The following is a 126,414-nucleotide window of genomic DNA, read 5'->3' as shown; positions in this document are numbered from 1 at the left end:
GCCTGTACATAGCCCGCCGCTTGTGGCACGCCACGTTTTTGCAGAGCTTCGTAGCACGTTGAACGGGGGTGATGTGACCAGATTATTTTTGTAGTCTATGACTATGTCCCTTATCTCTTTCTCCACAATTTTACTTAGCGATAGGAAGATGCTGCCCCGTCGCCTTATATGTCGGGGCAGCCAGGAGCACAAAGTACATGGAAAGGAAGCTTTTCAGCACAAAATTGCCAGCAGTTTGGAAAACTTAAAGAGGCTTCTCTGCTACTTCAGATAAGTCTTGCAATTTTGGATGCAAGTAGTTAACAAACCCAGCCTCGGGCTCTTGTGTGAGTCTTTTGCAGAGCTCCCCAAAGGATGTGTAATCAGTCTGTTACAAAACAGTCGGATCAATAGCGATAAATGATCCGATCCCTGGATTCATAACCCATGCGCGCACCGGGCTGTGCTCAGCCTTCAGAGTGAAACCTGTCAGCCTGACATCAGGGATCGACGCATTCACATCAGCTGGGAGACATCTCGCAGGCGAGCAGGGCTGTGTTACAGTCCAGCAGCTAAAGAACTGGTGCTCTACACTTATTTTGTGTGTGCCTCTGCTGCTCTTATGAATATTCAGGCTTAGAAGAATGAATGAGACTCTTACCATAATTTGGGGTTTTTGGCTTAATAGCGCATAAGTAGATATGATCATATGTTAGAAATACTGATAGTTCACCTATGTTGTATGTCTATGCATAACAATAATAAATTCTACCTTTCTGAGAAAAATGCCAAAAATACCATTTCAAAGGTGAAAGAAAAGGGGAAAAGGGAAAGGGGAAAAGGGAAAGAGAAAGAAGAAGAAGGGAAAGGGGAAAGGAGTAGTAACGGAATAGTGATTTTTTTTTTTTAATGATAATTGCTTATGTATAACTTCTGTAGGGGAAAAGGGAAAATTGCACTATGAACTTTAGAATGAAACAGTGGTGCTTAGAAAGTACAGGCTTATTATATTTTCTCTAATGAAGTGAATGGCTATTTATAAAAAGAAATATTATTTTGACCTGTACACATTCATTTCTACCATATAGTTTCACAGCAGCTATTAACAGAGCAAGAGAAACCTAAAAAATTATTAAATAAACTATAAGGGAAAAAATGATAGAGCACTGATCCTGTGGTTCATTAATGGGCTTCATTAAATAGGAACAGACTTTAAGGACCAGAGGCATTAGACATTTCTTGTTCAGGAAACAACTCTGGGTTTTGTATATCAATGCCATTTTTTTTCTACAAACTGGGGTTTTTTTGCAAGCACTTTCCTGTACAGTGTTTCTTTTCTTTCTGCTTATACTCAAAAGGAAATGAAAAGACCCGTAAGACATGTCTGTACGGTCTTCCTGCATTTGCCATCGTATTTCTATACCTGTGTGCTATTATAGAGGCAAAATACTTTGTACACAAGGGAATAATACATTGAATGGTAAACATGCCTTTCTGTGCTGGTATTTATTTCCAAGCTTTGGGTTCCTTGTTTGATTGTCGCGTGCAAAAGGAAGGAGGGAATGCAATGATGTTGTTTATATAGAGCCCTGCCCCAAGCTCACGTTGGAGTCTGTGGTCCAGGGACCATCCTGGAGAATGGCCACAGCCATCCACTCGCGCCCTGTCAGTTGGACAGGCTGATGCTTCCCAATTTCTGTCCGGAGGAGGAATGGCCCGAGGCACTGAACGTACACGAGCGTATCTCAGAGGTGCCCTGTGCGCTTATCGGAGGTGCCTCATGACCAGCTGGTGCTGCCATCCACGCACCAGGGACATCCCTTGTCATGGGTCGGAAAGGGAGCCAAACAATTTATTTTGCAAATGATTTTGAAGGATGAGCTGGGATACTGGACCTGGTCCACACCACTAGCAGTACTATTTAAAGAAATCTGCAAAAAAAAATCAACTTTTCTAAGTTTGAAAAAATAGTATCAAATACAGAAAAAAATTGAGGTAGAAGAAATTTGGATTGAGAGGAAGCAAACATGGGGATCGGCTCCCAGGAGGGCAACCAAGTAACAGACTGTAGCCAGAGTCTTACATCACCTCTGCCCCGGAAGCTGCAGGTAAGAGTGAAGAAGTTGCATTTTTCTGTCCTGCCTTGTATGTTCCTCTTGCTTTGTCTCAGAAAATGCAGCAGATTTCTCAGTGCTGGCAGCTCCAGCCTTTTTCAGCTTCTATGTTTTTAATCCAAAAGAAGAGAGGATACCTTTCTCATCTGTCTGAAACAGATGCAGAAAACAGAATACGCTGTATTTCAAAAGCTTGACTCTTAAATGACCAGTGTCTTAAAGGTATCTTTCTTTTCCATCACATATCTTTATTAAAGGATTGCAAAGGCTTTAAACTTGGGCTGCTGTCGAATTAAGCCAACAGGGGGTCTGTCCACAGCCCCTGAATTATATTTAACCTTCCAGCCCTGTATAATGAAAGGGTCATTTTAGCTCTTTTGATGTTTAGGTCCAGTTATTCTATGAAAATTACAGCACTCTTCTTCAGCCTCGTTGTACAGCCTATCAGGACTAATTGCTGAAGAGGCAGAGGTGATTGCTTCATCTCTTCAACGTTTCCTTCTGCCCCAATAATGGGCGTTTTTTTCCTCTATAGAAAAATAAAATGCATTTTACTGAAGGTTATTGGAAACACACATCTCAAGGAGCTAGTCTTAAATCAGGACATTTGCTAGAAAACCTTCTTCTGCGTAGCCATGCTTTGAAAATCGTATTGAAAAATGGGGAGAGGCAGAAAAGACCAAGGATGGTAGTCTGCGCTTGAAAGACAGTTTTCCACTGAGGCACTTCCAGACCCAGTCTGTTGGCTTTTTCCAACACAACTCCTCTTCCCAAACAGACAATTGAGGGCTAACTCTAGAGAAAGCATTTCTGCCAGGGGAACAGTGTTGAGGTGAGACGGTTCTCCTATCCGCCAGGCAAAGGCACAGAAATTCAGCCAAACCCAGGAGTCATGAACAGTTGAAGCAGCTCAGCCCACGTGATAAATTCTCCCATCGCTTGAACTCTTCAAATCAAGAACTCTTTGAATCAAGTCTTTTTAAGAAATACATTCGAGTTCATCCAGAAGTCACTAACCTTAGTAGCTGTTGGTCATTTAATGGGAGCGGGTGAGTCCGCAGTACAAATTCCTGGAGGCAGCTCTCCAGCTTGCATTGTGCAGGAGGAAGGAGCTGATGGCCAGAAGTGGTGCCTGTCAGTCTCACTCCAGTATTTTCCAAGTATTTTTGCCTGTGCTGGAGTAATCCAGGCAATCGGAATTGTAGCCTTCCGGAAGCAGATTTAGTTGACAATTTTCTGACCTCTCTTTGCAATAGAGAGAAGAAGAAGGCGGCGGCTAAGAAGTTATTTTTGGCCTTCATAGAAGAGTCTGAGTTTCCACTTCAAAGTTGCCTTAATTTTTCAACTATTTTGTATTACTAAACATAAGGCACAGTTTTTGAAAAGTCAAAATGAGAAGAGAATAGTGTTTTGACCTAACCCATATGCTTTTTATACTTTATTTCCTGGGGGGTGTGTTTTAAAAAAAAAAAAAAAAAAAAACCACAAAAACTTGTGAAATTTTCTATGAAATTACTTCTGCCTCTCTCTAGTTATAAATATTACTTCTGAGGTGTTTGGAGACATGATCTGTTGGGGAGATCTGATGTAGGTACCATTTTAAGCCGAGGGAAGGTAGAAATACGTTTCTCCTTTGTGAAGCTGATTCAGGTACTTCAAGGCAGCGGCTGGATATGAATTACAGAGGCTGAAGCCATGCACATCAGTGCATTCCTACCAGGAAAACCTCAGTTCTGCTGGGAGCATAAGAGCCCAAATGGTTTCCACATTACATCTCCTCGCAGGCTCAGGCGCATGCCGAGCTTTAATGCTTCTGCTCAATCTGAGCCGCCAGCAGCGATATCAAGCTGCAGCTACTTAAACATTTGTTGGTAGTTGGTGTCTCCATCTCTGAGAAGACAGCGTGAGGACAAGAGCCAGCAGTCTGGAGTAATCGCTGAATACAAACCTCTTTGTATGCAGGGCAGAGGGATCAGGGGGAGGCAGGGCTCTGCCTATTTTCTCCCTTAAAATTATTACTTGGCTCCATTCATATGCTTATAATTTCTTCATCCTTCTTTAATCTGTGACTACGTTTCAGATGAGCAATTAAATTAATCAGGTCTTTGCTGCATTGTCCTTTACTAATCCATCCTCGCTGGCTTGCTGACCTTTCTTTTTGAAGCTATTCACCGCTTACTGCCTGCCTTCCCCCACCCTCACGCAGAAAGGAGTATTTGCTGTGAAATGCTTTAATTGCTCCCACTCACGGTAGCAGGGAAGCGGGGATGGCTCCCTGCAAACTGGCAAGAACAAACGTGTCCAGGTTAGCAGCTGTGCAGTAAAGTGACTGGCAAATATGAGCGGGGGCTTATTTGCTCCCTTGCCTCCGTAATCCCCCCGGCAGGCATGAGCGAAGCCGCCTGCAGCCAAGGATGCAAGCAGGTACCGGATACTGCCAGGGGCTGGAGCTCTGGCCTCATGCATGGCTTGGGCTCCCCAGATGAAGTTGTCTTAACTTCGGATCTGAGGTTTGACCAGCCCTTTGGAGCAGGGGCCACATTTGTGGTGTCGGGAGCATGCAACCGTGCACTTGCCCCTGAGGCTGGCACCTTGCTGGAGCTTAGCTAGAACAAGCGCGTACCCACTGGTGGCAATCCAGCCCTGCTTGAGAAAATGCAGCTCCAGATAAAACGTACCCACATTAGCTGAACCGGCAAATAACTGAGCTCTGAAATAATAAACCGCATACGGCGCGGGCCAAGCTGCTGGAAGGAGGCATAGTTCAGCAGTTGCCACGGAGGTTTGCTTCCCGGCAGCAGCAGGGAATAACGGGGTGAGTCTAAGCCTTGCCTTGTGAGAGCAAAAGCCAGTGGCCTTTCTTCCCATCTGCGCTGGGGCTCAGCTGCTGAAAGACTTTGCTGTCTTCATCTCTCCTTCACCGCTCTCTTCCCAGGGGATCCCTGAGCATACCAGCTCTCTTCAAATCCAGGTGTCCCGGGGGACAAGCCACCCGGATCAGCGGCACAGATGATCCGAGGAAACCTCAGCCAAGGGCATTACGGCAGACCACTCTGCTGTCTCTTGCTTGAACTGCTGTCCCCATCTGGCTGGGGCAAATGGAGAGATGCTGCCCTTCAGATACATGTTTTTAGAGATGTTCCTAAATTCTGCTGACTGAATTGCACTAAGTGGGGCGTTCTAAAGTCCTTCCGACAGCTCTTGTCAACACCTACAGCTTCATCCCGCTCTACGTGGAAAACGCAGTGGGTGTGCCTTGTGCTGGTGCGTAGCTCACCTGGAATAACCCGAGAGCTGCATACCCGCCCCAGGAGAGGCTGCTTCCTTAGGTGCCTGAGATAATCTGATTATATCCTCCCCTTCATCAGCTTTCCTCCACATTGTGCAAGTAGTACGTGAAGCTTTCCAGATTTGCCTTGCCTTCAGATTTCACCAATGGCGTTTTCCCATTTGATCATTCCTAATGGCCTGGGCCTTTCAAGAGCCTAAATGTACAGAAGCATTTAACTCGGGAGCATTGGAAGCTTTAGACGGCAGGTAGGTCCTGGGCTGTTTGCTTTGGCCAAAGAACCAGTATCTCCAGCAGGTAAAAATAGCACAAATGTAAAACCTGACAACATTGGTGGCCAGAAAAGAAACCATTTCTGGCATCTCAGGACCATAGACATAGTTTTCTGGATTTGCCCTTAGAGCAGCTACCTAACTTCTGCCTGATTTGAGCTACCGGCCCGCCACAACCACCGGCAGTCTGGTTTTGTCAGGTATCTCACTCCCCTATTTATCAGCAGGTTTCAAGCCTGCGAAACAGAAAGAAAAAGAAAAATTTTCTTTTTCTTCAGTGAGAAGAGACAATAAAGCAGCTTTAAAAAATAAAGAAAAGGACCTTTCCACCTGTGGGATGGCAAAGCAGCTTTAAAAAAATAAAGAAAAGGACCTTCCCACCTGTGGGATGGCAAATGCATGATTAATGTGAGGGACTGAACAACATCTGCAGTGCTTCCAGTGCCGTTGCAAGCGAAGGGCAGGATGGCTTCGCTCCTGACAGCTCACCTCCTGCCTCGGCTGCTGACGCTTGCCTCTTTGCGAGTTACCCCAAAGAGGTTTGGGTTTTCTCATCTTCAGGAACGGTCCTGAAAAGTAAAAGTAGCATGGAAGGAGTGTGAATTTACAGCGTAAAGCAAATCATTCTGCTGGATCGCAAGAGAGCTCTAGGGATTGAGGGGGGGGTAGTAGAAAATTACTTGTTGCTATAGCGCAAGGAGGTTTTGTGCAAATTGGCAGAGCCCCACTTGATTGCTTTGTTTAGCCTCAAATTGAGAAGCTTTAAGGAACTGCATGAACCAGGGCCACCTACCACCCACCTCTCCTCAAAGAGAGGCGAGGTAGAGCCGCGCCTGGGGCGCCTTGAGCTTCACAGCACAGAAATCCAGTTCTGGGAAAAAGCTGCAGCGCTGTCATTTCGGGGAGTGAGTAACAGCCTGCAAGGACAGGGAGGGGGCTGGAAGAGGAGCAGGAGGGAGGGGAGCGGGGCAGCAGCCAGGATGTGCTCGGCCCCCGGCACAGCCCGCGCCCCAGCACCGACGCTTCGCCACGCCGGCACCAGAGGCCGGGGAGCCCGGGGTCCCCCCAGCACCCCAGCGGTGCGCAGCCTGCCCAGTTTGAGAGGGGCTGGGCCCTTTTTTTTGGCGGGGGGGGTGCTAATCTTTATGCATCCACTTGGCTCCGCGTTTCATAGCAGGTGCTTCTCTCCACGAGTGGGACTGGGCTGCAAGTTTTTATTGGTGTGGACTCCAGCTCCCAAATGCTATTTACGGGTAAATTGAAGACTGCCTTCAAAATTAACAATAGATGGCTATAAATCTTACTCGGTTACCTAGCAACTAACGCAATAAAATCCTAAGGTTAAAAGGAGAAGGGTTATTTGGAGATACCTTGGAGAGCACATAATGGCCATTTGCATTCCTGGGTGGGAGGACAAAAAAAAATTCCTGGGATGTTTACAAATTACTGTATTGATGAAGGAAAAAAGGTGAAATTACTCAGTGCGGTTTTAATCAAAATACCTCAGAACTGACAAATCTAACAAAAAAATAGTAGTCAAATGGCTGTGATAAAGAGCACTCGGAAAATGTATGGCGATCTGCAGAAATGATGGAAGGGTTTTGTTAAGTTGCTAAGCCCACTTCGTTACTGTTTCTGACATCTGAAGTGTGTGTACCGCAGACTAACAGTGTAATAAATGTTCAAAGTGAATTTGACCAGTATGTGCCTGATGGAATATGCCCTAGAAAAACCTACGCAGTGCAAAAAAAATTTAAAACTGAAGTAACATAGCATGATTCATCCCGGCCTGGGTTCCTGTTATGCACAGCACAGATTGAAATTCCATATCCCCACCTCAAACTGGGGTTTGTGCACAGTCTTTTCTGTCTGCAGTAATTGCAAATCTCGAAGCCGGAATGAGCGGAAACACTGAATTGTTTCCCTCCTAAAAGACCCTCATGAGGGCACCTTTACCCAGGAAGGAGGAGGCTTGGTGGAAGAACTATGCAGTAAAATAGATGCCTGGTCCCTAGCACACTCCTTCAGCAGCTGTGGCACTTAGAAGCATTTTTTAAGCCCTCCTTTTGTTGTTGAAAGGCTTCAGACAATAACTGCCTAATAACAGCCAGACATTTATTACCTTCAGGGTACTAGATGGCGACAGCATTCATGTTGAGTTGTAATTCACCTGCGCAGGCTGCTGGCAGGAGGAACCGCGAGGGGACTGACTCAGTCTGTAACAGCCAAATTCACCCTGACATCGCAGAAGGGAGAAATGTATGGGTCCGGCAGACAAAATGAGAGCTGCTTTCTGCCTTACTCCAGTGGTTTCTGTTGGTGGTACTGCTGCCCCGGTGCTGATGGAGGTGTCAGAGCTAATGGAGGGATGCTAAGAGCTTTCTGCAGGTATTTTGGAGGTGATTTCCTAAGATGAGGCATGGTTTGCAGGACAAAAGAGCTGGGGGCACCTTCCTGGAAAGACTAGCAAGTTTTCCTGGCTCCGTACACAAAAGTGTTGTGTCTGCCAGCTAACTCCCATCCAGAAGCGCTGGGCCAGAGCTTGAGGCAGAGACTGCATGGTCTTTGGTGGCACAAGTCGTCCCCACATTTCCCATCCCCTGGTTGCAGCTACTGCTGTGGACCTGCAGCTCCTCTTCCTGGGTGGTAAGAGCTGCCCACTGGGCTTGGACACAAGCGACTTCGCTGCTGCTGTTGCTCAAGCTGGTGTCCCAAAGGGGATGGAGGTCGCTGGGAGAGCAGAGCCTTAATGGCATCTCCTTTCCTCCACGTGCAGTAGTGGGGCACGCTACAAGGTGAGACGTGGCAGAGCTGCAAGGTTGGGCACACACCTTGGGACCGGACAAGCAGAACTGCTCTGCAGCCCCATGGGTTTCTTCTTTCCACCTTCTGCCAGAGGCTGAATTTTCTTGAAGATGTGCATTTCTCTGACCAGGAGGCATAGCACAATGTGCATGTCGGTCTAAGATGCTCTGCAGGGCTTGTGACCAGACCTGCTGAGCTGCGAGGGCTAAGGCAGCCTGGGTACGCTGCGGCCACTGCAGCGCCTGCCCTGCATCCAGGGCTGCTTTCCTGCATAGATCCCACATCAGCCCCTGCACCGCCCACCCCATGAGTGGGAACTAACGCAGGAGCTGCATTTTCCTTTCCCTGAGCTGTCTGATTTTAATCATAATTATTTCTGTAATACCAGGTACAACAGGAAGCAGGAAAAGAAGAACATTCGTTTCTGTCATTTCCCTCCTCGCGGCCATCCATAACTTCAAAAGGGAACGGGGTCCCTCTCACAGTGCGTGAACGGAGAAAGCTGGGGTTTAAACTGGCTTAGTCATGAGAGGGGCTGGAAGAAGTGTCATCTCTAGGCAGGTTTGGTTGAAACAGAAATGGGAGGGGAAGATGACGTACAAGCAATTTAAGTGACAGCAGAAACAATAATTTGTCAGACAAACTGTCTGGCATATATTATCCGTGTGTCTCTGCCCTGAGCCTATTTGACAGCAGTATCTGACACCCCCCCACCCCCAAGCTGAGTTTGTCTCCTCTCAAGAGGAAGATCTACATGTTTATAAAAACAAAAATATAAAACCCCCTTTTGAAAGCACCTCTCGTGTTAGCACAGGTAGGGCTGGATCTGTGTTGCTGTCCCCTGCCCGCCCAGCCATGCCGGGATGTGTGCATCACCCCCTTTGAACATGGTGAGAAGAAGGGAGTGGGAGTTCATTTCCTGAGAGATCTTTACCCTCGGCAGCTTTTCTGGGGGAGGAAAGAGAAGGGAAGTGTTCAGGCCAGTGAGGTAATGTCTCCCCTCCCTTTCCCAAATACATCCCAGAGACGATGTTCTGGCCCGTCTGTTTCCTTATGTAGATGCAGCGTCTGAGCATCCCTAAAATGTGGATCGAGTCCTCCTGACTAGCCCTTCATTTGCCCTGGATGTCTTGAGCCAGAGGGAAACTGCTGTCCCCGTGAGATATTTCGATGCCTAGGAGTCACCAAGGACCTGACTCCATTGGGGTCTGAATATTTTCGTGGCTCTGGGTGTACGTGATTTCCCCAGATCGCCCTCCGGGCTACCCCAGGGCAGAAGCAGTGAGCACCCCTCTTATCTGCAGCTTCTGCACTCCCGGGCTGAGCCCTCCTCTGCCCTCTCCTTTTGAACACGCGGGCGCAAGTCTTGATGCCCAGAGCCTTCCCTGCCTCTTGCCTGTGTGTTGAGGAGTTGCCCACCAGCGTCTGCAGTGCCTGCTGAAATGGGGCTGGAAGATACAAGCCGTGTAGGGCGGCAGGCAAGTTTGGTGGCCCCATGGACAGCTTGGGATGGAGGGAGGGGACCAACTTGCCTTGTTTTAAGAAGCAATTTAGGACCTGCCTCTTCATCAGAAGACTGGAGCCGTGATTCAGCACAGCCACACCTCCAAGGAATTTACCCTCCAACTTTGACTTACTTTTGCTGTTTTAAACTTATAGCAGATGTCCTTACCATCCCTGTTATTGAGGGCACACAGCATCTCTTGCAACAGCAAAGCAATTAAAAAGGATTTGCAGGTCACCTTTAAAGCATCTCCCACAGCACGTTGAGTCTTGTTATAAGTCCTGTATCCAATAATGCTTTTATTTCAGCAGTTTTAATTGGAGTTTTAAATATTCTGAATCTTATGCAAGGCACCCAAAGTGCTGGAGAATTTCAGGCCCTTTCTTGCACGATGTGCGTTCCCTGAAATCCCCTTGACCTTCAGTAGAGATAACAGTAACTCAGCACCCTGATATTACTGTATCTGATATTAGATACATATAGGTAGGGATGTTTTAATCCGAGGTCAAACCCCAGCCTGCCGGCAGTTGCCCACCATGTGATGAAACATGTATGTATTTGAAGAGCTTGCCTCCTCCCCTGAGAGTTTCTAACATATGTGTGCATTTGTATGAGCTGGAAACTAGGAGAGAAACTGAGAAGGAAAATGATGAAGAAATTTGGCAGAAGGGAGCAATGGAGGGAAGCTGGAGTGTTTTGGAAGGGTAAAAATATTGTAAAAATAGCAATCACAGGAAAACAGAGCAGGGATGTCAATATTTTCCCACTGACATGAAGAAAGCCTATGAAAAAGAAAATTTTCTCCACGATAAAATTCCCTGTTTGTTCATTTTTTTTTAAGAAAGCCCAACAATTATGAGAGGAAAGAGTGAAAATCTCCCTGAAACTTTTTGCCTGAGACTCTTCAAAAGGCAGCCACACAGCTCCCAGCCTCATTTCAGAAGATACAAGTGAAAAATTGACAAAAATGAGAACTGATTAAATGCAAAAAAAAAAATTATCAGAGCGTTACGGTTTTAACCAGCTGTGAGGCAGAAAGGCAAAAGAACAAAGAGGCAGGGAAGGAGGGGAAGGAGATGACAGGATCTGTGAACAACCACAACCACGGGGCGAAGCTGTGAAACGCTAACGGCGAAGCTGCTCCTTCCCCACTGGGGACAAGTTTCCGAGGACCCCTGTGCTCCGCAAAGCGTGTCTGCTGCTCCCCCTTCTCCCCGTGTTTCATTTTGCTCTGCCTCGTGCCAGATGTGCTGTTGGATTGCAACCCCCCAGGGGTGCGGGCTGGTTGTTGGCCATGGGGGGCCCTTTGTAGCGCATTGTAGAACTGACAAGAGCAGGCTGATGCACGGGCTGCCCCGCGGCTCCCGGCCCCACGGCTCCTGGCCCCATAGCTCCAGGACACTTGGCTCCCAGCCCCGCTGACCCACGTGTAGCTCCGGGAGGACCGTGAGCTCCGGGGGTGTAACAGGTGCTTCGTGTCCTGGCCCAGAATCTCACGCTGCAAATATATCGCACATGACTCTATTTCTCCTGCACCCTGCTAGTGTTTGCGGACTAAATCTGTTCTCCGCGGAGAGGAACAGAAGCCCAGCAGGAACCCGGGCTGTTTGCTCCCTGCTTTTGCTTATGCCAGCAAAAGCCCCCCGCGCAGCGCAGGCTGCGACGCGCTCCGAGCCGTGACTTCAGCGCGTTGCCCCTTCAGCGCTGCGGAATCCCATCGCTGCTCCTTGGGAGCTCAGGGTTTTTATTAACGCTTGTTTTATTACGCTTGCGCTACACCGCCGGGCAGAGCTGGCCGAGCGCCGCGCTCCCGAGCGTGGCGGGACAACAACCAGCGCCGGGAAGGGCCCGGGGAGGGTCGTTAACTCTGAAGCGGAGTGATGACAGCCGGCGCTGCGGTGCGGCGGGGCTCCGGGAGCCGCCGGCCCGGGGCGAGCCGGGGCAGGGGGTGGGGGCCGGGCTCTCCCGGGGCGGTGCCTGCCGGGCCGAGGGGCGGGCTGAGGGGGCGGGAGCGCGGCGCGGCGGAGGGGCGGCCGCCGGGGGGGGCGGGCCGGGGCGGCCGCTGCCGCTGCCGCGCACTCGGGCTGGGCTGCGCTGGGCTCCGCGGAGCGCGGCGCTGCCATGTTCGGCCGCGGCTCCCGCAAGCGGCTCTCCGGCCGGTCGGTGAGTGCTGGGGGGGGGGGGGTCCTCTCTTCGCCCCCCGTCCCGTCCCGTCGGGGTGCGCACCCCCGCCCCAACCTGCGGCTCCGTCCCGCCGCCCGCCTGCGCCCCCGGGGCGGTGCGTGTGCTCCCCCCGCCGCCCCCAAGCGCCCCTTTCTCCGGGCGCGTCCCCCCTCCAGCCCCGCCGTGCCCCCTCCCCGCCCCTTCTGCCAGCCGTGCGGGTACCCCCCCGCCCCCGGGCGTGCCCCCCACCCCTCGGTGCGTGCCCCCTGCCCCCCAGGCTCCCCCCTGCCCCGCAGCTGGGGGGCTGGCGCTGACCCTCTGCGGTTTGTTGCAGCTGACGGCGTCGGGGGAGCCGGAGCGGGGCCAGCCCTGCACCACCTGCGGGGACCAGTGTCCCGGCTTCGCCCTGCACAAGTGGAGGTAAGGCCCGGCGGGACCCCCGGCCCCCCGCCCCGACCCCCCAGGGCAGTGGGACCCCGATGCATCTCCCTCCGTCTCCCCCTTCGCAGGGTTTTGTGGCCCCCTCCCAGCCCCGTGCACGTTCAGGGTGCAGATGGGGCTTTTTTTGGGGAGCGCTTGTGTCGGTCGGAAAGCGTCGCCCACCCTGGCTGGTGGCTCTCGAGACACGGGTGGGTTTCTCAGCCTCGCCGAGCGGCACGTAGGTGTGCCTGTGCCGCGCAGGATCCAGACCCGGGACTGGGGTGACTAGTTTGCTAATTACCACCTTGCCGCAGGTCCGCTCCCCGCTGCGGTCGGGGGCTCGTCCTGCTGCCCCGGGTCGTGCCGGGGGCTGAAGTTGCCCTCGCCCGGCGGCTAGGGTGGGGTGGGAAGTGGGGATCGGGGCAGAAGGGGATCTGGGTTGTTTGCACCAAACTGCTGCGTGAAACTCCTGCCTCTCCCGTGACCCCGCGATGGGTTTATCCCCTCTCGGTGATGCCAAGCAGAGATTTAGCTATTAAAATGGATGGGGTGCGTGTAAGAATGGACAAGTATTTTTGGCTATTTCTGTTGCGTCTCTTTACAAAATGGAAGGTGCCGGTGCCTACGAGGCACCGCGAGCCCTGGCCCCGTGCTGGATCAGCCCCTTCTCCCCTCCCCACGTCGTGCTGTCTAGAAATGAGTTCCTGCTCATGGGCGATCTGGGACTTGGCGATATTAAATCCGGGCTGTGGGCTCTGGAAGCTGGTGCATAGACTTAGTAGGCCAGGGAGCCCTCGGTGACCTTTTAAACTTGTTTTATAGGGTATACCCTTTTCTCCAGCATCTGCCGCGCTCGGCCCTCCTCCCGGCTTCCGCCCTACTTCTTGGAGCTGCGTCTCAGCAGATTAAAGCACGGGTTCAGAGCGAGGAGGGGGATTGATTTATTCGCATTGAGTTGTATCTTAAGCTTCAGCCTCGCAAATCATCGTTCCCGCTGGCATTTGCTCCGAGGTGTGGCGGGACGGGGACCGTGGGCTGAGGTCTGCCCCGAGGGATGCGCGGCAGCAGGTTGGGCTCGCCGCGGTCCTCCAGCCTGGCCCTCCGCAGGTGCCAGTGGCACGTCCGAGTGCACCATGTGCCACCTCAGACCTTCAGAAGGTGAAGGTGTCTCCTGGGCTGCAGGAGCCGTGGTCTCCTGACACCCTCCCCATAATCTGAATCTGCCACGTGTGCGTTAGTAGATGTATAAGGTCACCCCGAGTTGTCTTCTTTTCAGGGCTTATAAATGTTTTCCCGAGCTGTCCCAGGTTTCCTTGCAGCTGAAGTTTGGGGTAGCAGGCGTTGTCGCAGAGGCGCTTCATGATGCTGAAAAGTGTCAAGGTGAACTTTCAGCTGTAGGATAAGAAGAAAAGGGGTGGTCACTAAAACTATTTCTCCTCTGTTCCAAGGGCTTATGAGGTGCTGTGGTTTGAGTTTTGTTATGTCAGAGGGTGCAGCTATGCAGCAGCTTTTGAAGAATTAGGTGAATTTTGATAGCATCCCATCGAAGGCCAAATGGCCCAGCAGAAGAGGTGCCCAGCTACCTGGGGAGCGTCAGGTGAGCGGTGGTGTCGCAGCTCCGTTCGGGTTGTGCCCTCTGCACCGGCACGCCGTGCCTCTCGCGCCGGATCCTGCGAAACCCTGCGTGCAGGAGGAGGTGGAGCAGGAGGCTCCAGCCTGCCAGGACCACCCGTAGCTGTCTCCTGGCTGCCCTTTTCAGAGGGACCCCGGATCCAGGCGAGGATTTTGGCTAAAACTGACCGTTCCAGCAGCCTTTTCTCAGGAAGGAAGGGGTTACCTCCCCCGGGACAGGAGAAGGATGGGGCCCTGCGGGTATGGGTGGGGGTCAGCCCCAGGGGCATTGCAGCGTTACACCAAGTTACCTTACCCCCGGACTAGACAAGCCGGGAGCCCTCCTGCACAGGCATTCAGATTTAATTGCCTTGACAGAAGAGTAATTAGGCAATTAAGTAAAGGCAACCGATTTGCCAGAACACAATAGAGAGGAAGCACGTTCATTTTTTACTAGCCAGTGGTCTATTAATGCCAGGGACGTGTAAGCAGGCAAACTAGTAATAGTAGTTTTGTAGGTTGAAAATACGCTCGGGAGCCCGTGGCCTCTGCGCACGGGGCGGCGTAGCCAGCTCCTGCTGGGGATGCTCGCCGACACCTTAACGTGCAGAGTGAGATTGGAAGAAAACAAGGGTTTGCAAGGAAAGCCGCAGCTTAAGGATACAAACCCAGATCAATTAACCACTAGAGATTTGTAAGTCTTTTTATAATCCTTTAATAGCAGAGTTTTGCTGATAAATGTAAATGGGACTTTTTTGCTTCAAAGATGGGAACCGGTGATACGCTGTAGGGAGAAGGAAAAGAATTTATAAGCTTGCAGGCACTGAAACCATTGCTGATACAGGCATTGTCGTATATGCAATTATGCAGGACTCTGCATTTTCTAGTTACCTGTGATTTTAGGTGTGATCTGGGCAGCTGCTCCATCAAGCAGGCAAATTGCTTTGTTAGATGCCAAAGATTTCTGTGCCTGTAGGTTCCCTTAAAAGCCACTTTTCTCAGATGGGGAGATGGCTTTGAGTGTTGGTTGAATTTATCATTCCTGGAAGCACACGCATACTTCCTGAGCCAGGGAAACCACTCGAAAATAGATTGTATTTTCTGCAGAACTGTTTTCTTTTCAGAATAAAACCGGTCTCTGTACTGTAGGTGATGTGCAAAAAGAAGATGAAAGGCGATTGCTAAGTAATTAAAAAATGTCCCTGGTTTTAGAGTTTGTTTTTGAATCTTCTTAATTTTGCTCTGAAATTACAATCTCAAATAAGTAGTGAGTGAATTATCCTGTGAAAGTGTTGGCATGTTTAATACTATTTTGGTGGAAGCAAAGAACTGAAAACACCCTGTGTTACAGACACAGCTAAACGGGAGCCCGCTGCCTGTGTCTTATCCCCTCCAAGCTCTCGGACCTCCTGCGTGCCACAGAGCTCTGCCTCTTCTTGTAAGGCAGAAACTCAATTTTCAGTTCTAAATCATCTAGCCCTGAAGAGGAGAAAGTAAGTGGTTTGTCTGAAAAGGCTGAAGATCAAATTCCATCAACCTTGGGCGTGAAGTCTGCGAGGACGCGGCTATCAAACTATAACTGGTACAATCCCCAGTTTCTCATGGCCTGAACAGCAAAATGACTCCTTCCTCTAACCGCATCGCTTTCTTTTATGGTAGGTTGTCAGTAAAGTACGTAAGGACTGAAAAGTTCATCTGTGTGGGCTGCGGTCTGGAGGATGGAAATTGGGTGTACGTAACAAAATCCTCATTAATACAGGTCGATACTTGAGAGGTGGCTTTGTGTGGAAAAAGTGAAATCAAATTCAATAAAAATCTCCCAACTCCTTAGGAGCCCAGTTGCTGTTTTCTAATCAGATCTGCATTACATTAAACTGTGTGCCATTCAGCTTGTTAACAAGCTTTGGCATTAAATAAAGCTGTCACTGGAGTTCGGTGAATGAATAGCCATTAGGAGTGTCTTTTGCATAATGTCTTGCAGAGAAAAGCCTGCGAGGGAGGTGGTCCATGAGGAGGGAAGGGAAGGGAATTTATAACCTAGTCCTTGTGCAATTAGTGTGAATATGCAAACCTTAAAGGTGACAAATGGTTGGCAGCTCCAGGAAGGGAGCGAGTGGCTTTTGCTGCTGTTAAGCCTACTGTGAAGAACTAATTTCGGATTTACTCTGGGTGAAGTAAAATTACAGCCTTAGTACGGTATTTAAAATAGCGGATCCTTCGTGTTGGGAGATTGGCATGTGTTTAGCACACAGAGGCATGGTTTGTTTGCTGCTTGAGAAAGCCTTGCAAGAAACGATACTCTTGCAATTCAGCAGACAGCCTTGCTGTTCCCTGCTCTCTACCTTCTCCAAAACCACCAGCTAAACCATAGATGCCGGACACCTAAATCTCAAGACCGTGTTTGAGCTCTGGTTCGAGGAGGGGGGATGTTCCACCAGGTTTGCAAAGCCTGCAGAGGCAGTGGCATGCGGCTGATTTCAGAGGGAAGGCATTCAGATGCTGTGACAGATAAGATAATTTTAAAAATAGTGTCTGAAAACCTTTGGAGAAGTCTTTGTTGCCATAGTTATTCTCATTTGCAGAAGCATTTAAATAACGGTAATAAACATGACATAAAGACAAAGACTGGCTTACTGGGTTTTTCGTTTCAGCGTGAGATTGTGTTTTACATCTTTTCCTGGAGTCTCTTTTTTCTGGCATATGCTGTGTAATCTTTGTCCCTTGAAAGCACGCCTTGGTAGGGAAGAACTCTGCTTCTCTTCATGCATCCCTGTCACACATCACGGTCTTAATGTCAGCAGTGTGTGTTTGTACAGCACAAAATGCCTGCCCTTACCTTCCAGGGCAACTACTTATGTGACCGTTGACTTCATATTCAGTAATATTCCATATTAACAAGTGAAGTTTTGCTGCATACAATTGTTTTGAGCGTTTATTTGTTTCCGTAACTCTGCATCTCGCTATAATCTACTGTGGGCAGTCCCACAGAAGTCTGATCACGTCTGGCCTCATTGGATCTGGGAGCATCTGCAAGGACAAACTTTCCAGCTTCCCAGGAGAGACCACCTGGAGATCTCAGATGATACAGGATCAGCCCAAAGGGTTGCGATTGACCACTGGATCACAAAAACCTACGGACAAGGCTAAGCCGATGGACAAGGAAAGAGAGATGTGTGTTGTGAGATGGTGACCTGGTAAACGAGGTGGTTGACCAGAAGCGCAGAGATATCTGAGGTTGCTGGGTGATGGTGGATAGGTCGCTTTGCAACTCCTTTCTTCTGCCTTGTTGACTGTAGGCAGGGAGTTGCTAGAGGCAGTGGATGTTTATTTTCTTCATGTGTTTGTCCGGTTCCCAGTGCTCTGGACATTATCTGCTCGTGCGTGGCGAGCAGCGGACAGGACTGGCCGTGCAATGAGAAACTCCCCATGCGTTTGCAGCCTCAGTCTGCGTTCGCCTGGCGCTGGCCCTGCCCGCAGGAGGGACATCCCAGCAGGCACGCGTACGCATCCCAGGGCGCGTTTGGGTCTCCGGTTTGATGCCTAGTGCCTCATCCAGAGAGCAGAAACAATAATATTTGTAATGCAGCACGTGAACAAATAACACTGAATTCTGAAGCATTTGTTTCTGCTTTCCAACAAAAAAAAAAGTACAGATTATTGCTTCCATATGTTTTCAGCATTTTTCGTAGGTTATGTGTCTTTCATACACACGCTCCCAGCTTTTCCTTTTCATGAATAACATGCTTTGTGCCTCTCTCCTTTAGGATTCAGATATTCCACACTTCTTGCATGTTTATTTGAAAGGCTTTGGAGATGTGAGAATAGCAATACCTTATCTTGAATGGGCTTATGCTCACATCGCTGCCGCGGTGAACTGCACTGGACCCGGTGGGTTTTATCAAGTTTTTAATTTTGCAACGGGGAACCTGCTGCAATAGGCAGAACTCAGCTGGGGCGGTCCGTCCCAGTGCGGTCCATCCCACTGCTCCGGAGGTGAGTCCCTGAGGGACCACCGAGGGGAGAAGCAGGCTGCTGTCCCCAGGGGACCTGTGCCTGTCCCCAGGGATGGGCAGGAGTCGCCTGTGTCCTGAGGGAAGATGCTGTTGTCCTGGTGGAGGGGATGCAAAAAAAAAAAAAATCAAGGGTGGGTTTTGTCTGCTGATTTTAAAACCTTTCACAAATGGATTGGTATCGTTAGCTTGTTTTTAATGCTTTTGGTTTTCTTGGGGTGTTTTGTTGTTGTTGTAAGCAGTTGAGAAAGGAGAGTCGTTCCGTGCCAGGTTACTCATTGACACAGTCAGTGTCCTTCAGCCTCTGTGCCCAGGGTGATTTGGGATGGGCGGCTGCTGTGCGCACTGAAGCTCAGGAGGATGCTGGAGCGTGCACTTTGCCTGGCATAAATGACTTCAGCTGTCCTATTTACTTACACCTGTGAGACTAAGCACTTGTGTAAGCGTTTGAAAAATCGGGGTCTACTTTTTCTTTGAGTTCTCAAGCGCTGTGGCAGTAGGGAAAGAGCAGGGTGACTAGGGATGGCTCGTGTGCTGCCGCCGTTCCCACGGCATCTCTGCTGAGGGGCAGCCAGGCAGCATCAGGGTGGGAATTTGGGTGGGCTTGAGAGTAGGGATCCCCATGAGGTTTTCAACTTTGTCCTGCCCTGGGACAATCTATCTTGATATGCGTCGAGCACACAGTTGCATTTAAGGGACTCCCAACCAGTTCTTTGGCCTGTCCCTTCCACGTCTTCATGCCCTGCTGCTGAAACAGCACTTAAACCAGCCAAGACTGATAAGGTATCCTGTTTGTGTTGGCTGGGAGACACGACATCCACTTTAACAGAGCATTACAATATTGGAGGCAGTGTTGTCCCTGGCGAAAAGCCTAAAATAAATTCTTTAATTTTTTTGTATGCGATGTACAAAAGAGCAGGTGAGGTATGTACTTGTATCCGGGCAAGCCCGGGGAGCCTGTTTGAAATCCTTTACAAGCCACTCAGGATTGTATTGCAAGAACTCAAAGGAGTTTGAGACACTTCTTGATTAAATTTCAGCTGAACACAGAGTCCTAGTCTGCAGCTGCTGTAACTGGAGTTGCTCTGCTGCTGGGCTCTGCCCCGCTCCATCGCAGCCAAGCTGCCGGCAAAAGCCAAAAAAGCAGAATTTCTCCTAGAGAAAGTGCAGCATGGGTACATTTTCTGTCTGTTTTGAAGCAGCCTTGTGCAATTCTAGTTTTATGAATGGGGTGAAAAACCACTAATAAGGTCTTGCGGGTTTTGGGCTGCCTTGGGGGGTTTATTCTGTTTCTGGAGTGATCGTGAATGACACCAATGATGGAGGGGGCAGAGCGAACAAACACTAAATTCTGACTTTACCTGATATTTTACTCCTAGACTAAACAAATCTTTTTAAAAGTTGGTCGTTTTTTTTTTTTTTTTTGCACTACGTTTTTGGAAAAATAGCTACAGCTGCTTCTTGGTATGCAAAGAGTGAAATGTTACCTGCGTGGTGTGAGCAAGCGGGGTTTGCCATCCTGAAGGCAGAAGGATGGCCTGAGCGCTTTCCCGGCTCCTTGGCCGTGGGGATGTGCTGCCGTGTACCGGCAAAGCACAGCTCCCTGACGGAGCCTTTCGGGATGGAATTGCCCAAGACAGACCTGCAAAACTCAGAAGTGGGGTGGATTAGCTTGCAGTGGGGATCTCCTTCAAGCAAACAGCGGTTGGTGCTGGAGGCTGCATTTATGGATTTGGGTGCTGCGTAGGGTGTGATTTAGTGGGACAGGGTGAACTGATTTAACAGTTCAGCGCTGCTGGATGCGGAAGGTCCTGCGCTCCCTGTGCATCCCCCTGAGCCCAGGGTAGTGGGTGAAATTGGTCACTGAAGCCTCCACTGAGCTGGTGCAAGGAGAGGGGGAGAGAGAAGAGGTGAGGGATGAAGGGTCGCGCATCGGTCCAGCGGCACGCAAAGCTGGGCTGTCACCCCTGCCCTCAGCATCCCCATCCACTTCTTGGGTTTTGCTGCCCTGCTGCAGCCTCAGCCCTCTCAGTCCTCCTTCCCGGCCCCGCAGGAGTGTGCAGAATCCATTTTCCCTGCAGGATGCATCCCACTGACCCCCCAAAGCCCCGGAGAGTGTGGAGCCCCAGCAGCTGCGATCGCCCGCCCAGGGCGTGCGGCACGTGTTCAGTGGGGAGGGAAAGCTCCTACTCCTTTAATAGAGGGTTTGCAACAGGCCTTTGTCGCCAGCGCAGTGCGGCGTGAAAGAAAAAGCTCCTGGCCACCGGTCTGGAAAGACAGACAAACTGGGTGGGTAAAGGCTGGTACCCGAGATCCTCAGCTGGAGGGGGACGGGGCACAGCTATTCGGCCGACGCCTGCCGAGTGCTGCCCTCCTCTTTGTTGCTCTCCGCTGTAGAGGGCTGTTCAGCGTTTTCAAGAGTTTTCCTTGGGTTTTGTTCCCTTTCTGTTTGCCTTTAAAAAGTCAATCTGCAGTCTTTTATTTTTTTTCAAAGACATTCTTCCCCCCCGCCCAGTAATCCATCCTCATTACACCAGTGAGTCACTCTTCAAATAATCAATTGCATTTTCATTGTCTGGCTTGTAAGTCTATCACCGAGCTTAAGGACGGGCCGATAGTATCAGCTGAGACCTTTGGCAGATGGTTTTGCAATTCGTGATGCTCATTTGGATATTTGCTTTTTTCTCCGATGAATAATCTCCCGACCGTGGTGGGGGAAAGCCAGGCTGGGGACACTTCCCCGTGCGCGCAGCATCTCTGCGGTCACTATCTAATGTCGGAGGAATTTGTAACATTAGCAGAATTGTCTGATGCGAGGAAAACTAATTTTGGGGTATTGCCACAAGCATGGCTGTGAAGAGCCTTTTTCTCATGGGCTGTCGTGTCCTCGTGGGCTCTGGACGTGCATCAGTGCAGCCCCGAAGCAGCCGATGGCCAGAGCCTTTCTCAGGTTCATCAATGCTAGGGCTGAGAGGCGTATATAAAATTCAGGGTGCTCCTCTCTGCTGCTGGAGAGGCTGTTTCTTCCTCTGTGTGTGGCTCTGCTCTCCGCAGGGCCCTGATGCCAGAGCTTAACACTTCAAGAGCTACATATTACAATTATTATTCTTACCGCGGAGGGAGGCACTTTATACTCGGCCATCGCGGCAAATATTTCATCCCCTATCAGTTGCCCTCGTGCAGATGCTGCCGCCGTGGTGGTAAAAGACATAATGGCTGCTCTCGCTGATAAGGGGAGTATATAAATATAATTATTGAAATCCCTACGCAGAGCCTGTGGATGGATGGATGGCGGAGAGTCCCTCTCCCTGCGAGGGGTTTCTCTTGCTCCGGAGCCCGTCGGGGAGAGCAGGAGCGCTCGCCCCAGCGCGCTCCCCGCTGGCTGCAGCTCCTGGCAGCCGAAATGGGAGCTGCTTGGCCACAGCTGTGAGCAATTAGTAAAAGATGTCTTTTTCCCTCCCCTCCTTCCCCCCCTCCACTTTCTTTCCTCCTCCTCTTCTCCTTGAAACCAAGCCACGGGCCCCGGGAGAGCCGGGAGGAAAGCCCCGAGCAGCTCGGGTGTGAGATGCTCCTGGGCCAGCTCGGAGGCGGCCGGTGCTCGGTGCGGTCACACCCTGGTAGCGGGGTGCAGGTCTAAGGATCCAGCCCAACCTTGCGGGAAGCGTATTGCAGCTGAGGAGCCAGATATTATTTAGATCAAGCCAACAAAAAAATATTTCCATGGCAGCAGTAACCATAGGAAACCTCCCCAGCGTGTCTTGGGTGGTTCCTGTTTCCTTGCCTTCAGCTGTTTGCTTTGCGAGCTGAGCAGCGGTTGCGAGCGCTCCGTGCCCGTGGTGCCACCGGGAGTGGCCGGTGAGCCCAGCTGTCCCCGGGGCTCGGCAGCTGCACTCCGGGATGCATCGCTGCTCCTGGTTTTCTCTTGCACTCTACTTGGTAAAAAGATGCTTTCAGAGGCTTCTTTAGACGCCGTAAAGTCTCAAAGCCACCTTTTTACCTTGTGTCAGCTCACAAATGCGTGTTTGATCCTTAAATACCCAAGGCATGAAAGTGAATTGGCTCCCAGGGTCCAATTCTTCTTCCTTTCTATAGCGTCTTAGAAAGATGCTTTTATATTCCCTCTGGCTCGGCTAGTGATGCTTGGCCTTCAACCAAGATGGGGAATCTAGGACAAGAATCCCTGAGAATAGCAAGATGAAAAGTTATAAAAAATACCAACATTTTGTTGGGGGAAAAAAATGCTGGTAAAAGATTTCATTTAAAAAAATAAACTGGAATATTTTTGATCAGCTTCATGTAGACACGTTTACAGGAGGGCGTACGAGGAGGCTTGCTTTCCTGGGTACTGCCTCCCCTAGGAAATCCAAGCCGTGAAGTGAATACAAATGCTGGGAATGGAGAGGTTTTGCAGTGAGTCACTGGAAGGGATGGGGAACCAGTTGTGCCGGTGTGGCTGTGCCGGCCAGCAACCGCTCATCAGCTGATGGGGACGGGGCGGCTGTGTCGGAGCACTGTGGGCTGGAGACTGCACCCATGGGTGCTGCGACCCCGCCGACCCCCTCCCGCCCTCCGAGGGCAGTGTGGAGGTGCGCCTGTGTAGCTTTGCAGAGCAGATGGGCCCTGCTTGCGGAGCCGAGGTGTTGCACAGAGACGGGTTGAAAGAAGACATCATCTTCTGTGGGAGCATGAAGCAGAGGGAAAAAACGGCATGGTGATGCTAATAACTGAGATTTTGATGTTCGCGTACCACGCGGCGCTGCTCCGTCCTCCCCAAGCCGCCGGGTGCTTGTCGTGGCGGGGTTTGCTCCAGGGGGGGAAGACCTGGTCGGTCGTTGACCCATCTGCCTGGGGTGGAGGTGGAGGTGGACCCTTTTGCAGAGATGCTGCTGGGCTTGTTGTCTCGTAAACTGCCCTGACTCTTTGCAGGTGATTTAATCCCTGTTTTTGCAGACCCCGCAACTCTACAGAAGTCAGGCTTTTGCTTAAGGTTGCACAACATTTGAAGAAGTGGCAGTGGGGCAGGGACAGGCTGATTCCCTTCCTCTTCGTACCTGTCGAACGAATGGGAGTGCTCATCACAGAGCTGTGCCCGTGCCATATTAAATCTGTGTTCGGTGCCATAAAGGCCACGTGCTGGAAATGCAGCCCCTTTAAATGTCAGATTTGAGAAGAGCTGGGATGTGAGCAGACGAAAGTTAATATTCTTAAGTCGGGTTTGTGCAGCGTAGCTCGGATTTTTAATATCAAGTGCATAGTTTATTACAAGATGTAGAGCTTTCAGATACATATATTTGAATATGTTTTAATATTATCTTTCCTTCCAGTAGTAGGAACAATGCTGCTTTACAAAAGAAAAATGATCTCATGTTGCCATGTGATAGTTTCAGCTTGTACCTCTAATAGATGTGCGGTCTGCTGAAGTGTGAAGGCTATCTCATAAATGCCTGAATAATAAAGCTATATTGTTTGTTCTGATTTCCCTTTGCTATTTTCAAATGTATAAATAAAACATTTTCATACTGTACCCCGTGTAGTTCCAGCCCAGACTATTTACTTTTTGCTGATGCAACCTCTAGGAGTCATGAATCTTTCAGTCTGACAGGAGGAATCTTGTGGCATTAGTATTGCATGTTGCACTCAAAGTGATCAAATGTAATTTTAATAAATATTTTGTCCCAAGTAAAGTTATAAGTATTTTTAAAAAGTAATAAATCTTCTTTTTAAACAAAGAAGCATTTGTCTCCGTGTACAGCAGAGGGCACTCGGCATCGCTGCGCTGGGAGGCTGCTGCTCGGGGCTGCCTGAAAGGAAAAAAAAAATATCCCTGTGCTTAAAATTATATTTTGCAGAAATGAAATACTCTGTGTGTTTTGCTTATGTACGTGTGTGAGTGTGTATATAAAAAGACACAGGGTGGCATATATATAAAAATAATCCCAGCACATAATATAAAACTTAAATATTTGTGGTGGTTGCTGAAGTTGGATGAAGTGCATTTTGTGTTGATTAATGCTCAGCCTGGTGTTACGCTAAGCTTCAGAGGGGATTGAAGCATGCTGAGAGGGGAAAATGAAGAGGCCCCGGCTAGTGAAGGGTTGCAATCTTCATCTTCCTTGCAAAGACACAGAGTCTGGAGACATCTTATGGCATTGGGAACTACCCCAAGTCAAGGAAGGGTCCTGAAAGACAGATATTATTGGGGTATGCGGAATTTTGAGTCCTTTCTTCTAGAAAAGCAGCAGCACATCTGGGGGCTGGGGGGTTTTGTGCTGGAGTTTGCAGTGCTGTGGTCTCGTTCCCGGCAGCACCAAGGCTGGTGGAGTTGCAGGGCTCTTGCAAAAGTCCTCGAGATGATTCTTATCCCCGGCTTAGAAGTTACCAGCTGTTTAAGGAAACTTAAAATATGGATGGAGCAGGAAGCAGCCCTGGCCCCAGGGGCGAGGCGGCTGGGCTGGATGCTAGCTGGAGCATCATTAGGTGGAAGATGAAGCGCCTGCTTGCTAGTGAGGGACCCCATCCTGCAGGTACGGAGATACCTGCTTAATTATTGAGAGCCAGTCACAGAGATTGGGGCCTCACTTGGTATAATAGGGTTTTTCCAACAGAAATTGACTTTTTTTTTTTATGTGGCTAATTGCACAGACACTACCAAGACATGTTTCTCATTGAACTCTTAGTGCACCTTGTGTTTCTTTTAAGAGGGAATAAAGAACTCCAGCCAAGTCCATGATCAGCTTTTGGCTTTTCTGTGGCGCTGTTAAAATATTCAGGGCAGCTGGATTTTGTGCCATGCTTTGGGCGATATGTTTCCTGGTGAAACCCTAAGATGCCATGCTGAATTTTCAGATTTTAGTCATTAATTCGAAAGGAACTCAGATTTCCTCTGTATCCCCCAGCGAGCTGCTTGGATTGGGTTTAATCTAAATCTCTCAAAGCAATGCACCTGCAAGAGGCTGGAAGTGTCAACACTTGCATAAAATACGGGGCTGGTAACAAGAGTGAGAGGGCATGTGGTTCAAGATAACCAGTTTATGCAAAATATGTAGCTGGGTGGATTTTGCTACTGAGTATCTGTGGACTGTAACGATCAAGAGAAATACGGAAATGTTGGAGAGGCTTTATAATAACGGGCGCTAATTAAGATGAAATGGATTTGGGTGGTAGGGAGTAATCCAAGACTACAATAGTAATTTTTTTTTAAAATAGCCCCTGCTATGTGAGAGGGCAGCAGAGCTCCTTGTTACAGGGCTTAAAACAGCCTCTCCACAGGATTGTTGCAAGCAGCGTTCACCCTTGCCTGGTTATTTCACGAGAGCTTGGTACAGCTAAGACATGAAACATGAATAATTTCAAGGGTACAAGCTGGCCTGTGTGCTGTAAAGCACCTTCTCACTAGGATAAAAATGCTGTTATATTGACGTGCCTGGATAATTGCTTTTCTGGAGGTCTCGCTGGAGCTGGCTCTGGGAGGGGCTGTTTTGGGCTGTTTTGTCCTGTTACGGCAATCCCTGCGTTGCACGTTTTGGAGCTGAGAACAGCCGGGTGCTGCCACCACCAGTTAGATGCTCCTGCCTAGGCTGGTGGGCTGGGAGGTACTGGGAGAACACTACCGGGAATGAACTGTTGGAGCTTTGGGATTGGGACCAAAAGCAAAAGCAAGATACAACACCACAGCCTGGACTGCAGGACCCTGGTTCTGCCCCACTGGCTCCAGGTTTTTGGGCAGGAGCAGACGTGCGGAGCCAGGCACGTTTCTGCTCGTGCTACTTGGCTTTTCCCTCTCTTGTAAGGCTTCGCTGCTTTTTTTTTTTTTTCAGCGCTGACCGTGCCGCAAATCACTGGACTTCGCACACCGAGCGCTTCAGGCACCTGGCTCCTTGGGAAATGATGGTTATGAAATGTTTTGCAGGAGTTTGTCATCATTAAAGGAGATTTGGCAATGCATAGCTCGAAAGGCTGCACTCGTGGGCAGCCCAGCCTTGTGCTGGAGACCGGCAAGCCTTAGGACTCACCTTAGCCAATGTCAATAGAAATGAAACTACTTAAATACACAGTTAAAATATGTTGTTATGTTAGCATGTGGACCTCCATGCAAGATTGCTGTTTAACTGTAGCCATTAAAGGACCCCCATGGAAGAGGTAGAGAGGGCTGGTAAAAAAATTCTGTCTTAACTGCTTGTTTGCTGCCAAGTGGATTTTGGGCTGAGGTGAAAGGTACCTGGTTTTGGGGTATTTCTATCCAAAACCTTGCAGACAGTAAGAAGAAATGGGTTAAAAAGATGCTGCGTGCTTCCTTTCGGGTGATGAAATCCATCTGCCCCATCTGCTGGCTTTTCTCTTTCATGCTTTCATGCACGGCGCGCAAGCCGTGGTAGCAGAGGAGGTTGTTAGCGATGGCTAGCACATCGTTGTGGTTCAGATCGGCCGTCTTCCTGGGCTTTTCCAGATGATCCGGGAACTTGAGTAGTTCATAAAAGGAGCAAGTAGCCAAATGGACCAATAAAAGGAGTTTGTGGAAAAGCCCAATATATTTTATGAAGAAAGAAATGGATCCTCTAAGGCGAGGGTTGTGTCTTGTAAAATTTTGCAGGGCTGCTAGTGCTGTTAAACACTGACTCTCCGCTCCAGCCGCTCTCTTTGAGCGCACAGAGTAATTGTCTGAGCTTTCTTTTTGGCCTGAGCTCTTCCAAGTTTGGGGTGAAATCCTGGCCCTGGGGAGGTCACTGGGAGACGTGCCATGAATTTCCCAGGGACCTGGAAAATGATCTTCAGTGCGAGACCTGTGATGACAGCCTTCGAATAAAAACCGCCTGGCCTTTGTGGGGCATTTTAGGCAAGGTAAAATACAGCTTTACATCCTCTTAATGCTCTTTGATGGGAACAACTGCAGCTAGAAGGCCAAGATTTAGCTTGACTGTGGTGCTCGCTGGGAAATGCCTTTGTGCAATCCAGGAAAAGTTAAGCCGTTTGGATTTGAGCAACGGATGAGTTTGCAGCAGCAGGGCGATGCACACACACGTGGCGTTTCTAACCACAGTAATCCGACGAGTGAAATTTCAGCCCAGCACAGAGGGCAAGCGCAAGGCTGATCAATGATTTAAATCCCCCCCCAAGCTGTTTAAAGGGCTTGAAGCGGGCTGTGGCGCAGGGAGCTCGGGTGCCCTGCCAGCTTGGGTGGATTTCATGCCCTGTCCGTAGCTGCAGAGATCTCATCTCCCCGTGCTGCCCTGAAGCCCGTAGGATGGGGAGGCAGAAAACGAGGCACAGCATCCTTGGAGGCTGAACCCCTTCGTATCGTTGAAGGGACAGGCAGGGAGGTGCAGGCAAGCAGAAAGCAGGGATCTTGCTACCGATTCAGTGCTTTGTATCTCTGTGCACAGGAGTGTCTGCAGCTTCGACCTTGATGCTACCCGACCTGTGAGATTGTTAAATAAATCTTTTTAGTATTCTCCTTGTGCATTTTGAATTTATTGTGACGGACTGCAGAGATGTGGTGGTGTTCAAGCTAGGCTTGAATTTCTCAGCTGATAAAAATTTGATATCATTCTTCTATCTTGGCCCCAAAGGGTAAAGCTGCAGAGCTCAGCTAATCTTATGAGATCCATGTCTTTTTGATCTGACAGTTCCTGAGAACCGTTTCTGCTGCACCCAGACTTTAAAATGGGGCAAAATCCTGAGTTCCAACCTGCAATTAAAATTTGGCTTCAAATTCAGTTTCTCAGTTCCTAAATGCTGAACAGAGACAAATTTCGGACTGTATCCTCTCTGCGAAATGATGATGTGTGCTGGTGCATGGCCCTTCACTGACCCAGGGCTGGGGTGACCCCGACTGCAACCAACTCTAAGAGAAGGGTCCAGATTTTAAAGAAATGGCATTACATTTCCCAATCGCTGGAAGTCTTTATGGTCGAGGGGGGTTGCCTTTGGAGATGGCTTGGTCATTCCCAGCTCTGGGGAGCTGGCTGTGCTGTGCTCCCCGCCTCGCTGGGGATGCTCGGCTCCCCTTTGGCTTCATGGGAATGCGACGGTGTCTCCTCTCGTGGATAGTGATGCTCAAAAAAATAGGCTGTGGGGCTGGATGAGGTGCTGTACTGACCGCCATGCTTTTGGCTACCGGGCCGCTTCCTGCGAGCTTTCTCCAAGGCGAAGGTTGGTTTTTACTGCTGGAGTTTGGCTGCTGCTCTCGCTTTCCCCACGGCCACCTTTTGTGGGGATCAATGGTTGGTTTTGGCAGGAGCTGTTTCATTTCTTGCTTGTGAACGTAGTGGTCTCAGCTGTCTGCGGGTCTGCGTGAGGCTCGCTATTAGAGCCGCTTTGATGTCTGCACTGATACATCTTAAGGCAGCTCAGGATGATTTTATGCAGTAGCCCCGAGGTGCTTGCACAGAAAAAGGTGCTTTAGAAATGTAAATTTTGTTTGAGGACAGATTTCTCTCTGCTGCTCTCTCTTAATTCAGGACGAGGCAGTAAAAATGTAGCATTTAATTAAAGTTTGTAAAGGTTTGGAAATGAATTGCTATAAACATAAAAGACATAATCAAATGCCTTCCTAATCCCCACCTTAAGGGCACATTAGATGCAGAAAGAATATAATGTGTTGGAGACTAGGATTGAAAAGCGATGAGGATTTGGGAGCAGATCTTTTATAGCTGGAGCTTCTAAATTATTTTACTTCAGGCTTAGGGATTTAAATATCTACGTATTATAGATAAACACGAAGCAGCCCAATTCTCAGTCAGCACAGCCCGCATCATTCTACCGAGTCATTTTAGCTACAAATCCGTACAGCGTGGCCTTGCGACGTGTGCTACAGCGCGGTGTCTTGTCCTGATGGTGGATGGGATGGGAACCAGCCCTTGGTTTTTCACTGAGTTGAGGACCTCTCCTTCTCTGAAGTTGACAGCTATTTAGACAAAAGCGCCTGAGACTTTTCCATTATTGGAATAGAACAGGGTGAAGAAGGGGATGTGGTGTTCCGCAGTGTCAGCTGGGGAGCTGGGCTTCCTTGGCTGCGGAGCTGCCTTCTGCCTTCTCCAGCTTCAATTTAAAAAAAAAAAAAAAAAAGAAAAATTGAAACAATAAATAAAATTAAATAAAATTGAAAAAATCTTTTATGCTGAAAAACTCAAGATGGCAGGAATCAAATGCTGTTATCTCTCTGGGTCTCTAGAGAAATAAAATCTGTGCGCCTTGGAGCTGTCTGGCTCCATCACCATCTCCCTGCCATCCCTCCCCGTATCCCTGGGAACCAGATGTCCCAAAGAGCTGGTTTTCCCCATCGAACCGCTGGGCCCTCTGCTACCCTCCACCAGCACATTATCAGCAGGACCACGCCATGGTTTTGTTCTGTAATTAGTGGTATTTGGCTTTGTTCAGTTTTGGGTAGAAAGCAGGCTGCATTCTGTGGTCTAGCTGTGATTCCTGTTGTTCAAGGCATTGTGATTTGTATGGAAATTGGGAATATTTCTCTTGGTGGAGAAAGAGCAGTGAGGTGTCACCAAAAACCCCAGCTAGACCTGCATCTCACGGCACTTTGCTGGGATAGCGGCAGCAGAGGTTTGCTTTCTTTGGGACCAAGGCTTGGAGAGGTGAGATGGGGAAGGGCTGCGGGGAGGGGGCTCACACGAGCACTGGTGGTGCCGGTGATGGTGCTGGTGGTCATGATGACACTTGGAAGAGCAGAGGTGGTGGCAGGGGATTGCCCTGGCCGGTAGCATCAGGGAAAGGGCAACGTGAACCAGTAAAAGATTAACTCATCCTCTGAATGGCGAGGGGAGGAAAAGAGCCTGGGCAAAAGGGAAAGGGACGAAACACCTGGTGACAAAGCCAAAAGGTGCCCAGTTAAGGGTAAAATTAGTCTCATGTCTTATGCTGCAGGGCCCCATGGAAACGGGGAGGGCTTTCTTCTTCTGTTGAATCGGGCTCTATGCCAGGTGAAAGAAAACATTTTCCCAACACCAAATGGAAAAATGCAAGGCAGACGTCTTAAATGAACTGTTAAAGGAATAGAGCTGTGAAAAGAATACGTTTGCTGTGTGCCGGGGTTATGCATTTAACAGATTTTTGACTATATGTGACCTTTGCAGTTTGTAGACAGAGAAATCTGCTGCAGAAACTCAAGTTGTACTAAAAGCTGAAGGCAAATGTCGTGGTATCGTCGCTGTTCCTGGGCTGGGCTTTGCTCAGGAGGAACGGACAGTATCTTTCTGTCCTCCCCCAAAATCTTGCTGCGCTTTTCCTTTCCCCTCTAGCCCTCTCTTTCTACAGATCATTGGCAGCTCTGCTCGTGCTTTAAAATAACCCAGGCTAAAAAGTGCGATTTGCGTTTCAGCGATTTTTGATTACACCCACGTCCTATATTTATTGCCGTTTAAACCGTCTGTGTTAGCGTGAGATGTGTTTCTTTTGAGCAAGGAAAAAAAACTTGACTCTGTTGCTAACTGTTGCTAAGGGAAAGAAGATATTTATTCATCAGGGCACTTCTTCAGTACTGCGAGGCTGGTAGCCATGGAGGAGGAGTGTAAGGAAAAGAAACGGTTATGTATTTAAGTCCTTTCTGTTATTGTTGTTGGATTCTTGCCATATGTACTGATGGTCAGCAGATGTCTTTTTTTTCCCCTCCCAGCGCTGTGCATCTTGGATTAGTGGTGCAGCTCGGGTTATGGCGCAGGGCAGCTGGGTCCCCGGAGCCTGGTGTGAAACCCAGGGGGGTCCCTGGAAGGAGCCGCGGGGCTTTGGTGGGTGCCCGGTCCCACGGGTGTTACGAGGCTTCCGTGCTTTGTAGCTATTTCCCCTGAACCTCTCCAAAGAGCCTTTCTAGTCCTTGGCTTCAGTAAGTCCTTTTTAAAAATCCCCATCAAATCAAAGACACCGAGAGCCAGAAGTGATGCACATGGCTGCGTTCCTTCCCCCAGCTACTGCTGCTGGGGGACGTGCGGCAATGCCATTAGCTGGCTGTCGCCGAGGTAAGAGGTTTTCCTTTCAGCTGTCATAGCAACAAGAAAATATTGTTTTGACTGAGATCAAATTAAAAATTAAATTTGTCACTTGCCTAGTAAGCGAATTGCTCACTCGTGAAAATATAAATCACTTTGATCGGGGTAGATATCTTTGTAAGCACCTCTGTGGGTTTCTGAAGTGGATTTTGCAGATGCCTCGTGCCACATCATGTCCCTGCTGGGTTTATGTCGAGTGTCCCGTGAATTTGAGCTTTATTTAATGTTAGGCTCAGTTTGAAAAACTTCCTTGGCAAAACTTCTTTGGTGCTTGTAACCTGCTAAAGCTTGGAGGGGGAAAAACAGGTCTGATGAGTGTCTGGAAGTAAAAGGGATGACTCCTCCAATATAGCGTTTCTATCCTTTCTACTAAAAAAGCCAAACAAACAGTAATTTGGTGGTTTACGAGGTGCTCTGGTTCTTGGAACTCGAAGCTGAGCACAACCTGAGAGCAGAGAAGAGGAGGTGAGTCACGTAAACGGGAGGGTTTGCGGCAGCGCCGGAAAGAGGAGAACAGCCTGAACGTCTCTCCGATGCTTTCCCACACCCAAAGTATTTCCAGCTCGGGGACTTTCTAAGCCAGGTGTGATTTCTAGGTATTCGGTGTCCCCAGGTGCCTTTCTGTCCTGCGAGTTGTCCGTTCTCCCTTTGAGCCCACGCAAACTTTTGGCATCTGCAGCATCACTTGCCGCGGCTCGGTGCCCCTGCGTGGGGGACCACCTCGCTTGGGTTGCTTTGAACCCGGTTAGCTTCCTTTGGCGAGGTCACACCATCCTCAGCTTGCAGGTGGGGAAACTGAGGAATGAGAGGGAAAGACCTTCCCAGGTTGCTCACAGGTCCATGCCAGCCCCGGGGCTGCACTGATGGCCACGTTCTTCTCAAAGCAGCACATGGAAGCTCGAACAAGTCATATCTGTGTCCCTTTTGGTTATGGTATAGTAACGGTAGCAGATTTACTACAGCCAAACTGGTTCTCTCATCAGTTTATCTGTAATTAAGATTCCTAATTGATCAGGAAAAAGCTTTTTGGTTGAAGGTAAAGTGAAAAAATGGAAAAGGTTTTTCTTGGAAAGCGTTTAAAAATCACAGGCGTTCTTCAGCAGAAGTGAACAACCCCCTGTCCGACATTGTGCAAATAATTGGTTTTGGTTTTTTGCAAGAGATGTCCTGTTAGCATGGATGGTTTGTGGATGTAACAGGCTTTTTGACTGCATGAACAACTCTGGCCTGGCACCTGGCACTGGAGCACAACATAACAAGGGCTGCATGAGTCCACAGTGCTTTAACTGGAAATGATCTCCCAAAGTTTGGTGACAGATGGAGGCCAGGAGCTCCCTCCAGATCACGTGGGGTGCACGAAGTCTGTGGGTGAGAGGGGCTGTCCTGTCAGCCAGTGCCCCTTGAGCTGCTATCTAGACAGGCTTTGGCACTGGGTTTCCAGAAGCAGGAGGAGAGGGAGAAGCCACCCAGAAAATAACCAGGTCCACATTTTCTGAAGTGACTTCTGGGCTTTCAGTCATCTCAGCTTTCTAGGTGCCCAGCTCTTGGTTCAGAAGTGGTGGCTTTTTGCAACGAGCTTCTATTTTTATTCTTTTTTTTTGACCCTGTTCCTCTGCAAGGGCTCAGTCCCTGAGGGGACACAGCTGCTCTGCGGGAGATGCTGCCTCCCCTGTGCCCAGCCCGGGCAAGCCTTGAGCCCCGTGTCCCGTGGGCAGGCCACAACATCTCCAAGAAAGGAGGGCAAAAGAAAAGGGCTTGTCTGTTTGAAACGTCAGTGTTGAAATTATAACAGAAAATTCCCTTCTTTCCCCATGGAAATCCACACATAAAGCCATTTCCAGCCAGCTCCCTTCTTAAGCACTCACTATTGATTTGTGAAATCAAATCGGGCTCGGGCAACGCCATCGTTATCTGCCACAAGCTGATGGAGAAAGTCAATGCCGACATCGATTTCCCGTTGCACGCGGCTTTCGTGGAGTTCATGGCAGACTGCAGGTGGCGTGACACTGAGACACTAGCCGCATGCTCGGGTATCACCCACTTCCCTTCAAATCCTCCTTCTTTTCCCCAAACTGAGGTCTGCAGCCGTGCTGCGCTGTGGGGACCTGTGTCCTTGGCAGGCGGGCAGCTGCCCGCGGGCAGCGATGCTGCCGAGCGCCTGCCTCTCCGCACCAGCAGGCATTCGTCGTGCATCTCATTCTTCACATGTGTTCCTCTGCAGTATTACAGACGCGTATGTGCAGAGCAGTGCTGGCATGCCGATGAGGATTGTTTTTTTTTTTCTCATATATTTGAAAAAGCGACACAAAATTACATATATAAACGGCAACATCTGTTACGGAAGCCTGGCCCAGGCAAATTATTGCTTTAGAAAGTCGACGCAGATACTCGTGTGATTCACTTTCATGCTTGCCAGAGTCACATCATACCCACAGCGCTTTATTCCAGCCACGATAGGTGTGTCTTTTTTTCTTTTACACCCACATCAAATTCTTAAAATAAGAGCACTATGAAAGGAAAAAATAACTTGAGTTTATTTTCCTCTGGAGTCCACGGGGCCCTGGAAGTTATTATTAGAGGTGAAGTCATCACAGAGGAGGCTGTAACCCTTGGGGAGGGTGTGGGCGATGCTGCTCTTGCAGAAAGAGCAGTGGTGGTAGTGTCCCGGGGCAAGGGGACGTGGGCACCAGGGGGAGGGGTGGAGAAGTCCCATGTCCATGATTTTGGCCAGACGGAGATGGGGTGTTCCAGTGCGCATCCCTTTTCTGGCATGACGGCTCTGGGAGCAGAACGGATCTGCCCCAGGCGCTGCCGAGCTCCACCACGTCTGCAGCACCTTCCCTTTGCCAGCTTGCAGTGCCCAGACCACACCAACAGCTGGAGTGGAGCTATTCTTTTTTTTTTTTTATTTCACATAAAACTGAGTTGGATCCTCGTTACCATGGAAACCAGCAGCCCTAATTACAAGGAGTTTGATTCACTGGATGTAAAAAGCTGTAATTCTTTTTCTCTTAAAAAAATAGAAATAAAAAAGACATATCGTAAAATGATAACCCCATACCTGACGTAAGGTTAATCTTGAGTGTTTTCCTTACGAATGGTGTCCCAGGAATATACACAATACTGGTACTACTGCGTCTGTAACGGTGAGCCAGGCTGGGATCAGCAATACCAGCCTTTGCTGCCCATTACATGTGCTGAACCATGGCTGCCTTCAGGCTAACACTGAAAACAAATCAAAGTCATTGCATTCTGTATGATTCTCCTTTTTTTTTTCTTTTTTCTTTTTTTTTTTTTGCTGTTGCGTTACATGCAGCACGAAGAGAGGAGATAAAGCCAGAGGGCAGAGGTGAAAACATCTCCTGCCGGGAACTCCAGATTGCAACCAGGAAAAGAGCTCAGCACCTCTCAGTGCTAGGAGGACTAAAATCTGTGCAGGGCCCATGAATAGCCCCATTGAGCAGCTGCTGGGCTGGAAGTTAAGCGGTGGCTTAAGTGTTTTGCCAGATCTGCTGGAATTTGCTTGTTTTGCAGACAGCGGTGAAGTAGCATTACGGTTTACATCAAAACAGGATGCGAGTCAGTATGTAAATACTGTATAAAGAATGCTGCGTGTGTGCGCAAAGTGGCCTTTGCAAGTGGTCTCGGAGTTCATCCTCCCCATCGCTCTGTCCTTTGAGGGAAATCAGCTGAAGGCTGCAAAAATTGGGGAGTGTTTTCTGTCTTGGCTTTCTGACTTCTTATTCATTAAGCAGATGGCGAGGGGACCGTCCCGCGTGGGTCAGAGCATCGGTTGTGTTTGATCAGAAGGGTTACCGGGGGGACAGAGATTTGCACATGGGATTGATTATTTTATTCCATTTTTAGAATGTGCTTACTGCGGTTTAAAACTCAAGTTCATCTTGTAACACAGATACTTCAATCCTGGCCTGGAACCGTAGCTAAGAGGAGAGCATTTAATACTTGCTAAATCCCTATTTCAAATAAACATGTGAGAGAGTGGCTTTCTGGTTTATTGGTGAAGAAACAAAGCTGTTATTTTAGAATATATCCAATTAAATTCCGCAGAGTGGGCTTTCACATGAGGATAAATACATTTAGGGCCGTGTCCCTCCAAGCATGAAAAGCAGGGACTGTTGAGGAGGTGTTTCGGTGTAACTTCATCCACGCTTGTGCTAAGGGCTTTTTCCAGCCGTGACTGTGGTTGCTTATGAGTTGGGAGATCGTCTTCCACCTGGGAACGGCTGGCATGTTCTTGTTGTATGGCTTCATGGAAGGAGCAAGACTTACTGTGTTAGGTTTACGGTTGGACTCGATGATCTTAAGGGTCTTCTCCAACCTAAATGATTCTATGATTGCCACCCTTGGTTGGGTCAGTATCTGCATTGTCCGGATGAGAAACCAAGCTGTGGAGGGTTGGAGGGCCACAGCAGCCCAGCCGCTTCGGCAGGGGAAGCCTGGGCTGCTCTGCGGTCTCTCTCCATGGGCTGCACCTCATGGAGGCACAGGCATCCCTCCAGCTGGGTGGGACACACCGGTCCCTCGGCAGGACGCTGCTCTGGGAGGGCGAGCGGCTCTGAACAAGCCGGGCAGAGAGGCTGCTTTCGTGTGGAAATGCCTTTCTACGCGTGCCAGCCCAAGGGTAGGCAGTCCAATGTGTTATTGCACTTCACTTTTGCGGGGATGACCAGCACCATCAGACACTCTTCTAAGGCCTGGGGGAATAATTTGGGAGCAGGGAGGCAAACGGCATTCCCATTTCCAGAGCAGGATGGGCACCTGCACCTTGCGTGCATGCAGATGGGATGAGGGAGCTGGAGACTCCAGGGATGCTCATTTTCCAAATGGTTTCCCGTTAATGGTGTCCTGATATCCGTGATTACATGGCAAATTGTGTGCTTAAAGTTGCCTGCACGGATGGTTTATCAAAGGCAGCAGAGCCTGCTCCTGTGCTTAATACTAGGCGTGTGTTTAAGTACCTCGTTGAACTGTAGCAAAAGCAGCTAACCCCAGCCAGGACTTCAGCTGGGCTTTTTCTGGACTGAAAGAATTTTTCTGCCTTTTAAATGCCTCAGGATTTTTACAAGACATCCATCTCTGGTTTTAAAAACCCGTCACCATGGTATAGCGTATCAATGTCTGACAGCTGTGACCAGGTAAGAATTACGATGTCTTGAACAGAATTTATGAAACCACAAATTACCTTTTGCCTATTGAAAATTAAAACAGCACTAGTGGTTTTGGACTAATACAAAGGAACCTCAGTACTTTTTTCATTTAGCAGTCACCATGTGACTGATACAATTTTTTAACATACGCACCCCCCGCCCCCCCAATGTTTGGAATGTATAAATATATATTGGGCATTAAAAAAATTATAAAAACTATTAGGCAAGAATAGCACGTTAAAATGTATTTTACATGTTTTTCTTAGGCTCAGCCATACGTGAAAATAAACTTTGGCAATGGCAACAATTCTTGTTTGAGATTACGTCTTAATAAAATAGTATGTGGGTGGTAAATACAAGCAGATACATTTCTGCACAGGAATTGGGATTCGGCTATTTTATATGATGTTTATCTAAACCATCCCCACTAAGCAGCTTCCACCTGCATCCCTGGGTTAGGATGTGGCCCCGTTCCCACCGGCGGGACATCTCCGGTGGGGTCGGAGGGCTGTGCTGCTGCAAGGGTGCGCGTCCTGTCCTGCCCGTGGGGTGAGCCGGGCAGCCCGTGCACTGGGAATGTGGTGCGGTGCTGCTCCTCTGAGAGCACCTCTAGAGCTCCTGCATCTCCTAAAATCCTTGGTAGATGTGGTGCTGGGAGAGCAGGCAGGACCTGCAGGGCTCCGTGCATGAAACAGGCTGTCCCACGCAGCCGGGCTGGATGCATCTGACCCTGTTCTCCGGTACAACATGGCCCAGGGTTGGAATAGGGAGGATGCCAGGCAGGCTGGGTGCTTTAGGCTGTTTTCCACCCGCTGGCACAGCATCCAGAGCTTGTACCGGTGGAGACAGCCAAGGAAAGTGTTCCCATCCACAGCCTCGTGGCAGGGATGGTGGGGACCACAGGAGCTTCACATTTCTTTACGGAAAGGGTGGTCAAGCATTGGAACAGGCTGCCCAGAGAGGTGGTGGAGTCACCATCCCTGGAAGTGTTCAAAAAACGGGTAGATGTGGCACTTCGGGATATGGTTTAGTCTAGTCTACCCTTGATTGGTTTAGGTGGGCTTGGTAGTGTAGGTTAATGGTTGGACTGGATGATCTTAAAGGTCTTTTCCAACCTAGACGATTCTATGATTCTATGCCAGGACCTGGCAGCGGGTGGTGGAGGGATAACGACAGGACAAGACAGACAAGGGCTAATTCACTTTGCACACACTCCCAACAAACCCCAAGCCAGTTCCAGTTCCTCCTCTGACGGGTCCAATGGCCCCAACGTGCTGTAGTGCCGGCGGGCACGAGAAGGGTTCAGTGTTCCCCACCGTCCCTGCTCTGCAGCACGAGGACGTTTTGCCGGCTGCCAGCGGAGCCTCGCTCGAGTAAAGGCCATAGGGTTCATCTCCTGCTTGCTTCAATTACACCAGCCGGGAATAGGTCCCGTGGTACTTTGGCAAATTTGTTGCTTCCCGACGCTGTTTCACCACTGCTCATTCCTCGTGGAGATCGTTCCTGTTACTGCAAACAGGTTTCCAAGCGCTGAGCGGCTCAGGGTCTTGATGTGTATGGGAAATCCGTGCTTTAGCAAGTTTGTGCAGTATTTACCATCGTGTGCCTGCGTGCGTACGTGCGTCCTTGCGTGCCCAAGCCCCCCGCAGCATACCAAAGTTTTCTTGACGCTTCCATACGGTGGGTTGAGAGCACGGAGATTTAGCTGGGGAGCCAGCAGCCTTAGGACTCTCCAGTGTACGGACTGCAGCGTGCTCTTCTGCAGACTTTTTAGCACGTAGCGGTTGCTATTTTTCAGATGACACTTAATTTGCAGGGGTTGGGTGACAGTGGGGAGCTGGCAGGTCAGGCTGGTGCCCAGTGCTTTGTGATCACCGCTTTACGCGCTCTGTTTATCTCTGGCTCTGTAAGCCCAAGACACCCTCTGCTCATTTTAATAACCTCTTACTTTTCTTTTCAAGATTTCACAGAGCTGTAGATGAAACTGTTGTTTCTGGATTTTTTTTTTTTTCTTTTTTTAAGCAGGAGAAAATAATCAGGGTCAGCTGCACATTGGATTTTATTAAGGGTTTCTGGAAACCACATCAAATGGTAACACAAATGTGATGATGAATGCTGGGAAGTTCGTCTCCCAACCCGATGCAGATGGTCCACTCCCTATTTACATTCTGAGGGCATCGTTTCATGTTGTATCGCTCTGGTCACTTCTGCTAACACAGTGAAGGCCAGGGCTGCACTTTCATGGTGTGCCAAGCCGTGGTTGTGTTGGTTTTAAATTGCCTCGGGTTGCTGCTGGCTTTCTTGTTGGTGAGCGGTGAAGAGAGGAGAACGTGCAGGGGGTACCCCTGGGGTCTGGCGTTTCAGCCTTTCGACTTGTTCTGCCCTTGAATAAAGAGGGATTTGCATTTTGACAGTGCTTTCCCCCTAACTTGGCGATCTGCGGTAAGTTGCATTTTCACCTGTAATGTTCTGCTGCTTTCTCCGTGTCATGATACTGGTGTAGCGAGGTGCAATGCAGCAGTCAATGAACAGCAAAGTCTGCATTAAAGACAGACAGCGAGCGATGTCCTCATGTCACTGTCACCAGTCTAAGGGCTGGGAAGGGGACTGGCTCTACCTGGGGCCAGTTTGGGGTGCGTGCCCTGGCCTCCTGTGGTGCCCCGACCTCTCCGGCTCCCACCCCCCATCACACCCATCCCCGTGCTATTTATCTTCGCTGCTGAGCATTTACTTAACTTTGCATTTCTTCAGGATTTGACTCCAGCAGCCTGTTTGAATTGGTGGGGCTGCGGCGTTGTTGTGCTAAACTCGAGACAGATGGTGCTTAAACAGGGACCACACACAGAGACCCGCAGGAAGGGTGCTGGCCGGCCCCGCCGAGCAGGGTCCCGCACGGATACCGGCAGGTGGGAGCCGGAACCGACTCTGGGGTGCTTTGCCGAGCTGCCCGAAGCATGAGGTGGGGAGAGGCAAAGGGGCCATGGGAGGAGGCAAGGGGAAGCATTGCCTCTCCAGCTTGCCCATCTCTATTTTTCTCATGGCACGGAGTTTTTCCTGGAAGAGCAGTGGAGAGTTTGCCAGGCCTGGCTCCTTCGCCTCGATGGGTTGCCTGTCACCAAAAAAGCCCTTTTTGCTGGAAGGGGGGTTGAGAAGGGCCCCGCAGAGCGATGGCTGCAGACGTTCCTTCCCCTTGCAGGCGGCACGGGGAGCGGGGACGGAGCCACGCAAAAGCTTTCTAATGAGGCGATATAATGCCTCGTTATTAAGCATTGTGGCTGGACATAATTAGCTCAGTGCACCAGTTGCCATGGTGTCTGGCACATGTTGGCATGAGCGCTGGGTTAGGTCTCTGCCCATGCTCAGCCAGTTTGTTTCATCACTTGGAGCCAGGAGAAAGGAGATTTCCCCGGTCCTGATCCCTAAAGAGCTTGTGGCTCCTCAACGTGAGGAGAAGGAGAGTGCTGGGAGTTGAGGTGGGTGAGGAGCCCAGGGAAGGGGGCACAGGGGTGATTCTCCCCCAGGAGACCCAGAACCTTGTGCTCTGCTGCAGCACCTGCCCCAGGACCCCCCCAGGGGTCACACTTCAACCCAACCTACGCAGCTGTACCGGTGCTCAGATAATCATCGTATCAGCGTGTCTCCCTGCCAGCTCTTCCTGTGGGTGAACTGCGGGCGAGGAGGGTGTAACCCTGGCTCCGGCGAGGTAAGGATCCCCATGGTGCTCGTAGGACTCTTTTAGAAGTGAAAGGGAGGAGCGGTCCTAACTGCTTTTGCTTTTTTGGGTTTTGCCTTGCAACCAAATGCAATAAACCTGTTTTCTCCTGAAGAGGATTATGAGGTCTTAAGGGTAGGGATATCGCTCTGGGCATGTGTTTGTATGCTGCCTGGTTCGCAGCTGGGCTTTCTCTCCTAAGGTGTAGATGCTCTCCCTTCAGCCTGCGCACCAGCTGTTGGAGATGTAGGGCAGAGCATCCTGAAGCGATGGTCTTGCAACCAAAAACGTGTCTTGGTGACCTCAGACTGTGAGTGAGAGGCTGTGATTCACGGGAGGAGATTAGAGATTTGCCCACCCAAATTTCTTGAGACCTCCAAAAAAGGAAGAAGCCACTGATGAACAGACCTGTCCTCTCTTGCCCATTCCTGTAGGCGGGCAGTAAACCTGGTGGTCAGTGGTTTTCGTGAGCTGCCAGGAGAGCCAATAAAATGTGCTGACCGTGTGAAAGCGCAGGGTTTGTGCAAAGGCTGTCTCGTCTCCCACGTGGAAATTGGTTTGCAAGTAGAAACAAGGAACCTGGGAATGGTTCTGCAATTAGAAACTCATCTGTCTGTGACTCCGGTGGGATAAAGAAGCTTCACACCTTACTCAGAGTAAATGGCAAGGTAACAAATGCTGGGATCCTGGCAGCTGGATTAAAGGTGATTATCACAGGATTTTAGGAGAATTAATGTGGCAGTAAAATCAAAAAGAAACCCTGGGAAACAGTAAGAAGCACAACAGAAGAAGACCCATCCTGTCCATCTTCCTAACGGCTGTGTGCTCGCTAGTGCTTGGTCTGGTCTAGTCAAAGCGGCTTGGGAAATGGGAGCGGGTCCAGGGTTGTGAACATCTGATACACGGTTGTGATGGGAAGGCAGAATGAGATGTCTCAGGGTGTAATTTGCCCAGTACGAAATAAAAATGTGATCCCGGGTTGTTGGCTGTGCTGCAGTCAGGATGCTATTATGTGCATTTTTATGAGGCATTTTATCTAGAAGTGTTTTTTCTCTCAAGGACCCTTTAAGTTGATTTTCCACATCAACTTATTTTTATAATTGCATCATGTTTACTGATCCTGGCTCATGAACTTATAACATCTGAATGTTGTAACTGCGAGGCAGCCAGCCTTTCTGGGTAGACTGCATTGAATAAATACAGTACAGAGGAACAGATACACTCAATTAATTAGCTTGCACCCCGGCTCAGTAACAGTGACTCACAGGGCGTTTATCCAGGGAGTTGCACCCTACTTTGGGCTCTGCCCAGGGGCAGGTAGAGGAGAGGTTACCGTATTTCCATCGGCTGCAAGTCGGCTGGCGGGGAGGATGAAAAGCAGCAAACTGGAGCTGATGTTCAAAGCCGAAGTCTGAAATCTCTAAATAGGAAATAGAAATAAGCAGGAAAAACAGACCAAAAAAGCGCTCTTTATTGAAATACTTGATAAACAGGCGTAGTAACACAGATGAATAGTTGAAAGAGTTTGGAGTCGTTAGTGAAGTAAACAGGGATTAGACAGGATTTGAAATAATTTTTCCTATGGATTTTTAATTTTTTTTTTTTTTTTTGGTACCAAACTTGTATCAGTTGTCTGGTCAGTCATTCAGGGAATACCATTTTACTGGGGAATATTCTTTTCCATCACCTCAGCAGCTGATCCGCGGTACAAATCAGTCGCCATAATAATTTTAGCTGTCATTTCACTCGACTCCTCTTGCAAGGCTCCATCTGACTCTGGGATAAAATGGTGACACAAAGCAAAAAGCTGTCCCGACTTCACCACAATCTAACATTTCCGCTCAGAAAAACGTACCTTTTTAGAACTGCTTGGGACTTGCAGAAAATGGCTTTGCATTTTTGGGTGGCTTGTGGTGCATGGTGAGCCTTGGCTGGCACGGCAAGGTGCTTAGAGCTCCGGCAGCTCCCTGGTAGCAGGCTGGGGTTCCCTCTGATTTATACCCCATCAAACCTTCCCACATTTCTCAGATTTTCTGCCAAAATGTGGGTGCAAAGCTTCACAGGCCTTGGTTCAGGCATTGCACTTTGTGCCTGCCGCTAATAAGCAGTATTTACATAAGTAAGAGGGTGGAATACTGCTTATAGCCCTCGTTTGGTGTAGAGTAGCTCTCCAGCGATAAACTGTTTATATCAAAGAAGAAAATAATGTTTAAATGAAACAGATAAGCAAATAGCTGGGTTTGGCAAACAGATGCAAGAAACAGAGTAGAAGTCAAAGGCTGGAGTTGTAATAATAAGTAAAATAGTTTCCTGGCTGTTCAGTGTCCTGGTTCCTCTCCACCTCTGGTCCGGCATCCGGGGACGGGAGGAGCGGGGACTCGGTGATCTGACCCACAGGAACCCGAGGGGGTTTCTGGTGGGAATTTCAACCCATGGCGAACATTTCTTTAAATCGCTGGCAAGCAGGAAATTTTTCAGCAGCTTTGGGAACAATATGTCAATGGCAACTAAGCAAGTTTTTAATAACGTTTACAGAGGGGTGGAGAACAGCATTTTCCTCCCAAGATCAGTTCTTCCAACACACAAGTGCCAGTTTGTACTGGGATGCTTCGCTAATGTGATTTATTGCTGGCCTCGTTATTATATGGCCTTTCTAAATGATTTTTTATTAATTCCAAGCATTTGTTTGGTCCCTTTCAAATAGCAAAGGAAAGAGCCAAGTCTGACAGTTTGATGTATTTATTGAGATCTGTGTACTCTGATTATCACCCCCTCCAGCTCCACAATGGGTTTGTTTGCTCTGAATAGGGGTTTATGTACTGCACATGGAAGTACTATAAAAATTAAAACAACTTTACATTTGTTTTCCTTGCTGTCTGAGCTCCAGCCTCGCAATCCATCCCAGCCATCGAGAGCTGGGAGAAGAATTTGGCAGGGCAAAAGCAAGATGTGGCAATTCTCATTTAAATTCTCCTCTTCTAAGGTAGAAGGCCCCATTCTGTGTCGATAAAGCACCTTATGCTCAGAAAAGGAATCTGGGTACAAAAGAGGTACAAATTAAAGGGGAGCTGTGATAAAGTCACCATGAAAAAATGTAAGAAATATATATATGGGTACTATAGATACACTATATGTATATATCCTATTCTTTTCATTTTATTTTATTTAAAAAGTGAGCTTTTCGCAATCTCTGTTTATGAGTGGTGTGGTCCCATCTGGAAACCATTCTTTCAGACGTGCATCCTACACAATAGATCACTATTTTGCTGTTTAATATGAGTCCAGTTCCCCTGAGCATACAGTATATCCAGGCACTGGATGTATTTCTTATCATCTATATTGCTTTGTTAATACTGCACAAACTGACCCTGTAGCTGTACAGCCGCTTTTGTGTGGTTGGTGTCATCTCTTGCAGCCAAACGAAAGCGCGTGCCAAGGAACTGAGGTCTCAAATCTGGGCATGCAACATGCTTATGGGGCCGTTAACCATCAGCGGCTAATTAAAGTTGGACTCCCATTTTGTAACCCTCTGACCTGACAGATTGCTGGAGGTTTTTGTTTTGTTTTGTTTTGCTTTTTTCTTTTAAAAAAGAAATCAAAATAAGCTTCAGGTTGAGAAGGCTGAAGAAAAGTGTCCTTCTGTGATGGCTGAAGATGGCTTTGCCAGCCTGCGGGTTTGCTGTGTGCCATCCATGTAGAAGATGGCCGTGCGCTTAATTTGAGGTGCTCATCTGGGCCCTTTTTTGGCATCCATGGCACTACGCTGATTTAAATGAACCCCAAACAATTCTCTGTAAGGTGGGAATGACTTTTTTCCAGGCATAAGAAAAATAGGAACATTTTCCACTGGAAGTGGATAGGAGAACATGGGAAGTTCCTGTTGTGGATGAATGTGTCAGGGAAGCCCACTCCTGCTCCAAAAAGGAAAATAAGATAAAAAAGAAAAGAAACCCATACAGAAAGCTGTATTGGAGCCGGGAGGAGGGTGAAGGGGCATGTGGGCTCAACCTCGCTGAAATCCAACAGGATTTGTTACTTCAGTGAAGAAGCGTTTGAGCTTCTCCCTGTTTGTCTGGGAAGAGTGATGTGCACCCAAGGAACCATAGAAACAACAAATAATAACGGCGGCACTAAGTGGCTTGCTCTAATCAAAAGCAGACTGTAGTGGTTATATTTGAGCACTGTTATTACAAGAAACTCTGTAATGAGTATTTTTTTCTTTTTTCATTCGCATCAAACAGATTCCCCGTATTAACATTAACAGCCTTCTGTGGAGCCCAAGGTATTTACAAATTTGATGGTGCTGCTTCAGTCTTTTGGGAAGATTTTCAGTTCTTATTTAAATCACCCGAGACAGTTATGCTAGGCAGATTGAAAGCACAAACTGTGTGGAAAATAGCACGCATAAGCTTTGCTGTCGATGAGTGGTCTATAGTCCTGTCCCTTTGGAGACCCAGATATTGAGATAGCTATATATATATATATATATATATATAAAAAAGTGTGTGTGTGTGTGTATATATATATAAAAAAAATGTAATACATATAATATGTATATTGACTTACTGCATTGTGGTTGTGATGTCAAACGTCCAGAGCATCTGGGAAGGTAAGGGTGGAGCATCCTTCTGCTAACAGCAGGCGAGGCTTTGTTTTCCTCATTTGCTGAAAACCCTCTTGTAGGTAACTTTGGATTTTGGTAGGTGATAATTGGGTTTATTCATAGAGTGGTACTCTTCTTAGTTGAAATGTAAGTCGCCAAAAGTACCATGGTTAATCTTCGTTTTGGAGGAGGAGAAAATGTTGTCTCAAAGACCGGTGTTGACAACCTGTCCAGCGCAGGAAAGGCAAATCTGCTCAGGATAAGCTGAAATGCTCTTTCAGCCCTGGTTTTAAGAAGCATTGGTGAAAACAGAGTCTGCTGCGGCATTAGTTTAGATTGCAAACAAAAAGCACGTTTATGGTGGGTGGAGTCTATCCCTAATTGCTTGGCGTTGAACTGTGGCTGTGGGGAGGTGTACGCCTGCCTTCTCACCTTGTAGTTACTGCGGCGCTGCCGGTCACACCTGCCACTGCTTGATGACGATTCTGCCTCCATCTCCAAAGCTACTTGAAAGCAAACTCTCCGCTAGCTTCAACCTCACATCTCCCCAAGGTGTTAGCAGGGATCATGTCTGCTCGTGTCTCGGTTATACCAATGGATAATCACACCTCACTGGCGCGTAACACGGGTTCGAGAGCCCTTGCACCACAACGGTGATGGCTGTGGCTTTGACGTTAGGTCAATAAACCTTTAAACCTGAGCCAGGAACTCTGAAAAAACCCTACAATTTTGAAGCATCGTAAGCACAGTGATGGTGACATGATACATTTCTGGTGGAGGTGCAGTGAAGAAGCAGTGCTGTGAAGAGCGAGCCCCGTCTGGAGTAAATGACAGTGGCCAAACCTCTGGTGCCAAAGACTTGAAGAAAGCCTCCAGAAAGGATGGGCAATGGGGTTTTGCTTGTGCTTGGGCACAGCTAGCCCTGCTGGGAGGCTTCCTAGAGGAACTGAGCTGAGGAGAAGGTAGTGCCCTGGAGAAATGCCTCCTTATTTCTTAGGACAGGTATAACGTGGTGATCCAGGTCAATTTGCTGTGGGTGAAAGCATGGGAGGACCAGGATTATTTCCTTTGCCAGAGAGCTGAGCATGCAGACAGCATGTGGTGTCCTCCAGTAAAGCACAAAAATGAATGTTTAAGGGAATGTTACAAGTATTTTAATGACTTTTCCCAGGTGTGTTTGTCCATTTCCTGCTTTTAGTTATGTCTGATGGACCCATAAAAGCAAGGAGATTCAATGAAACCATACACAAGCGGTACGGGGCTGCCTAACGGGGAAGGACAGAGCTGCTCTGAGGTTTCCAGAAATGAAATTGTGAAGCCAATTCATGATTCTTTGGCTCCAGTTAAAATTTTGCATCCCAGCCAGTTGAGCGCTGTGATTGCCGTGGGGAGAGAGCAGGGCCCCAGGTTGGGGTGTGATGAACAGGGGCTTGATTTATCCCTTGGGGGTGTTTCTCCAATGAGCATCCCACACGAGAGCACCAGTGGGAGCAAGGCAGCCTGAGCTGCCATGGCCAGCTGCATCCCTGTAACATTTTGGTGGTGCATAAAAGGTTTTGGGGGCTTTTTTTTTTTTTTTCTCCCCTGTTTTGTTATTCTCCAGCCCCCCTTAATTTAATGGCACTGTTTCCACTTGATCGTTTCCCAGAAAAGAGTTGTTAAAGCAAAATCTCTTCTTGTTTCTGCAGCACTGTGTGATCACTCCATCTGCTAGGTCATCCCTCATCAGCTGAGACATTGGGTCAACACCCTGGACCAACGCGTCTGTACGATTTAGCACATGTTTAAACTGGAAATGAAAATTCTCCTTTAAAGGTTGAGAGAGATCTTACTTAATTCAGTGTTTAGTTTTCAAGGATTCAGAGAGCTTGCAAATTTTTGGAAGACTCAGGTCTTGTGTCAGTTTTCATTCTCTTTTGGCATCCAGATGTTAATTACGGATGAACCAAGTGGCGATGCTGACGAGCCCGTTCCCACACGTAAATGCGTATGAAGAATAAAAGAGTGTCTTGGCTGGAGCGAGCACACGCTTGGGCTCTGTTTGTGTGAATCCACATACCTCTGAAATCAATGCGCAGATCCACATGTCACCATGATACGTTCTCAATGTATCTGGCATATGTGCTGCGGGAGCTGGAAATAATAGAATCAAAGTGTAATTCAGAGCGCAGCCCTTGTCGAGCCAACTTAATTTATCATCATCTTTGTCCTTATCATTTGCAGTTTTCACTGTGGGCTGCTGTTGGGCAGATGATGGCCCTTTCATGGTGCTGTTTGGGCATTTGGTTGCCGTGCAGCTGTTTGGGTCAGTAACACAAACTTTGAAGTTCCTTTTTCAGAATATGGGTTTTCTGCTATTCATGTTTATGGTGTCTTGGAAGTAGAATGTACTTTTGCACATGATTTTTTACATTGTGGAGCAGTGGTCCAAGAGTATTTGGTATTACCAAGATGTTTTTTAATGGGAAACATCTCTGTAGATACAGACTCAAATTTTCATAATTGCATGCTCAGTAACTACCAATTGTGCGCTCATTTAAGCAGATGCATCCCCACCCATTCCCTTCAGTTCATGTCTAATAGGATGATTTGCTTGGTCGTGAGGCTTGGAGGATTTCAATAAGCCCAATTTGCAATAAGAAATATGGGAATAATAAATTTTGCAGAAGTTTGTGTGTTTTGTGTTTAAGGTACAGGAATTACTAACTGTTTTTTCAGACGTCAGCACAACCCGGGCTGTTATGCACCGGCGCATGACGATGTGATGCTGCAGTTGATTTCTTCTGCTGCCTCTTCCTGCGTGCGCAGACGTAGCCAAGGTCCGAGATGTGCACGATTACGCACGTGATCAATGCACCTACTTCTTGGGGCATGAGGCTGGACGAGGGGACCTTGCACGAGCCCTTCTTTTTTTGTGATTAGTTGGTTGAAATATTAACTTTGTATCTTGTGCGCACATAGTTTTGCAACAGGCTACTAGTTTTCTACCATTCCCTGCTCTTGAAAAGAGATTTGCAAGGTGTTAAGCATTCATCGGAGATTTACTATTGAATTCTGTGGTTGTTTAACGTTCCCAGCAGCTGTTGGCTTCGAATCTTCCTGATACATATTGCAGAAATGACTCTTTTCCACAGTAATCGTTATAGCAGGGAGTATCTTGGCCCCAACTGCTTTCTAACGCCATCCGTTACTGCTTGGGTTTGTGCATTGGTGCACGGGTGTTTCGGCCACCTGCTGATATCTTAAATACTGTTTTGCATGCAGGTGACTGGAGTCCTTTAGAAATGCTTCTAGTGGTGCTATATTTATCATAAGAGATGAAAACTCAGTCTTTTTCTATACTGTCCTTATATGTCATAGCCTTCTGTTGGGTTTTTAAAAGCCAACTGTGCAATTCACAGTTGGGCTGTCGATAAAGATGCCCGGCACTTTCCTGAAGTGGCTGTAGAGATTTGTTTTGAGTGTCTCTCTGGACTTCACATGGTTTGATAAACATGCTTAGTCTATCATCCCTCCCGCTGTTTCCTGCAGTAGTAATGGATTGTAGAAACCTTAATAAGCAAATTCAGGCCGATCCATCAAATAACGGAGTTGAAAGACATCGTGTCTTTCTCTCACTCGGCACACAGATGCGAGATATTAGGGCTGCGAGTTGCAGACCTGTGTGAGTTTAATGGGGAGGTTCTCATCATTCCCAGGGCCTTTGCCTAGAGTTGTAAAATAAATTATCCTCAGTAATTTTAATATTTCATGAAATCTTGCAAAGTGATGGCATTCTGGGCAGATTAATACAAGAGCTATAAAATTCATATGTGCCATATGTTATATGAGCACCAAATGGGACGCCTGGGATTCTTAACATCAATATCATTTTAATGTTGGCTTTGGTAGTGATTCATGACATACTCGTCCCCGATGAGAACCTCGATAGCGTGAGTGGCATTACCTCAATGTGCATTTGCTCTGCGCAATTGGTTACTTGACTAGATTTATGAAAAACCACCCCGCGTGGTGTTTGCTGGCTGTTTCGGGCTGCATTAGGTCTGCGGGATGATGCCGTGCCACCCCGGGCTGCAGGTGTGGCGGAGGGCCACTGTCCCCTCCCTGTGGTAGCTGCAGAATGGGGTCTGTGTCAGGCGCTCGTCTCACTGCCATGCAGTAAAGTCTCGTTCACTCTCGGTTAAATAGCTGAGCTCAGTTACACCAGGCTGGTGCTTTGGTGCAGACGTGAGCTCTTTGATAACGCTCGCTTCCGTGCTAATGAGCTGTCTTGGGTTTCTGCATTAAATCCACCCATACTGTTTTCTCTTCATGCTCCTGGCCTCCCCAGGCTCCTCTCATTTAAGCAGCCCTGTTTAAAAGCAGCAGTGCAAATGTGAGCGTAATGATCCTCTCTTGGTCCTCCTGATTCAGGAGTTTATTTGGGAGGTGTTGTACCCAGTCAACACTATCAGGTGCTGTTTGTAAACTGACAGCATTAAACACAACTGTACTTCTGATATTCCTCCAAATCTGTGAAAACCTCTTTAGAAAGGGGTCTGCCAGCTGAGTTTGGTGGGGTTTTTTAATTATTATTTTTTATTTTTTTCCTTGAAAACCCTGCCAGCATCACAGCCACACTGTGCCAGCATAATCATGGGCACCGCTTGCTACCTGGCTCTGCGTTTTGCCCTGCCTCTCCTTGGATGGTGCATCTGTTCATTTATCTCAGACCCATCCATCTTTCTTAGGTCTCAGCCTGTCTCACCCAGGCTAGTTTTTGGAAGGGGGATGCTGCGAGGAGCCACCCAGGCATTTCGGCGTGCCGGGCTGCCCCGCAACGCCCACATCCAGCATCCAGCAGCAGTGGGTCCTGGGTCCGTGTGCCGGCACTGGCCCCAGCAAGGCGGCCGGGATAACTTGTTCCTGCAGCTGGCAGCGAAACGATGGCGCGGCTTGGTTTCGTTCGCTTGCTGGTGAGCAAAACCCATCCCTGGACGTGGATTTGGGAAGGTGGACACCTTTCGTGCCAGCGCAGCTTCAGGAATTCTCTCACTGTACTAGATGCTGCCAGGTGACAGGGATGTTTTGAATATAATTATCTTAATGCACTTTTAACCTGGAGGTTATTCTGCAGCTCCCAGCATGGTTTTAAAAATCCTGTCCCATGGGCTTTCCTGTGTGCTGGGTTTTAGTACTGTCAACAGGGAGCACAAAACTCTGTGTATTTTTCTTTCTGTGTTTCCTGATATTTCACCTAACAATCTAATGTGCTTAAAATAGCCAATGTTCCTCCTAAGACAGAAATACAGTTTATTTGTTAAATATTCAGTTTTCAGTTTTTTAGGCTGGTGCTTTTTCTCCAAAAACCAGGTCCCACGCTGAAAAAAAATGCAAATATAGTTATTACTTAGGAAAGACAGGATTAGTTGGCAACCTACTTATGGTTTTGTAGGAATAAGCACACAGGGCACAAGTCGTTAGCCCAGTGGAAGTGCAGTTGCTGTTAGGCAGTATTTTGTACCCTTTGCACTCTGATTTCATAGCGCCCTAGATGCCCAAGGAAGGTCTAAGCAGAGCCCAAGCCCTGGCTGTTGTGTGTATGCAGGAAGAAATAAATCCCAGCAATCTGGATTGGCACTGTTGGCTTATGGCCCGTCTCTTGGATACCTCTTGACAGAAGAGTCAAAGGTCCCTGAGAGGCATCTAATCAAAGCAATCCAGGAGCAGTTAAAAGCATGCAGGTGTCTGTGCCGCAGGGTGGGTTGCGGGCATTAATGAGTAAAGCATTAAGAAGGAAACAGGAGAAAGGCACTGGGACTGGGGTTCAAAATAGAAAACATCTTAAGTGTACGGATGAGAGCATCGCCTTCCGCTGCCAAACGTGCCTGAAGCCCTCTGAGGCCGCTTGCTGCCTCCTGGCTGGGGCGAGAGAGGTGCGAGGCCAATGCTGGAAGGTGTGTGGGCACCCTGCAATGCCTCGTTAGCTGTCGGTGGGTAACGAGCCTCAAACAGGCTCTTGTTTGTCCCCTGGGCATCCTCAGCCCCTCGTCATCCTCGTCCCCTGGGCATCCTTCCTAGCCAGAAGCTGCCCTGGCAGTGGTCCCCTCCTCTTGAAGCCGCCTTGGTCCCTTTCTTGGTGCGAAAGGGGAAGGCAGGAGGCAAAGGCAGGCAGGGCAGAGGCAGGGTTAGGCTTTGCGCCGGTGCTGCCGTGTCGCTGGTGCTGGGCATCTCCCCCGGTCCCGAGGCATGCCCTGTGCGGGGCCGCACCGGCTCGGCAGGCAGCTCGCTGGAGTCAGTAAAGTCATCGGGAGGGCTGAGGCACGCTCGCGTTTCGCCTTTGCTGCGTGCTGGTGGGACATCACTTTACAGAGGTTTTCCTGATGCTATTTCCACTCTTCTCTATCCCCTCGGGATGTCGGCGTGTCTGAGGCAGGAGGAGCAGGTTTCCTGGGAGAGAGACGGCGCAGCGCTGCGCCCACTCGCCCATCCCTGTCCCCGGTGGCATGTCACCGGCTGCCTCCGCTCCCCGCCGGGGCTGACTCCTGTGGCACCACGACACCGGCGGCTCTGACGTCCCGCCCTGGCGTTATCCGCCCGCAGCGCTGGAAACCTCATGACCCTGAGAGAGCGGGGGGGGGAAAAAAAGGCACAGCTGTGGAAAGGGCATAGGGGTGTCACTGTGCCAAACCCCCCGAGGCTGAGCGGGGCTTCAGCCAGGACCCTGGTACAGATCCCTGCCGTGGGATAAAGGTGGGTGGTGGGAGGAAACTCTCTAGCAAGCAATGTGGTTGCAGGGAGGAGAGGAGGAGGAGAAGCAGCCACCCATGGGTCAGGCAGCCTTGGCCACCCCTGGAGCTGTTGGCGTTTGCCATCCTTCCCCCAATCCAGCAACACCAGTTTGGGTTTTCTGGTGGTGTTGCGGAGACGGCCCGTTTCCTCCTGGCAGGACACTCAGGGGTTAATTGTGAGCGTCTTTCTACTCTTTCAGCAGAAGGACAGCAAGCCCTAGCAGTGTTTTGTTTTTAATATCAGTTGGCCAGTACAAGAAAAGTGATGTCAGAAAAACCATCTTTCAGTGACAATATGATTAATTCCTTCTTAAGAGGAAAAAAAAAAGGGTTGGGTATTTTTTCTCTTTTTTTGCCATTACCTAAAGATGGTCTGACAGTAAAGAACCCGTGATTAATTGCACCAAAAGAAATATAATAGACACCTTTTCTTGGCATCATCTGTATTTTGTGTGATTTTGCTGTTATCTCGTTGGCTCAACGCAGAAAAATTATCTCTGAGGCCGCTGTAAGGGATGTTAACTTCCTTTTCCTTATTACAGATTGATCTTTGATATCTGCTTTTCTCTGGGAGCTCTTTTATTCCCACAAGCGATACAAACCTTCTGCTGTTTTCCATATATTGCACTTAAGTAGTTCAATACCTTTTGGAGCCTGTATGGGAACATTTAATAAAGACTTGATGATTGCCATATTTTGAAGGTTATATGATATGAGAAATTATATATTGTTTTAATAGCTGAATATATAAATGCTGTTGATTTCAGATAAGCCAATATTTTTCTAATAAGGCAGAGAAATGATACCTTTTTTTTTGTTTATATCCTCTAGAGTGTGAATATTTTTCCATCTGCAGTTTCCAGTAAAATGGATTTTCAATCTCTCTGAAATTTCTGCCCAAGTCCCAGCAATATTTGCTTAAGAGTAATCAGAGTATTACCCAAATCTCTGTTCAAAGCCACAGTGACCTTACCAGTGGTAAGCAATAATTGGATTATTTTCAGAGATGTAGGAAGATTCACTGTAATAACAAAAGAAGAAATACCAGATGATAACGCCACTTGTCTGCAGCACTGTAAGCCGCAGCACTTTCCGTAGGATAGTTTAATAGCTTAGCATATAATGAATACTGAGTAAGAAAGGCAGAGACTTGGTGAATAGACGCTGCCTTGCAGTTTGGGGTGATGCATGTGCTTATGTGGGGGGTTCTCTTATTGATTATTATTATTAAAGTGCTTTTGTCAGGATGTGATGCTCTGTATGTATAAAACCTGCACCCAGGGCAGCGCTCACCTGCCTGCAAGGCGTGTTGCCGCGAGCGCTGGGCTCACCCTGATGGTGCAAGCAAATATACGGCCCAAAGTGTCCTGGCTTGGTGGTGTTGCGGAAGGATGCAGCGTTTGGCGTGGTGAGGCCGTGGCTGGGACACCTACGTGTCCTGGGTCCACCATCCCCTCCGCTGCCCATGGCTTGGCTGTAGTTGGGTAATGCCGATTTCTCCCCGTGGGTTTCTCGGCAGCGTGGGTGCAAATCAGCCGGCAAAGCCCGCGGGCACGGGCTGCCCGGGAGGTGCAGGAGCAGCATCCCCATGCAGCACAGGGCAGACGCTGGCAGGGTTTCTCCCAGAGAGGCTGAGCTGCTGCGAAGACAAATTGGAAACCATTTGGAAGAGCAAATCCATACCAGCACAGTGTCGGGTGAGGCTGATTGCCTTGCTCTCTGCTTTTAATTGTAATGAATTATATGGCTCGGCACGGCGGGGTGCCGAGCCTCTTGGCTGAAACTTGTGTAATTCACGTAAGTGTTTACACAAAAGCCAAGTAAATGTTAAGCTTCCTACAGATTTCAATATACATGAACCCTTGTTTGTGTTCAGTTTGGGAGACCAGCGGAAGCAAAGCAGCACATATGGCTGTGCGTCTGGGAGGGGAACGTGTGTGCATATGTGAATTGCACATGTTAAAAGATATATAAAAAATATAACCTTTAACTTTCCCTGGAGTGGGTTTTGCAGTGACCTGTCTGGTTCCCCTCCAAAAGAATTTTGTGTAATTTTGGTTTATTAAGAGATGCTCAAGGGCACGGGGGAGTTTTTGCCTCTTGAGCACTGAAAAAGAGACTTGTGCCGTCAAGGCTACCGGCGTCCTTTGAAGTCCTCCCGTGTGCCCACATGATGCTTCTAATTACTGCAAATGAGCCTTCTGCGGCACAGGCTGCTGTGTAATTCAAACCAACGCTGCTCGCCAGATGGGATTCCTCCCAGGCTAGACCTTGGCGATGTCTGTCCCCACAACGGTGACAGGGAGCACGTCACGCGAGCGGGACGAGACGTTGGTCCTGGCCTCTGACGGCACCGGGTTGTGGAGCAGAGGTCCCTTAGCCTGGCTGTGCCCTGCCGTGTTGAGAGGTGACCCTTGGCTCTAACACAGGGGCCACCCATGCAGAGCTCCAGGTCTCTTGGCTTCCCCTTGACCTGAGGGGAGCTGAAATTTGGGACCTTGCACATCAGCCAAGCCCTTGTTGTTGTCCTGATGGAGCCAGTTTCGCTTTAAAACAACAAAACTAAAGCAGGCTGTTAGAGAATTTGCATGACGACAATTCCCTGGGCATTGTGCAGCCAGGAGATCTCTATACCTGGACATAATTTTATTTTTAGAAAGCACACTAAGGAGCATAATGACCTCATTACCATGCCAATTGCAGCCCTGCCTGCTTGAGAGTATTTAATTGTTTTCATTCCCTGTGAAAGGCCCAAAAGCAGGAGAGGGAGTTTATGTGACTGGAAACAATAAGGATGCTGAAGCAGAAAGCAAAGTGCCTGTCTTGAAGCATCCCTGTAAGATTCCCTCCCCAAAGCATCCCAGTACTCAAGGAACCTGCAGTGTTTTGGAGCCCTTTCCTCCAAAGAGCAGAGGTGGCTCCTCCTCCCGTTGCCTTCCAAGGAGCCACTATTTTTTCCTCTTTTAGGCCTTTCTCTTGAGGGGGGGGGAAAAAAAAAAAAGTGTTTGAAAGGCAACCCAAGCTCCCACTTCATCAGATGGCACTGGAAGCTGGTAAGAGATTTGCCCCAGCGGCCTTGCTGCCGAGCAGGGGGAACGCTGACCCTTCCCAGCTGTTCCCTGGGGATTTCTCTCGTGCCTGCTCGCCTCCAGTATTTTTAGCCTCCTTACCACTCCTGTGCAAGAAAGAATGTATAAAAACAGGTAAAAGAGAGAGGAAAGGAGGGGGGGAAAAAAGGATTTATGTTTCTCTGGCAATGGTTTTCTAAGGAGCCCTGCATTCAGCAGCAGTGGAAAAAACTGCAGAAGATGTAAATAATCTTCAGGATTATGCTAAATCCAAGCTTCAGTCATTTTCCTGGAAAAAAAATGCATGAGGCCTGTCCATTTAATAATGATCAACCAGACTTTCTCTAGGGCTTCGTATATTTTCATGAAAAGGATCAGTTGTCTTGAAGAGAAATGGTAATTCTGGTATCTACAAATACCCTTTGGTTGGGGAGCGTGTGACTCAGGTTGCTGTACTTCTTTGATTGGGCTTTTTCTTCCCATTTTCTTTTTGTGATACTATTGTACATTCACATCCACAGTTACACACTAAAATGATCAAAAGCAAAGAGTTGGTTTATCATGAAATGGCAAACCACGACTGTACTCTGTGGTATAGGCTGTATCAAGATAAAAACACTGCATGATTTTTAGCTTTCCCTGTGTTTATATTTGGTGCCAGAGGTACTTGAGTGATTTTGTAAAGTGTGTATACAGTGCAGTCAGGCTTTCCAGAAAAAATCACGGTATCTTTTGAAATCTATACAGGATCTTACTTACCCTACTGGGCTTAATTTTAGATTATCGAGTTTATCGTTCAAGGAGGAAAAAATGGGTTTGTTGTGTGCTGTATTTAATCAAGTGCAGCAAAAAACTATCACAGGCATCGTTCATCTTTGCAAGCCAATTTTTGTTCCCATTTTAGTTGTAGAAAAATCCAACCCTGGTAAAATGGACTCGTTTATTGTGCAGATCTGATGGCACCAATATTACAGCTGCTGGCAGGTATCGGCTCATTTGCAGTGGCAGTCTCCATATGGATTTTATGGGGTTTCAGTGTTGAAAACTGTGTGTTTAACCATTGTAGAAATGCCAGGAGATGGGGATTTGGGGATGCTTGGAAATAAGGGAAAGTGCACGGCGTTCCCGTTGCAGCTTCCAAAACACGAGATGTGCTGCAGAAGCCTGAGACCACTGGGTTTCCAGCAAGTGGCAGGGTTTAGGATGCTCGTACATCCTTAGACAGCTTTTATCCTTCCCAGCCATCCGCCCTCCTGAGAAGCCCCATCCATGGTGGAGGCAGGAGAGGCTCAACCCTTTTGTGGAGAACCCGGGTGGGATTAAGCAGTTGCTGGTATCGGGCACGGAGGAGGTCTGCGGTCCCTCTGCGCTCTGCTCCTGCTCTGTTCCTCAGGCTCTGGGTGTTCTGTGGAGCGCAGTGCCCGAGGTGATGAGAGCAGGGTGAAGAAGGGAAATGTCCACCATAACTCATGGCAAGGAACCACTTGCTCCAGCGATGAGCATCTCTCCTCTGCATGGGGCACAGCCGAGTTTACACTTCCCAGCGGACAAAGCTGAGGCTGAAGTTTCTGCTGTGGGGAAGCCTGTTGACTGCAACTGCGGAACATTTTAATATTTAATGAAGACTTGAAGAAACATCGTGATTCACCAATCTGGGCCTTGGCGGCATGTGCGTAGTTTAGAGCGTGCTTCAGCCACTGCAGCGGTCACACGTGCAAAGCAGCCAGCGAGGTGCCTGGCTGGCAGTAGCCTGAGCACCGGGGATCCTCACTTGTGTAAATTTTGGGTAGACAGACATGAAAATCCAAGCCCCGAGCCTAATGTTAATAAAAATGCCTGGCTTTGCACCGGACAGCCATTTGCGTGGTGGGGATGCTCGGATTTATTGGTGCGCGGGGTTCGTCGAGATGGGACAGCGGGGCTCACATTGCTCGGGAACAAATTCCGGTAATTGCCAGCCATAGACCTCTCTGGGGTTTTGTTCCCAGCAGCCCTTAATTCAAGAAACAGTTTCTGTCACTCCGGGTTCAGGCACAGGCAAAGAAATGGCGGAGGGAGAAATAAGTGATGTGTCCTAAGCTGCAGGAAGGGAGTGGTGGTATTTTTCATAATTGATGCATTAAAACCGTAATCTTCCAGTTCTCTTTCTGAGCATCCTGGCTGTCTCATATATCCGTGGGCTCCTACAGCAGTATATTCTTCTCCAGGTTCACACATGCCTGGGGTGATGGCTTGTGAACTATTCTGGCAATACCAAAAAAAAAAAAAAAAAAAAAAAAAAAGGCTTTTGGAAGGGGGCAGGGAGGAGATGTGATGCCAAGTGGAACAGCTCTGTCTTACCCGCCTCGAAGAGAAATCATCCAAATGCTGAAGGAGACAGGCTCCATTGCGCAGATTAATGTGCAGTGTTTGAAAGCAGCCAAGAACATTTTATACACACACACGGCGAGGCTGGAAGGAGCTGGGCGGTTCATCTCTGCAGAAGCCATTCCTTTCCCTAAGAGGGCATTTAAAAAAAAAAAAAAACAAGGGGTGTACAAAGGTCTCCAGGAGCGCTCAGCTGCTCAGGTGGTTTAATTGGCTGAATGTAGTGCTTTACAGTTGGGATTAATATGGATATTTCTTAATAACGTGTCACCTTGTCAGGAGTTTCAGGGTCAGGACTGCAAGGCTGCACGGTGCTTGCAACTGAAGTTCTTGCCTTTCCTTCTGGTTTTTATTATTGCAATAGCTCCCATTAGTGCATATTGAAAGGAAGATGTTGTTAAGTTGGTTTCTCCTTTTCTTCCCGTGGAACTAGTGAAGAAATGGGAAAAACGAGGGAAAGGGTGGTCTGCAGAGCTTGGCAGTGATGGCTGCGGCGTGGGTCGGCTTGCGGGTCCATGCCAGCTTTGACCTGCGCACCAGGATGCGCAGCGTATCAGTGTAAACATGGTGAGCTCAAACCTAAGCAAATCCCACCAGAAAGCAAATAAAAGAAGTGATTTAGCAGCGCTCAAGATGGCTTCAAAGGACCTGAGACCATTAGCATTTTTACAAGTATTTTACAACTGGTCTTACTGCCTTTTATCTCTGTGGGTCTCCCCTGAGTGACCACCAGCACGGGGATGCCTGCGGGGAGGAGGCTGCTCCTCTGTGCCCTGCTCCCAGGCAGCTGGGGTGATGTCTGCTGCTGTTGTTGAGGGTTATTTTGCTTTTTCTCCTTTTTTCTCCTTTTTTCTCTTTTTCCCTCCTTTTTTCTCACCTTCCCTCACCATCCAGTAATTTCAGAGGGGGCTCTGGGAAGCCCACCTACTTGATCAGCACGCGTAATTGCCACCAGCACTAATGGGATGCACTCAGAAGGTTTCTCTAATTTCCCCGTGCTCCCGCCTGCTCCTACCCCCCTCCAGGAGTGATTGCCTCCGCGGCTTTATAATCAGCATCTCGCCCACCACAGAGGAGAGGTTCGTCTGCCTGGCGGCACCGCAGCGCAGAGCGATGAGGCTGAAGCCTTCCCCGCTCTCTATAAAGTCGTTAGCGGCACAAAAGCGAGCAGCGAGCGCGCAGCTGGTGAAAGTCTCAGCGAGGCGTTTGCATCCTCTTTTATGCATAGATAATTTTGATAGAGTTGCACTTCCGAAGCCCACTGTCATCAGGGTGGCGTGAGCTGACCTGTCAATCATAAGAGGAATTAATGGGAATTACAGCTGGCGGAGGGCCCCTCTCTGAAGAGCTGGTTCGGGGTGTAGCACTGGAGGGGAATTTAAAAATGAAGCAGCGTGTGTTGTCCTTAGAGCTGCAGATAAAGTAGCAGTGAGTCAGTTCCCAGGGGAGAAGGGGGTTGTGGAGGAGATAAAGTCCAGGAGTATAAACACCAGATAACAGCCTAATTCTGAGGAGCGTGAGCACACGTACATTTGCATTGCATCCACTCAATAATTGACGGAGACTTTTAATTTAACCGGGGAGGCAGCGGGGAGCAGAGGGAGACCAGGGCCACCGGGATTTGCAGCCTTCGTGGTGGCTGTACCCAAAGGAGATCCAGGCGAGATGGTCCTGCGTTACCTCTCTTGATGGTGCTCCTGTGGTGTAAATTGGTTTAGCGCCATTGACTTGAAGTGAACTGAAATCAAAGGATCCCCGCTGATGCTTTACACCACCTGAGGCCCTGGCTGTCTTCAGATATTACCAAACAGCTACTAGATACTTCACAAAGCATTTCCTCCAAGTTTTCTTTTTAGGATAAGTTTCCTTTAAAATGCCATATATCCATGTAGCCTGCAGAGATTAAAAGAATAGCTTATCTCATCTGTACAGAAGACTCATAAAGTCCTTAACTATGCTTTATATTGATGCTTCTCAAAGGAAGGGTTGATTGCCTGGTCTTAAATACCCAAAATGTGGTCCCTGCATGCCTGAATATGCATACACGAGAGCTCTTTGAAGAGCAGTCAAAGAGGCTGCTCAGAGAGACTGTCCTTAGAAGTTTATAAAGAATAACGCAGCAAGTTGCATTGAAATGTGGTTGTCATTTGTGCATTCAAAATGCACGTGCAGTCCAGGGTTTGGAGCAAAGGACAGCAGTTAGACAGTCCTGTTAATAAGGAGCATGTTGCTGGGAAGGGGAGAATGATGGTAGAACGAGTCATTTCTTCTTCAGCAATAAAAGGAAGATAAATGGCATTTGGTCGGTTCCATGTGAGCAATTCAGGAGTTTTTAAAGTCTATTTAACAGTTTTGGGACTAATCCGATATGGAGGAGGGGCAGGTTTTCTGCAGATTTAGAAACCGGTTTGTACTTTGGGAAACGCGATGAAGTTGTCCTCTTCGAGGGCGGCTGGAGAGGAAAGCCCTGAGTGCAGGTACTGGTGGGACCGTGGGCACCCCCGTGCTGTGCCAACCAAGGAAGAGTTTTTCTGTCCACATCCTCTCGCTCCGGCAGTGGTGGGATTCCCCATTTCCTGGCTGAGTGCAGGGACCTGAAATCTGCAGCCTGAGCACTTTGCAAAGGCTATTGCTGGACGGACACAGCCCTTACCTGCAGGTCTCCTACCTGACTGCAAACCAGAGGGTGAAAGCCCCAATGAATGCATGCCCAGGAAAGGGGGAACCCCTCTTGTAAATGGTGAAATTCTTGATGGGACCCTCAGGATGTCATTTGAGGATTTAAGACCAGAAAAGAAAGTACATCGCGCTGCTCTCCGCTGTTGCTGTCCCTGGCTTGGCTGAGGCTCAGGCCAGGTGGCACGTGGGTGACTCTAAGTCTGTGTTTGTCATGGGGAAGCTCAGAAGGTCTCCGTTTGCCATCCGATGTCTAGTGGTGAGGTGCTGCTGCTCACCTACCGAACAACCCAGGGAAAATAAAGCAGCCAGGAAAGCTCAGACTTGCAGGGGAGGGTGGGGAGAACGTATTTTGGGTAGTCTGTCAGTCAGCTTGACACTAATTGGTTGCAGTAAGTAATCGTTCTCCATGTAAATTAGACTCCAATTTCCTCTGTAGTCTGTCTGTTTGCTGTGTGGGCTTCGGTCTCTAATTAGGCTCTCACGTGGTGAACCTGGTTTGTAAGCTGCTTTTGTTCCCAGCGCCAGGCTCAGCCCACCCCGCGGCTGCCCGGGCTCTTCGAGCCCTGCTCCGGAGCGGGATGGTTCTTAGATCAACACTGCCAAGTGCAAAATAAATTCTTTTTTTAATGTATGCTTTGATTATTTCTATATTCAAAGCTCTCAACAGCTTGGGGGGGGGGGTTAAAATGCAGAGGGATTTATTGGACTTACAATGCGAATACCCCTCGGAAACGCTTCCTCTGTGTTCCTGGAAGCCCTGCTTGCTCCTCCATGAATAGACCTCATTGAATCGCTAGCCTCTGCGAAGGCCGGAGCAGCTTGCCCGCATCTGGATCCTGCTGCCTGTCTGCCGGGACACCTGGAGCGCATACCGCTCGCTCCAGCCCCCTCGCTCGGAGCTGGCTGTGTGTGTGCGCATTCAGAGCTTGCCCAAACGCTGGCCCACGTTCTGGAGCTGCTCCAGGGTTGCACATCTGTAACCGAGTGCACAAATGTGCAGTTGCACCAGAGGCTTTTACCCCGGCCATCCACCGTTTGCAAATGAAGGCAGGTTTCTAGGTCGCTGCCCGCAGTAGGAAGCTGCCCACGGCGTAGCTCTGCGGTTTCTGAGCCGCTGCCGATAGCCCCCACCTTAGCCCGTGCGTCAGAAGCGCACGCCGTGGTCAAGCAGCTAGAGTTGCGTGCGGCGGAGAAAGACGTGTCTCTACGGCTAGTGTCTGCACCAGGCTGCAAAAAAAGGAAAACCATATGTGTCGGCCGGCCAGGCTGTTTGCCAGCAGCACTTTATGATTCAGTAGTTACCTTTGTGAAACTCGGTATAACTTCAGGAGCCATGTGCTAACTGTTTCTGTAAGCCTCCTCCTTATGTGATACAGTCCCGACCCAGATGTGTCAGCGGTACAGTTGGGCATTCTGATAAATACTGGTTTTATTGGCATCCTGATATTTGCCTTATTGACTTTCGATCCGGTGTTACACGCTGGGAGTTGCTGGCTTTCTTCAGTGCGCTCGCAGGGCTGTGGTCCCCTCGAAGTAGGTAGATAAGAAACTCTTTGGGGAGAAAGAGGTGAGGCAAATTGAGCGTGGGGGTTTTTTTATCGCTTCTCTTTACATGATTTATCTATTGGCAAGGTAACTTTGCTTTCATACCGCTAGTCAAAACTGGAAGGGATGTTGGCTCCGTGGAGAGCTAAATTTGGGTAAAGGGACAGGATTGGATTAGGGCTTACGATTTTCACCAATAAGCTAAAACTGCGGTGGGCGTCACTCCACCAGCTGGGGCAGCAGCCGGGGAGCCTTCCCTCCCCAAATGACCGCAGCCGCTGGCGGACGCGCAGGCAGCCTCCCGGCCCGGACACCGCCGCCACCGGAGGATGCGCCACGGCCCCCGGCACCGAAGGCGCTCGCCTCGCCGCTGCCCATCCTTCCCATCCTTCCATCCTTCCCATCCTTCCATCCTTCCCATCCTTCCCTCTGCCCTTACCCGTTACGTGGGGTTTTCCAGCGTGTGAACTGAATGCCTGTTTAGCCTGGGTAAGTAATCGTGCCCGATTTATAGCCTATGAAAGTATAAGCCGCTTTGACACTGTACAAACGTTTGCGTTGGGAAATGATTTTCTTTTTCAGCTCTGATTCCTGCCTGCCTTTGCAAGCGCCGGTTCTCGCTGCGGGCAGAGCCCAGGGGCTGCGGGGGGCCAGGCACAGCCCCTCTGCCCCCCGGAGCAGGGATGTGCCCTGTCCCCTGCTAATATCTGACCCGGTGGACACGGTTAAACTTTTCCTTGATGCAAATGTGACTTCTCTCACCAGTCCCTGAGCCACTCCTGCTTTTTTACTCTGTTGAAAAAACCCCAAAGAGTAAAACCCTGCAGGAGGCTGGAGCTTATTTTAGCTCCGGGTTTCCAAACGTGCTGTGCGTCTTCTCAGCTGTTGCAAGGATTTGCACGGAATGACAAAATGCGAATTTTGAACCTTCGGCAGCTGTGTTTAATACAGGATAAAGGGTTATTTTTAACTTGGGGATGTTGGATTTTTTTTTTGTCTTTGTTCACATGAATTCAGGGGAAAATGTCCAATTTTCTTTGAGGCAAAACAAAGGCTTCTTTTAAGTGAAACAAAGACTTCTAAGTACTTAATCAAACTTGCTGAATTCAATTGCTTTGGGATACTTAAGGAATTAAGCAGATAGGAGGCTGTGTTTGGTTGGAAGCAGGGAATCGTTCCTGCCGGAGAAGGCAGAGGAGCGCGCAGCCAGCCGGACGCCTGCTCTGGGCAGAGGTCCTGGGGCTGTTTGCTGGGAGGGGGTGTTTAACAACATCCCCTGTTTGCCTTTGTTTAGGCAGTGGAAATTATTTGTGTGCTTTAGGATTCCTTCTCTCCTCCAGCAGATGTTTTATCTGTGCAACTGGTGGAGTAATTAGAGGGAGAGAGACATGGTGCTGGTGTGCAAACAGCCCTGGGGGGTGGCGGGGGGAGGTAGAGAAATCGCAGAGTCCGTCCTGGGAGCAGCCAGCTGAGGAGCAAAGTTAGCACAAGTTGCCAAAGGCAAAATGCATATGGCCTGATGTATTTGACTTTATTTTTGCGAAGGGGTTGTTTCCCCCCCTCCTCGAGAACGGGCAGAGGCTGCGTTGCGCGGCAGAATACCCTGCTGCTGCTTCTTACCGCAAATTTCTCTCAACGTGCGAATCATTCGCTCAGGATTTGTGTGGTGGCAGCTGGGGGATGATTAAATGTTCTGTCTGTGGGAAATTACCACGAGATTTGTTCCTCGGTGGCTTTGGTACCAGCAATGGGGTGACATGGGAGCCTCCCTGCGCGTAAATCGGGCCGCCCGGAGTCTTTGAAAGCTCCAGTTGTGGGAGCGTATTTTTGCTCCACTACCATTTAAATGATGGCAGCAACATGCTGATTCCTCTAATGATCTTGATTAAGTTATTGGTTATTTCCTTAATTAGCTACTTGATCTACTTACACCTTAAATGAGCCTATTTCTTCACCTGGGGGGGGGGGGAAGGCTCCTGTTTTTTCCCTTTTAAAAGGTTTTTTTCCTCTGCTGTCATCTTAGGTCAGTAAGGGAGCTTCGATGAGCTGGCTTCCCCGGCACTGCCACATCAGGGGTCTGTGGGCGGTCACGGTGTTAGCGTGGTGATGAGGGGACCACGCCAGCGGCGCTGGAGCATCCTGGCTGCCACCGCCGGGTCCTTCCCTAGCAGAGATGCCTCAGGGGGGCTGGAAGCGAGCTGCTTCCAGAGGCTGGGCAAAACAGCACCGTCGCTTTATTCGTGGTGGTGGTGACCTGTAAATCCAACCAGCCGTTTCAGGCTGGCCGTGGAAATAGTGCCAGCGTTTGCTGATGTGATGCTGAGAGATGGGTGTTGGTGCTTCCCCAGGGCTGGCTCTCCTGGCAGTGGCGATTTTTAAATGTGATGGTATAGATGTACATTTTTTCCCGGCATCAGTGTTATGCAGACAAACAAAGTATGTCAAAGTGGTCTTCTGAACGCTCTGTTTGTGTGTATTAATTGGGCTGGGGCTGGGGTGGTGTCTCAGGGCCGGTTCTGGAGGAGAAAATGCATCTTTTCATCCCCAGTGGCCTTTCTGTTTCCCAAGCATTAATGCAGGCACGGCACTGCACTGACCCCCCAGTATCTCTGCACAGCACTACAAAAGCAGCCTCACCAGTTGGCACCAGTTCTTCACCAGTATTGCCCATGCACCGCTGTTTGTTGCCCTTTCTCCCGTATCTCAGAGCAGAGAGACTCAGATTTTTCGCTTTGGGGACTCCTTGTGATACATGCAGCAGCAGCAGCAGCCTGTGCTTCACACAAGCCTATTTGTTCATGCTTTTGTACTGTTTATTACTCTTAATGATATTCCCCTTGTTAGCCTTAGCTTCACACCCTCCCTGATGCAGAACTCGCTGAAACACGTATTGCGTAATGAGCCTGCTTCCATATATAAATTGGAGAGACAGAAGTTGGGACTCTCCCAGCTAAAACAGAACTAAATGCTTGCCCTCCAGTTATGTTATAGCATGTGTGCCAAAAAATTATGTATTTGGGAGGAATTACCAAGAGTTCTGACATATACAAGCTTTATTCCTTCGAGTCTTTTATATTTTTAGCAGTTTGGTGAGAATTTGGACTGTACGACTTTCCTCTCAGAAGAAACCTTTCCCATGGCCCATGTGAAAGCCAGAGCATCGCCCCGTGATGCAGAGCCCCGGGGAGCAGCACAAACGTGTCTCCAGCACTGGCGCTCGCTCCAGCCGGGAAGTGCTTGGGTGGCAGCACTCGAAATCCCCCGTGCCGCGTTTGGCAGCGCGCCCGCACCCCGCACCCGGTGCTGCCAGCCCCGCTGCCTGCGTTGGCTGACTCTGGACACTCGGTGTTACTCTCGTGGTCCCGGGTAATCCCAGGGGAATTGCAGCTTTCAGTTTGGTTTGCAAAATAACTTCCGAGCTGAGGGTTGGTGGGAAGGGCTCAAATGTATCAATTCTAATGTTCTAATGGCCGGGAAAACAATATCGTAGTATTTTTATGTCACGATTCCTAAAGGGTTGTCATGATGTTGCAAATGCAAGCGTGGTGGGTCTTGTGGTCAGCTGTGCTTTGGACAAAACGGATGAGCGTCACAGATGTTGCAATGCCGGAGCAGCAATGGCGACGCCTCTGGGTGATCCATGTTCCCTTCCACGTCTGTCCTGGATTGCTTGTGTAATCTCGGACAAATCATGGACATCCTCCAAGTTTCAGGTTGGGGGAGAGCAGCAGAGCTCCTGTTGCAGCTGTTCAGGGTTTGGTGTCAGAGCAGAGCCAGCCCCGGCGTGGTACCCAGGGATGCCCATATCCGGACGGTATGTGCAGTGGACACCATTGTGGCCAGGACCTCCAAATACAATGGAAAAAGACAATAAAACCAGACAAATAACTGCACTCAAAAAGAAAGTATATTGCTGGCTTGTCCCCTCTGCTTTTCTTTCTCTGCAGATCCTGGGAGGAGGTAGCTGAGATGAAATATTTGCTCTGACAGGGTTAGATTTCTCTTTACATTCCTTGGAAGTTTGTGTTTGGATTTTGCCCTGTTGGTGTTGGTTTATGCAGTGATGTTCCCAGTGGCTCGATCGCATAAGTATAGTTCTAACTCTTGGTATTTTGTGCAAAGATAAAAAAGAAAGAAAGATGGGCCTGGGTAATGAGGTGGCTATTTAATCACAGCAGGACTTGCAGGAAAATGTGCATTAAATATTTATGGGACGGTATTCATTAACATTTTCACTGTGTTGGCACTGGGCAGTGCGGGAAAGCTGTGGAGAGAATTGGAGTCTGTGTTACGCAGCCATAGACCTGGAAAGAGCCGCAGCAGAGGACAGGCATGAACGCTTGCTTTGTTACCCCGATGTATTCCTCATAGCTAGCATTGCATTTAGAGTTGCAGTAGGAAGCAGGATTTCAATAGTTTCACTTACAGTTCTGAAAATGCTCACGGGAAATATTTGAGGTCTGATTTTTCTGACTGCCACGTCTTATGTGACTGCAAGTGGCTGACATGGAACCCCTGATTTGCGGGCAGGCAATTAGAGAGATAACTAAGTGACTTCATGTGTCTCCTTTTTAGATTGCTCAAGTCTGAGTTGCTTTAAAGGGCTGGGATTAGCAGAGATTGAGTTCTTGGGGTGCTGGAAATCAGCTGTGGCTGGAGGCCTTGTCTAACATGCGCTGTAGGTAGTGAGTTATGGAGTGAGTTATCTGTGGGCGTGAAATGATGCCAGGAAGATTAGAACTGATGATAAAATCGTATTAATGCTTACTTTGTTAACACTGTGGAAGGTATCAAATTACTCTGGCGCTATAAATCTAAAGCATTTCCTACATCTGTTAAATAAAGCTACTTAAATGGTTGAAATATGTTTATTTGCTGTCCGTTGCATCCTCAGGTGCAGGATCACAGCAAAGGATGTTAGACTTCCCATAGCAGTAAGAGGAAGGTCTGAAGCGTTAGCAGCCTGATGGATTAAATATTCCTTTGAGATGAGACAGGGTCTTGTGTCAGATTTTAGGATACCTTGTTCTAGATCAGTAGCACGAGCCCGAGACCGGCCCTGGGCTCATGCCAAAGGCTATACTGGTTGCACAGGTCTGCCAGATTTGGACTTCGGAGCCGAAGGTTTGTGTCCATGATGCTGGCCCCGTCCCGTGCCATTAGCCACAGCAAGCGATGTGCCCAGCTCAGGCCACACCCGCAGGCACCTCCCTTGGGGGAGAAAAAGTTTGTCTTGGTATTCCGGTCGCTGGGAGAGAGCTTTGTCCTATTTTTTAACAAGTGTAAAAGGGACATATACAGCTATAAGAGAACTGCCTCCTTTACCTGAATGCCTGTTGGGTAAAATAAATGCTAATCTTGACTAATTAGCTAATAGACTCACTGCAGATGTCTCTGCAATCCATTTATGTACTTGAAAGCCCCATTAATTTCCACTGGCGCCTTACGGCAGAGCAGCAAGTGAAAGGCTCGACCGTAGCCATGCTCTTTGCTTTCTGATACCTTTTTCCCCGCCATGCATGAGAAAGGAGCCCCCCACTGCCGATGACGGTCACGAGAGCCGCGTGGCTCGTGCCAGGCGCCGGCACCGAGCGCGTCTCGCTGCGCCTCAGCCTCTGGTGTGTCATGTTTTGTCGCTTTGAATAAAGCGATGCCTTGTAGCACCCCGCGTAGATGGCTTTGATTATCTGGTTGCTTATCTTTCAGCTGCATAACTGGTCGGGAAGGTGTGCTGACGGGGAAGGCGCGGGAGCTGCTGTGGCTGGTCCCCGTGGTGAGCCGGCTCCCAGCCAGGGAGCCGGGCAGGATCAGAGTCACGGCAAATGGCTCTTGCTCCTCTTGTTGCTTTGACGTGCTGCTTGTCAGGGAAGTACAAATGTGTTTCTTTGCGCTTGGAAATTAAAGAAACTTTTGTTCTGGCTTCACACGTCGTGTCTTTTAACCCTTTGGTGCGGTTTTTGTTGACATCCTGGTTCCAGCAGATCGCCGCCTGTTTGCAGTTACTCCTGAGCTCTCCTGCCCAGCCTGGCTGGGCCTTCTTTCACCGAGGGGTTAAATTTCCTCAGTGTAAACATTTCTGCTTTCTAAGCTTGTCATTATTTGTTGTCACCATGCTCTCATTTTCTTAAGGCACTGTAGGAAACGGTCTCTTGCGTGAAGATCTTAGAGCTCACACCTCCAAACATCTTCACATTAGACACTTTCTCAGTGTCTAACACCCACTAAAAACCAGTGGGAGCTGAATCCTTAACTACTGCCAAAATATCCAGATATCCTGCTCATCTGACTGCTTCCCTTGACCAGTCCTTTCAGACCAAGGGGTAGCAGAAAGGAAGCGAGAAGAGCAATCTCTCCTGGAGCGTGAGCACCAGAAATGATTCAGAATTAGTCTGGGTCTAAGCCACAGCATATTTTGCAATTCAGGGCCCAGAGCCTGTCACGTAAGTGACTTTGCAACCCCTGTGCTGGCTGCGGATGATGATCCAATGCCTAAAACTGGTGGTTAGGGGCGAGGGTGGTGGAGCAACACGGGTAAAGCAGCCCACTCTTTTCCTTTGCAGTGGGCTCCCCAAAACGAGAAAAGCAGCAGCAAGCAGTCGTTCGAGGTACCAGAGGGTGTTTTGGAGACCTTAGTCCTCAGCTCCTCAAAATTCGGAGAAGGCTGACTTGAATTTCTTAGCACAGGGCACAAATCTGAAGCCGAGCAGCAAGTGCATTTGACGTTGGCTATCTTGAGCTGTGGCCACAACCAGGAGCAGCGCGGGGCGGCACGGCAGCACGGTGACGTGCCTGGTGCCTGGATCCCGTGCAGGTGGCATGGGCACCACTGGTGAGCCACTGGCAAGCAGCGTTTTTTCCTAAATCCCCAACTGATTTCAAATTAGCATCTACCCCGTAACTTCTCCACCATTTTAAATATGTTTTCAAACCAATTAACTGTTGGTGTAAAAAAATCACTGCACTCCAGTTACGTCACTGTATCTGCTTTCCAATCTTTTAAAATATTTTCCTATCAAGAAGTCCCCTCTTTTAAATCAGGGCTGCTCTGGATTTTGGTGAGCTGTAGAGCAATTTTTCTGTGCTGTACGCTCACTGCCTACTTTCTGCAACCCTGGCGTGGAGGGGGACAAGTATGTTTCAAAGGAATTTATCTTAGAGATGCTTCAGAGAAGGATGTTGGACACACGTCCATCAGAGGAGGATGGATATATGCCCACGGTAAATGATTTTTGTTATGTTTTGCCATTTTCCGTAGAATGGTTCATCTCTGACACTCCAGGGACTTCAGAAAGTTGAGTATGGCAGGTTTGCCTCAACTTAAAGGTGACAAGGTTTTGTTCTAAGCCATGTGCAAAATCATAGTTGACATCAAAACTAAACCCAGTTTCACGACCCTTCTGTAAACACAGGGTGCTGCTTGCTCAGGTGAAGGTGGAGAGGCTGGGAAAGCAGGGAAGTGCTCTTCTTTGCATCTTATGTGGAATGAAAAGTTTACCGAAGTCAAAACTTTTTCCAAAGCAGAGCTGTTCAGTGTACAGCAAGTGTCAAAATCCTTCTTGGCCACGGGTTAGTGCCGGTGCGTGTAGCAGACGCTCAGGGAGGAGGATGCAGCTGTTGAGCTGTGATTGCTGCTTATTACACTAATTATAATAGTCTCGCCAGTATTGTGAGCTTCCCTTCTCCTTCCCCCATCTGTCTGTTTGGCCATCCATGGTTGCTCATCTTTTTGAGATACGTGTTTGAAGGGCTTAGTACCGCGGGGAGCCCAACTGCGCTCCCCCTCCGCTTCCCCGCACTGATACAAGGGAATCATCATGGTTTGCACAGAGAAGGAATTTTTGGGATTGAGCTGAAAGAAGGCAAGGAAAGGAAAAGGTGAGATGCTGGCCTGGCTCTGCAACTCCACATTTCCAAGGGTCTCAGCCAGGTGAGCCACCCTGGTCTGGAGTATCCCAACCTGTTTGGGATGGAGGGAAGAGGACAATGCCCAGCACTTACTTGATTGCCTTTTTCCTCCACATTTTGGTTTCTGCCCTGTACCGGTACAACCAGTCTCAATCCTGGTCAGAGCAATCCCCTCCAGTCCAGGCACACCGCAGGAAGGTTTCCAGCTCTACCGAAAGAATATCCACTGTTTTCCCGAAATGTCCTCGCTCCTCTGCTGCAGGAGCCTGGCTGACCCTGCCTTCAGCACAACCGCTGGCAGCGGCTGAGCTGACCCCCAAATTGCTGTCCTTTTGTTGCAAGGAGACACTGTAAGTTAAATGCTCAGCAAAAAGAAAGCATTGCTCCTTTGGATGCCCACCTGGTTTTTATTTCACTGGGGAGGGGTTACTCGTTGTCGCAGGGCACTCGCTTTGAAGGAACAGCCCACTCCCAAGCAGCCAGCAAAATGCTTTCTGAACCACAAAACAATGAGGCTCACTAAATCTCTAGCAACAATAATTGCTTCTAAGAGGCTGATGTATTTAGTCTGCTCATGTTTAGCAAACATGTTTGCTTCGCCCTTTGAAGATAATGCTGCATGCAGCACAGCATGGTAGGGAAAAAAGAGGAAGAAATGATTTGTGGTTTTCAGCGTGTTTAACGAGCAATGGCTAACGGGAGCAATAGCATTCGATAGTGCCGGTGTCCCCCCGTTAAACACGAGTGATTGGGTTTCCCTACCCTCCCTGGTGCTCGAGCTGTGGGCAGGATGCCCTCGTGGGCTCGTACAAGCTGGGAGCACCATGCCTGAGGCTCAGGCTGGTGGAGGGCAGCAGCAGCCTGGCTCAGTGATTATAGAATCATAGAATCATGGAATGCTTTGGGCTGGAAGGGACCTTTAGAGCTCACCCAGCCCAACCCCCCTGCAGTGAGCAGGGACAGCTTTAACAAGACCAGGGTGCTCAGAGCCCCGTCCAACCTGGCCTGGGATGGTTCCAGGGATGGGCCCTCCACTGCCTCTCTGGGCAACCCCTTCCAGTGCTTCACCACCCTCAGTGTAAAAAATTTCTTCCTTATATCCAGTCTAAATCTATTCTTCAATTTAAATCCATTATTCCTTGTCCTGTCACAACAGGCCTTGCTAAAAAGATTGCCCCCATCGTTCCTATCGGCCCCCTTTTTAAGGACTGCCAGGCCGCACTCAGGTCTCCCCGCAGCCTTCTCCTCTCCAGGCTGAACAACCCCAACTCTCTCAGCCTGGCCTCGTAGGAGAGGGGCTCCAGCCCTCGGGGCATTTTTGTGGCCTCCTCTGGACCCGCTCCAACAGGTCCCTGTCCTCCTGGTGCCGAGGGCCCCAGAGCTGGGCGCAGGGCTGCAGGTGAGGTCTCACCAGAGCAGAGCAGAGGGGCAGAATCCCCTCCCTCGCCCCGCTGGCCACGCTGCTTCTGATGCGGCCCAGGATGGGGTTGGCTTTCTGGGCTGCGAGCGCACATTGTTGGCTCGTGTCCAGCTTTTCATCCACCAGCACCCCCAAGTCCTTCTCCGCAGGGCTGCTCTCCATCCCTCCATCCCCCAGCCTGTACTGATACCGGGGGTTGCCCCGTCCCAGGTGCAGGACCTTGCACTTGGCCTTGTTGAACCTCATGAGGGTCACACAGGCCCACCTCTCCAGCTTGTCCAGGTCCCTTTGGATGACATCTCGTCCTCCTGGCATGTCAACCGCGCCACTCAGCTTGGTGTCGTCTGCAAACTTGCTGAGGGTGCAGTCGATCCCACTGTCTATGTCGTTGATGAAGATATTAAACAGCACTGGCCCCAGTACAGACCCCTGAGGGACACCATGGTGGTGTCTCTCGGAGTGCAGGGCACCCCTGAAGTCCCCTGGCTGGGGACATCTGCAAGCCACACCTCGGTGTGGCTGCGATGGCAGCAACCAACATCTCCTTGCAGGGTGTCTTTGACTCTTCGCTAGAGGCTGTTACTGGGTGCGGGGGGCCGGGGCTTGCGCCGCGAGGAGGGATGCTCCGGGGACGCCGCCTGCATGGGACCCATCCAGGAGAGCGGGGACAGGTTGGGGCCCTGCGAAGGAGGGAGCCAGCGCTGGAGTCAGGGGCCACGCTTCTGGCTGACCCTCTCCTGATACTGTCTTAATCCCTGCCCGCGGGTCCTGATCCCCCCTGTTCGTACGGTGGCCGGTTTAGTTGCATTTCCCTGGAGATCACGATAAGATAAAAGCACGGCCATGTTTTACAATAAGGGAAGCTGGTTTAGAGGATGACAGGTTATACGAGGAAGGGATGCAGGTTTCCAGCTGCGTGCTCTCGCCGCCGCGGCCGCCTTTGATGAGGGCTGTGATTGATGCTGCGTTTGGAGCAGGCAGCCGTCAGCCGGCGACGCGCTGACCTTTCCCTGACGGGCTGAGCGGCTCTAATGATCTTGATGGGGCTGGCGATTTGTATATTGGGTTTGATGTACGAGGCTTGACATGGCATGGAGAAATGGGACCGCGGTATGACTGACAGCCCTTTCCCATTAAGGCTGGTGAGGCGCAGGCTGTTTTCCAGTGATTTCTTTCGGTGGGAATGTTTTGCCAAATTATATTGTAGCAGAGAAGTTTTACTGTTAAATATCTTCCTTTTATATAGCTTCCAAACAGTTAAAAAAAGATGAGAATGAAGTAACTTGCAGGCCAGAAGGCTTATCACTAAAAAGGCTGTTCAAATTATACACTTAAATTAATTAATATTTAGTGAATTATTTTTACCCTGACTGTAATGTTCAGGCTCCTTAGGCAGATAAAACAATGCAGTAGCTTACATCCAGGATTTTCTTTTTTTAATTCAGCTGTATAAAATTTCAAACCCTTGACTTCTTGCAGGCAACATGAAAACCTTTTCATTTCCATGAGCCGAGCTGTGTATAAATCACACCCTGGTTGGCACATCTCATGGGTGCTTGTGGCAAGAGTAATGAATTTCATGGTTTGTTATGAGCTCCTGAAACCAACACAAACACAGAAAGCCTGTTGTAATCTCAGCATATCATTCGAGGAAACCATTTATTCCTAAGTACGAACAAATGTCAAGCCATGATAACAAATTGTTATTACTAATTAAAACAAAGGGAAGAATAGCAAACATCTCTTATCGTTTGTGTACAGCACCAGGCTGTCTCAGGGACACTGGAGCTCCATCCAGCTTCAGCCAGTGGGACAGCCAGGCTGCAAACCTCGCCGTAGCCTAAGACATGCTGACCCGCTCTGTGCACTCCAGGCAGGGCATGGGGCCGTGATCCTAAGAGGGCTGGGGCAGGGGAAGCACCCACGCTTAAATGGAGATGCCACTTTCCATAATTTTATTGGTTTTTTTTATTTAAAATCAAGGTTAGCTGGACTATAGAAGTCTTGTAATGGGGGGAGTTTAGGGTGGACGGAAACAACGCACGCCAGTCTGTCTGCTTGCACCGGCTGGTTTTTTATCATCCAGGTCTACCTCATGCTCTCAGATATGAAACAAAAACCTATTTTGGCACCTTTCTTCCCACTGAGTGGTTAGGAGGCTGTGAGTAGCCCAGCGTGAGGACCCAGGTGCGTTCCTGACTGCAGCCGATCTCCCTGCATTTGCAAATACACTGGGAAATTGGAAAGCGTCGAAGGCATCACGAAAGCCCATTTCTGTTCACAACCAACGTGCATCATTTCCTCCCAGATGAGTGCAGCATGTCACAGGAGCATCGGATGGATCCAGAAATGTGCTGGAGTTACCAACCTGCATCTGACACAGTTTGGGAACAAGCGGCAAATAGGTTTTTTTCTCTTAGCTGGGGAAGAGCGAGCAGCTATGCCTCTCCTGGGTGGGAGCAGAAACACGGCTGTATAAATCATTGGTGGTTTCTGAGGAGCTTGGACGGAGGTTTGTGCAGCACCGGGACCTGCCAGCAGCTCCTGGCTTGGAGCGGGGACTCGCGTCGTGCCTGGCCAGGGCGAGGGGCATGCCGAAATCCCGCCGGCATCCAGAGGAGACACGCACAGTCTGATTTAGGGAGGTAAAAGCCAGACTTGTGTCACTTGGCTAGGACTCTGGGCTGGCCCAAGACTCACTCTGTGTCGTGGTTTAGCCCCAGCCGGCAACCAAGCACCGTGCAGCCACTTGCTCACTCCCGCTACCCCGATGGGATGGGGGAGAGAATCGGAGGAGTAAGAGTGAAAAAACCCACTCCTGGGTTGAGATAAGAACAGTTTAATAATCTAAGTAAGGTAAATAATAATAATAATAGTAGTAGTAGTAGTAGTAGTAGTAGTATAATGATAATAACAATATCCAAAGCAAGTGATGCACAATGCAATTGCTCACCACCCGCCGACCGATACCCAGACAGTTCCCGAGCAGCGATCGCTGCTCCCTGGCCAACCCCCCCCAGTTTCTATACTGAGCATGATGTCATATGGTATGGAACAGCCCTTTGGCCAGTTTGGATCAACTATTCTGGCTGTGCTCCCTCCCAGTTTCTTGTGCACCTGGCAGAGCATGGGAAGCTGAAAAGTCCTTGACTAGCATAAGCAGTACTCAGCAACAACTAAAAACATCAGCGTGTTATCAACATTCTTCTCATACTAAATCCAAGACACAGCACTATGCCTGCTACTAGGAAGAAAATTAACTCTATCCCAGCCAAAACCAGGACACTCTGAGCACAGAGGCAGTTGAACACCGTGCCCCGGTCCTGGGGGATGCACAGCTTTTGGGGGGGGGGGTGACTGGGTGGTGCATGGTTGGTGCAAAGGGGAGCTCGGTGAGTAAAGGCAAGAAATCCTCAGGGCATAATCACTGACCCGAAACCCCCTATTAGACAGATTTGAAGCCAAAAAATAAAATAAAAATCATCTAATGTGGCAGCAACCCTGACAGTGTCAGGCAGCGAGAAAGGTGGCAGCAAGGGAGTCGTGAGCTGCTGCCAAGGCACATGTTAATGCAGACGTGCAGGGTTTGTTGGTTATCCTGGAAATACATCTTCTATTTTGTGTAAATGGAAAATTAATTTGTTGCTGATCAAAGGTTTAGATCTTTGGAAAACATACCACCAGATAAGCTGAAGATTTATGCGTTTCCTTCGTAACATATTTTCAGTGAATGCTTTATTGTTCATGGAAAGGCCCCAAGAAAAATACGTCATTAAAAAAAATAACTGCATTTATTTAGCTTAAATTACGATACTGTGCTTTAATGAGGCTTTTGTAGACATCATTAAAGGACACTATTAAAAAATCTTCATTTGAGAATATTATCAGGCTAGCAAAGGGGAGAAAACCACATGAACATCCAGACTGTTGTTCACATTCGGTTACAAATTTGATTTCAACATACAAAAGTAAAAAAACATAGTAATGCCGAGTTAAAGCCAGAGTCTATGAAAAGCCTTATTGTTGTTAAGCTCTCTAAAGCTTCTTGTATTAAGGTGATTAAAAAAAAGAGACAGAGAGAGAAAGAGATACAGAGATTGATTGATACGCCGTCTGCGGCGCGCTCCGCGTGTCGCACCAGAGCGTGCAGGGCCGGTCTGCGAGCTGGGGGTGCGTGGGGGATTGGGGACAGTCGGTGGGTGAGGGTCCTTTTGGGGTGCCTTGTTGGGGGGGGGACAGGGTGCAGGGCAGCGATGCTCAGGAGTGCCAGCACAGTGTGCCGGCTCCTCCCTTGGCATGACCGCTGCACGCGTGTGGTTCGGCGGTGCCAGAGGACACGGACGGCACAGGGTGTGCTCGCAGACGCTGCCTCACCACCCAGCTCTGCCTGTGCACCGGAGGGTGCCGGCGAGGGTCAGGCCTGTCTCGCTGGGTGAAATGGTAGTAAATACGGAAAAGCGTCTCTAAAATCAGCCGCAGTGCGTATAGGCTGTACCTCCCCTTCTGTGTCAGCTGCTGCTGGGCTCGATGGTGGTTTAAAAACTAAATTCCTCCTTGCGGACCGACAGCATGGATTCTTACCCGTGGCTCTGCCAAAAATGAGTCGAACGCAGCAGCGGTGACAGCAGGAGGAGAGGGTCTGCCTCGCGCAGTCTCGGGCAGCAGCCACGTGAAGGTACAAATAGCAGCCCTGAGGAAAAGCAGAGGAGGCCAAGTTTTCGGGATTAATGATCTGCATCTGATGTTGGTCTCTCTGCCCCTCCCTCCATCCCATTTTTCTTTGAGATAAGACATCCCTGCTTCTGGCGTTGAGAGGTATGCGGAGGATCTGCTGCCTTGCTTAGAAATAATAAAGAAAAAAGAAGAAAAAGAGAGCTCAACCTCATTTAAAGTCCTGACCTGTATTTTGTGACTTGAGTTCTCCAAGGAGCTTTCCCCATACCTTGGGCACATCCCTATGTGTCTCCTGAAGACCCAGGGATTTGGCTGGGAGGTGTGGGGCCGGACCCTGCCACATAGGGTCTTCTCCCTTCCCTGCTCACTGCTAGCAGCTTTTTGCAATCACCTTGCCTTTCCCCGCCGGCGTTTGCAAAGCCGTGCCCTCTCCAGCCTCTCGTTCTGCTGCTTAGCACTGCCCCGTGGCCGTGGGAGCGCAGGTCCAGCTGTCCCCCAGCCCAAGGACCATGCTGGGCATGGCCCGTGCTGGCACCCGGATGGGAGAGCTGGCCCAGCAAGAGGAGATTTCTCTGCAAATTACAGGGGCAAGCGTGGGAACAGAGGGGAAAAAAACCACTGTGAGTATCCAATTCTGCATTTCTGTGGGTAGAAAGAGCGATGGGAAATTAAGCTGTTATTGTGCCTGTCGCTGTGAGCCAGGATGGGCTCGGTGATGGGGGGAGCCTGCCATCCCACCGATCCCGGACAGGCTCATGGTGTGCACAGCGCAGGGGACAGCCTTCGTCCCCGCGGGCAGCATTTTGGGGCAGAGGAGGCTGGAGCCTCTGTGACATCCCAAGGTAGCAATGCTGCACAGCGCCCTGGCAAGCTGCAGCAGAGAATGCTCACTAAATAATTCAGAAAGGCAACTCAATCTGACATTCATCAGGTTAGTAGCCCGGTGACCTTGAGGACGCCAGTCTGCTGTCGCTGCACGTGGCCATACCGTGTAGCTCATTGTCATCGGGAGAGTCAACAGTGTCACGTGGAGCCCTATTGATTGACGGCCGATCAATACACCAAGGTGATAAAATACAGCATTTATGAAACAGGGGCTCTTACAATGATTTGTTAAATTAGCTGTAGGGATGAGTTGGTGCAAATGGCAGAAAGTTTAAAGTTGCCTGGGTTTGGGTCTTTGTCTTTAAAGCTAGCAGCAAAGGGCAGAAAGATGTGCCTACATTTACAAGCAGAGTTGTCCATCTCACACCTCTACACCTAAGCAGGGGCTTCCTGCTCTTGATCTTTATTTCAGTAGCTAAGGTTTTACTTCTGGTCCTGGCAGTTGTCAGCATCCGTCCTCGTAGCGGTGCGAGTCCTTCACGTGACCTTTGATAATGTGCTCCACCGGCTCGGTATTCTCCTTGCTGCTTAATGAAACACCCGTTTCACCTGTGTAACGTGCAGAATCCGTCAAGAGATCTTGTGTGCCTTCTGGAGTTGTTCCAACACATGACCTTTTCACAAGCCTTGCAGTAGGTAATGGGAATACGGAGCAATTGCCAATGAACTGGCAGCTTTCAAAGCAGGAAGGCTCATTTCCACTTTCCTAAGACAGTTGTGTGTCCAAACGTGGCAGCTTCTAATCTGATTTCTTGTCTCAGAAGAGCCTGTTCATTGGATTTGTGGGTGTTTAAGTTTGCAAGTATTGGAATAAGAAGTCTGCCAGGAGCGATGACAATTATACATGCTGTTTGGAGATGGAAAGCTCTTCTGCGCATAGCTAGCCGTGCAGCTGAGATGTTATAAGTGTTGGTCTTACTAATCTTTTACATCAGCTCATGATTATCACTCCCATTTTATCTTTGTAGATCAACTTATACTTAAAAGTTTGCAATTTCTGATGTGATCTCTTTCTTGGGGATGATCCAGCTGGCCAAGACAGCCAAGCAGAACTCACCTTTGCTGTAGGATGCTTGGTTGTGTGGGGATGACACCGCCATCCACCCTGTGGTGGGATCACGTCGGGCTGGTACTGGGTGATCAAAGCTGCTGTAGATGGAGTTACACAGAGCATGTCGTACAAGAAGTGGGGTTGAACACTCAGGCTCGTGCCCTGCCAACCTTTCCCCCAAGTGCAGGGCTGGCTGGTGGTCCTGCTCAAGTGGCACTCGGAGCACTAATAGGCGCTTTGCTCCCAAGTGTTTACAGCTAAAGGGCCTTTGCTCCTTGAAGGTTAATGCAGATAAAGTCAGGCATTTTACTCGTGTTCAGTGAAAATTAGCACCTACAGGACCCGCCATATGGAGCGGTACATATTCTTCGTGCCGGTTGTAGCCCCTAGTCACTGCTGCGTGCTTTTAGCAATGCATTTCCAGGGAAGATTGTTACAGTAAACACGGGTAATTTCTGCTCTACAGCATTTCTGCTCAACATTATCATTTTATAAGCAGGCATCTTTATTTGCTTTTGCCCAGTTCAGTTCTGTCTCATTTCCTTTGTATTGTAATTAACATGTTCTGAATTTAAGAGGAAAAATACATCATCTTGGGGCCGTAGCACATTAACCACAGAGAGGCGAGCTGACAGCCTGCCCGCAACGCCAATGCAAGCTGGAAGGAACAAAATGTGCCAGTTCAGGAAGCTGAAGGGTCAAGGGAGTTTTTTCCTACAAGTTCTGTTGCTTTGTGTAGTTGGAGGAGTTGGACGGGACCCTACTCGGCACTGCAGCCATCCCTAGCAGAAGTGGAGGTGATGCCACTCCTTCCTCCATGAAAGGAAGGTCCGACCTGGCTGGATGCAGTAACAAGGGTCAGTGCTCAACTCTTGGACTTGCAGCTGCAGATTTAATTAAAAAAATAGAGGGGAAAAATAATTAAAAAAAAAAAAAGAAAGGAACTGTAAATGCTCAAATATTTCATCAATGGCCCTGAATATTTTCTTTTGTCTGAAGTTGTCTGAGCCAGATGAGGTCTCTGCATATTGCTGGTCCGTCCGGGGTAAGCTGGGGCAGCTCCGAGGGGGAGCTGGGCTGGTTTGTCCCAGCTGAAGATCTCGCCCTGGAGATTTTGAGTGTAATTCCATATAATGAAACCTAATTTATGAGCCTTAATAATAATAATTTAAAGCATTTGAGACTGCAGAAAGACTCGCAGCTGTACTTCCTGCATCCTTCTGTGTTCTGTAAACATAGCTAATATTGCCAAAATCAAGGGCTCCGAAATCCAGAGCCAGACCCGAAAAGTCAGGAGTGTGCTACAAAAGCACTACATGTTGGGCAAGTTTTATTTGCTTTCTGTATTCTTCTGAGCCCACAGAAACTAGGTTTTTGGATTTCACTCACTTTTTGCACATGCAAAAGCTAAGAAGTGCTCTCTCCTCCAGTTGACTTGAAGCAGAGATTCATTAATTCCCAAGCAACAGGCTTTAAGAGCAGCAGAAGAGATTTGGCAGCGTAGCTCCTTCTCTGCATTTTCTTTTCTTTTCTGAGGGGAGGGGGACACAAGGGAAGGAGGCTTCGGCGTCCCCATTGGGGTGGCGTGTTCCTGGGGCTCTCAGTACTCACCTGAGATACACATAAAAGGTTCGAATCGTGCATCTCTCGGGGCCATATGAAAGAAAATGTATTAAAATATGCGGTAACCAAAATGCCACGCTAATAACTTGTATTTCCCAGAATGTTTAACCCTGCTGGTGCACAAACATGCTGCGTCTAAAAACCAGTGGGGGATCATAGCAAATGACTGCAGAAAATAATTAAGAGGGCATTGAAAGCCAGGAGAAAAATGATATGTTGCTCAGAGCCAGCAGATCATTGCTTTAATAGCCCGCGGGCCTAAGAAGCGGTGCCTTAAGTTTGACACCAAGTTGAGATTCGGTCAGCATCAAATAAGATGATAGTTGGGGAAGGATAATTAGTGTCTTCACACCATTCAATTTGGGCTGCTGGTGCGGAGCCAACTCTTTGAAACGCGCACATGCGAGCCAGCGAGAAGGATTTTTTTTTTTTTTTTTCCTCTCCCTTTCCCTAAGCAGCCTACAGGATTTATTGATTTCTAAGAGCGGGCTGATTTCCATGTAAATAAATGGGAGGGTGGCCGGGCCGCGGGCGCGCGGTCCGGATGCGGTGACTTTGGCTTGCTGACATCATTGCTCATTAGCATGCAGGAGAGGAGAGCAATGCAACAGCAGAGCCCCGCGCCGCTCCCGCGCAGGCAATTATTCTCCACGGGCTGCATCTCTCCTCCTTAATGCCTTGCGCTCGGAGAGCAAATTGGACATCCTCTTGCCACCTCGAAGGGTCATTTAGCGAAAGGCAGGTTGCGGGGGGAGCTGCCGGATTCATTTGGATTGGGAGCAGAGAGGGGGGCACCCTCCGGAGCTGGATTTCAGAGCAAGGCAATTTAAGCGAAAGCTTAAGACGCGGGGCAGGAATGGCACGTTTTTCCACGGCAGGTTTCCTTGGGAGACACGCCGCGGTCGCTGCGTGCCTCCTCTGAAAGGCTCCGACAAAAGCCCGCCTGGCGGCAGCCCCTGGCTGCGTGTGTCGGGGCGGTGGGCTGCGCCGGGAGAGCGCGGGATGCTTTATGGCACTGCGGTGCTTGCGCTGGTCCTGGGAGCAGCCCACCAGCCGAAAGGCGACGGGCACAACTAGGACGGCTGAGCAGCCCGCTGGATTTTTCCCTCCTGAGCTGTCGCTGCCGTCATCGGTGGGAACAGGTAAGAAACTGCCTTTTGCCAGCAACTTCGAAGTTGCGGTGGCTTTTTAGGAGGGAGAGAAAGTAGCGAGGAGGAGGAGGAGGAGGAGGAGGAATAAGCAGCTTTCTGTGGATGCGCCTAGCTGCGTGCTAACTTTGCTCAATGTGCTGTTGGTGGTGATCTACGAGGGGGCTGCGCTTCTTTCCCAGCCTTTGCTGTTCTCGTTGTTTATGGATGAAAAAGGTTAATTGTTAAATTGCATTTCTGCAGCTGCAGGAAGTCGGGGAGAAACGCTGATGCCACCGTAATGGATTTTTCATTTTAAAAATAATCAGGAAGGCTTGGCTGGCTCTAAATAGGAATAAGTATTAAAAAATGCTCATCTCTCAGTGTTAATTTTGTTGCTCTGGTAAATGCAGCTTCTGGAAGCCTGGGTTCTCTGGGCATTTTCTGAGCAGACTGCTTGCAGGCTGGGGTGGTGGATGAGGACATTTCTGTTCAGATGTTTATTGTGGTGGTTTTTTCCTTCCTGAGGACAGAGAGTTTTAAAGTAATAATCTTTCTACGTCCTTCTTTTTCATGCCAGAATGCCTAACTATACACCAACCTAGAACTGCAACCTGGGGGTTATGTTTTTCAGTGCAATCTTATCAAGTCAAATTTCCTTTTTTTCTTGTTCCTTGAAGGAACATTTTAAGCAGATGTGACACAGACGTGACCTGTGACCATAGAAAGATTTTAATCCAGTTACTCTTTGTTTTGTAGTCATGATTCCTTGGCGGTGCTAAACGCTGATTGAATCTTTTCGAGCCGTTGAGGATTAGCGGTGGACAGAATAATGCCAAAATAATTATTCACACCAGATGCAGCATCATCCTTTCAGTTTGAGCTCTCTTACCTTGTAACTTATCTGACTTACTTTTATTCAGTGATTATTTCACCTGCTGTGGGAGCACTTACATGTCTCGCATCGCTGCGTTGTATTTATAAGGGTGCCGGCTTGAGCCTGCAATAAAGATTTGTAAAATAAAACTATCTGCAGCTAACAGGATTATATTTTGCTTCGTATTTTAATCTTCTCCCATTGCGTGTTTTCTACGAGCCAGATTCAGCTTAGCAAAATGACCCAGCCTTGCGCACTTGCTGTTGGCAGACTTGCTCAGGCTTAGCCGACACATACACAGAGCAGGCTGGCAGTGATTGCTTTCACAAGCGGGTCGGTATTGCCTGTCTCGGGGGACGCTGCCTAAGCCTTAACTTTTGAAATAATTACAATTTTCAGCCTAGCTCATCCTGCTTCTGAGCATTTTGCCTGTCAGCCAGGTTTTTTTCCTTTAGGACGTACAGCCTGGGAGATGCTCGAAGTGCAGCGTGTTTACTGCTTCCAGTGGTTTCTGCTTGTCATGCTGCAATTGCAAACTGGTGAAATCCCTTCAAATAGTACCTACAGCCCCGGGGCAGATCGCCCTGAACCCGCTTAGGTTAGCCCGTCTGTCTGAGACCGGTGCTGGAGAGGTGGGCTGCAAGCCTGGAACAGGGTAGGGGAAGGAGAGGGGCAGAAAGATGAATACGGCCTGTGAAGAGACCAGGGTTATGCAAACTTGAGAAGATGGTGAGGACCCACATGCTGAACGGAGGCAGGCTTCTTCGTGGAGAGCTGCTTTTGGATCCAGAGGTAGAGCTTAAATCTTGCTAGAACCCCAGGCTTAGAGTTAATTTTCTTCCTTCAGTTAAGCAGCAGAAAGAAAACCCCTGCAATACAGCTCTGTATCTTGTTAGGCTGAAAAGCCACCGAATGGCGTAATTAAAAATCTGACAAGATAAGCCATGGGGTAGGACAGGGGCTTTGCAGCACAGGCGCACGTTGGCGCTCGGTTGGGGAGCGCCGCTGAACTCAGCCCAGAGGGAGAATCTGGCAAGGGTCCTGCTGCTGCCTGCTCCCTCCGCTGCCTCCCCTGCTCCATCCCTGCCAGCCAGGGACCCCGCTGGGCTCTCGGGGGCTTGGGGTTGTCCTGCCATGGGGGACACCAAACTCCTCTTGGGTGTCCCCAGCTCCCGGGTCTGCCCGTTCCGTGGCTCCTCCTGCCCTCCAAAATCATGAGATTGGCTTCAGCATTGTTTGCCCCCCAGCTTTGGGGTTGTTACTGCTGTTATTGAGCCTGCTCTTCTCTTCAGCTTGGAAACTAGTGGTTTGCATTTCTCCTTCATGACTGGGGAAAAATATGTGATTGTTATCATTTCTGTATGCTAAGAGCCAGACCTTTAAGGGGGGAAAAAAAACCCCTAACATAAATACATAAATATGTTGAGATGAGTGGTAAGCCCGTGAGCTGGCAGGCTGCCTCCATCGTCTTGGATGTGCCAGAGCAGCCTGTTGGACACCTTTTCTCCTGGTAGCATGGCTGGGCAACAGGCTGGGGCTCACAGCACCTTATTTTTCCTCTTCTCTCTCTCTCCCACTTGCTTGATCTGCAGCTCACATGGGTATAGCACTTTGCCCACCTCTGTCTAACCTCTGTTACGAAAAAAAAAAATGCGTCTTCTGCAAAACATCTTGAGAGCTCCAAGTAGAGAGTTCTTCTGAGATCTGCTGAGTTATTAATATCCCTTAATTTAAACATCTCATCTTTATGCATCAGGATTTTCATGGTTCATGTCAAGGGTTGCAGCTCATGGGAGCAGCCTGGCAGTGTGGTTCAGGTCAGGAGGGTGTTTAAGCACCCTGGGGCTCTTACCCAGCTCACGAAGAGAAACTGGAACCCAAGCGGGGAGGTGTGTTCACTGCAGAGCACTGGGGTGCACCTGGGCTCCCCAAAATGACCCATGATGCACCCCAGCTTCTCTGGTGTGATTTAGCCACAGGTTGGAAAGGTTGGTCGTGTTTTAATTTATCCTGCAGTGGTGCTGAGAGGTTTGGCCATAGTTTAGGGCTGTGGTCCTGGTTCTTTGTTTGCCTAAGAGGGCACCAACACGGCCCAGATGAGGGATTTGGGGTTTTGTACATTGAGTTGTGCTTCTTGATCTCATCTGGGAGGAGCACAGCCTTGTGCGCTGACGGTTGTTGTCTGCCACGTGGTGCCGAAGACCACAGACAGCAAAATTGGAAGCAGCCTGGAGGCCGCCCCGGGCTGTGCCGCAGGGAAGCAGTGGTTTGGGGACAGGACGGTGGGGACCCACAGGCAGATGTTCCACCCGCCTCTGGAATTGATGGTCCTGATTCACCATGAAGGTAGACCAACTGGAAAATCCTCGGAGACTGCTTTTGCTCATATTTGGCTGCGGCTGGCAGTATTGAGGATAGTTCTTTTTTCCTTCTTTTTCTTAATTAAGCAAGAATAACTCTTGCAATAGTAAAGGATTTTTACAGAGTCTTAAAAATAAAATCAGTCTCCAGCCTGAGACTGAGCATGGACAACTTCAGCCAGAGAGGAGAATTTTTCCAGGAGTGGAAATGGGGTTTGTAATAAAAGCTTCAACACCACCCTGGATACCTTTGCAATTGCTGCTGTTGGCACTGCGGAGGTCAGAGGGGATTAAAAATAAAGCAACACTGAAAATTTTACTTGCTTCGAGCAAATCAAGTGGGTAGAGAAGATGGATGGGGAAGATGGAGAAGAGTCTGACTTGTAACTCTTCCATCCTCTCAGTGTTTCCCTACCTACTGCAGACCTTCCCGGAGATGTGCAGCTACGTGCGCTCCCCTATGGCCACTGAGACTGGGGGGAGTTGCATCTGTAGGAGTAGTCTGGTTGCTGGATTATTTCTCTCTTCCTTAGATTCTTGGCATTACTGTGCTACCTGCTCTGTTGCCAGCACCCGAAGTTGATCTTTTAAGCCAACTGTTCCTACAGTATCTTGGGTCAAGTGAGCGTTGTCCTCCCTTGTCCGTCCTTGCAGGCCACCAAGGGCACCTTGTCTTCAGACTTTGAGTTGCTGCTATTGTAAATGCCCACATCTAAGTTACCTCCTTTAGCCTCCTGCACCCCAGTTTGGCAGATAAAAGCTTTCACTAAGCTTCCTTTTCAACCGAGGTAGCACAAGGTCTTTGCAATTCATTCCTGCTGATAGGTTTTTTCCCAGCTGAAGTGACTCTGGAAGAACTGTGAAGTTGCAGAAATGTTTTGTCCAGAGAGATGCCACTTTGTCGCTGAGGTCCGTAGGACCTGGGGCCGTGGGTAGCAGCCAGCTGGGCTACTAGGAGCGTTTGTTTAAAAATACGATGTTAGAGAGGTTGGAAGTGGAGGCAGAGCTTCAGCTCCAACTGTCTGTTTTGAGCACAAAAGCTTGGGGCTCCTCTGATGAAGCTGATGTTCAGGGAGTCGATGGGGAAGCCACAGCTGGGTGCTACCTGTGGGTGCTTCCACACCTCGGCTTCCCCATTTGTGAGATGGGAGACTGGTGCCCGTACCGGAGAAGACCCACCAGGCTCTCCCTATGGCAGTGAAAGACTATGTTAATTTTTCAGTTTAGATAAATGTTTGCCTTGCCTGTGGGGTCTGGGGAAATGGGGCCGTGTAGCTGGAGCTCGCTCAGGATGGGAAGATGCCTCATTAGCTCTCAAATGAGGGGAGGAGATAACAGGCAGGGATATTAAGACACCCTTGTTAAGAGGCTCGGGGGTCACATGAGCTGCCCCAAATCCTCGGTCTCTCCTGTTTCTGAGAAGTCTTGTGATTCACTGACTGACGACTGACCCGAAAGCCTCATTGCAATCAGAATGATGGCACGATGCTGGAAAAAAAAAATCAGCCTGCTGTTTATGTCTTAAGCCAAGCGGGAAGGGAATTGCCCCTTTGCTTTTACACATCCCATCCGAGCTGAGCAGACAATTGCTTTTTGAGGGACTCCCAATCTTGTATGTTAATGTGTGCACAAATGCATGCAAATCCTTTATTACAGAGCGCAGCAGAGGCATCGCATGGCCCAGCCATGGCATTCCTGCTCCTCACATTGTCTGGAGATGGAGCTGCTCCTGATACAGCCCATTTATTTCCATCCCAGAAGAAACAAGTGAGAAGCAGAGATAAGCAGCGCCAGGGGGTGATAAGGGCTGTTTGCCGAGTTCCTTCTTTGTCCAAGAGGAATTTAAACATTTCTGCCATGATTTTAAATTCTGCCTTCATTCTTGGTGCTGCCAGGAGGGGGTCAGGATCTTGCGCCGTCCTTTCTTAAAATAGCCATGTTGCCCAGCCCTGGCAGGCTTCGCTTTGGTGGTGTTTGCTGTGTTAGGTCCTGTGTGCCCACCCAGTCGAGCTGGCAACCACGGCTGGAAGAGAAGATCCCTGCAGCCAGGATGGTTTTCCTGCAGGCAGGGGTCGGCTGCCCTGACAGCCCCAGGGGACCCCGGTCCTGCCTGCACTGCCCAGACCCCGACACACACAGGCTCTTCGCTGGGGGCGGCCGGCTTGGCCCGCTCCTTTGCTGGAGCTACAGACCATTTGCAAGGACGTTTGCGAGGACCGTTTGCTTTGCCTTGGCTTCAGGCTGCCCCTGGGCCCTCTTCCCTGGCTTCTTAGCTCTGCTTGCGCTTTCCCAGTTTGGAGTTGTTGCTGGTTTTTCACAGCAGGGAGACCTCAGCTCTCTTCAGAAAGCTGGGGCCACGCTCGCGGCTCTCTCCAGAGCCTCTTGCACAGCGCTAGTGTTTTCAGCGTCGTTTAACTTATTGTTGGTGCCATTGCTATGATGAAAGGGCTGCGGGAGGCTCCAGCGACGGCAGAGGCAGTGCTTTGCTAGCCGTGGCATACAACAAGAGGCTGCCCTGTCCCAGAGACCTCACAGGTCCATTAGGATAACGTCGAGCTGTACGTAAGTGAACCTGGGCTGGAAGCGTGCTTCTGCATCCCAAAGAAGAGGGACTCGGGAGCCAGGTTCTCAGCTTGGTGTGTTGGGCCCTGTTTGCTTCAGATTCCCCTTGTGTGCCTGTATTTGTCTGTAGAAAGAAGAGGGCTGGCGTGGGGTGCTGGATCCGGTTTGCACCCTCCCCCTGCACCAGCGGATGGGTGGGGATGTAACTGGGGGTGGGGGTTAGAGCCTCCTCTGAGGAGAGGACCGGCCGCCATGCCAAGAGCACACGTAAAAGCAGCCATTGCAAAATAAAATACATCCATCTTGTAACTTCATCACGTGAAGAGCTGGCCTTGAGTAGAACAAATTTTTCAATCTGTTTTCGAGCCGTTGCTGCTCCGTACCATGTGAAGTCAATTCAAGGCAGGCTCCTTTCCAGCTAAATCTGACACCAGGAAATGTTCTTTTTCTCCCCATTTGCTTCCCGCCATCCTGGCCCTGCTGCAGGGCAGCTCCGTGCACAGCTCCGTGCCGAGCAGCCCTGCCGGGTGCTCCCCAGCCCATGCCTCCTGCAGCAGCACGGCTGCTGGCTGGCTCCCTCTTCTTTCCTCCCTGTCCACAAGCTACAGCTGCTTAACAGCTCCTTTATTTACCCTCCGTGCCTGAAGCTGGTCATGCTGTCAGCTCTCCTTGCTTTGCTGGGAAACACAAGATCACTGGGTTTCTCCTCGCCAGCCCTCAGCTCCTGGAGTCAAGTGACGCTCCAGGATGTCCCCAGCTTTTGGCAACAGCACCGAAATATCTCCAACCCTGTGTCCTCCCCGATGCTGGAGACCTCTCTTAATCACCAGGGCAGGTAATTCTCTGAGACGAGCTTGCAGACCCTTCTCTGGGATGACAGCAAGACCGAAAGGCTCAGGAATGAAGACGGGATTTCCAGAGAGTGATTGGCATTAGTTTCTTCTTGCTTAAAAAAAAAAACAACCCTGCCTGCACTCTTCTCGAGTTGTGTGGGGCTCCTTGGCTGCACAGGCAGCAGAAGTCGTTGTTGATGAAGCTTTGGTGGTGGGTAGGTGAGGCTTGTGTCTGGCCAGAGCCAGGCTAATGGGTTTCCCTTTGCAGGACGTGCCACTCCATGTGGGCTGCAGCACCCTTTATATGGTAAGGTATGCGGCACGCCGATGCGCTGAGCATCTCCAGGCTCCGCCGCTCTTCCCGCGTTAATGACTAATTGCTGGCAGGAGCAGCCGGGTGGGCTGCTGGCTGTGGCCCCGCTCCTCTCCAACACCCACCAGCTCTCGGCCGTAGTGTCGGCACCCCCGGCACATCGTCGCTCCGGTCGTTGTGCACGCAGCCGAGCGCTGGCACGTGCGTTGTCTCGCTTCATGCTGCTCTGCTTTGAGTGTGGTGGGGGGATACTGCTTTTTCAATTTCATCTCACGTTTGAAATGTACATTTTTATATTAAGTTTTTACTACGGGGAATTATTTTTAATTATAGCGAGCTGGAAGACGATAAAATAAAAGTTGAGTAAGTGAAACCTATGCGAAGAAGTCATGGAAACCATATCATAGGAGAGGAAAGACACTCCTAGGACACTGAGTATTGTTCCCGTGAAACAACATATCCTAATGTAAAGAAAATAATTGTAATTAAAGCTGTTAATCTTCTGCTTTTAATGAGGCGAAAGGAAGAGAATGGAGTATCTCAGGGGCAAGATCTTGAAGTTTGTACAGTTTGCCCAGGGAGGTGGCAGAAACCCCATGCCTGGAGATGCTCAGTTTTTAATGATGCAAAGTTTTTACAGAGCCCGTTGTCTTGGCCTGGGGACATCACTGATGAGTGGACAGTGTCCCCTTCATCCTTTGCTTTTCTGACCAGGAGAAGCCACCCGCCGGTGGTGCCCACTTGCCTGGGACAGGGCAGGAGTGAGGGTGGGTGTAAATCAGCTTCCCGACCTGATCCTCGCACTCCTGGCTGTACGTGGTGTGAGCCGGAGGATGGCAGTCACGCGGAGTGACCTGTGGGGTCTAATTGATCATACATCTCACTTATTAACTCTTCGACATCGTTATTTAAAGTCCTCATGATGGCCTGATTTATCTCATTTGTTAAAAGTCAAGACCTTTGATGCTCTCCTGCCGTCTTCCATGTCCTGGAGGGGATGTGTCTAGAGCGGGGATGAGGGCAGAAACGTGCGGGCTGGCTTTTTCCTCATCACAGCGTTCATGCTCCTGGCGTTGCTGCTATCCGAGCGTGGACTGTTGGGTTTGTCTCCCTTCAAAGCTTGTGACTGATATCCTGAAAATTAAAATTTGGCTAAGAAGTCCTAAACTCTGTTAGAATAACTATCTCCAATGCCGATTCCGGGGCTCTGGAGCTATTAATTATTCTTAGCATCTTGTTGCATATTGAGCTGCTTCTAATCATATCGTGAAATGAGACGGAAACAGCGAAGAAACCAGCAGCTTTGCTGAGGCAGACCACCCTTCCACAGTAGCTGATTAATTAAAGTATTCACATGAAATGGTGCCTTGATTATTTTTTAAGGTAACAGCCAGAGGCGATGCCGAGACTCTCCGACTGGACGCAAACCAGGCGCCGGGGGTGCATGGGGGTCACTGTGTGGTTTAGATCTGATGAAAGGCAGGAAATGGGAAAATCTGGCAAATCTCCCTGGCTTGACTTAACGGAGCCTCTTGACTTTTGCTAGAGTGCATTTTATGTGCTGTAATGGCCAAGTGGAAATTTAGACTCGAATCTGGATCTGAACGCTGGTATGCTTAGCTGGCTTGTATGCAATGGGGAAAAAGAAGGAAAGGTGTTTGAAAATTACAGCCCCCGATGTTTAACTGTTGCTGCCCTCTGAATTTCTTTGCTTCACCTTATAGCAGAGAAACCTGCAATAGCAATGGTAACTTTTCCCTTACCTTTTGTGTGGTACCTTACTATTTCCGAGATGTCTCCCTTCTGCTACACAAGTGGAACCATATCTCGTTCCTCAGAAGCCTGTGGCGTTTCATTAGCACAAATTAATTCAGAATCCCGCGTGGTTACTTTAAAAGAGATCCCATTGATCCCTGTTGTGGAAGACCATTGCATTTTCAGAAATAGAAACCAATTTATCAGCATTCCCTTTAACCTCTTTTTATGGGGCTGGAGGATGTTTTCAGCCAGGTTAGTGCTTCACTCTTACCCCTGGCGAAGGGGTGTGATGTCCTAGCAGCCCTGCAGATAAATGCTCAGGTTCAAGCCTATGAAGAAAATCCCCACAGACCACCAGCTGCAAGAATAGACCCTTAAAAGAAACGCTAAGAAGTGGTATTCGCAGTGAATTAAGCGAATGGTTGTTAAATTGCAACCTGTGGGCTGTTCTTTCAGTTCTTGGGCTTTTCCCCCGTCGCGTCCGGCTCTTGGGCAGCGTGCGAGCTGGTGTGCCGCTGAGCTGCGGCACGTGCCGTTGAGCCGGGCGGTTAAGATGCCGTTGTAGTGTGACTGTGGTTTTTGTAGCCTCCCTTAATTTAATTTAGCTTTATATGTTCAGACTATAATCAATTTTTATGCTACTTTAATAAGCAAATTTATGCTATCAGCATGCTAAAGGGACTTGTCATTCACAGCTTCCCAGTCAATCCACCATTTTCCGTATTAGCCAAGTGCTCAGCTGTCCTAAATTCGGTAACTGCTCTGCAATTACCGGCTGGCATGCCGATCCGCACCGGGCAGGCGTGCGGCCCTTGCCTGTGCTGGCCCCTGGAAATACTCCTTGCGGTGCAGTAAAGGGACAAGCAATTACATATCCCCAAACATTGGGCAGTCTGACTCAGTTTGATTGCCAAGTGTTGTTACAGCAATATGGACTTTTATTTCCTCCTTGTAAGAGAGACAAATCCTGCATTAGAAAACGCCTGAGCATAAAAAAGGGTTGAATTTAGTATCTGCAGGCCAGCGACTGGCAGGAACCGCTTTGCTTGCTTATTTAAAGTGCAACTCACCAGGCGTCTCCTCTTTTTCCTCTCCCCTCACCTTGCAGGAAGATTTGCCTTCACTGTAAGTGCTCCCAGGAAGAGCATATCGTAACGGTTATGCCTCTGGAGATGGAGAAGACCGTCACAAAGCTCATGTTTGACTTCCAGAGGAATTCAACTTCTGACGATGACTCGGGCTGTGCCTTGGAAGAGTACGCGTGGGTCCCCCCCGGCCTGAAGCCCGAGCAGGTAACGATGACACCACCGAGTTACCAGAAATAAATTGTTTTAATCTGCTCTTTGGAAATAGTTGCCCTGATTTCTCTTCTAGGGGTGCGAGCACTTGTTGCATGCAGCTGTTTCTGGGGGCACTATAGAGACTGTCAGAGACAGGTCTGGTCTGAATGTACAAATGAAACAAAATAGAGATGCGATCCTTGCAGTACTTGTGGTTTTCTGCACCTGTAGATGTAATTGGTAATTGAGAGGGGGAAAACAAAATACTTACAGGACGGGGTTTGTTGTGGTTATGCAAGGGAACAGACACAGACCTATCTACTTACTGTTTCATGGGAAAAAAGTGGTGGGGCTCTGGTGCTCATGTTCTGCCCCCGCCGGACCACTCTGCTCTGCGATAAGTCCAGGGCAGACAGTCAAAGCTGGTAGATGACTCTAAAAAAACAGGCCAAAGTCTTTGGGGTTGCATTGAAGCATGATGTTCGTGCTTTACTGGAAAGAATTGCTCAAATGAAGTTCAGGGTTCTCGGTACAGGAATTGAATGGGATGGATTAGACCTCAGCATGCTGTCTGTGCGGAGCGCGCATTGATTTCTGCTCCTTGCAGTTTACATGATTTGTTTGGTTTTTATGCTGATCTTTTATGTGTTCAGCCCAGAAGTTAATTTGCAGAGGAGATTGCAAAACGAGCTTAGCCTTGACAATTGCTATGGCAATCATTTTAAACCGTGTAAGGAGGCTGGGAGAGGGTGGAAAGCTTTCATTCTTACTGTTGTCGTTGCTGTCCTTAAATATTGCATTTTCCTGAGCTTTTATTCAGACGGGCTTAGGCATTTCCTGAAATATTTTGGCACCACCCGTAGGCTGTAAATATTATCTGTCTGATTAGAGAAAATCCAGTTGTTTTGGGGTTTTTTTTTTCCTTCTTCTTGTCTTTACAAGCCTGGCTCGGTGCTTGCTTGAAACTCCGCAGCACCGCATGTTTCATTTGGTGCCATCCAACCATGCAAATCAGGCAGCAGCCTTGTTTTCTGTCACCTTCCTTATGTCAGAGGCTCCCTTTGTGCCTCTCAGGAGGTACAAGACATGGTGTATGGAGAGATGCAGATGGCCCTGAAGTAGCTCTGCCGGTCCTGCACGCTGCAGGGACACGAACCGGTTGGGTTTCGGGAGTCCCGTTGGAGGATCGTACCCAAGCTGGTGCCACCTGCTCTCAGCACTGCCTTCTGTCCAGGCGTGTCGGTGGCTTCTGGAGCCCAAGCTGGCCCATGCCCCTGTAGATTTGGGTGGAAATACAGATATTTAGTGACAGGTGGCACCTGACCAGGTAGACATGGTCTCTGATGAGTACGGCATGGCATGGACAGCAATTGAAACCCACTTCCAGCAGGGTGATGACACATTCCAGAAGACCTGGATGCTTCTTTGATCCCTCAGGTGCTTTTTAAGAAATAGCATGCTGTCAGGGAGTTTGGGATGCTCAGGAGAAGAAAAAGTCCATTAGCTCTAGCAGTAGGTGCTGACATCTCATTCATTACCAGGTTAATGCAGTTGTAGGTTCTTCTAGCGTCTGTTTCTTGCAGAGGTCATGGTGCTCCTCGATACGAACACCCACTTTCTAATTACACTCCTCTGTCTGCGTTGCTGGGTCTTTTAGCAGATTTGCCACTTGAGACCTGTCTCTAATCACCATGGAGATGAAGAGCAGCTGTAAGCAGAGCCTAAGACAGGCACTGAAATCCTTCCAGCATAGCTCATCCGCCAGCCCTTTTGGGACCTTTCACGCATCAGATGAGCCACTAAGGAGACAAAAGCAAGGTGTGACTCCTCTGGACTGTGAAAGAGCCACCATGCAGGGCTGGGGGTTGTCCCTGAAGAGCAGCACCCTGACTTTCACCGGGATTTACCACGTGCCCGGGGTGTCGCAGGGCCGGGAGGTGCCCTGGGGTGCAGGAGGGTGCCGTTAGCCTCCCGCGGCGGTAGGAGGTACCTCTGCAGCAACTCACTGGAGCCGTGCAAGGCTGCAGACAGACATGTGGCTTTCTGGTCGATGAGTCAGGTGTGTGTACGTGATGCGGAGCCTCTGGAAGGCTGATGTCTGCCGTGGAGCAGCTGGTGGGCTCAGCTCCGCCTGAGGACACTGCCATCAGGCTGGGCTGAAAATACAGGTTTGCAGGCAGTGAATTTTTCTTTGCCTTCCGCTGTTTCACTGTCGTATTTCTTTGACATGAAACAGATGAAATGAAACAACTTCTTCTGCAATATTCTACTTTATTAAAATCTCTACGCAGCGTATGAGCTGGGGAGGTAAGTGGTCCCCTGAAAGACTAATGCAGTTTTCTTATTATACTTGGACGACAGCCTTCCTACCTCGTTATTCTTGGGAGACAGCGTTCACGGCTCACTCAACGCAGCAATTTACAGGATTTGGGGAGGGGGAAGTTGGCCAACAAACATGACATCGGTTTTCGGCAGTTACCGTAGGTCATTTCAGAATTTGGAGAATCCCTTCAATCCGTAACTTAAAATGTGAAGTATAATCTAAAGGGAAATCGACCCAAACCTACAAGATCTCACTGGATTCCTGGACACTAATTCAGGCCTCAGCTGCTCTGTGGTACATGTCAACTATGTGAAAGTCGTATTGGTTACTTAATGCCCACTATGTGAAGAAAAAAAAAAGCATTGGTCCAGTGTTTACAGATAATGATCCAGACATTGCATTGAAGAGCGGAGCTGAATTCCTTATATTATGGCTCATCAGTGTTCAGGACTACAAAGTGGTCTACTACTATGCAACAGCCATAAATACTATATATATTTCTGAATGGGTTTATAACACAGGGATGAAGATGGAAATATAAAAAATGTTACAATACCACTGCATAAGGTATGGTAAAAATTAATCTGGAAAACTGGCTAAAATTTATGACATCTCTGCTCAAGAAAGAGGGGTATAAACTGGAAGGAGACTGGAAATGTTATTTCATTGAGGAGCCTAGAAGAGCTTGGTTTGTTCAGCCTAGCAAATTGAAGGGTTATGATCACTCCCGATGCATTAACAGAGGAAGAGCAGTTATTCAAGCTCTAGCTTTGGCACAAGAACATAGATATAAACTGGCTCTGAATGCATTCAGGCAGGAAATTGGAAGAGGTTTCAAACCATCAGAGGTGTAAGGCTCAGCGGCAACCTGCCAACAGGGAGAGCGACGGGTAAAAACCCAAGACTGAGCTCCATAAATTACAACATGATTAGAAAATGTGGTTTCTTGTAATAGCAGTCAGCTACACAGAATGGCCAAGAGACTCCTGTGTGCTCTAATCCCACTTGGACTGGACCTCAATGAGAAGTTGTCTTACAGCAGAAGAGGGACTTCTCCTCTGGAAGATACGGATGCAGATGGGAATGGGAGAGGTGGCTGTATGGGAGGCAAGGCAGAAGCTCGGGATGTGGGCTTTGAGAAATACTCTTTTTTTTCCTGCCTGCCATTCAATGGTTGGATAAAGAAATAAGTGTGAAAGCCTTGAAATGGGCAGACACCAATAGAAACGTGTCCTCAGCAAAGCAAAACCCCAGACTAGGCCTGGCTGCGAAGATGGGGAAGGCAATTTCGGGAGCCAGTTTGTCTGCTGGGGCTGGCAGTCCGACAGCTGATCCTCCTTGCGCTGACATAAGTTTGAGGGCAGATGCTTAAAAATAAGTACTTTTATGATATGTTTTTCACATTTTTAGGCAAGGCATGTGTAAATACATGTGAGTGCGCAGCCTTGAATTCCTTGGGCCTGTGGTTTGGAGAAATCCAAAGGGGTTATAACATGCCAGCTTGAATTTCTGAATACAAGGGATTTTTGAGGATTTCTCTCTTTATTGTGTCTCAATAATAGGAGCAGCTGGTTACGGGCACAGACTTCCAATTAAACAAAAGATTGGGCTCTACTTCAGCTGCGGTGCAGCTTTCTGCATGGCTCCGGCATGCCAACATTCAAGACCTTTGTGTATGCCCTAAGAACTTAATTCCCTCTTGCTGTCAGCACAGTTGCTCTGATCAAGTCCCTTAAAAAGTTATGAAAATCTCATCTGAGCTAAACTTAGTACCATGAAGATTCAGGGGAGCATTTTCCTCTAAGGCGGCCGTTAGAGCTTGGACCTCGAGAGCTTTGCAGTGTGATTTGAAACTCGTAGCTGTCATGGGGCATTTTTTCAGGGGCTAACATATTTGTTGATTCCTGTTCTGGATCTTTTGCAAGACCTATAGCAAGGGCTTGAGTTATAAAACCTCCAAGCTTTATCAGTTGCTGTTCAGGTCACAAAGTGAGGAAAGGAGAGCGGAGATGAACCTCCACTGAACGTGCATCTACACCTTACCTAAAGATACCCACTTTCGCCACCTCAGTGTGGTAGAAAGTACATTATCTGGGCCAGTTGTTGCTGGGGAACATGTGCCTCCTTCTGCCTATGTGTCACGATCAAGTGCATTTTACATTCTCATCCTTTCTTGAGCCCTGTAAGTTCAGCAAACTGTTTCACTCCTCAGGAGACTGACATCTTGCATGCGGCAAGGAAGGAACAAGACAGAACAAAGCAGCCCTGTGTCCCAAGCCTGCCTAGTAATGGGGAGCAGATAAGCTAATTTTTGGCTAGGTAGGACAAAAGTCCTATGAAGAGCTCTGCTTTCCTTGGTAGATCCTGAGAGCAGAGCATGCCAGATGGGGAGCCGAGGGGGGGGTGAAGAGGAGCTGTAACTCATGCACGCCGGTGCCAGAAGCTGCAGCCACCTCTAGCTCTACCCCCTTGCACACGTGTGCGATGTAGTATTTTATCCAAAAGCTGCGTTTCAGCACATTTTTAAAAGCTCTCCAATTTCACTTTGAGGTAGCGGTAAGTCCATCACCTCCCCAGTGAACTCTTTCAGTATCTAAATAGCCTGGCAGTTAGCGGCTCTTATTTCAAGGCTGGAGCTGTCTAAATCCAGCCTCCAGGCATTGGACCATGCCAAATGCTTGCCAGCCGGATGGAGCAGCAATCCCCCACACGAAATGCTTTTTCCGTGTGCGATGCCTGTGCTGTGTGACTTGGGGGAAGCTGGGGTGGGTTAGGAGGTCCTGGAGCTATTCCCTCTGCCCTGGAGCAGAGCGGATAGAGGAGGTGTGAGTGCACGCAAAAAAAAATACGTGGCAAAACCATACGCCTGGGCTTTTGCTCCGTTTCTGTGTCCTGGGGTGTTTGCCTGATCATTGTAAGCTGATGGAAGCTGTTAAAATTATTTAATCCTTGAACAGTCCTGTTATCAGGGAGGGCATCAGCTGCTTTTGGTGGGCCACAGAAACAAAACCACTCACCTGACGGGGTTTGCTCGGTTCTTAAATTTGAAGTAGCCATGCAGTGGGCAGCAGAGGTTAAAAGGCAGGGGAAGAGCAGGGAGTGGAAAAGAAAACAGAGAAACCCCAGACTATACAATATAAACTTGTCCTGGAGCTTTATTCCAGCGTACAATTACAGCTTTTCCTTGTTGCAGCGTTATTATAGTATGCTACCCCGTGCCTTATAAATACAAAAGCATTTTAAGCGGCAGACCCAGCGGAATTATCAGCTGTGATCAATGCAGCAGATCATCATTATAATTGCTGGGGCTCCAGGGGCGTCTGAGCGGTGCGAGAGTGGCTCTGCCGGTCAGTACCTCGCAGCACAAAGACCACTCTGAGATGCTTTTGAAAGCACTGTTTCTGGCTCCTTTTAATCCAAATTCAATTTCTGCTTAAAAAAGAAAAATCATGGCATGTGCTTTCACAAGTCTAAAACTTGTGGATGTACGGCCTTCATTCAAATGTTCCTCTTTGATGCCAGCAGGAAGCAATGTTTCCGCGGGATCTCTTACAGACCAAGAACTGCTCCAAAGGCTTGGCAGGAATGGATGTCGTTCTCAACTGGTGAGCAGCAACGCTCAAACGGCTCGGCTGCCGTTAGCTGTGGGAGAGAGGCGCGTAGAGAGCCGCAGAGCGTGCCAGAACAAATAGCGCTTAGGAAAATGATTTTTCCTTTGTTCCCTGCCTTTGTCCCTGAGACTCGGGAGCGGGTTTCTGAGAGCAAACCCAGCGTTGCGGGGCGCCGGACCGCCCGGCGCCGGGGATTGCATCCGCCTCCCACCGCCGCGTGCCGGCACACAGGCACGTTCATGGATCTGGGGATGATAACGTTTGTCTCCCAGCCCGGGCTGCGGGGTCTCGGGGGGGACCCCGGCTCCCTCCCGTGGTGCGTGCCTGGCTGCATCCCCGTGCTCGACAGACCCGGCCAGCAGTTCCCACTCTCCTCTCCATTTCAGAGCATCTGGCCTTGCTGCAAGGATTGTTTTGCTTCAAGGAATAAATAAGAGCTTTGTATCCTAACGGCCATGGAAAAGGAGGACGTGCTAGACTCGGGCCAAAGCACACTGAACCCGCTTTCCAGTTTCACACATGCTATCATCTGTGGAGCTCGTGTGTGAGCCTACGTGTACGAGCACTTGCAACATTTTGCAGACACGTTGAGAGGGTTATTTGCGTGTGGCTTGTTTGGGGTTTTTTCCTCTTTACTTTTCCAAGGGCAGCCAGCAGGAATGAGAGGAATACTGAAGAAACCGGATTCGTTTCTCTGTTGATTTTAAGTGCTTGATGTAAAAGATCGTTTAATGCCTGACGTGCGGTTAAAAGCCGGCACTGGGGAGGAGTGGGCGAGCCGCAGGAGCAGTCCCGCTTGCCCAGGCCAGCACAGGCTTGTCGGAGCCGCTGGCCGCCTTCCTCCCGCTGCAGCCAAAGCTCCTGGGAGCTCACACATAGCGAGCCCGGGGACAGGGCCACGAGTGAGTGTCCGCACACAGCTGCGCCGGCAGCCACTGCTCCGCGGACCATGGCACAGGCAGCTCCCCACGCCGCTCTGGTACATCCCCAGGTGGCATGGCGTGGACTGCTGGGGCTGTGGGACCCCTGGCACGGTCCCAGGTGGAACGATGCTCTCCTGGGCACGGGGGGATTTTGGAGAGTATCGGCGTGCCTGCATTTTGAACAGACTCCACTGCGTGTGATGTGCTGCGCCTGAGCGGTGGCTGACCTACCGAGGTCCCCTTTTTGGGAACATCCATGTTCAGACACTCTGCTCTACACAGGCCAGCACGTACTGGCCCCGCAAGGCTCTTTGCAAAAGCCTTGCAGCCGGTTTTGCAGTTTGTTTGGTTTCATGAAAGCCAGGCGGGATTGCCCAGCTGGATGTGCCGGAGCTGTTATGGCTGAGCAAGTCGGCACCCATCAGCTGAGCCGCGCCAGGACACCGCGTGCTCCTTTGTAGTCCATCCCAGCGGTACACTCATCCCAAGCAGCCCGGTTTGGTGGGTGCTTTCAGGAGGGGCAAGTACAACTGAATGCTGCTTCCCAACAGCAATTCATGCCGTAAGAAACATGGTATTTCCCCTCCGCCTCCTTTAATTCATTGATCAAAGAGATCCTTCATCAATGGCTTAAATACACAGGTTGTTTGCAAACATTTCCTTCTAGAGGAAGGTGCAAGACTTTGCCCACAAAAGTGCTGGCATGGGTTTTGGCTTTGGTCACCCCTGGGACCTCCAGGAGAAGCTGCAGTCCTGCCTTTATTTAGCGGGGATGGGGAGGTTTGTGAACTGTCAAAGCTAAACTGGAAACACACCCCAAACCTAGGAAGACTGCAGAACACAAAGGCATTTGTAAACTAATGTAATTACTTTCCTCAGTGCCTTTGAATAAAGTTGGCTCCACTTTAAAGGCTTTTTCCTACCCTTGTTTTACATTATGTTCTTTCCTTTCTCCTGGTTTCTTTCTTTTTTAATTTCTATCTTCTCCCCCCTGCCCTCCCCTTTTAGCTCCAAGCAGCTGTTAATTTCCAAAAATGTATATCAGTTTTTGTTAGCAAAACTTGGCGTTTGGACATTTTCCTTTTTCTGGGAAGACGGATATCTGCTGTGCCAGGTTCCTGCGGCACAGTGCCCGTCCGAGTGCCTGGGAGACCTCGCTGGGGCAGGACGGGGCTTGCCTGGCCGGCCGGCGTGCCACTGCGCCCAGCACTCGCAGCCAGCCTGGCTTCAGCACGCTGGCCAGCCTGTCCCCACGGCATGGGGGCCCCTGATGTTGTCTGAAGCCTTATTTTAACTCAGCCTGATGTTTTCCATATTCCTCCGGGGTTTCTCCCATCCAGATGTGAGCAGAAGTCAGAGAAAAGAGGGGCAAGTGGAGAAACTGAGGATGAAACCTAGCCCGGCCCCACACGTGGCTCGTGTGTTAATGATGCTTGTTAGGATAATCATGGGCAGAGCAGATCTGTTGCAAGGGGAAATAGCAGGATGTGGAGCTGCTGTGTTGTACAGCTGAAGTATTTAATAATAAAACAGTTAAAGATAGCATATGATTTAAAAGGGATATGTTATCCGTCCTGGGTCATTGCCCCAGACTGTTTTCCTTATCTGGATGCAGCTCATGTTGCAGAGCCCATAAGGTCAGTGAGGAGCCGCCCGCCGATGCCTGGGGGGTCTGGATCAGGCCCTTTGGCCGCAGGGGCCCTGCAAGGCTCAGTAGCTGCAAAGGCTTGTGCGTGCTCCGAACTGGAGCTGAACGAAGGAGGGCTTATTTTCATGGATAACAGTGACCTTCTGTACAAAAGCAAAGTGCAGACTGAGCAGTTTTAGTTTCCCAGTGAGTTAATATCTTCTGCAGGCCTTTTCCCTGAAAAGCCAAATTTATCTGAAAATCCCCCTTTCCTTCTTTATTCTTCCTTATTGAGCATCCCGACTGGGCTGTGCCAGCCCAGCTGCCGGCCACTCACTCGCGGGGTGGGAAATGCCGTCGGCGGCTGGCTGAGCGCAGAGGCAGGAGATGCTGGCAGCCTGTGACCCCATCCTTTCTGGGCTCGGGTCTCCCATCCGGGAAGCCGGGCACATCCCACAGGGAATCAGCAATGGATGAGACTGTGTTTTTGCACAAGGCTGGATTAACATCAGCCCGGGCAAGGGGCGTCCTTCTGCTCTTCACCTGCACTCTGGCTGGACCTCTCGGGATAGGAGTGATGCCGCAGGTGAAAGGATCTGTGTGTCCCCCTGGTTCAGGTTTGTCCCGAGAAGGGCTGGTGGGTGTAAAGGCAGCAGCAGAGGAAGCTATTGACAGGCGTAAGGAAAGGATTTTCTCCCCACGAGATGTCCCGAGGGTGCTGGGCAAGGACTGGCAGCTGCCTCTGCTCCATCACCTCTCTAAGCACCCCTGCAGAAGGTCCGCTTGGCTGATGCGGCTCCAAAGCAAACCCTTTTGGGTTATTTCAGGCAACAGAACACAGGTTGGAGCCTGTTATATTTATTTTGTTTTGCTTTTCAAACCAAATTGCCCATCCCTGCTGAGCTATGTTGCTGGTGTGATGGGAGCCAGTTCCCGCGGACCTGCTGAGACTAAATGGAAAACTTCCCAGCGGAAGCAGGAGTGGAGCTGGGCACGTACGTCCTGCCGCGTCGGGCTCTGGGAAGGCAGCGCCCAGGCTGCTGAAGGAAAAGCTCACATCCCTGCTTTTCGCCCAGGGTGAGCGTCTCACTGCTCATTGCTTTAGGGACCGGAGCAGCCTGACGGAGTTTGGTGGCTCTTCAAAAAAAAAAGTCTTTTCTAGTCTCTGCCAACTTCAAGGACTCAGTGGGCAAAAAAACCTTCATTGCGAGCAAAACAAACCCAAACCAAGCAACCTGAGTGCAGGGGAAAGTGAGCAGCCTGTCTGCACGTGGGGAATTTGGCAATAGAAGTCAGCAGGCATCTGTACCAGCCGGGAAGGTGCAGCATGGCAGCGCGGTAGCCTGGCAGCCCAGTAAAAAGTATGGCAGCCGGGGCATCACCGGGAGATTTTCAGCTGCAAGATCTGCTACGGACTAGCTGCATGAACTCAGGGAGCTCATTTAATGTTGTTACGCTGCCTTTCCAGTGCGTATATTTGCTACCTCGTGTAGCATGTCATAAGAATTTACGTGTTTTTAATGCGCTTTGATGTCTCTGGATGAAGGATGCTCTATAAATGCAAAGTAAGTATTCTAATGTAAGTAGTTTGTTTTCTTTTTAACATAACAAAATCCTTAGCAGCCTTTCTTTCTTTGACAGTTTCCATAGCTGGTGGGTCTGTTTCTGCTGTGCCTTAGCCAAACAAGTTTAGGGTTTCGTGGTGGCATATGCTCAGCGTGTTCCTCAGCTTCATGACCCGAGCAGTTCCCTTGTCATCAGCGCTGCAGAGTTACGGGTGGAAATCTGCTAAAAATCTCTCTTTCCGCAAAACCTGATGATGGGGAAAGGTGGATGTTAGGGTTGGTTTGGGGAGGAACTGTAAATTGAGAAGAAAAGTGATTGCAAGCACTGAAGCAGCTCTGCTTGCAGGTAGCTCTGAATGAGACCAGGGAGTGAGCTGAATGCAGAGTAATTATTCCTGAATAATGCCAGTTTTGGATGTTTATTCTGGAATGCAAAGTGATTTCTTCCTGTTGAAGGTAACTCCCTGTACGAGCCACCCCCAGCAGCCTGCAAGCCCGGGGGTGAGCTCTCCTGCCAGCCAGCCCCATTACCTGCCTCTGCGTCCCCATCCCTCCCGGTGACCCGCGGTAGCTTGTCGTTCCGCAGATGCTCTGGGGCTGTGCGGGCAGAGAGGGCTTCTCTGGGGAAAGCCAGCCCAGGTGGTGCTTTCTAGGCCAAAGCCCAAAACGTACAGCGAGGGAAAAAGCTGATCAGAAGCCACTGCAAAGCACGTGTTGTCTGGGAAAAGCCCTGCGCAAGCTGCAGGCAGTGCAGCCGCTCTGAAACTAATTGCTGCAGTGTCTGAGAGCCGAGGGAGCATCTTGGGGAGGGGGTAATCCCACCATGGCAAAGGCAGAAGGCTGCATGCACCGGGAAAATGGTTTGCATCTCTCTAGCCGAGTGCAGATTTAAGGAAGCCATCCAGCCCCCTGCTCCTGCCCAAGCATCCGGAGGCGTCCAGGGCTGCAGAGACTCCCAATCCCAGCCAAGCAGCGAGAGCTTTCCCTTACCTTTACCTTCTCCTGCTTCTTCCCAAGCTGCTGAATGTCACTGTGGCCATCTGGGAGCTGATCCTCAGCCAGGGAGTCCCATCCCGGTGCCTGGCCCAGCCCTTGAGTGCGCGTCCCAGGTGTGGCAGTCGGAGGAGAGACGCTGGAGTTCGGGGCGTGCTTCCTCTCCGGCTGCCACCGGGCTCCTCCAGCGCCGGGCATGCCGTGCCCCACCGGGCTGCCTTTTTAATAGCTGATTTTAATTACACGCTCTGAGACGAAACAGAAAAAAACCAAGCCTTCCAACAGATTTTATCTGCTGTTTATTTTCACAAATTGCTGCAGAAGAAAAGCCTGGAGAGTTTTGATGGAGGTGGAGGCTGAGATAGCCGGCAACACGGAGGCTGCCGGGGCGCAGCCTTTTTAACCTCCCCTGCCGAGGCAGGTGCCGACACATCCCCGCAGCCGGCGAAACATGCTAACGCTATGGAGGCTGACCGAGCAAACGGTAACGAGCTCCGCCGCCTCGCCGGGGCTGCCACCCCTCTTTCTCGGTGGAGAACTGAAGCGGCGCCTGGCTGCGTTTCCCCGCCCGAAATCATTGGGAGGACCCGGCGCCCGCTGGCTTAGGGGGTGGCTGCTGGCCAGGCACGGGGGCAGGGGCTTGGCCGGGAGCCCCACTGCAGTCCCCTCTCTTGCTCCGTAGGTGCACCAGTACTACAGCTGCCTGCCCGAGGACAAGGTCCCCTACGTCAACAGCCCGGGAGAAAAGTCTCGCATAAAGCAGCTTTTGCACCAGCTGCCGCCGCATGACAATGAGGTCAGTATCCAAAAAGTGTCCTCGGACATCCGTCAGGGCTGCGGGTGGGGAGGGGAGGGGACGCACCTCCCGGGGTTGCTCATGGGAAGCGTGGCTGGTCCTTTCTCAGCCCTTTCTGCTTTTTGGGAGGGATTTACTTGGAGTTTGGTCATGTTGCTTTTTAAGTGCCATGTTTGCTCCCTGCTTGGATTGTGTTGGAGGTGAGGGTGGAGTTGTTTGTTTTCTAAAGTTAAAATTTTTAAAATCATCCTTCTTCAGTTCTCTGAAATAAAAGCACTCTCAGCCCTCGGAGGCCAAAGCCACATTAAAACGGGCTTGAAACGTTGTTGAGATCAGCCAGAGCCAGATACGACGTTGCAAAAGCCTTTTCCCAAGTACTGCTTCCGACTCACCTTGGGAGTGGGAGTGTGTGTGCCAAGGAGGGGTTACACTCTGGTTGAGCCTTGCGAGCTGGGAGAGCCTGGCAAGCCGGAGGTTGAGTCAAGACCAGTCAGAGCAAATAAACCTTCTTACACCTCACAAGAAAGATGTGAGGCAGCAAAAAGGGTCCGGTCTTTGACATCTTGTTCTCACCGGTGAGAACACTGGCTTCTGGTAGCCCGCAAAATTTCCCTGTGTAAACAAAAAAAAATTATTTTCCGGCTGCTTTCTGAAGAAGCCGCTCTGGAAAATACGTGCAGGTAACTTGTTTGATCTAGGTCAGATTTTAACGAGTTTGACTGCGCATGGCTGGGTGCCATGGGCGCAGCGCGGCGCTGCCAGCACCGGGGGAGCTCCAGGCACCGGGCAGGGGCTTCTTCCCGTGCACCCTCGGGCCCCAACCTGCCCGCCTGCCTTCCCTGGCAGTCACTGAAAACGCAGAGCCTCCGACAGCCGAAGAACATAGGAATAAATGCACATGAATGCTGCTGCTGCAGCCAGTGCTGCTGCAGCCCATGCTGCTGCGAGCTGGAGGCACGAGCCTGCATGTATTTTCTGCAAACTGGCAGATTTTGCATCCAGTTTCCCCCTGTGCTCAGTTTTGCTCCTTTGAAAATTCAAGGTGTGTTGGCTGCTCACATGAATGATCCTGCTCAGCTCCATGAGCCTGCTCTCCAAAGTAACGGAGGCTGGATTAGGCACTGGTGCTACACGTGGCCACCTTGGCTCTTAAGTCGTATTCTTCACTGAGATCCAGCCAGCCAAGAGCTAAGCCTGCAGGATGAAATTAGCCAGGAAAACCTCACAGTTTCATAAGCTTCAGGGAAATTGCATCGTTCATTGTTTATATCCTTTTTTACTTATTTCCTTATTACCTTCCAACACAGAGGTTTTGCATGTGTGTGAACTTGACCCTACTATGCTGGAAGAATAGCTCGAGTTCCCAAATAGCTGAAACTCCCTCATTTACACAGGGAAAACTGGCTGCACTGTAGAAATGCCAATAAGACATTTTGAAGCTGCTGTAAGACCTCTGCCGTAAGGAGAAAGCAGGAAAACGATCAATCTGATTGCTGGTCTGGGTGAGACTCAGCGGACCCAACTTTTAAGACTTTCCTAGAAACCTTGTGTTTGGAGAGCAACCTTCCTCCTGCCCTTTCTTCTCATCTCTACCTCTTGAAATTTTGGCCGAACCCTGGGCTGACTGAAGCCCAGACAGCAGTGTTTCTCCAGCCTCCCCTAAGTCGAGGACGGAGTCCTTTTGGGTAACCCCCTCGCAGAGGTTTGCAGAGCCCGTGGGACTGCAGCTCGCTGGCCGGGGAGCCAGGGACACCCGTAACACCGAGCATCGCTGATGTTTTTTAGGTCCGCTATTGTAATTCATTGGATGAGGAGGAGAAGAGGGAGCTCAAACTCTTCAGCAATCAAAGGAAGAGGGAAAATTTAGGGAGAGGCAATGTCCGGCCGTTCCCTGTAACCATGACCGGAGCCATCTGCGAGCAGGTGGGTAGTGGCTGACAAACGGGCGCAAGCAGGGCAGCTTTTTAATCACCAAAGTTAAGCGAAGCTCACAGGAGCAGCACCCACCCCATGCCCCCTGCCAGCTGTGAGCACTGGGGTCCGTCAGGGTGCGTGCCAAGAGCACCCCGCAATATTTGATGTAGCGCAGTCACGTCAGCTCCTGGCCTCGTGCAGTGGGGGGAAGCTGTTGATATCCTGGCCATAAAACGGGGATGAAAAGAGATTAAGGGACACCAGAAAGGAGCTGTGAATTAGCACCTTCTGCCGCGGCTGCAAAAGCAGCTGGCTGGCGATGGGCGGCAGCGGGCTCCCCCCCCCACCCTGTTAAACACCGGCTTTTCTGGCAGTGCGGTGGCCAGATCAACGGAGGGGACATGGCCGTCTTTGCCTCACGAGCCGGGCACGGCGTTTGCTGGCACCCTCCCTGCTTCATCTGCAGCGTCTGCAACGAGCTGCTGGTCGACCTGATCTACTTCTACCAAGATGGGAAGATCTACTGCGGCAGGCACCACGCCGAGTGCCTCAAGCCCCGCTGCGCGGCGTGCGACGAGGTAAGAGCCGGCTCGCCCCGGCTTCTGCCACAGGTGCTGCCCGCGGGGATGGCACGAGAGGGTTCTGCGTGCCAGCTGGAGGGTGTTTCCCCTCCATCCGCCGGCTGCGGGTGGATGACGGTTGTGGGTGCGTTACTATAGGGAGGAACAGCTGCACAGAGGCGTGCACGCGAAATACAATGGTTTGGCTTTGCCAAGGGTTCGTGCAAGCTTCCGAGGGTTCGTGCAAGCTTTTCCTGGGGTGTCAGGTGAGCATCTCAGGGATTTTTAGTTGCAATCTGCCTAGGGCTGTTCTGAGAGGGGTCCTCATCTACGCGCAGGGAGGGCTTTCCATGAACGTTTTCAGTAACAGCATACCCCCCGGGCTGTGTGACTTTAGCCCAGCTGTGTGTGGTGGTCCTCGCTTCTCCTCTGTTCCCCCAGAAGAAGCCTCTGGTAAGATGAGTGCTGTGTTTCCTACAAGACGGTAGTGTTTGAGTACACGCCGAGCTGAAATAACTTTAAGAGAGGAGATTAATGGGCTATAGGAAGCTGAACAAATGGAATACAAAACGAATATAGAAAACCGTAGAGAGTCGCATCTGAGCATTTCTCAAGTGTCAATCGCTGTTTAAAAGGCTGGTGAAGGAAATTGTTCTGGCTTTTAAAGTTATGAAAACCATAGTGTGGAAAACCATATGTACTATAAAATACCATGTCCCATCTATGCAAGCGTGTAATAGTAAATATCCAAGGCTATATGCACTTCAAATATAAAGAACATTGACGTATGTATCCAATTAAATTTGTAACGTTACCAGTAAAAGAACAACTCCTAACCATTTGACTGGCCCTATTTCCTTGCGGCTTAGGCTGGGTAATTTTTTTTGTGTACTTTTTATCCTTGCAAATTCTTGTACAAGTCTTTCATTCAGCTCCTTCTTTAACACGCACTTCATCCCCTGAAATATCCGGCAGTAATTGCGAGAAGGAGGAACTCAGGGGTAAGAGGAACTGGAGGGAAAAGCTTTTGGTGTGACCTGTACCAGGGCAGGGAGCCAGGGAGCAGAACTGGGCCGCGGCTTGCCCCCCGGCTTGGCTTTGGGAGTGGAGGTGGCGTGGGGATGGGAAGCAGACGGCAAGAAAGCGTCTGCTGAAAAGATTTTAGATGGCTGCTTCACCAGCCCATTCTTAGCAGCCCTCCACGCCTGAGTTTCCCCACTGGTATAATGCCTGCGATCATCTTTATGAGCACGCAGGCTGGGTTAGAGACAGCTGTGAGGAGCCAGGTAGCTCCGTCTTCTCTCCCCTCCAGAGAGCTGCCACTCCTCCTTGTGTTTTTGCTCATCCTTTGTACTCCGGTCCCTGTTTCAGGGATGGGTAAATGTGTTTTAGTAAGTGGCTGCTCTGTTCTTCAAAAGTCCACCAGATCGATTGGTTGTATATAAGCGTGTTTATTACCCTGATCGACCCCTCCTGCTGATGGATGTGCTTACGAGCATCTTACCGTGAGCGCTGCCTTAACGCTTTGCAGCCTGTGCATTAATGCGGTCCTGAGGTATTTACATTTTAATGGAAGTGATGGGTGCCCCTGCCGCAAGCCACACCACCGGAGTTTCCCGTGCAGAGCGGGAGGGTTAGCTGTAAAATTTGGATGTTGTATGAGCAAAGAGACAGAGCTGCCGTGCACGGGCAAGAGACATGCAGGTTGGTGCCCGTGCCCCAGGTCCCCCCTTTGGCTGACTCTTCTCCACATTTGTGTTTCCCTGCCCCCAGATCATTTTTGCCGACGAGTGCACCGAGGCCGAAGGGCGGCACTGGCACATGAAGCACTTCTGCTGCTTTGAATGCGAGACGGTGCTGGGGGGGCAGAGGTACATCATGAAGGACGGCAGGCCCTACTGCTGCAGCTGCTTCGAGTCCCTCTACGCCGAGTACTGCGACACCTGCGCCCAGCACATCGGTAAGCGCCACCGTCCCTCGGCCCCGGGGCCAGCGCGGTGCGGGGCAGACCTCTGCTTGGAAGGTTGTTTCTGGCAACAAGAGCTGTTGCATTAAGTCTTCGACAACAGCTTGGGGCTGCAGGCAGGACTGCCTGCGGCTGAGGTCTGCACCAGCCCTGCGGCATCCAAAGAGGCTTGTGCCCCTCTCGCATCTCACCAAGGAGCAAGCACGGTAGCTTGTTTGGTTAAACCACTGCTTATCCCTTTTTGTGGTCTGGTAGGGGAGGACGATCAGAGAGCAACCTCAGGAACTGTTGCAACTAGTGAAAGCTTTCTCTAGCCTAACATAATGCATGCTTTTTTTCCTTTAAATCTCATTTTCCTGTAAACAGTCTGGCTGTTCAACTCCCAGATTTTTTCCCAGCCAAGCTTTCCAAAGGATTGCATGAGTTAATGAGCTACTGACAGGAAAGGTGCTTGTTCATTAGGCATCATTATTGTTTCAGTTTGCTTTTTTTAATCAACTTGCAGATAGATGTTCTCAGAAAGAAAGAACGCATCAGAGTCAATCTACATTTCTAGAATGATGCTTGAAAATGTACTTTATCCTGGGGGCTAGCTGTACCCCCCAGCACTCGTGGGATGGTAAGCTGAGCGAACTGGGAAGCCACCTCGCTGTTCTCCCCGATCCTGTTTGTCACTTGGCTGAGCATTTGCTCGCGGGCGGGCGGGCAGCCCTTTCTTTGTCCGTGGAGGTGAGCTCACGTGTTCAAATAATTCATAGGCTGCAGGGAAAGGAGAAAAAAAACCCAACCATTTTGCTCTTGTGCAGTGGCCAGATGGCACGGGGAGGAAGACTCAGGGCTTCAGTGAAGCACTTGGAAGACGTGTTTGCTGTGACCTGCAGCGCATCCTTCCCGAAAGCTCAGCTGCAGAGCGGTGAAGCAGCTGTTAACGCTTCTCGCATGCTCCCTTCTCTCGTGCTTCCCCCATCTGCTGTCCTCCCCTCCGTCCAGCCGGCTGGAGCCTGCTGACTGTCAGGTTTTTGGGCCAAAATGCCTGTTTTGGTGCATATCTGCACATCTCTAGCAAAGGAGGGACTGCAGCCATTTTGCTGCAAGTTGCTCGTAGTAGTCACTGAGCGTTGTACTCAAGAGCCAGATAAATTAGAGATAAGCACCTGCTTAAGACTTGTAAGGCTTGGGTTGGGTAGCTGAGGCTCAGAGTAAGGAGGCTGTGCTGCTTCCTCTGCGAGACAGCTTTGGGGCATTGGAAAAGGAGCTAATAAAATCCCACCCACTGTCTTGTCTCTCTTTTGTCCACAAGCGTAGCACTCCAGCCTATATATAAAACCATTTTGCTCATTAGAAAGGAAGGAAAAAAAAAAAAAAAAAACAATTACACTAAAGCAAATTTAGCTTGGAATAAAACGGACCGTTAACATAGTGTTCATTTATAAATTATCCGGTGGCATTAGGCCCTCCCAGCGGCAGGGCCACGGCGGGTGTGCAAGCACGTGCTGCGCACACGTGCAGCATAGCACCCCGCCGTGCCGGCCAGCCCACGCCACGCGCGGCAGTTTCTCAGGTAACGGGGGCTTTTGCCATGAATGGTGGCTTGAGCAGGTGAATAAATGCTGTAATGGAAACCTCAGGAGCTTTGCTCGCAGCTCTGACCAAGAGCAAAATGCGTGCAGCAGTCGTGCTCCCGCAGCTCTGGCCGGTGCCTGCGAGCAGTCCCGGGGTTTCGCTGGCGGGGGACAGACTCGCTGCACCAATTCCTTTACTTAACCCAAGGGGCAACGTGGGGAATGTGGCTGGGTGCAAGGCAAGGGGGGGCACTCAGGTCCCTGGGGCCAGCTCTTTCCGCTCCCATTTGGAGAAGGGGCCCCAGCAGCCAAAATAAAGTTTGGATGGGGCTGCAGTAGCAGCAAGGGACAGGATGCGATCCACTTTGTTACGTACTTAACCAAGGCAGCACAAATTCCTCATTATGGTTTGGTTGGAGGCTTTTTGTTTTTTTCAAATAGGCAGCATATTACTGCTTTGACTTCAAGGACTTTATGGAGAACTTCTTGCATTCCTTTGCTTTTTGATCGGAAATATCCCCATTTAATACCAAATAGCTTGAGGCTCGCTTCTGCCTTTCCCAACATTGAGCAACTCCCAAGCAAAGGTCTGCAGCCTGCAAGGAATTAGAAACGGGCTTAACTTCACGTGCCGGAAAAACCCCGCTGAAGGGCTTTTGAGAGCGAGCTCGGGTGCGTGTCACTTGTAGGGGATGCGCGTGTTAAGCGCAGCGTGAAGCGATGTACGTGAGCTGACTCTGGCGCTGTGCATCTTCCCTCTCCAGGTATCGACCAGGGCCAGATGACGTACGACGGCCAGCACTGGCACGCCACCGAGACCTGCTTCTGCTGTGCGCAGTGCAAGAAGTCCCTGCTGGGACGGCCCTTCCTGCCCAAGCAGGGGCAGATCTTCTGCTCCAGGGCCTGCAGCGTCGGCGATGACCCCAACGGCTCCGACTCCTCCGACTCGGCTTTCCAGAGCGCGCGAGCCAAGGAGTCCCGCCGCAGCGCCAAGATCGGCAAGAACAAGGGGAAAGGCGAGGAGGGGGCGCGCAGCCCATGCAACCAGCTGCAGGTCTCCTCCAACCGCCTCTCCACCGACGTGGACCCCCTGTCCCTGCAGATGGATTTGCTGAGCCTGGCCAGCCAGACGCCGAGCCTCAACAGGGAGCACTTGTGGAGGAGCCGGGACGAGCTCTATCACTACGGGAGCAAAATGGAGCAAAGTCAGTCCCAAAGCCCTTTGCAGCTTCTCAGCCAGTGCAACATAAGGACCTCCTATAACCCCAGCCAGGTCCCGGGCTCGCAGCCGGATTTATGGGCGAAACATTTCAGCAACCCAAAGAGGAGCTCCTCGCTGGCGATGAAGAGCCATGGCGGCAGCTTCATCCAGGACTGCAGAGAGGACTACTACTCGGGGAGGCTTCGCTCGCAGGAGAGCTATAGCGACATGTCCAACCAGAGCTTCCCCGAGACCAGAGGAAGTCTCAAAGTCCCCAAGTACGAAGAGGAAGAGGAAGGCGGGATGCTGACGCCGCAGTGCCGCACCCGGCACCCCATCAACGCCCTCAAGTTCACAGAGGACCTGACGCCCACCGAGCAGACTCCCCGCGGCTCCATGGAGTCCCTCGCGCTCTCCAACGCAACAGGTACGTCACCCGCGCTCCTGGCACCCTGCGGCCACCCTGGGACCTCCTCCATGCGATGGGGTCCCCCGTGCTCCAGGTCAGTGCCATGGCAGGTGTCTCCCCGTTACAGGGGTGACCGGCAGCGTGGGGACCACCGCTCGGTGCCACGGGCTTGCCTGCCTGGCAGCCCCCTCTCACTTTGCTTGCTTGTTTACCAAATGCAGGGCTTTAGAGATGGCTGGCCTTTCCGTGTGGCTCAAAACAAATGTTTTCAAGCTCTTTAATCCTCCCTTTTGCGAAGAGGGGGGAAAAACCAAGGCCAGCTGCTAATGCAGAGGCAGATTCCAGCCTTCAACGCTTGAAGGACTGCTGTCAGCTGCTCTTAGGGGCTAAAAGTATTTTGAAATGCTTTGAAATAAGCCCGGTTAACCCCTTTTGCGTGTTACGCAGTCCTCGAGCGTGTGAGCCGTTAAAAGAAATTCCTCCTCCTCTGTGCACAGCTCTTCTCCTCTTCCCCAGAGCCCTGGTAGAAACTGCAGGGAAAAGCCAGGTGAGATGCTTGTCCCATCAGGCTGAGCCTGTTTCTCATGAACGCGTCCCAGGGTAATATTTCTCAGCCCTCTCACCCCAAACGTATTCGGGTTTCATCTTGTGGCTGCGGGGATGGGTGCGTGTGCACGGACGTGTCTGCGGCAGGGCTCTGCTCCGCAGCCCGGCAGCGGGGAAGCTCAGACCCCTGCGCACGCCGTCCTTCTGCAGCCTGCTCTAGTTTGCGTTATCGGACGGCTGCACTCATCCGGCACAGCTATCGCTTGCTTCCAAGTCCCTCAGCAGAAAACTTCTCGGAAAAGAAAATACTGAGCCTGGTTTGCTCGCCAGAGATACTGCCTTGCTTTTTCTTCACCACTCCCTGGCTTTTTTCCGTTCCAGCCAAACATTGCTTGGATTTGGGCACATCCTGCGCCTACGCCCTGCAAAATGGGGTCCGTCTGTCTTGCTGTCACTGGTAGCGAGCAGCCTGCGGGGTGTTTGGTACCCGGTCCCGAGGGCCTCCTGCGGGATGCTGGCACCGGGTGGTGGGTATGCAGCGGTGAGCATCGCCGGGCCCCCGGGGAGCTGAGCACCGCTGAAGCCGAGCTCTGTGCCTCTGCCCCACCTGCACGGACAGGTTTGCTCTGCTACGCCCGTGCCTTCTCGCCCCGCTCCTGGGTTTTGATGTGTTTGTTTAGGGAAGTTGCCAGCCTCATGCCAAGATGTGAAATGATCTCTGTGTTCAAGCAGGATCTCCCTAACCGGCGAGTGGTAAAGCAGGGTGGGAGAGGAGAAGCTAATGAGCTGGAAAGGGTTTTGCTCGAACGGCCTCAGATACACACGGAGGAAAAATAGATGTGAAATGGCAAGGGAGTTGGGAATTGCTCTTCGAAACAAAGCAAAGCCCCAGGTTTCCAAAGCTGCTCATGTTCCTGAAAACTTGTATTGTGTAAAAACCCATCAGTACAAAGAGTCTTGAGCAACTTCGAGTTCGGATGAGCAATCCCTGAATACTGAAGCAGTTGTTGCATGCTTTGGAGCTGAAGTGTAACAAGTTATCGGGGATACAGGTCAAGAGACGAGAAACGTGGCAAGGCCTCCATATTAGAGTGAAAATCACTCTGTCTTTCATTTTAGAAACCCCTTTTGAAAATGCTGGGAGGGAGATCTTCCAAAGGCACCTGTCCTCCATACATAGCCAAAGTATGAATTTCTTCACGAGCCGTGCCTGCCTTAACGACTCACTTCTTTCCTGCTTTCTGGAGCAGATGCTCAGCATGATGGTGCTCACAACAAATTTAAGCAGTTCCTCTGCAGAGTGAGGTGATAACAATTTTATTAATGTGTGAGATTCTAATAATTTTCCTTGCTCTGGGACCTGGCTCAGCTCGAGCTGGGGGGCACTGCAGCAGTAACAGGCAGCTCCCCCAGGGCTGTGTGTGCAATTATGGAGGACACATTTATCCTCCAATTTAATTGGCAGCATTTTGAGGATAGGGAGATTCGGTGACCTGGCTGAGGTCTGCGGGAGAACGGGTTGCCCGGCAAACACCCCCACGAAGCTTCCCCCAACACAGCCTGGGGGTCCAGCTCACCCCGTGCCCTCTGCCCTGCACACCCCAGCATTACTTTGCAAGAAACTCCCAGGCATCCAGATATGAGGTCCCGTTGAGCTACTGGTTCTGCACAGTTGCTCTGCCCTATAAAGTGAAATAATTCACACCGCATCCATCTAACATTTTATGGCATCGCTGAAAACGTTCTCTTTTTATAGGGAGCTGAAGGGCAAACAGTCCCTGACCTGCAGAGCACACGTTAAAAGCTGTTTCCTCCCTGGCAGCAGATTTGGCTGTGATGTCTCTATTACGACTTAAGTACTAATTAGCCAGAGACGTCAGGAAAAGCAGATAATACATCGGGTGTGCAGCGGTAGTCCCTGTCCTCTGGCTAGAAGGCTGCCTTCTGTGAACAGATGTTGTCCCTGTAATATTTGTAATGCTGGACGGGACCCATTGGGCGGGTCAAGATCTGTGTGACCCCAGGTCTCCTGCAAGACCCCAGGTTTTCACCTTACCAGCCAGACTCTACTTAATCACTTCAAAGGCAATTCCTTATGGGCTGGTTAAGAGGTGTGACACTGTGTTAATCTGGGGCGCTCGCTCTTAGAGTGCTCAGCTGCGCTCCATCGTCGCGCCATGGGCAGCAGTGCACCGGAGTGGCAGAGGTAGCCGTGCCCCTCCTCGTGCTTTGTTTCGGGGTTTGAATTAGATGGGAGCGTCTCTGCCATCCTCTGTTTTCTGCTCGTATAGTTGCCACAAAAGCTGATGTGATTTAAACACATCCACTGGCAAAGGGCAGAGTTTCCTGCTGGTGGAGGGCATCTCTCCTTTCCTCCCATGTTTCTGTTTGAAAATCCCTTCTCTGCCATCAACCAAAGGCTATGACAGACTCCGATCTGCTACGTCTGCTTCTTGAAGGCTGGGTCCTCCTCCTGCCCAACATGGCTATTAGATGGAGATGCAAAGAGCCAAAAATATTTCCCAGCATATTTTCCAAGAGAGAGCTCATTTTTGCTGGATTTTATATTATTTTTTATAGCTGATTTGCTTTGGCTGCTTTTGCTTTTTTTTTTTTTTTTAATTGCATTAGCAACAATACAAAACAGTGGATGCTGTAGCAATGTTTACCCTGTAACTCCCTTCATTAAGCAATCAGGACCATGCTAAGATGGAGTTTATCCAGGAAGCTTTTCTCATGAGGAGGAGTCTGATCCTACCAGAGGTTAATCACTTCCCAGAAGATACTTGGTCTGCCACAGCCCTGCTCCCAAGTGCTTGTGCTCTGCCTTGCTCTGCTTGTGCTTGCATTGCCCTCTAAAAAGGTTTTGCAGGCGCTGTATGTGCCTAGCAGCTGAATTAGAAATCAAGAGCTGATCGCTGCTGATTCCAAGCAGTCATTTCCACAAAATGCCAGCTGGTCAAATAGCCCACTTAAGAAAGTACCTGCAGGCTAAATGTTATTCTCTGGGAACAGTCTCTTTGTGCGCAGCTTGCAGAGAGCAGGAGTGCTTTGGAGGTAGAAGACGCGTTGAACGGCCACATTGTCAGATGCAAAAGGAGAAATAGATTTTAAGTATTCCTTGAGAAAATGAGTTTGGGTGAGGGTTACAGCCTCATCTGTCACAGGCATAAATCCAGGAAAAAAAGATGTTAAACTGCTGCCGTTACGGGGCGGAATGTGATTTCACACGTATGGCGCACGTTTCTGCTGTCATCTGTGTTACGAGATGCCCAAAGGCCCCAGGTAGCTTGTTTTTCCAGGACTAAACAACAACTGTGGCCTACCCAGAAAGCAGAGAGAGAAACTGTATGAATATGCACGTGGGTCAGCGCTGAACCCTGCGCATCTGAGTTGCAGAACGACTTGATGGCATCATCTGTCTCCAGACCCCTCTTCTTCCTCTGCCTGAGGAGGGGCTGAAAGCTGGGGTGGGGGAAGAAAAAACACTGTTTCTCAGGGCTGGGGTATATTTTTCAAGAAGCGTTCAATGGCGCAGCCTCTCCTGTACCGAGGGCTGGGGAGCAGCTCCCACACCCCCTCAGGGATGGCAGTGAGGGGCTCAGGGTGAGCGGGGTCGGGGGGCTGGTCCCCATCCTCATGTCCTCAGTGCCACTGCATCCCCACTGGTGCTCCTCTCCCCCCAGGCAGGAGAGGGTGGCTGCCCTGGGCACTTCAGCTGAGTTATGCAAGCCAGAAAATGACACATTGGCTGTTCTTGACTTTTTCTAAGAAAAAGGAGGCTCCCAGCTCTCCAGCACGCTCCTACCATCCTCTTTCCCCCAGATACGGGCAGCGTAAAACTACTTCCGAGTCAGAAGAATGGAACGCTGTGGAGATTTCTTGCAATTTTGAGACCCAGGTATAACATTCCCCAATCCAAGCCGGGTCATTTCAAAACCCAAGATGTAAAGATAGAGGGTTTCCTTCCCAAAGGGCCAATGCCAAAACATAAAACTGCCAGGAATGTTTCTGCTCCCCCTCACCCGCCTTGTGCTGCTCAGCGGTGGGAGGTTTGGCGTGATTACCGCGGGGGCTGGCCACGTGCACGCCTTCACCCCTTTGGTGTCACACGTGGATGTGCCAAAGCACGTGGGGTAACGACCAAGCCAGCGGGAGAACCAAGATGGGTTTCTGGAAGGAGATGTCGGGGGAAGCAATAGCACATCATCCCCGACACGGCGTGTTGGCCATCCTGCCTAGTCTGGGGAGGGCGTAGGAGCTGGTGGTGCCCATGAGGGGGGTTACGGGAACATTTCTAGGTGTCGTGGTTTAGCCCCAGCCAGCAACTCAGCACCACGCAGCCGCTCGCTCACTCCCCCTACCCCGATGGGATGGGGGAGAGAATCGGAGGAGTAAGAGTGAGAAACACTCCTGGGTTGAGATAAGAACAGTTTAATAATTGAAATAAAGTAAAGTAGTTATGCTAATAGTAACAGTATAATAATGATAATAATAATAATGGTATACAAAGCAAGTGATGCACAATGCAATTGCTCACCACCCACCGACCGATACCCAGCCAGTTCCCGAGCAGCGATCGCTGCTCCCCGGCCAACCCCCCCCAGTTTCTATACTGAGCATGACGCCATATGGTATGGAATAGCCCTTTGGCCAGTTTGGATCAACTCTTCTGGCTGTGCCCCCTCCCAGTTTCTTGTGCACCTGGCAGAGCATGGGAAGCTGAAAAGTCCTTGACTAGCATAAGCAGTACTCAGCAACAACTAAAACATCAGCGTGTTATCAACATTCTTCTCCTACTAAATCCAAGACACAGCACTATGCCTGCTACTAGGAAGAAAATTAACTCTATCCCAGCCGAAACCAGGACACTAGGTTAAAATCCAGCTGCTTTCCCAGGCAGCATCTGTGTAGGGACTTCTTTCAGCGAGCCAAACAGAGGGATTGATCAGGTAGGAAATACGCCCTGCCACCCTTGGCCGGCGCGCAGGGGCACACCATGGGAGGCTGTCGGCACCGTGACCCGCTTGGCAGGTGCTCTGCTTTCCCCCAAATTGTTTACTTTCCATGACTTCCAGTTACATAAGGGTTCTGCTTTATTTCTGCACACCCCGAGGTCGCTCAGAAGTGAGACGAGGCTGAGCTATAAACAAAGCCCTGGGCAGGCTCTTTCTCCTTAAGTTCCTTTTTAGTTCTTGGGGTTGAACTTGAAATAAACCCTGTTTCAGGGGTGGTGAGGATGTGCCTGCCTGGTGCTATGAGAGAGAGAAGGCTCTGACGGGGGGCTGGACACGAGAGATGCCGCACCGTCCCCTCCTGTGCCTCTGTAGCTGCACCTAAACGCTGGCTGGGCTGGGCACAGGGTTTTGGTGCAGGCAGGCACCTATATGGGTACCAGGTGGTGAGGACTGCAGTGCACAGGTATATGTGTACACTATGATAAATGTAAAAGCAAGAAGTGAGCGCCAGCATAGCCCTGTTTGTGTGCAGGGTCCTAAGTCAGGGCGTTTTGCGTTCCCCCGCCGGGGTGAAGCAGACGATGCTCTCTCTGCAGTGGGATGCTGGCTGTGGCGGGGCCTCACCCCGTGTTAGCCCAGCTTCGCAGGGAGTTTAATTTAATGAGGGCTGGGAGCTGCTTCCCCTCACAGGGGGCTTCATTCCCACCCTCAGACCCAGCATACATGCTCTCTGTGGCCCCTCTGCTGTCATTTGCCGAGCGGTTTAATAATTCGTAATTAATGCAACTTGCAGGCCAGGTTTAGCAAAGCACGCAGTGAGATTTAAGTGCCTCCGCGTGCTTTGTTGTGGCAAGGTTGTAGAGGTGATGCTCGTGAGGAATACCTTTGCGCCGTCGCTTTGCTTGGTTGGTTGTTATTTCCCTTGGTAGTGTTTTATGGGATAAACATGGTTCTTAATAGAGGTGGGGAAGGACTTCAGAGGGGGTCATACAGCATGTTCTTAGCAAACCTTAATGTTAACCAGAAACCTGCTTTGTGTTCCTGGTGCTGTAGCCAGCTCGAGTTTTGTATGGAACGCCCGCAGACGAGCTACAGCTTTCACTTGCATTCATCCGAAAGGCGTGCGTTTCCATGGCTCCGGGGTGAAATATTGAGCCTGGCAGCCCCACGCCGTGGAGAACGGCAGCAGAATAACCTCCTGTGTCCACGTGCGCCGCGGTGCTGGCTCCAATCTGGCCGCGGGACGGCCGCCGGCCGACGTACAGTGCTGGCGGCAGCAGGTGCCATCTCTCCTCTTCCAGTGCAAGAGCCTCTGGGGCAGCCGCCGAGGGATGCGCTCGGTGTCTCCTGGAGCATCGTTTTGCAGAAGGAAAGTCTCGTGGGGTCAGCATGTCATCCCTGGGTTAGCACCCTGGGAAAGGGCTCGGTGATGTGGTAACAACCATCTTGCGCCGTGGGCCAGAGCAGGGCTCCCGCTCCCCTGGACAGCCTCGGGAAACAGATTCTCAGGTTTCCTTGTTAGAAGAAAATCACCGCTGCGTGGTGGGGTCTCCCCTTGTATGCTCTTTCTTCCAGGTTAGGGCTCACTCGGGTTATTAGCTGTGTTCCCAGATGAAACACTTCATTAAGAGGGAGCTGCAGCAGCTGTAAATAAATACTGGTAATTCAAGAAGATTGGGCCTCAATGCACTGGTGTAGCTCTGAAATGGCAAATGACCGCAGGAGAGCAGGGCCAGTGCCACCTTTGCCCCATCCAGGACCGGAGACCCGGAGCTGCCCTGCCTGCACCCAGGCACCCGCTGCCTTCCAGTGCCCGGGAAACCCTCTGATGCCGGAGCCTCCCCGGCCATCTTCTGCTGTGATTGCACAGGAAGAGTTTTCTTATTCTCCAGGCTGAAATTTTTCTTGCAGGAGTTCAGCAGACCTGAAGAATAATGTATTTCCTTCCTGTCTGCAAGCATTTTTTTCCATATTTGAAGGCTGTTATTACATGCCCTTCAGCCTTCTCTTCTCTAGGCTAAACAACCCCTGCTCTTTCAAACTTTATTCCTAGGTCATGTTTTCTAGATGAAATCTTTTAGGCAAATGGTTATTGCTGTCCTCTGCACTCGCTGCGGTCAGGCTGGACCACTCCTGGCTTGCTCCTGCTACACCTGGCTGAGGCTTTGCAGCTCCACAGAGAGGGGCAGGATCATTTTGCGAGCTTTGAAAGACTAATCTGGGCATAACTCCCACTCGTACTTTACATCTTGCATTGGTGTATACGTAAAGTTAAGCCTGGACACATTGTTGTGTTTCGTGTGGGTTAGAAGTTGCTTCCTCGACCCGGTACCTGCTCTGGGCACTGTAAGAGCCATGCGGAGCTCTCAGTATCGGCAGGGATGCTATGAAGGCACAACTTTGCTCCTGAGTGAGCAGAAGAAATCCTTTGCTGCCACCGTGAGCAGATAAAACAAAGTTTCCCTGGCTCCTGGCCGCATTGCTTGCTGGGTCACTTGCTAGTGTGGCTCCCAAAAAAAGGCTTGTACGTATTGCAGCCTGCCAAATCTGCTTGGGAAGATGCATTTGGCCCTCAGCAAGGAACGTTTCCCATTCTGTCGTATGGAGAAATGAAGCCGTCGGGACTCAGGGTTGCTTTGCCGCTGTCTCCCAAGCATGGGCTCCGTCGCGCCCTGAGCTCTGATGATGGTGTTGGTGATGTACATGCTCCATGCTGGATTCCTCTTACAATTGACATTTTCGCAGTGATTCAAGATCTTAAAATATGTGTGCTTAATTATAATCAGGCCGGCTGAATGAAGAGCCAGAAACACCCCCTGGACCTAATAAACACTGATTAAACCTTGCATACCAAGCATGAGCCGTATGTGTATCGCAGGCTTCTTGTCTGAAATTGCTTCCGCCTGTGCTGACCAGCACTTTGAAGGGGAAAAGAAAAAGCACATGCGGTGTCTGCTGGAGGTGTGTGCAAGGGGCTGGAGACCCCCATCCTGCATAAGCTAAACCCGTGAAATGCTGGCTCTGCTTTTCCAGGAGCCGGAGCCCCCGTGCACCGTGGCTTGCTTTATTCCTGGCAAAAAGAAAAGCAGGTTTTGCCGCAGGTCATCCCGCTCAGCCACTGTGGCTGCGTGCAACGCTCCTGCCAGTGATGTGGAGGATGCAGATATGTCTCGCTTAATTTGAAAATATTGTTCTCCTCTTTCCATGTCTCAGGAGCCTCTCCCCAGATGCTCGTTTTTATTCTCACTGGATGCAAGAGAGACGGCAGCGGTAGGGGAGCCGAGACCCGCGGGTGCTGTCTGGTGCAGCTGGCTGTGCACTGGGAGCGAAGCACCAGCTCGCCCCGTGCCCCCACGAGATGGGACGAGGTCGGCCCCTTTCAAACAGTGCTGCCAAAATCAATCTGCTGACACCGCAGAAGCATCCCGCAGCGTTTGGAGCTGTATTCCTGCACAGCGCTGCCGTTACTTGCTCTTATTGCAGAGCCGTGCCGGTTCTCTTAACGAACGACTGCATAAATGTCACCGAGGGCTCATTTTCTTTGGCATCAGCTATTGTCTGACAGATCTGATTAAGGCCACATTCGGCTGTCGGTGGCCGTGATTCTCGTTCAGATCAGCTCTGCCAGCACTCCCACTGTTATTCTGGCCTTTCGGGAGGTCTTTGTGCATGTTACCGCCTTGCTTTTCCCTCCCGGGAGGCTGCTGGGCTCCTCCGCGGTGGCACAGGAGGGACACGGGGTGCAGCGCCTGATGTGACAAACGGCGTCGCTGGGATCAAAGGCAGAAGATCGTGGCTCCAGCAGGGAGGTGGTGCGTGCCAGGAATTGCTCGCTCCCATAACAGGAGCGGGGAGCCCGCAGGTCCTCGGCAGGGACAGGGAGCCCGTGCGGGACTGTTTCCAAAGGGTGGTCAGCAGGGTTGGGTTACATCACTCAAGATCAGCATGGCTTAGGGAAAAAAAGGCATGAAGCTGGCTTGAAAAGTGTGTCCTTTTCAAAACAAAACGCGGCTTTTACTTTTTTTTTTTTTTTAACCCAGCCTCTCCCTTTTCCTGCGGCGTTCAGGGATTGCCTTTGCTTTACTTTCCTCTGTAATCATAAACTCCAAAACGTCCCCATTAACGGCAGAAAAGCAAATGAGCAGAGAGAAACGGCTGCGGCGGCTGGGACTCGGGAAGCAAAGCCAAATTGTGCAAGACCCAGCGGCGGCTTGTGCTCAAGTGCTAAAGCTCTCCCTGGTGCCACCGAGGGGAGGATCTGGAAAATCTTGGGCATCTTTGCAGGATCTGCTGATTTTTTTTTAACGCTGAATCCAAAGAAACCCTGAAGCAGCTCGTGAGCGGGGTTAGTGACAGCAGCCCTTGTTCTTGTTCAGGTTTGGCAGGCAGCGGCTGATGCCGAAGGAGCTGAGCTCTCAATGAAATGTAAGCAGCTTTTGTTAAGGGGAAAAGAAGTTTATTCTTGAATTGTGGGCTGGGTTGTTGGTTTTTTTAAATTAATTTACAAAGTCATAAATTCTCGGTGATTGCATAAGGGCTGTGCGTCATGTTGAAAATCCTGCTGATGGTGCACGGCGCTCTGCATTTGGTCTGCATGGGGAGGTTGTCAGAGAGGGACGGGGAGAAGAGCGCCAAAGCAAACACTCTGCATTTGATTTGGGATGAAATGGATTTCCTTTGAAATAGCTTGCGAAACACGTTGTCCTGAGCCTGCAATGCAAGTGCTGACTGCTGCCAGTTGTCAAGCCGGCGTGGGGATAGTCTGAAAATAGTCAGAAAACACCCAGAAAACAGGCCAAGGACTAGAGCGACGTGGGGTGCGTTGAGTTTCTCATTGACGGGCAGGCACCCCACTTCTCTGCTGCTGGGTTAAGGCTTTTTGGGCTGGAGGGAAACACCTTGCAGGAGCTCAGGGCTGGCTGGGACATGAGAGAGACCTGGTGGGGCACCTTCCCAAGCAGAGCAGCCCATCAAGCTGGAGCTGATGTTCTTGGCTCTTACCCACATGCAGCTCCCTGGATATCTGCAGGGATAGCCTGACTGTCCCGCTGCTTATGGGGAGCTCCAGCAGACCCTCTGGGGCTCAGGTGTTCCCTCGTCTCCTGGGAAACACGACTGCATGCACATGGCCAAGGTCCCCCCATGGGTGTCATTCAGGGGGCCTATGCGGTGCAGCATGGTGACAAGCCTGAGTTAGTCAGTGGCCCCATTCTCAGCTGCCCCTGACATCGTTCAGTCCTTCAAAACATGTCGTCGTTGCACAAGGTGCGGGTGCCGGATCATGGCACCCTAGTTATCTCAGCGTGCAGGAGGCCTCAGGTTACCTCTGGCGCATAATTTCTCACTGGTATCACTAGTTATTCCTATCAAGTTGCAGACAGTGTAGACATATGGGGAAGGAAGTCGTGAAAACCAACTTGGAGTCCAACTCAAAACACCTTAAATTGGTGTGATTTCCCCCAAAAGAGGAACTGTCTGCTCTTTAAAAAAACATCCTCTTGAAGGGCTCTTCAGGACAGCATCTAAACCACTGAGTTATTTTTTAAAACAAAAGTCTCAGGCCAAACCCAGCCTTCTCCCTGCATCTTTGCTGATAGAAAATTCTCCCTCTTAACTCTTTTTTTTTTCTTCCTTTCCCCTTTCCCTGCAAAGGTCTCTCTGCAGACGGTGGAGCCAAGCGCCAGGAGCATCTCTCCAGGTTCTCGATGCCTGACCTGAGCAAAGATTCAGGCATGAACGTCTCGGAGAAGATGAGCAACATGGGGACCCTGAACTCCTCCATGCAATTTCGAAGCGCCGAGTCCGTCCGCAGCCTGCTGTCGGTGCAGCAGTACCAGGACATGGAGCCGAACCTGCACAACCTTGCCAGCCCCCTCGGGTACCGAGAGCGGCCATCGCATGGGAGGATGCACCAGAGCTTCGACTACGGTAGCGGGGTGCCCGGGGGCAAGCTGGGGGCGCAGGAGGGCTCGAGGCATGCCCCCATGAGCGAGCGCACGCGTCGGCGAACTAACCTCCGGGATGATGACCGGCATTACCGCCCGCACCGGCCCCGGCGGTCTCGACGTTCCCGGTCAGATAACGCCCTGCACCTGGCCAGCGAGCAGTGCTGCCGGCTGAAGGAGAGACCCTCGCTCCGGGCCAGGGAAGACTACGACCAGTTCATGCACCAGAGGAGCTGCAGAGAGACGGTGGAGCAGGGTCCCCGCAGGGACGTCTACGGCCACTGTCCCCGGACAGTGTCGGATCTTGCCTTGCAGAACCACTTGGGCGAGAGATGGGGGCCCTACTTCGCCGAATACGACTGGTGCTCGACCTGCTCCTCCTCTTCGGAATCCGACAACGAGGGCTATTTCCTCGGGGAGCCGATTCCCCAACCCGCCCGCCTCCGGTACGTGACCAGCGAGGAGCTCCTGCACAAGTACGGCTCGTACAGCATGCCCAAGTCTTCCACACTGGGTGGCAGGGGACAGTTGCACAGCCGGAAAAGACAGAAGAGCAAAAACTGTATCATATCCTAATGGCATCCTTGCCAGGCACCTTGGGAGAATGTAAATTAACTCACAAACTTGCACTGTCTTAGATCATGTAAGCGCTTTTATTGTCACAAAAAAGACCCGAAGAGTAGGGATTTGTAAGAAGGTTGTAGACTGGCTTCTATAAATAGTCATAATCCTGGGCACGGTGAATATATTTTGCACATCTTTGGAGAAAAAAACAAAAAAGTTCACTTTAGCCTGTAATATTTACCCAGTAGTTTTTCCTCTTTCTCCCAAATACTGCCAACCTTTTGAGTTCTGTTTGTCCGTACATTTTGGTTACCACTGTTGACTGTCAGCATCGGTTTGCCGGTAGCTTTTGCTTTCCACCACGTTTTTGTTTTCCATTAGCCATGTTGGTAAGTAATTTGTCTCTCTCAGACAGTGTGGGAGCCTAAGTTATTTCCGTGATTGTTGTAAATGCAATGTAAATGAGAGTTTGGAGAAAATATTTTTGTATTTTGTAATATCAGAGGAATTTCTATATCTTAGGAGTCACTGGGAAAAATGCATGCACATTCAGAATTGTTTTCAGCCAGGGCTAACCAAACAGTACTTTGGACCCCCCTTTCCATTTCATCATCAAATTTCTTAAGTATATCAGTGACAGTCTGAGTTATCGTTTGTTTTGAGGGTTGGGGTTTTTCTTTTAACCCTTTTTTTCTGTTTGTTTGTTTGTTTGTTTAATTCCTGGTAAATAAAAGAGAACATTTTCTGATTCGATAAATCTTGAAGAGGCCTCAGTGGCATTTTGAAGTCTGCTCATGCCTGCGATTTTTCAGGTACGCTCCATCAGTCAGATACAGGAATCCTGACAGCTGCAAAAGGGACTTTTTTTTATTATTATTATTAAATAGGAAAGAACAGAACTACCAAATGTCTGCAACGTTGTAAATGACCAAAGCCAGAGAAGGAATTTTACACCTCTGTAGAGAACGCTGAAGTTACTAAATGTTGAACTATTATTTGGAGTAAATAAAAGTGTAAATGGTGCAATTGTGTGATGTCAGCATGACATTGTTTTGAATATAGACTTGTCTTATGGTGCTCTAGTCTCCTGGGTTATGTTAACTGCTGTTCATTACCAAGTGGAAGTCTCAATATTGCCTACTGCCTAACACGTAAGAGAACGACTGCAAACTGCTCCCGGCGGGGCTGATCCTGCCCTGGCGAGACACCCTCGCCCCCTCCGAGGCCGCTCGTGGCCGGGGGGCTCGTCCCCGGGGTGGGCTCAGCCCCCGCCTGCGGAGCTAGGACAGCCCCACAGCAGCCTCGCCGTGGCAGAGTGTTCTATAAATAGGGCTCAGCTGTATTGTAGTATGGTGGATGTGAGTTTGTTCTCTGTGTGCTTTAAATCATTGGGGTACTGCCATCGCGGCGCGTCCCGGCGGATTGCAAGCCAGTGCTGGTTGTCCCGGTGCTTCCCGGGAAGGAGCAGGTTTACAAAAGGGGCTCTTGGCACCCAAAGATGCGGGTGAGCGCCTGAGGGTGTGAAGATAAAGCTGGGCTTTGAGCCGCAGGAGGGCTGAGAGGCTTAACTGGCTGCATCGCCCTCGCCCCACGCGCTGCCGGCATCTCGGGGTGCCCCTGCACCTCCGCCAAGCCGGCCCCTGCCCTGCACCCCGGGGAGGAGGGTCCCGCTGCAGGGCCGGCGCCGGCACCCCTGGGCGCACGCGGGGACGCCCCGTTGCCTACTCAAAGCAGCAGATGCAGAAAAATCTTGAAGATGGATGTCTCCATACCACAGACTATTGCTAGGAATTTTTTTGTTGTTTGTAAAGGACAATGTGATAATTATTATTCCTTTAAAAAGAAGTTAAAAAAAAAGAAAAAGAAATGACACTTAAGTATATTTAAAAAAAAAGAATTGTTTTTTCCAGTTGGAATAAATGGAAGTATTCATCCAAAGGGAAGAGTCTCATGTGTATGTTTTTTGCCCTTAAGGAGTGTTGGTTAATTGTGAATAGAAAACTTGATTTTCATTTAGCTGCTCTTGCAATAAAAGCACAAGAACCAACTCAGCCCCATCCCCGACACGGTTTCAGTGGGCAGGGAAAGCCGACGGAGCAGCATCTCCTGTACACCGCGTGCCTTCCCCAGGGTTGGTCACCGGGACCCATTTTTTGGTGTTAAAAAGCCAAGTCTTCACCTGATGCAAATCAGCACAGCTCAGCCAAAATCCCTCATGGGCCTCCAGCTTACTCTGGGGGAGACTTCAGCCTGTAATTTATAAATAACAGTCCTTTTCTTAGCAAGACCACAGATCTTTCCATGTTTTCCAAAACAGACCTGGTAAGTCAGGTAGGGGTATTGCTTTCAGCGACAAGTATGACACTGTAACTACAGGTTATTATATAATTGGCATTTAATATGTACAATTTCACTCATTGTCAGTGATTAAAAGCACAATGAACGTTGTCTGTCAGCTCCGGTACAGCTGAGCTGCGCTTTGTACAGCGGGAGCCTGAATCGCTCGGCAAATGGTAAAGCACCTCATCCCCAGCCTTTCCCCTTTAACTGCTTGCTGCCTCTCCCCAGGGCTAACACAACAAGCTTTAAAGACTCCTCGCAGCACAATTGCAGCACCTTTTCCCATGCAATTGTGTCCCAAAATCCAGGGCCCGGTGCCCCGTGCGTGAGACAGTCTTGCTGCTAGAAGCGGCTCTTCAAAATGTGCTGCTCGCCGGAGAGCATCTCCGCGTCCCTGCAGATCACTGATGTGCAGCCCGGCTTTAATGCAATGCTGGAATCGGAACAGGCGGGCAACAAATTGAGGAAGTAAGAGTACCTCGGGTGATGCTCCCCTCCGCCGGGCCCTTCAGCAGCGCAACAGAAAGGTCTCAGATCACATTTTGTTAAGGCAGTCAGAGCTGGCAAATGCTGAGTTGGTCCAAATTTCAGTAATAAAAGTGCAAATGCAGCCTCCAAACCTTTTTTTATTTTTCATATGGGCTCCAGAGGTCCCATACACTTTGAGACACGTGGTTGGGGGGGAAGAAAAAAAAAAAAAAGTTTTTTTTTTTTTCCTTTTCCTAGCCTCTTTGGAGTATGATTAACCATTTCTGACAAACCCACTGAGCTTGAGGGATGGAGCTACGAGTCTGTAAAATTTTGCTCCATCGCCATCTGGCCCCGCTGGTTTACCTCTCTGCGCACACTGTGCGCGGGTGCCGGTGCCCGTGGGAGCAGGGGGCATGGACAGACGTTTTCTTTCACATATCCGAGAATCGAGTAAAGGTGACACCACCTGAAGCTCAGGATGAGTGTTGGCAGCTGCCGGGAGGTGGAACCGGGTGCAGCACTGGCCGAAGGAGCGGGAAGCTTTTTGCTGGTACCCCAGACAGCTGTGTTGCCAGAGTCAGCCTGCCATGCTGTCAATGTTGCTTTAAAAAAAAAAAAAATTTTGGAAGAAAAAAAAAAAAAATCCTATCAGGTCTATTGCTGCCACAATTTTCTTCCATTAAAAAAAAAATCTCTTTTTTTTTCCCTTTTTTCTCCCAAAAAGTCCTTGGCAAGGCCTACCCAGTGTGACCCCCAGGGGATAGGCTGGCTTTAGCCATACCCTGGCCATCCCGGCATAGCCATGCAATGCTGACCATGGCTTCGTGAGATGCAGGGAATTTAGGCTGCCTTTAGCAATTGGGCTTGGAGCGTGCATGGCCTCGCAAGCTGGTCCTGAGTACGCAGACACATGCCCTTCAGCAGCTCTTACCTCCGTTGCAAAGCCAACATCCACGTGGCACGCTTGGCTGCAGCCCGGTCCTTCATGTCCGCTCTCCCCAGCAGGCTGTGGGGGGGCTCAGTAGGGCCCATGCAACACCCAAAACACCCCGGCGTGGGCAGCGTGTTGGCCCAGAAGCCGCTGGAGCGGTGCAGGGAAGCTTCCAGCACATTGAGGCTTGTTTTTCGGGAAGCCAAAAGCCACACAGCCTTGCACCCATGCAGATAAATTACAATCAGATGAGCAGAGGCTCTGCAGAAAGGCACGGAGATAGGAAGTATGAGGTTAGACATAATCAGAAGCACCCTGATCTGGAAATTGTTATACTCGGATAATCCCGTATTTGCAAACAGCCCAAGTGGCTCTGGCTCCATGACCGCTGCCAAGCTCGTGGGAGCAGCCCGTGCTGCCAGGGTGCGCACGAGGTGCTCAGTGGCTTTAAAAACCCAGTTGCTTGTGAATGTGCCTACGTGCAGCTCGAAGACCGCAGCATTGGGTGGCGGTTTAATTAACGTGAGCAGTTAGACAAAGACCGAGGGCTGCTGCGAAATGGGCATGCATTTAGCGGCACAGTTTAATACCCCCAAAAACATCCTGCCCGTGTAGCAGGGGGCCGGCAGCACCAAACCTGGCAATGCTCTGCCGCTGCTGCCCCCGCTCCCTGGCCCCCTCCCCGGCTTCCAGCTAATCAGGACCCCTGGGCTGGGACCTGCCGTGTTATCCGATGAACTTTGCTCTTTCAGGCTAAAAAAAAAAGATGCCTGTTCCTTGCATTTACATACCATTATGCTATTCTTGAAATCTAGGCTGTCCTCATTCTCCCGGAGATTATCTGCCACCTATTAGGTGACCATCCTCCACGGCCAGGGCAAGCTCATTAGCTAAGAGCAATTTCAGAAGACTTTATTTTAAAAGATTTTTTTTTTTTTTTAATGCAACACATTTGCAACCTAGATCCTTAAAACTATTCAGGAATTCAGGTCCTGTTTGAATACAAAGGGGAGTTGGTGCCAAGGGTGCTAAGGGCCATGAACAAGTCGCTACAGAGCTGGGTCGGATTTCCAAAAGCATCCGCAAGTCGTGACATATCAGTGCATTTGTAAACTGTACCCAATAACAACTTTATTTTTTTTCTTGTAAGGACTGGATCTTAATTCAGCTTCCAAAGCGGGACTCTTGTTAGTCAGGTTTCACCTCTCCATCTCCCACGAGGTGCTGCCAAGCCCACCGCCCCGCCAGGAGACCCAGCGCAACCGCAGCCGAGAGCCGACCCTTTCCCACCCTGTCATCGCTGCACGCGAGTTCACCAACCCAGACACTTGCAGTATCCCTTTTCTGAGTGACATCAGCAGGGTTTGATCAGCTCCCTTTGCTTTTCTGGGTGTGAGATCGCACCTTTCCGCTCCTTTTTAAACTGGCTGCAGACTCCCCCCGACCCGCTGAGGGCTGGCAGCTCTG

At 49.9% G+C, this 126,414-nt stretch overlaps 1 protein-coding gene across 1 annotated transcript; it reads left to right on the top strand.

The window, feature by feature from the left end:
* The first annotated feature begins 12,084 nt into the window (after window positions 1-12,084).
* On the top strand, window positions 12,085-121,217 carry PRICKLE2 (prickle planar cell polarity protein 2). The gene is made up of 9 exons (XM_075714364.1): window positions 12,085-12,126; window positions 12,461-12,546; window positions 89,571-89,754; window positions 101,467-101,580; window positions 103,366-103,503; window positions 103,869-104,072; window positions 105,828-106,014; window positions 108,347-109,210; window positions 120,349-121,217. Exons 1-9 carry the CDS (start codon window positions 12,085-12,087, stop codon window positions 121,215-121,217), a joined length of 2,688 nt encoding a protein of 895 aa, XP_075570479.1.
* The last annotated feature ends 5,197 nt before the right edge of the window (window positions 121,218-126,414 follow it).

The sequence above is a fragment of the Pelecanus crispus genome, chromosome 7 (assembly GCF_030463565.1).
Source record: "Pelecanus crispus isolate bPelCri1 chromosome 7, bPelCri1.pri, whole genome shotgun sequence".
In the NCBI taxonomy this organism is placed as follows: Eukaryota; Metazoa; Chordata; class Aves; order Pelecaniformes; family Pelecanidae; genus Pelecanus; species Pelecanus crispus.
This window is presented reverse-complemented; position numbering and strand designations above follow the sequence as displayed.

Excerpts from the sequence above, each read along its gene's own strand:
- PRICKLE2 (XM_075714364.1), top strand. The coding sequence starts at position 12,085 with ATGTTCGGCCGCGGCTCCCGCAAGCGGCTCTCCGGCCGGTCG. Across the intron at positions 103,504-103,868 it reads CCGGAGCCATCTGCGAGCAG|TGCGGTGGCCAGATCAACGG; the intron begins GTGGGTAGTGGC and ends CTTTTCTGGCAG. Across the intron at positions 106,015-108,346 it reads CACCTGCGCCCAGCACATCG|GTATCGACCAGGGCCAGATG; the intron begins GTAAGCGCCACC and ends TTCCCTCTCCAG.